The sequence below is a fragment of the Toxotes jaculatrix genome, chromosome 16, assembly GCF_017976425.1.
Source record: "Toxotes jaculatrix isolate fToxJac2 chromosome 16, fToxJac2.pri, whole genome shotgun sequence".
In the NCBI taxonomy this organism is placed as follows: Eukaryota; Metazoa; Chordata; class Actinopteri; family Toxotidae; genus Toxotes; species Toxotes jaculatrix.
The window spans coordinates 15593314-15737492 of record NC_054409.1 but is presented as its reverse complement, the minus strand read 5'-3'; the positions used below and the strand labels follow the sequence as shown (position 1 = coordinate 15737492).

The following is a 144179-nucleotide window of genomic DNA, read 5'->3' as shown; positions in this document are numbered from 1 at the left end:
GACCTCAAAATGTCATAAAAAACGTCATAGTATAGTAAGGCGTCAAAATCGGACAAAAAAAGTCAAAATTTTTTTCGACCTCAAAATGTCATAAAAAACGTCATAGTATAGTAAGGCGTCAAAATCGGACAAAAAAAGTCAAAATTTTTTTCGACCTCAAAATGTCATAAAAAACGTCATAGTATAGTAAGGCGTCAAAATCGGACAAAAAAAGTCAAAATTTTTTTCGACCTCAAAATGTCATAAAAAACGTCATAGTATAGTATGGCGTTTTTTTCGGACAAAAAAAGTCAAAATTTTTTTCGACCTCAAAATGTCATAAAAAACGTCATAGTATAGTAAGGCGTCAAAATCGGACAAAAAAAGTCAAAATTTTTTTCGACCTCAAAATGTCATAAAAAACGTCATAGTATAGTAAGGCGTCAAAATCGGACAAAAAAAGTCAAAATTTTTTTCGACCTCAAAATGTCATAAAAAACGTCATAGTATAGTAAGGTGTTTTTTTCGGCCAAAAAAAGTCAAAAATTTTTTCGACCTCAAAATGTCATAAAAAAGGTCATACTATAGTATGGCGTTTTTTTCGGCCAAAAAAAGTCAAAATTTTTTTCGACCTCAAAATGTCATAAAAAACGTCATAGTATAGTATGCCGTTTTTTTCGGACAAAAAAAGTCAAAATTTTTTTCGACCTCAAAATGTCATAAAAAACGTCATAGTATAGTAAGGCGTCAAAATCGGACAAAAAAAGTCAAAATTTTTTTCGACCTCAAAATGTCATAAAAAACGTCATAGTATAGTAAGGCGTCAAAATCGGACAAAAATAGTCAAAATTTTTTTCGACCTCAAAATGTCATAAAAAACGTCATAGTATAGTAAGGCGTCAAAATCTGACAAAAAAAGTCCAAATTTTTTTCGACCTCAAAATGTCATAAAAAACGTCATAGTATAGTATGGCGTTTTTTTCGGCCAAAAAAAGTCAACATTTTTTTCGACCTCAAAATGTCATAAAAAACATCATAGTATAGTATGGCGTTTTTTTCGGACAAAAAAAGTCAAAATTTTTTTCGACCTCAAAATGTCATAAAAAACGTCATAGTATAGTAAGGCGTCAAAATCGGACAAAAAAAGTCAAAATTTTTTTCGACCTCAAAATGTCATAAAAAACGTCATAGTATAGTAAGGCGTCAAAATCGGACAAAAAAAGTCAAAATTTTTTTCGACCTCAAAATGTCATAAAAAACGTCATAGTATAGTATGGCGTTTTTTTCGGCCAAAAAAAGTCAAAAATTTTTTCGACCTCAAAATGTCATAAAAAAGGTCATACTATAGTATGGCGTTTTTTTCGGCCAAAAAAAGTCCAAATTTTTTTCGACCTCAAAATGTCATAAAAAACGTCATAGTATAGTATGGCGTTTTTTTCGGACAAAAAAAGTCAAAATTTTTTTCGACCTCAAAATGTCATAAAAAACGTCATAGTATAGTAAGGCGTCAAAATCGGCCAAAAAAAGTCAAAAATTTTTTCGACCTCAAAATGTCATAAAAAACGTCATAGTATAGTAAGGCGTCAAAATCGGACAAAAATAGTCAAAATTTTTTTCGACCTCAAAATGTCATAAAAAACGTCATAGTATAGTAAGGCGTCAAAATCTGACAAAAAAAGTCAAAATTTTTTTCGACCTCAAAATGTCATAAAAAACGTCATAGTATAGTATGGCGTTTTTTTTCGGACAAAAAAAGTCAAAATTTTTTTCGACCTCAAAATGTCATAAAAAACGTCATAGTATAGTAAGGCGTCAAAATCGGACAAAAAAAGTCAAAATTTTTTTCGACCTCAAAATGTCATAAAAAACGTCATAGTATAGTATGGCGTTTTTTTTCGGCCAAAAAAAGTCCAAATTTTTTTCGACCTCAAAATGTCATAAAAAACGTCATAGTATAGTATGGCGTTTTTTTCGGCCAAAAAAAGTCAAAATTTTTTTCGACCTCAAAATGTCATAAAAAACGTCATAGTATAGTAAGGCGTCAAAATCGGACAAAAAAAGTCAAAATTTTTTTCGACCTCAAAATGTCATAAAAAACGTCATAGTATAGTATGGCGTTTTTTTTCGGACAAAAAAAGTCAAAATTTTTTTCGACCTCAAAATGTCATAAAAAACGTCATAGTATAGTAAGGCGTCAAAATCGGACAAAAAAAGTCAAAATTTTTTTCGACCTCAAAATGTCATAAAAAACGTCATAGTATAGTAAGGCGTTTTTTTCGGCCAAAAAAAGTCAAAAATTTTTTCGACCTCAAAATGTCATAAAAAAGGTCATACTATAGCATGGCGTTTTTTTCGGCCAAAAAAAGTCAAAATTTTTTTCGACCTCAAAATGTCATAAAAAACGTCATAGTATAGTATGGCGTTTTTTTCGGACAAAAAAAGTCAAAATTTTTTTCGACCTCAAAATGTCATAAAAAACGTCATAGTATAGTAAGGCGTCAAAATCGGACAAAAAAAGTCAAAATTTTTTTCGACCTCAAAATGTCATAAAAAACGTCATAGTATAGTATGGCGTTTTTTTCGGCCAAAAAAAGTCAAAATTTTTTTCGACCTCAAAATGTCATAAAAAACGTCATAGTATAGTAAGGCGTCAAAATCGGACAAAAAAAGTCAAAATTTTTTTCGACCTCAAAATGTCATAAAAAACGTCATAGTATAGTATGGCGTTTTTTTCGGCCAAAAAAAGTCACAACATTTTTTCGACCTCAAAATGTCATAAAAAACGTCATAGTATAGTAAGGCGTTTTTTTCGGCCAAAAAAAGTCACAATTTTTTTCGACCTCAAAATGTCATAAAAAACGTCATAGTATAGTATGGCGTTTTTTTCGGACAAAAAAAGTCAAAATTTTTTTCGACCTCAAAATGTCATAAAAAACGTCATAGTATAGTAAGGCGTCAAAATCGGACAAAAAAAGTCAAAATTTTTTTCGACCTCAAAATGTCATAAAAAAACGTCATAGTATAGTATGGCGTTTTTTTCGGCCAAAAAAAGTCAAAATTTTTTTCGACCTCAAAATGTCATAAAAAACGTCATAGTATAGTAAGGCGTCAAAATCGGACAAAAAAAGTCCAAATTTTTTTCAACCTCAAAATGTCATAAAAAACGTCATAGTATAGTATGGCGTTTTTTTCGGCCAAAAAAAGTCACAACATTTTTTCGACCTCAAAATGTCATAAAAAACGTCATAGTATAGTAAGGCGTTTTTTTCGGCCAAAAAAAGTCACAATTTTTTTCGACCTCAAAATGTCATAAAAAACGTCATAGTATAGTAAGGCGTCAAAATCGGACAAAAAAAGTCAAAATTTTTTTCGACCTCAAAATGTCATAAAAAAGGTCATAGTATAGTATGGCGTTTTTTTCGGCCAAAAAAAGTCAAAATTTTTTTCGACCTCAAAATGTCATAAAAAACGTCATAGTATAGTATGGCGTTTTTTTCGGACAAAAAAAGTCAAAATTTTTTTCGACCTCAAAATGTCATAAAAAACGTCATAGTATAGTAAGGCGTCAAAATCGGCCAAAAAAAGTCAAAAATTTTTTCGACCTCAAAATGTCATAAAAAACGTCATAGTATAGTAAGGCGTCAAAATCGGACAAAAATAGTCAAAATTTTTTTCGACCTCAAAATGTCATAAAAAACGTCATAGTATAGTAAGGCGTCAAAATCTGACAAAAAAAGTCAAAATTTTTTTCGAACTCAAAATGTCATAAAAAACGTCATAGTATAGTATGGCGTTTTTTTCGGACAAAAAAAGTCAAAATTTTTTTCGACCTCAAAATGTCATAAAAAACGTCATAGTATAGTAAGGCGTCAAAATCGGACAAAAAAAGTCAAAATTTTTTTCGACCTCAAAATGTCATAAAAAACGTCATAGTATAGTATGGCGTTTTTTTCGGCCAAAAAAAGTCCAAATTTTTTTCGACCTCAAAATGTCATAAAAAACGTCATAGTATAGTATGGCGTTTTTTTCGGCCAAAAAAAGTCAAAAATTTTTTCGACCTCAAAATGTCATAAAAAACGTCATAGTATAGTAAGGCGTCAAAATCGGACAAAAAAAGTCAAAATTTTTTTCGACCTCAAAATGTCATAAAAAACGTCATAGTATAGTATGGCGTTTTTTTCGGCCAAAAAAAGTCACAACATTTTTTCGACCTCAAAATGTCATAAAAAACGTCATAGTATAGTAAGGCGTTTTTTTCGGCCAAAAAAAGTCACAATTTTTTTCGACCTCAAAATGTCATAAAAAACGTCATAGTATAGTATGGCGTTTTTTTCGGACAAAAAAAGTCAAAATTTTTTTCGACCTCAAAATGTCATAAAAAACGTCATAGTATAGTAAGGCGTCAAAATCGGACAAAAAAAGTCAAAATTTTTTTCGACCTCAAAATGTCATAAAAAACGTCATAGTATAGTATGGCGTTTTTTTCGGCCAAAAAAAGTCAAAATTTTTTTCGACCTCAAAATGTCATAAAAAACGTCATAGTATAGTAAGGCGTCAAAATCGGACAAAAAAAGTCAAAATTTTTTTCGACCTCAAAATGTCATAAAAAACGTCATAGTATAGTATGGCGTTTTTTTCGGACAAAAAAAGTCACAACATTTTTTCGACCTCAAAATGTCATAAAAAACGTCATAGTATAGTAAGGCGTTTTTTTCGGCCAAAAAAAGTCACAATTTTTTTCGACCTCAAAATGTCATAAAAAACGTCATAGTATAGTAAGGCGTCAAAATCGGACAAAAAAAGTCAAAATTTTTTTCGACCTCAAAATGTCATAAAAAAGGTCATAGTATAGTATGGCGTTTTTTTCGGCCAAAAAAAGTCAAAATTTTTTTCGACCTCAAAATGTCATAAAAAACGTCATAGTATAGTATGGCGTTTTTTTCGGACAAAAAAAGTCAAAATTTTTTTCGACCTCAAAATGTCATAAAAAACGTCATAGTATAGTAAGGCGTCAAAATCGGACAAAAAAAGTCAAAATTTTTTTCGACCTCAAAATGTCATAAAAAACGTCATAGTATAGTAAGGCGTCAAAATCGGCCAAAAAAAGTCAAAAATTTTTTCAACCTCAAAATGTCATAAAAAACGTCATAGTATAGTAAGGCGTCAAAATCGGACAAAAATAGTCAAAATTTTTTTCGACCTCAAAATGTCATAAAAAACGTCATAGTATAGTAAGGCGTCAAAATCTGACAAAAAAAGTCAAAATTTTTTTCGACCTCAAAATGTCATAAAAAACGTCATAGTATAGTATGGCGTTTTTTTCGGACAAAAAAAGTCAAAATTTTTTTCGACCTCAAAATGTCATAAAAAACGTCATAGTATAGTAAGGCGTCAAAATCGGACAAAAAAAGTCAAAATTTTTTTCGACCTCAAAATGTCATAAAAAACGTCATAGTATAGTATGGCGTTTTTTTCGGCCAAAAAAAGTCACAATTTTTTTCGACCTCAAAATGTCATAAAAAACGTCATAGTATAGTAAGGCGTCAAAATCGGACAAAAAAAGTCAAAATTTTTTTCGACCTCAAAATGTCATAAAAAACGTCATAGTATAGTATGGCGTTTTTTTCGGCCAAAAAAAGTCAAAAATTTTTTCGACCTCAAAATGTCATAAAAAAGGTAATACTATAGTATGGCGTTTTTTTCGGCCAAAAAAAGTCAAAAATTTTTTCGACCTCAAAATGTCATAAAAAACGTCATAGTATAGTAAGGCGTCAAAATCGGACAAAAAAAGTCAAAATTTTTTTCGACCTCAAAATGTCATAAAAAACGTCATAGTATAGTATGGCGTTTTTTTCGAACAAAAAAAGTCAACATTTTTTTCGACCTCAAAATGTCATAAAAAACGTCATAGTATAGTAAGGCGTCAAAATCGGACAAAAAAAGTCCAAATTTTTTTCGACCTCAAAATGTCATAAAAAACGTCATAGTATAGTAAGGCGTTTTTTTCGGCCAAAAAAAGTCAAAAATTTTTTCGACCTCAAAATGTCATAAAAAAGGTCATACTATAGTATGGCGTTTTTTTCGGCCAAAAAAAGTCAAAATTTTTTTCGACCTCAAAATGTCATAAAAAACGTCATAGTATAGTATGGCGTTTTTTTCGGACAAAAAAAGTCAAAATTTTTTTCGACCTCAAAATGTCATAAAAAACGTCATAGTATAGTAAGGCGTCAAAATCGGACAAAAAAAGTCAAAATTTTTTTCGACCTCAAAATGTCATAAAAAACGTCATAGTATAGTATGGCGTTTTTTTTCGGACAAAAAAAGTCAACATTTTTTTCCACCTCAAAATGTCATAAAAAACGTCATAGTATAGTAAGGCGTCAAAATCGGACAAAAAAAGTCCAAATTTTTTTCGACCTCAAAATGTCATAAAAAACGTCATAGTATAGTAAGGCGTTTTTTTCGGCCAAAAAAAGTCAAAAATTTTTTCGACCTCAAAATGTCATAAAAAAGGTCATACTATAGTATGACGTTTTTTTCGGCCAAAAAAAGTCAAAATTTTTTTCGACCTCAAAATGTCATAAAAAACGTCATAGTATAGTATGGCGTTTTTTTCGGACAAAAAAAGTCAAAATTTTTTTCGACCTCAAAATGTCATAAAAAACGTCATAGTATAGTAAGGCGTCAAAATCGGACAAAAAAAGTCAAAATTTTTTTCGACCTCAAAATGTCATAAAAAACGTCATAGTATAGTATGGCGTTTTTTTCGGACAAAAAAAGTCACAAAATTTTTTCGACCTCAAAATGTCATAAAAAACGTCATAGTATAGTATGGCGTTTTTTTCGGCCAAAAAAAGTCCAAATTTTTTTCGACCTCAAAATGTCATAAAAAACGTCATAGTATAGTATGGCGTTTTTTTCGGCCAAAAAAAGTCAAAAATCTTTTCGACCTCAAAATGTCATAAAAAAGGTCATACTATAGTATGGCGTTTTTTTCGGCCAAAAAAAGTCAACATTTTTTTCGACCTCAAAATGTCATAAAAAACGTCATAGTATAGTATGGCGTTTTTTTCGGACAAAAAAAGTCCAAATTTTTTTCGACCTCAAAATGTCATAAAAAACGTCATAGTATAGTAAGGCGTCAAAATCGGACAAAAAAAGTCAAAATTTTTTTCGACCTCAAAATGTCATAAAAAACGTCATAGTATAGTATGGCGTTTTTTTCGGCCAAAAAAAGTCAACATTTTTTTCGACCTCAAAATGTCATAAAAAACATCATAGTATAGTATGGCGTTTTTTTCGGACAAAAAAAGTCAAAATTTTTTTCGACCTCAAAATGTCATAAAAAACGTCATAGTATAGTAAGGCGTCAAAATCGGACAAAAAAAGTCAAAATTTTCTTCGACCTCAAAATGTCATAAAAAACGTCATAGTATAGTAAGGCGTCAAAATCGGACAAAAAAAGTCAAAATTTTTTTCGACCTCAAAATGTCATAAAAAACGTCATAGTATAGTATGGCGTTTTTTTCGGCCAAAAAAAGTCAAAAATTTTTTCGACCTCAAAATGTCATAAAAAAGGTCATACTATAGTATGGCGTTTTTTTCGGCCAAAAAAAGTCAACATTTTTTTCGACCTCAAAATGTCATAAAAAACGTCATAGTATAGTAAGGCGTCAAAATCTGACAAAAAAAGTCAAAATTTTTTTCGACCTCAAAATGTCATAAAAAACGTCATAGTATAGTATGGCGTTTTTTTTCGGACAAAAAAAGTCAAAATTTTTTTCGACCTCAAAATGTCATAAAAAACGTCATAGTATAGTATGGCGTTTTTTTCGGCCAAAAAAAGTCACAAAATTTTTTCGACCTCAAAATGTCATAAAAAACGTCATAGTATAGTATGGCGTTTTTTTTCGGCCGAAAAAAGTCCAAATTTTTTTCGACCTCAAAATGTCATAAAAAAACGTCATAGTATAGTATGGCGTTTTTTTCGGACAAAAAAAGTCAACATTTTTTTCGACCTCAAAAATGTAATAAAAAACGTCATAGTATAGTATGGCGTTTTTTTCGGCCAAAAAAAGTCAAAATTTTTTTCGACCTCAAAATGTCATAAAAAACGTCATAGTATAGTATGGCGTTTTTTTCGGCCAAAAAAAGTCAAAATTTTTTCGACCTCAAAATGTCATAAAAAACGTCATAGTATAGTAAGGCGTCAAAATCTGACAAAAAAAGTCAAAAATTTTTTCGACCTCAAAATGTCATAAAAAACGTCATAGTATAGTATGGCGTCAAAATCGGACAAAAAAAGTCAAAATTTTTTTCGACCTCAAAATGTCATAAAAAACGTCATAGTATAGTAAGGCGTCAAAATCGGACAAAAAAAGTCAAAATTTTTTTCGACCTCAAAATGTCATAAAAAACGTCATAGTATATAGTATGGCGTTTTTTTCGGACAAAAAAAGTCAAAATTTTTTTCGACCTCAAAATGTCATAAAAAACGTCATAGTATAGTAAGGCGTCAAAATCGGACAAAAAAAGTCAAAATTTTTTTCCACCTCAAAATGTCATAAAAAACGTCATAGTATAGTATGGCATTTTTTTCGGACAAAAAAAGTCAAAATTTTTTTCGACCTCAAAAATGTCATAAAAAACGTCATAGTATAGTAAGGCGTTTTTTTCGGCCAAAAAAAGTCAAAATTTTTTTCGACCTCAAAATGTCATAAAAAACGTCATAGTATAGTATGGCGTTTTTTTCGGACAAAAAAAGTCAAAATTTTTTTCGACCTCAAAAATGTCATAAAAAACGTCATAGTATAGTAAGGCGTTTTTTTCGGCCAAAAAAAGTCAAAAAATTTTGCGACCTCAAAATGTCATAAAAAACGTCATAGTATAGTATGGCGTTTTTTTCGGCCAAAAAAAGTCAAAAATTTTTTCGACCTCAAAATGTCATAAAAAACGTCATAGTATAGTATGGCGTTTTTTTCGGACAAAAAAAGTCAAAAAATTTTTCGACCTCAAAATGTCATAAAAAACGTCATAGTTTAGTATGGCGTCAAAATCGGACAAAAAAAGTCAAAATTTTTTTCGACCTCAAAATGTCATAAAAAACGTCATAGTATAGTAAGGCGTCAAAATCTGACAAAAAAAGTCAAAAATTTTTTCGACCTCAAAATGTCATAAAAAACGTCATAGTATAGTAAGGCGTCAAAATCGGACAAAAAAAGTCAAAATTTTTTTCGACCTCAAAATGTCATAAAAAACGTCATAGTATATAGTATGGCGTTTTTTTCGGCCAAAAAAAGTCAAAATTTTTTTCGACCTCAAAATGTCATAAAAAACGTCATAGTATAGTAAGGCGTCAAAATCGGACAAAAAAAGTCAAAATTTTTTTCCACCTCAAAATGTCATAAAAAACGTCATAGTATAGTATGGCGTTTTTTTCGGACAAAAAAAGTCAAAATTTTTTTCGACCTCAAAAATGTCATAAAAAACGTCATAGTATAGTAAGGCGTTTTTTTCGGCCAAAAAAAGTCAAAATTTTTTTCGACCTCAAAATGTCATAAAAAACGTCATAGTATAGTATGGCGTTTTTTTCGGACAAAAAAAGTCAAAATTTTTTTCGACCTCAAAAATGTCATAAAAAACGTCATAGTATAGTAAGGCGTTTTTTTCGGCCAAAAAAAGTCAAAAAATTTTGCGACCTCAAAATGTCATAAAAAACGTCATAGTATAGTATGGCGTTTTTTTCGGCCAAAAAAAGTCAAAATTTTTTTCGACCTCAAAATGTCATAAAAAACGTCATAATATAGTATGGCGTTTTTTTCGGCCAAAAAAAGTCAAAATTTTTTTCGACCTCAAAATGTCATAAAAAAGGTAATACTATAGTATGGCGTTTTTTTCGGCCAAAAAAAGTCAAAAATTTTTTCGACCTCAAAATGTCATAAAAAACGTCATAGTATAGTAAGGCGTCAAAATCTGACAAAAAAAGTCAAAATTTTTTTCGACCTCAAAATGTCATAAAAAACGTCATAGTATAGTATGGCGTTTTTTTCGGCCAAAAAAAGTCCAAATTTTTTTCGACCTCAAAATGTCATAAAAAACGTCATGGCGTTTTTTTCGGCCAAAAAAAGTCAAAATTTTTTTCGACCTCAAAAATGTCATAAAAAACGTCATAGTATAGTATGGCGTTTTTTTTCGGCCAAAAAAAGTCCAAATTTTTTTCGACCTCAAAATGTCATAAAAAACGTCATAGTATAGTATGGCGTTTTTTTCGGCCAAAAAAAGTCAAAAATTTTTTCGACCTCAAAATGTCATAAAAAACGTCATAGTATAGTAAGGCGTTTTTTTTCGGCCAAAAAAAGTCAAAAATTTTTTCCACCTCAAAATGTCATAAAAAACGTCATAGTATAGTAAGGCGTCAAAATCTGACAAAAAAAGTCCAAATTTTTTTCGACCTCAAAATGTCATAAAAAACGTCATAGTATAGTATGGCGTTTTTTTCGGCCAAAAAAGTCCAAATTTTTTTCGACCTCAAAATGTCATAAAAAACGTCATAGTATAGTATGCCGTTTTTTTCGGCCAAAAAAAGTCCAAATTTTTTTCGACCTCAAAAATGTCATAAAAAACGTCATAGTATAGTATGGCGTTTTTTTTCGGCCAAAAAAAGTCCAAATTTTTTTCGACCTCAAAAATGTCATAAAAAACATCATAGTATAGTATGGCGTTTTTTTCGGCCAAAAAAAGTCAAAAATTTTTTCGACCTCAAAATGTCATAAAAAACGTCATAGTATAGTATGGCGTTGTTTTCGGACAAAAAAAGTCAAAAAATTTTTCGACCTCAAAATGTCATAAAAAACGTCATAGTTTAGTATGGCGTCAAAATCGGACAAAAAAAGTCAAAATTTTTTTCAACCTCAAAATGTCATAAAAACGTCATAGTATAGTAAGGCGTCAAAATCTGACAAAAAAAGTCAAAAATTTTTTCGACCTCAAAATGTCATAAAAAACGTCATAGTATAGTAAGGCGTCAAAATCGGACAAAAAAAGTCAAAATTTTTTTCGACCTCAAAATGTCATAAAAAACGTCATAGTATACTATGGCGTTTTTTTCGGCCAAAAAAAGTCACAAAACTTTTTCGACCTCAAAATGTCATAAAAAACGTCATAGTATAGTATGGCGTTTTTTTGGCCAAAAAAAGTCAAAATTTTTTTCGACCTCAAAATGTCATAAAAAACGTCATAGTATAGTAAGGCGTCAAAATCGGACAAAAAAAGTCAAAATTTTTTTCCACCTCAAAATGTCATAAAAAACGTCATAGTATAGTATGGCGTTTTTTTCGGCCAAAAAAAGTCACAAAATTTTTTCGACCTCAAAATGTCATAAAAAACGTCATAGTATAGTATGGCGTTTTTTTCGGCCAAAAAAAGTCAAAATTTTTTTCGACCTCAAAATGTCATAAAAAACGTCATAGTATAGTAAGGCGTCAAAATCGGACAAAAAAAGTCAAAAATTTTTTCGACCTCAAAATGTCATAAAAAACGTCATAGTATAGTAAGGCGTCAAAATCGGACAAAAAAAGTCAAAATTTTTTTCGACCTCAAAATGTCATAAAAAACGTCATAGTATAGTATGGCGTTTTTTTCGGACAAAAAAAGTCAAAATTTTTTTCGACCTCAAAATGTCATAAAAAACGTCATAGTATAGTAAGGCGTCAAAATCGGACAAAAAAAGTCAAAATTTTTTTCCACCTCAAAATGTCATAAAAAACGTCATAGTATAGTATGGCGTTTTTTTCGGCCAAAAAAAGTCACAAAATTTTTTCGACCTCAAAATGTCATAAAAAACGTCATAGTATAGTATGGCGTTTTTTTCGGCCAAAAAAAGTCAAAATTTTTTTCGACCTCAAAATGTCATAAAAAACGTCATAGTATAGTAAGGCGTCAAAATCGGACAAAAAAAGTCAAAAATTTTTTCGACCTCAAAATGTCATAAAAAACGTCATAGTATAGTAAGGCGTCAAAATCGGACAAAAAAAGTCAAAATTTTTTTCGACCTCAAAATGTCATAAAAAACGTCATAGTATAGTATGGCGTTTTTTTCGGCCAAAAAAAGTCAAAATTTTTTTCGACCTCAAAATGTCATAAAAAACGTCATAGTATAGTAAGGCGTCAAAATCGGACAAAAAAAGTCAAAATTTTTTTCGACCTCAAAATGTCATAAAAAACGTCATAGTATAGTAAGGTGTTTTTTTCGGCCAAAAAAAGTCAAAAATTTTTTCGACCTCAAAATGTCATAAAAAAGGTCATACTATAGTATGGCGTTTTTTTCGGCCAAAAAAAGTCAAAATTTTTTTCGACCTCAAAATGTCATAAAAAACGTCATAGTATAGTATGCCGTTTTTTTCGGACAAAAAAAGTCAAAATTTTTTTCGACCTCAAAATGTCATAAAAAACGTCATAGTATAGTAAGGCGTCAAAATCGGACAAAAAAAGTCAAAATTTTTTTCGACCTCAAAATGTCATAAAAAACGTCATAGTATAGTAAGGCGTAAAAATCGGACAAAAATAGTCAAAATTTTTTTCGACCTCAAAATGTCATAAAAAACGTCATAGTATAGTAAGGCGTCAAAATCTGACAAAAAAAGTCAAAATTTTTTTCGACCTCAAAATGTCATAAAAAACGTCATAGTATAGTATGGCGTTTTTTTCGGACAAAAAAAGTCAAAATTTTTTTCGACCTCAAAATGTCATAAAAAACGTCATAGTATAGTAAGGCGTCAAAATCGGACAAAAAAAGTCAAAATTTTTTTCGACCTCAAAATGTCATAAAAAACGTCATAGTATAGTATGGCGTTTTTTTCGGCCAAAAAAAGTCACAATTTTTTTCGACCTCAAAATGTCATAAAAAACGTCATAGTATAGTAAGGCGTCAAAATCGGACAAAAAAAGTCAAAATTTTTTTCGACCTCAAAATGTCATAAAAAACGTCATAGTATAGTATGGCGTTTTATTCGGCCAAAAAAAGTCAAAAATTTTTTCGACCTCAAAATGTCATAAAAAAGGTAATACTATAGTATGGCGTTTTTTTCGGCCAAAAAAAGTCAAAATTTTTTTCGACCTCAAAATGTCATAAAAAACGTCATAGTATAGTAAGGCGTCAAAATCGGACAAAAAAAGTCAAAATTTTTTTCGACCTCAAAATGTCATAAAAAACGTCATAGTATAGTATGGCGTTTTTTTCGGACAAAAAAAGTCAACATTTTTTTCGACCTCAAAATGTCATAAAAAACGTCATAGTATAGTAAGGCGTCAAAATCGGACAAAAAAAGTCCAAATTTTTTTCGACCTCAAAATGTCATAAAAAACGTCATAGTATAGTAAGGCGTTTTTTTCGGCCAAAAAAAGTCAAAAATTTTTTCGACCTCAAAATGTCATAAAAAAGGTCATACTATAGTATGGCGTTTTTTTCGGCCAAAAAAAGTCAAAATTTTTTTCGACCTCAAAATGTCATAAAAAACGTCATAGTATAGTATGGCGTTTTTTTCGGACAAAAAAAGTCAAAATTTTTTTCGACCTCAAAATGTCATAAAAAACGTCATAGTATAGTAAGGCGTCAAAATCGGACAAAAAAAGTCAAAATTTTTTTCGACCTCAAAATGTCATAAAAAACGTCATAGTATAGTATGGCGTTTTTTTCGGACAAAAAAAGTCAACATTTTTTTCGACCTCAAAATGTCATAAAAAACGTCATAGTATAGTAAGGCGTCAAAATCGGACAAAAAAAGTCCAAATTTTTTTCGACCTCAAAATGTCATAAAAAACGTCATAGTATAGTAAGGCGTTTTTTTCGGCCAAAAAAAGTCAAAAATTTTTTCGACCTCAAAATGTCATAAAAAAGGTCATACTATAGTATGGCGTTTTTTTCGGCCAAAAAAAGTCAAAATTTTTTTCGACCTCAAAATGTCATAAAAAACGTCATAGTATAGTATGGCGTTTTTTTCGGACAAAAAAAGTCAAAATTTTTTTCGACCTCAAAATGTCATAAAAAACGTCATAGTATAGTAAGGCGTCAAAATCGGACAAAAAAAGTCAAAATTTTTTTCGACCTCAAAATGTCATAAAAAACGTCATAGTATAGTATGGCGTTTTTTTCGGCCAAAAAAAGTCACAAAATTTTTTCGACCTCAAAATGTCATAAAAAACGTCATAGTATAGTATGGCGTTTTTTTCGGCCAAAAAAAGTCCAAATTTTTTTCGACCTCAAAATGTCATAAAAAACGTCATAGTATAGTATGGCGTTTTTTTCGGCCAAAAAAAGTCAAAAATCTTTTCGACCTCAAAATGTCATAAAAAAGGTCATACTATAGTATGGCGTTTTTTTCGGCCAAAAAAAGTCAACATTTTTTTCGACCTCAAAATGTCATAAAAAACGTCATAGTATAGTATGGCGTTTTTTTCGGACAAAAAAAGTCCAAATTTTTTTCGACCTCAAAATGTCATAAAAAACGTCATAGTATAGTATGGCGTTTTTTTCGGACAAAAAAAGTCAAAATTTTTTTCGACCTCAAAATGTCATAAAAAACGTCATAGTATAGTAAGGCGTCAAAATCGGACAAAAAAAGTCAAAATTTTTTTCGACCTCAAAATGTCATAAAAAACGTCATAGTATAGTATGGCGTTTTTTTCGGCCAAAAAAAGTCAACATTTTTTTCGACCTCAAAATGTCATAAAAAACATCATAGTATAGTATGGCGTTTTTTTCGGACAAAAAAAGTCAAAATTTTTTTCGACCTCAAAATGTCATAAAAAACGTCATAGTATAGTAAGGCGTCAAAATCGGACAAAAAAAGTCAAAATTTTCTTCGACCTCAAAATGTCATAAAAAACGTCATAGTATAGTAAGGCGTCAAAATCGGACAAAAAAAGTCAAAATTTTTTTCGACCTCAAAATGTCATAAAAAACGTCATAGTATAGTATGGCGTTTTTTTCGGCCAAAAAAAGTCAAAAATTTTTTCGACCTCAAAATGTCATAAAAAAGGTCATACTATAGTATGGCGTTTTTTTCGGCCAAAAAAAGTCAAAAATTTTTTCGACCTCAAAATGTCATAAAAAACGTCATAGTATAGTATGGCGTTTTTTTCGGACAAAAAAAGTCACAATTTTTTTCGACCTCAAAAATGTCATAAAAAACGTCATAGTATATAGTAAGGCGTTTTTTTCGGCCAAAAAAAGTCAAAAAATTTTGCGACCTCAAAATGTCATAAAAAACGTCATAGTATAGTATGGCGTTTTTTTCGGCCAAAAAAAGTCAAAATTTTTTTCGACCTCAAAATGTCATAAAAAACGTCATAATATAGTATGGCGTTTTTTTCGGCCAAAAAAAGTCAAAATTTTTTTCGACCTCAAAATGTCATAAAAAAGGTAATACTATAGTATGGCGTTTTTTTCGGCCAAAAAAAGTCAAAAATTTTTTCGACCTCAAAATGTCATAAAAAACGTCATAGTATAGTAAGGCGTCAAAATCTGACAAAAAAAGTCAAAATTTTTTTCGACCTCAAAATGTCATAAAAAACGTCATAGTATAGTATGGCGTTTTTTTCGGCCAAAAAAAGTCCAAATTTTTTTCGACCTCAAAATGTCATAAAAAACGTCATGGCGTTTTTTTCGGCCAAAAAAAGTCAAAATTTTTTTCGACCTCAAAAATGTCATAAAAAACGTCATAGTATAGTATGGCGTTTTTTTCGGCCAAAAAAAGTCCAAATTTTTTTCGACCTCAAAATGTCATAAAAAACGTCATAGTATAGTATGGCGTTTTTTTCGGCCAAAAAAAGTCAAAAATTTTTTCGACCTCAAAATGTCATAAAAAACGTCATAGTATAGTAAGGCGTTTTTTTTTCGGCCAAAAAAAGTCAAAAATTTTTTCCACCTCAAAATGTCATAAAAAACGTCATAGTATAGTAAGGCGTCAAAATCTGACAAAAAAAGTCCAAATTTTTTTCGACCTCAAAATGTCATAAAAAACGTCATAGTATAGTATGGCGTTTTTTTCGGCCAAAAAAGTCCAAATTTTTTTCGACCTCAAAATGTCATAAAAAACGTCATAGTATAGTATGCCGTTTTTTTCGGCCAAAAAAAGTCCAAATTTTTTTCGACCTCAAAAATGTCATAAAAAACGTCATAGTATAGTATGGCGTTTTTTTCGGCCAAAAAAAGTCCAAATTTTTTTCGACCTCAAAAATGTCATAAAAAACATCATAGTATAGTATGGCGTTTTTTTCGGCCAAAAAAAGTCAAAAATTTTTTCGACCTCAAAATGTCATAAAAAACGTCATAGTATAGTATGGCGTTTTTTTCGGACAAAAAAAGTCAAAAAATTTTTCGACCTCAAAATGTCATAAAAAACGTCATAGTTTAGTATGGCGTCAAAATCGGACAAAAAAAGTCAAAATTTTTTTCGACCTCAAAATGTCATAAAAAACGTCATAGTATAGTAAGGCGTCAAAATCTGACAAAAAAAGTCAAAAATTTTTTCGACCTCAAAATGTCATAAAAAACGTCATAGTATAGTAAGGCGTCAAAATCGGACAAAAAAAGTCAAAATTTTTTTCGACCTCAAAATGTCATAAAAAACGTCATAGTATATAGTATGGCGTTTTTTTCGGCCAAAAAAAGTCAAAATTTTTTTCGACCTCAAAATGTCATAAAAAACGTCATAGTATAGTAAGGCGTCAAAATCGGACAAAAAAAGTCAAAATTTTTTTCGACCTCAAAATGTCATAAAAAACGTCATAGTATAGTATGGCGTTTTTTTCGGCCAAAAAAAGTCACAAAATTTTTTCGACCTCAAAATGTCATAAAAAACGTCATAGTATAGTATGGCGTTTTTTTCGGCCAAAAAAAGTCCAAATTTTTTTCGACCTCAAAATGTCATAAAAAACGTCATAGTATAGTATGGCGTTTTTTTCGGCCAAAAAAAGTCAAAAATCTTTTCGACCTCAAAATGTCATAAAAAAGGTCATACTATAGTATGGCGTTTTTTTCGGCCAAAAAAAGTCAACATTTTTTTCGACCTCAAAATGTCATAAAAAACGTCATAGTATAGTATGGCGTTTTTTTCGGACAAAAAAAGTCCAAATTTTTTTCGACCTCAAAATGTCATAAAAAACGTCATAGTATAGTATGGCGTTTTTTTCGGACAAAAAAAGTCAAAATTTTTTTCGACCTCAAAATGTCATAAAAAACGTCATAGTATAGTAAGGCGTCAAAATCGGACAAAAAAAGTCAAAATTTTTTTCGACCTCAAAATGTCATAAAAAACGTCATAGTATAGTATGGCGTTTTTTTCGGCCAAAAAAAGTCAACATTTTTTTCGACCTCAAAATGTCATAAAAAACATCATAGTATAGTATGGCGTTTTTTTCGGACAAAAAAAGTCAAAATTTTTTTCGACCTCAAAATGTCATAAAAAACGTCATAGTATAGTAAGGCGTCAAAATCGGACAAAAAAAGTCAAAATTTTCTTCGACCTCAAAATGTCATAAAAAACGTCATAGTATAGTAAGGCGTCAAAATCGGACAAAAAAAGTCAAAATTTTTTTCGACCTCAAAATGTCATAAAAAACGTCATAGTATAGTATGGCGTTTTTTTCGGCCAAAAAAAGTCAAAAATTTTTTCGACCTCAAAATGTCATAAAAAAGGTCATACTATAGTATGGCGTTTTTTTCGGCCAAAAAAAGTCAAAAATTTTTTCGACCTCAAAATGTCATAAAAAACGTCATAGTATAGTATGGCGTTTTTTTCGGACAAAAAAAGTCACAATTTTTTTCGACCTCAAAATGTCATAAAAAACGTCATAGTATAGTAAGGCGTCAAAATCGGCCAAAAAAAGTCAAAAATTTTTTCGACCTCAAAATGTCATAAAAAACGTCATAGTATAGTAAGGCGTCAAAATCGGACAAAAATAGTCAAAATTTTTTTCGACCTCAAAATGTCATAAAAAACGTCATAGTATAGTAAGGCGTCAAAATCTGACAAAAAAAGTCAAAATTTTTTTCGACCTCAAAATGTCATAAAAAACGTCATAGTATAGTATGGCGTTTTTTTTCGGACAAAAAAAGTCAAAATTTTTTTCGACCTCAAAATGTCATAAAAAACGTCATAGTATAGTATGGCGTTTTTTTCGGCCAAAAAAAGTCACAAAATTTTTTCGACCTCAAAATGTCATAAAAAACGTCATAGTATAGTATGGCGTTTTTTTCGGCCGAAAAAAGTCCAAATTTTTTTCGACCTCAAAATGTCATAAAAAAACGTCATAGTATAGTATGGCGTTTTTTTCGGACAAAAAAAGTCAAAATTTTTTTCGACCTCAAAAATGTAATAAAAAACGTCATAGTATAGTATGGCGTTTTTTTCGGACAAAAAAAGTCAAAATTTTTTTCGACCTCAAAAATGTCATAAAAAACGTCATAGTATAGTAAGGCGTTTTTTTCGGCCAAAAAAAGTCAAAATTTTTTTCGACCTCAAAATGTCATAAAAAACGTCATAGTATAGTATGGCGTTTTTTTCGGACAAAAAAAGTCAAAATTTTTTTCGACCTCAAAAATGTCATAAAAAACGTCATAGTATATAGTAAGGCGTTTTTTTCGGCCAAAAAAAGTCAAAAAATTTTGCGACCTCAAAATGTCATAAAAAACGTCATAGTATAGTATGGCGTTTTTTTCGGCCAAAAAAAGTCAAAATTTTTTTCGACCTCAAAATGTCATAAAAAACGTCATAATATAGTATGGCGTTTTTTTCGGCCAAAAAAAGTCAAAATTTTTTTCGACCTCAAAATGTCATAAAAAAGGTAATACTATAGTATGGCGTTTTTTTCGGCCAAAAAAAGTCAAAAATTTTTTCGACCTCAAAATGTCATAAAAAACGTCATAGTATAGTAAGGCGTCAAAATCTGACAAAAAAAGTCAAAATTTTTTTCGACCTCAAAATGTCATAAAAAACGTCATAGTATAGTATGGCGTTTTTTTCGGCCAAAAAAAGTCCAAATTTTTTTCGACCTCAAAATGTCATAAAAAACGTCATGGCGTTTTTTTCGGCCAAAAAAAGTCAAAATTTTTTTCGACCTCAAAAATGTCATAAAAAACGTCATAGTATAGTATGGCGTTTTTTTCGGCCAAAAAAAGTCCAAATTTTTTTCGACCTCAAAATGTCATAAAAAACGTCATAGTATAGTATGGCGTTTTTTTCGGCCAAAAAAAGTCAAAAATTTTTTCGACCTCAAAATGTCATAAAAAACGTCATAGTATAGTAAGGCGTTTTTTTTTTCGGCCAAAAAAAGTCAAAAATTTTTTCCACCTCAAAATGTCATAAAAAACGTCATAGTATAGTAAGGCGTCAAAATCTGACAAAAAAAGTCCAAATTTTTTTCGACCTCAAAATGTCATAAAAAACGTCATAGTATAGTATGGCGTTTTTTTCGGCCAAAAAAGTCCAAATTTTTTTCGACCTCAAAATGTCATAAAAAACGTCATAGTATAGTATGCCGTTTTTTTCGGCCAAAAAAAGTCCAAATTTTTTTCGACCTCAAAAATGTCATAAAAAACGTCATAGTATAGTATGGCGTTTTTTTCGGCCAAAAAAAGTCCAAATTTTTTTCGACCTCAAAAATGTCATAAAAAACATCATAGTATAGTATGGCGTTTTTTTCGGCCAAAAAAAGTCAAAAATTTTTTCGACCTCAAAATGTCATAAAAAACGTCATAGTATAGTATGGCGTTTTTTTCGGACAAAAAAAGTCAAAAAATTTTTCGACCTCAAAATGTCATAAAAAACGTCATAGTTTAGTATGGCGTCAAAATCGGACAAAAAAAGTCAAAATTTTTTTCGACCTCAAAATGTCATAAAAAACGTCATAGTATAGTAAGGCGTCAAAATCTGACAAAAAAAGTCAAAAATTTTTTCGACCTCAAAATGTCATAAAAAACGTCATAGTATAGTAAGGCGTCAAAATCGGACAAAAAAAGTCAAAATTTTTTTCGACCTCAAAATGTCATAAAAAACGTCATAGTATATAGTATGGCGTTTTTTTCGGCCAAAAAAAGTCAAAATTTTTTTCGACCTCAAAATGTCATAAAAAACGTCATAGTATAGTAAGGCGTCAAAATCGGACAAAAAAAGTCAAAATTTTTTTCCACCTCAAAATGTCATAAAAAACGTCATAGTATAGTATGGCGTTTTTTTCGGACAAAAAAAGTCAAAATTTTTTTCGACCTCAAAAATGTCATAAAAAACGTCATAGTATAGTAAGGCGTTTTTTTCGGCCAAAAAAAGTCAAAATTTTTTTCGACCTCAAAATGTCATAAAAAACGTCATAGTATAGTATGGCGTTTTTTTCGGACAAAAAAAGTCAAAATTTTTTTCGACCTCAAAAATGTCATAAAAAACGTCATAGTATAGTAAGGCGTTTTTTTCGGCCAAAAAAAGTCAAAAAATTTTGCGACCTCAAAATGTCATAAAAAACGTCATAGTATAGTATGGCGTTTTTTTCGGCCAAAAAAAGTCAAAATTTTTTTCGACCTCAAAATGTCATAAAAAACGTCATAATATAGTATGGCGTTTTTTTCGGCCAAAAAAAGTCAAAATTTTTTTCGACCTCAAAATGTCATAAAAAAGGTAATACTATAGTATGGCGTTTTTTTCGGCCAAAAAAAGTCAAAAATTTTTTCGACCTCAAAATGTCATAAAAAACGTCATAGTATAGTAAGGCGTCAAAATCTGACAAAAAAAGTCAAAATTTTTTTCGACCTCAAAATGTCATAAAAAACGTCATAGTATAGTATGGCGTTTTTTTCGGCCAAAAAAAGTCAACATTTTTTTCGACCTCAAAATGTCATAAAAAACGTCATGGCGTTTTTTTCGGACAAAAAAAGTCAAAATTTTTTTCGACCTCAAAAATGTCATAAAAAACGTCATAGTATAGTATGGCGTTTTTTTCGGCCAAAAAAAGTCCAAATTTTTTTCGACCTCAAAATGTCATAAAAAACGTCATAGTATAGTATGGCGTTTTTTTCGGCCAAAAAAAGTCAAAAATTTTTTCGACCTCAAAATGTCATAAAAAACGTCATAGTATAGTAAGGCGTTTTTTTTCGGCCAAAAAAAGTCAAAAATTTTTTCCACCTCAAAATGTCATAAAAAACGTCATAGTATAGTAAGGCGTCAAAATCTGACAAAAAAAGTCCAAATTTTTTTCGACCTCAAAATGTCATAAAAAACGTCATAGTATAGTATGGCGTTTTTTTCGGCCAAAAAAGTCCAAATTTTTTTCGACCTCAAAATGTCATAAAAAACGTCATAGTATAGTATGCCGTTTTTTTCGGCCAAAAAAAGTCAAAATTTTTTTCGACCTCAAAAATGTCATAAAAAACGTCATAGTATAGTATGGCGTTTTTTTCGGCCAAAAAAAGTCCAAATTTTTTTCGACCTCAAAAATGTCATAAAAAACATCATAGTATAGTATGGCGTTTTTTTCGGACAAAAAAAGTCAAAAATTTTTTCGACCTCAAAATGTCATAAAAAACGTCATAGTATAGTATGGCGTTTTTTTCGGACAAAAAAAGTCAAAAAATTTTTCGACCTCAAAATGTCATAAAAAACGTCATAGTTTAGTATGGCGTCAAAATCGGACAAAAAAAGTCAAAATTTTTTTCAACCTCAAAATGTCATAAAAAATGTCATAGTATAGTAAGGCGTCAAAATCTGACAAAAAAAGTCAAAAATTTTTTCGACCTCAAAATGTCATAAAAAACGTCATAGTATAGTAAGGCGTCAAAATCGGACAAAAAAAGTCAAAATTTTTTTCGACCTCAAAATGTCATAAAAAACGTCATAGTATACTATGGCGTTTTTTTCGGCCAAAAAAAGTCACAAAACTTTTTCGACCTCAAAATGTCATAAAAAACGTCATAGTATAGTATGGCGTTTTTTTGGCCAAAAAAAGTCAAAATTTTTTTCGACCTCAAAATGTCATAAAAAACGTCATAGTATAGTAAGGCGTCAAAATCGGACAAAAAAAGTCAAAATTTTTTTCGACCTCAAAATGTCATAAAAAACGTCATAGTATAGTATGGCGTCAAAATCGGACAAAAAAATTCACAAAATTTTTTCGACCTCAAAATGTCATAAAAAACGTCATAGTATAGTATGGCGTTTTTTTCGGCCAAAAAAAGTCAAAATTTTTTTCGACCTCAAAATGTCATAAAAAACGTCATAGTATAGTAAGGCGTCAAAATCGGACAAAAAAAGTCAAAAATTTTTTCGACCTCAAAATGTCATAAAAAACGTCATAGTATAGTAAGGCGTCAAAATCGGACAAAAAAAGTCAAAATTTTTTTCGACCTCAAAATGTCATAAAAAACGTCATAGTATAGTATGGCGTTTTTTTCGGCCAAAAAAAGTCAAAATTTTTTTCGACCTCAAAATGTCATAAAAAACGTCATAGTATAGTAAGGCGTCAAAATCGGACAAAAAAAGTCAAAATTTTTTTTGACCTCAAAATGTCATAAAAAACGTCATAGTATAGTATGGCGTTTTTTTCGGCCAAAAAAAGTCACAAAATTTTTTCGACCTCAAAATGTCATAAAAAACGTCATAGTATAGTATGGCGTTTTTTTCGGCCAAAAAAAGTCAAAATTTTTTTCGACCTCAAAATGTCATAAAAAACGTTATAAGGCGTCAAAATCGAAAGGGGAAATTCATGTTAGTCAGCACACAAGCAAAAACAGGAGAAAAGAAAGTGCAGAAGTGTGCATGCGATTCAAGTATAAGGAATAATGTGCAAAAAAATAGTATTTACAATCTAAAGGAAAAAGTTACAAAAAACAAGTACACAAAATGCAAAAACAGTAAAAACTAGTAAAAACTGGCTATGTATATATATATACACACACACACACACACACTTCCTACATTGTGGATGTCTAAGTCTGCCGCTGAAGGAGCTGCTCAGCGCTTCCACAGTCTGGTGCAGGGGGTGAGAGGTGTTCATAATGGATGCCAGCTTGGCTAACATCCTCCTCTCATCCACCCCCTCCACAGTGTCCAGCAGGCAGCCTAAGACAGAGCTGGCCCTCCTGACCAGCTTGTTCAGTCTCTTCCTGTCTCTGTCTGTGCTGCCCACTCCCCAGCAGTGGAGGCTACCACAGAGTCATAAAAAGTCTTTAGAAGAGGCCTGCACACTCCAAAGGAGCTCAGTCTCCTCAGAAGGTGGAGGCGACTTTGGCCCTTCTTGTACAGGGCATCAGTGTTGTGCATCCAGTCCGGTTTATTGTTGAGGTGAACACCCAGGTTCTTGAAGCTGTCCACCAACATGGTATCATTTTTAACGCCAGATACTGCTCCTCAGTGTGCTAGCTAGCACACTCAAGCTAACACAATTGATGTTCAAATGTTCAGCTCATGTCACTCCAAGTGGTAGGAGTACAGTTACAAGACAAAACAAAATGATGGAGGCTACACTGTGTGCCAAATTATAATGCAAGTGATCTTTTCTTGAAAATTTGGACGGCTGCTGTTCAGAAAAAAATTATTTTAGTATGATGTATCTAAGGCCTTGAGCTTTAACAAAACCCTTTTTGTTTGAATCTACAAAGCTTTCTCATATCCTTCATCACAGACATGTATATAGTGTGGTGGAAAAATACTTTCTTCCTGATGAGAAGTGAAATAAAACTCTTTAGACAGTAACTGTCTGTCACGTTAAAGTATATACAAATTTATCATGTCATCAGTGACTACATTCCTTTAGGTTTAAGTAGACACATCATTAGCTGATATATGTGAAAATATGCATTTAGCTGTTTTTGTAGGACACAGATGTCCTTAGGTTGATAGCAAGCTGGGGGAAAACACAAAAACTCAAAACCTAAACATCATCATCATAAAGAGGAGGAATCCAATCAGTAAATAAATCAGTTGGTTTTTCAACATCTGACAGAAGACGAGTGTGATTGACCTATCAATAGACCTTACAATGAGACTTCTAATGCAGGGAATAATACAACATCCAATCAGACTGAACACGATTGCACCAATAAGGATACCAGTGTTTCCTTGCAGTAGCAATGAATGGGCATAAAATTACATCTGTAGCACAACGAGATTCATACCTCAGCTATGGCTTTCGCCAACTCCAACTCCAAATGTGTATCGGGCAGTCCCATTAAACTGCAGCACAAAATTTTCTGATATTTCTTGCAAAAAATCCTCTTCTGGCCCCGCTTTATTGTTAAATTCATGCAGAGATTTCTGCAGAAGAAAGGCCTTGTTTAGCCATGGCTAAAATAATCTGGCTGTAAGGTTCCAAGGACATTTTGGTTGGGCGCACCGCTATGGAACTAAGAACTAGGCTATCTTCTTCTTCCTGGCCACTGGATTCTGCCGTTCGCCCAAAGGCAAGATTATTATAAATAAATAAAGAACAGTAGGTGGCGAAAATCCTGCAGGCGGTAGCAGGCAGCAGGTCTCCATTAAATAAAATAAGAAGAAAACAATGATAACATTCGGTCGCTGGACACAAGAAAATGGTCCTTTTTCTTTTCTGCCTCTTCGTGATTTTGTTATGCTAAGTAGAAAAAAAAATCTAAGTAATTTTTAAATTTCGAGGACTCCCTTCAGACCCACAAAAAAGTAAAATGCCTCGTATTTCAATTTTTTGTATTTTAAAACGAAAATCAAATAAGCACTCTTTTTAATTTTTTTAATATCAGCGTTTGAAGGAAAATTCAAATACCAAAAGATACACGGACCGCCACAGCACTTGAAATAATAATTAATCTTTTCTTGAGGTCATACTACATAAGAAATAAAGCCAAAAAAATCCGCCAAAACTCATCTTAAAAGTTAACGTTAACGTTACAACTCGTGGGGGAAAATTTAAAAATTATTTCCAGCCTATTATTTAACTGTGGAACCATCATTATTTCATACTAATAAAATATATTAAAACGTTATTATTATTACTGTCATAATTATTAATGATAATTAATAATTAGTAATGATAATAATATACTAAAATGTTTAATATTTACTGGCTTTCACTGCTGCCTCCATTCACTATCCAGCAGCACACAAACAAGCCTAGTATTCCTGCAATAAACGGACTCTGAGAGCCCGGAACACACTGCTACAGCGTTCCTAACATTAGCTGCTCCAGTCCTCTATTTGTATCAGGAACGACCATAAATCGGCAATTAAGTCATAAGCCAGCGGCAAAATATGCTAATACATGCTAATTAGTGCAAACATCCGGGTAAAATAGTGAGAAATTTACTTACTGAAAATTTCTCCCTCCAGCTCAGAATCAGAAAGCCATCTTTGGCCGAATTTAAGCAGGTATTGTATAGTTGCTTGTGAGCAGTGACATAGGCAGAGGCCTAAACCGGTATATCTACGTTATTTATCAAAATTTGGGGACGCAGTACGTTAAGAGCGCGGCTTTGAACTTTGGACCGGCCTGAGATCGGAGGGCCGTGGGTTCGATCCCTTGACCAAGCACAAAAAAACGGATACGGTGGTGGTGAAGGAGACGCGCCTCCCCTGCCTCTGTGACCATGACTGTGGTGCCCCTGAGCAAAGCACCGACCCACCCCAGCTTCTCAGGCGCCTCACTAGGCTTGTGTGTGTGTTGCGTTCACTTGGTGTGGGTAAAATGCAGTAATTTTCCCAGGAGGGATCAATAAAGTAATTTTTTAAAAAATGGCACAGCCCCGACACTGAGACAACCAATTGCGTGAGTACTTTTACTTTTAAAAAATACTTTAAAGTAAATTAGTACTTAGTACTTTCAAGTAAGATTCTTGATGTAGTATTTCCACTTTCATTTGGTTAAATGTTTTGCGGGATATTTATACTTTTACTTAAGTACTAAGCTTCAGTACTTCCTTCACCACTGTACAGAGTGTGTTTGACATAAATGGACAAGCCTTCGAGACACATAACCACTTTATTAGGGAATGTTATCCAGATCCACTCGTGCACTCTTGTAATCACATATGTACAGATTAAATAAGGCACATGCCATAGTGGTAGAGTGGACAGGGCGTATTCTGTACACAGAAATCATCAAAAACATATTTTACCATCCAGCGAGGCAATAATTATCAATAGATTTCAGCTCAACTATTTAAAAATGAAAAGTGAGTGGAAGGAAGAGACAGTGAGTGAGAGCAAGACCTAAGTCTCAGATCTGGAGGCTTGAAAGACAAAGTCCATCAGTGACATAACGGCTTTACTCAGAGGTCTTTGTTTAATGAAGAAAATGATTAAACATACTTTGTAATATTATATAGTAGGGGTGGTGAAAAAAATCCATTATTGATTAATCGCGAGCCAGCGAGTGAGCTTACTATGCTAGCGAGACGAGAAGCGCGTTAACTGGACGAAGAAAAACCATTAACCGACAACCAACCAATCCATTCAGCTCCATCTGGGCTAAAAGCGAGCGTGTGGATGCATTTTGGTTTTCATGGCAGGAGTTCTAAACATGTCGACAGGACATATGTTGTCTGCAAACTTTGCCGCACTAAGCTCAAGTACTGTGGCAACACCAGCAATATGAGGGCTCCAGGTTCGAACACCAGTCTGAGCTCTTCTGTGCAGAGTTTGCATGTTCTCCCTGTGCTTGCGTGGGATTTCTCCGGGTACTCCGCTTCCTCCCACAATCCCAAAAACATGCAAATTAAGTTAACTGGCTGCTTTGCACTGTTCATAGGTGAGTATGTGCATGTGTAGCCATCTGTCTTTGCGTGTTGGCTGTGATTGACTGGCGACCAGTCCAGGGTGCACACCGCCTCTCGACCGTAGTCAGCTGGGATAGGCTCCAGCTCCCCGTGACCCTGACGTATCAAGCGGTATAGAAAACGGATGGGTGGATGACATATGTCGCACTTCCATCCAGAGGAGGCTGCATGGGCTAAAGACAACCGCCTGAAGCCTGTCATTCCACCGAATCAACGTACTCTTCACGAGGTGACAACAAAATTAGCCCCAGTGAGACTACATCTAAAACCATAGACTGTATAAAACATGGACGTAGCACCCATGACGTCACCCAATGGTTTCGGAGAGTTGGTTTTGTGACCAAACCATGGGCATTTGAGCTGCGCCATCTTGGATTTTAGTGGGAGTGTACTTTCCATATTTGGCGAAGAGGTTACTCTATGGGTCAGCTGGGGTCAGTCGGCCGAGAACCCGCCCACTTAGCTCGGAGCAACCGAGGCAGCCTAAGGCTAATCAGCTAGGCTAACAAGATAAGCGGCAGCCACACAACAGTCCCCGAGTCCGACCCGACACACAGCATACAACAGAGATCATAATGTTGCTGCTGTGTCTTAAACATGACTGTTTCAGATAGAGAGGTTTTAGGTGGAGCTGCAGGGTTTGGTGGGGTTGTGGGGGGAAATTTATTTCTAGCCTATTATTTAACTGTGAAACAATCATTATTATTTCATATTAATAAAATATATTAAAACGTTAAAAATTATTATTATTACTGTCATTATTAATTTTAATACAAATAATGACAATAATAATAATAATATATTAAAATATTTAACATTTAATATTTACCGAATTTCACCGCTGACTCCACCCAATGTCCAGTTGCAGTTACAGCAGCACACAAACAACAGCAGCGGCTTACTGACGGAGCTGGTCTGTCCATGCAATGTCGGACTTTTTAAACAGAAAAATTAGACTAAATAAAATTGTAGCCTAGTATTCCCGCAATAAACGGATTCTAAGAGCACAAAACAAACTGCAACAGCGTTCCTAACATTAGTGACAAATTTACTTACTGAAAAAAATGCAACACAGACTCCACCGCTGTTTTTTTTAGGCTGTAAAGTTGGCCATTTTAACATGGGGGTCAATGGAGAATTGCTCACTTCTGGAGCCAGTCCCCAGCGGCAGCTGAGGAACTGCAGCTTTCTGAACGCGGAAGTGATCCTCACTGCTGAAACCTACAACTCCCCCCTGGTCTAAAACGAGTTAAAAAAAACCAAAACAAAACAATTTGGAAGTTACAGCTATACTACACAATACTGAAGGTGCTTTGAGATGTTTCTCAATAAAAGAGAAGTTGAGTAAGTCAGGTGACTGTTTTTTAAATGGTGCAATATGTTTATGGCGTATTTTGGATTACTATTCAAACGGAAACTCAGTAATTGATTGGTAATCTAATCGAGACCTCAATAATCATAATCAAATCAGGAAACTGGACCGATTAACCACCCCTATTATATAGAAAAATTCAGTTTCTGCTAGAAATGTTTTTCATTAATTTAGTCTTAATTTGCCTTGCTTTGCAATAATAATAATAATAATAATAATAATAATAATAATAATAATAACATCTTTGAGGTCACTGGGCATGAACTAGACATTTCTTTGGATGGATGACAGCCACTATGGATGGAATTGAAAGTGAACTGAAAGACAGTTTACAGCATGCAGTGACTGAGTCAAACAAAACAAAACATGAAGGCAGCTGTGACGGTACAAAAAACTGCACATGGAATACTGCTTTATGGCTTTAGAAGGGCAGAGCAGGAGCTTCCTCTGTGTTGAACTGATCAGAGGGATTTTGGTCCTCTCCTGCAAAGGTCCCTGTCCGCCTGTCCATTTGGACAGTCTGGACCTGACAACTACTCAGCTTTCACAGAAAGCACAACCTGAACACTTGATCTGAGGCAGAGGTGACTCAGACAATGGGAGGTCAGATCTCCCGACATAATAAATCTTTTGCCTCTCATTTTTCTCGCTCCCTGTTGGCCATCATGTCCATCGCTCATCCTCCCTGTCAGTTTCCATTGTCCTATCATTCACCGTCTCTTTCATATTGGCCAGTGTAAGTGGCGCTGTGCCAGTGGCAGTGACAAGTCTCTAGATGATGAGAGCATCTCTCTTGACTCTCTGTCACATTTTGATGTCTTGGGACTCTAACATCTTCGCCAGGGTCTTCTTCACCCTCAGGGCTGTGAGGCGAGAGGCTGGGTTGTGAGCCCAGCACTCTGACATTAGTTTTCCCATCTGTCGTAGACACTGAAGACACATAAAAATATATCAATATTATAACTTCAATGTTTAAAATGTGCTATTAAAAAAGAAATATATGTACCGCCCTTGCAAGTAGTGATAAGTTATTAATAATGAATAGTAATAAGCCATTTTTACCTGCTATATACCTGTCATTCCTGCGGCAGGTATATAGCCTCCAACATAACTTGATTGCCTTTTTTATCTTTAATTCATCAGGAGGGCCCCTCCAATGGATGTTCGACCATTTAAGTGAATTTATTAACATTTGGCTTTTTCTCATGTGAGAAACCCGTGATCCATGACTCACTGACTTTCAACCCCATGTGTTATTCATCTATAAAACTTTATATTAAGTTGTTAATCAACCGTTAAAGCAGTATTTTAGTAACAACATTTTAAGTCTTAAAAATATCCACTGTTAGAGAGTGGCATCAAAAAACATTTTGACCTTGTTTACCTCATCACTGCTCCAACGATTTGCAAATGAAGGTCTTTGTTTCTTAATGCAGACCACTTCTCTCATGTCCTCATAGGAAGGATCGGTGGGCACAAGGTCGTGATAGGGCAGCTGATACTCCTCCACAATGCCTGTAGGAAAAATACATAATGTGTGGGTATCAGTAGGATCATTAAAAATCTTAATTATTAATAAGACTTTTAGGAGTTTTTCCCTGACCTCCAGAAATGCAACGCCGTGACATCTCCCAAACAATGAGGCCAAAACTATACATGTCAGCCATTATAAAAGACTGGAAATAGCTCCTGTTCAGGGTCTCATCCAAGACTTCAGGCGGCATGTAGCGCTTTGTACCAACACGTAGGTTGGGAGGGATATCCACTTCATTAGTGTCACTGAGACAAGAAGAAAGGACAGAAAAGGGTTAAACATCTGCATGGTTCGGTAAATGTCTGAGATACTCTTAAGATTTATTAAAAGGAGCGTTCAAAAGTCCAAAATTCATGCTGCACCTATTAAACTTGACAGCCAGCCCCAGGTCTGCTATACAGCAGGATCCATTCTTTTTAACCAGGATGTTTTTACTCTTCAGGTCTCTGTGTGCGATGGCTGGTTTGCCCTGTGTACCATAGATCTCAGTGTGCAGGTGACAGAGGCCTGATATGGAGGAATAGGCCAGTTTCAGCAGAGACTTGACATCTAAGGTGTTGGATTTGAGGTAGTCATATAAGGATCCATTCTCGTGGTAGTCTGTGATCAGGTAGAGCTGAGTCCACGAACCAGTTCCTTTAATGTCGGCTGCTATGAATCCTGAGGGTTAGAGAGTGTGGATGACAGGACTGAGAAATGCACAAGCATATAAATAATAACACACATGGTTTTGGTCACTTTTGGGATCATTTCATTTCATTTCTCTCAGTCCCTGAAGGTTTTCCCTAAACTAACCCAGAGAGTGAAAACATTTTAGCTTGTGTAAAACGGAACCACTTTTCACTTTGATTATTTTTTCCAGTGCACTCTTTACAGATACACACACATATGAACACACCTGTCAGTACTTATTTTTGTGAATTTTCCCTTACCGAGTATGTTGTCATGCCTCATCAGGAAGGTCTGATAAATTTCAGTCTCTCTGAACCAGCTCTCTTCCTCTGTGGTGAAGAAGACTTTGACGGCCACTCTTTCCCCTCTCCATTTGCCCATCCAGACCTCTCCGTATCGCCCTTTTCCGATCTGCTTAACCATCTGAATCTGCTTGGCGATGGTTCGTTGCACCTGGCAACAAATAATTGAAAAAAAATCTGTGTTTTAAATCTTAATATAATTGAAGATAATTGGAACATTTTGATCAGCTCTCTTTTTGTTATTAGTTGTGCTACCATGGAAGGTAGCTAAAATTAAGATTTTGTGTTATATTTTGTTACTGCTTTGCAAAATTATGTGTGAATAGTTTTAATGTAATATAGTGGTGTAGTTTCTAATCTAATGCAGAGAGGTTTTTGCCTGCTGGCTCCTTCTATTTATATAATTTACATAAAGCAATATATGGTATAATTATAACTGAAAAAATATTAATAGTACTAGTCTGAAACTGATTTCAACAATCTTATCCAGCCCTAGTTGAAAGTATGAGACATCGGACTAATTTATTATTGTTATGTGGACTGGGCTGAAGGCGTTGAGACAGATGTGCACTGCTCTTTTCTTACCAGTAGAGGGAGTCCTGACCCAGAGCCAGACCCGATGCTCCGGGAATGCTCTATCAGGTCCTTCAGAGACTCCCCAGGGGGGATGTAGGTCTCATCCTGCTCCAGATCGATACTGTAGTGTGGCTGTGACTCCTGGCGCTTATATCTGTCACAGAGAAGTGATACAATGTTAAGCCAACATCAGGAATGTGTGAATTTGTTGATAGTTTCATGTTATCTTCAAATTTCTCACCTGAAGTAGCAAAAGACGAGGATGAGGCCAAGGATGATGCTGCAGACTGTGACTGAAATGAAGAGAGCCATGTACTGGATACTGCTGTCCACATAATCTAAAAAAATGGGAAGATATAAAAATATCAATTACTGTCATTTTGATCATTTTATCATTTCTAAACGTGAATAATCCTGATCTGAGCGAGAAGGAAAGTCAGAGGAATCAGAAGTGATGAATAGATGGTGACAGTCATTTGTTCACTGTTATCAGCACCAACATCTTTCTAATTTTCACTGGCAGGGACAAGCTCCTTTTCCCCTTCCTCCTTCCACCCGTGCTTTGCACCCCTCCCACCTCTCCCAGCGTGTGATCGATCACATCCCCTTCCTGAATCCCACGTATCAGGTGTCACACTGACGTTGCTACAGAAACCCCTGAGGCCTAAAGCAGCTCTGGGGCTCTAGCATTTCTGTCGTGCTCCTGTCAGTCAGACACATGAACACTGGGGATACTTCATGGTGTGCACAGAACCACACACAAGGTGGGAAGGACGTATCTTATGAACTCCCGGATGCTCACTGAGTTAAACTATAATTCCAATTTTAGCAAAATTTTTGCAGGAGAACAAAATATTTACTACCAAAACTGTCGGTAAATATCCATCATAGTTCACTGTCTGACTTTCTGGTTCAACATTGACAGTACAACAGTTCTTTCTGCAGCTGTGTACAGGTTTACTGTATAATGAGGAATTATTACCAACATTTTAGGGGCACTCACTTTAAGCTACCCCTAAAAGAAGTTGCTTTTATAATTTGGCTAAACTACTGACTGGTTTAAAACCTGTCTGATCATCTTACCACTTGTTTCTTTCCCTGTCAGACTCCGTTGCAGCAGTGTTGCCATGTTCTCAGATCTCAGTGATTACTTTGGCGAGTACAGTGTTATCATAGCTAACAGAAATGATGGCCAAAACTGTGAAAATAAAACCCAAGTTGAAGAAAATCACCTCTCCAACTGACTTGACGAATCAGTCTGCTTGAAGGTCATAACAAAGTGTGTGAGGCTGTGTAAAAATGGTGTGTGTGACAGATAGAGACTGGGAATGAGAGAGAGAGAGAGAGAGAATGTGTGTGTGCTGGTGTGTTGCAGAGTGACAGATGGACAGATATCTCACATCAGTACTGATGCAAGAAACTCAAGCAGGCCCTGGGGAGAGGCTGTCCTTTTCATTAGAGGGTGAGAGAACAAGCCAAGCCTGCAGGCTCTGTTTCACCTGCCCCTCTCTATCTCTTTCTCTCTCTCTCTCTCCCCCTTTTGCCCCACAGAGCAGCATGTGCCACTTCGCTCCAGCACCACACTGTGGTTTGTAACAGTTTAAACTGTCACTACCCATCATCACCCAGGATTGCCTGAATGAGCCCGTTCTAAAAGCCACTCACGCTTTAAAGTGGGGGCCTGGAGTTCAGTGTGTAAAAACCTGCGTGAACAAATGTGTGTGTGTCTTACCTGACGTCACGAGCGGAGGAAGAGTGGGATGCAAGTCTCTGTTGCAATAGTCCTGATCTGTGCAACACTCGAGAGCTCTCCTGGAACGCGCATTCCCTGTGTCCTGTCACACACACACACACAGACGTAAACCCCATGCATTTCTACACACTAATGAAGACACACGAGTAACGAATATTTACAGCCACACTTATTCCCCATGAGAACATTTTACAATTTACCAAAGGTTTTTCCATTGTGTGTAAAGACAGCAGGCTGGACAAGTCTGATTTAGACAGATCTCATAAAAGAGATGCACTGAGTCAAGGAAAGCTCATAAAGACTTAACAATGGCTCATGAAGGAGGACACACAAATACCGGCATGGGCAAGTTTTCATCCAGAAAGCAACAACACAAACACACACACATAGTAACAAACACACTATGTGACTTACTCTGCACTGGAACTCAGAACCAGCCAGTCCTAAGCAACCTGCAGTGAGTACAGCCACACCGCCCTCCTCCTCCTCCACCATGGTGAAGCAGTAACCATCAGTCCTACCAAAACACACACATTTAATTCATCACTATATGTGTTGGGGTTCAAGAACTGAAACAAAACCATTTTGCCAGACAGATTACAGATTAGAATGATTTTAATGAATCAATGTATAACTTGGAAATGGATCCAGACATTGCTGCAATGATTAATCTATGAATGGATTAGTCAGGTGACAAAAAACTGACAACCATTTTTTGAATGGATTAATCATTTCAGTCATTTATGAAGCAAAATCTTAAACATTCACTGATTTCAAATTTACAAGTGTTAAGATTTTTTTTCTGTTTTTTCAATCGTTCCATATCAGATATTTGGGGACTTTTTTTCAGGTGAAAAGTAATTTAAGGATGTCACCATGGGGTCTATGAAACTGCGGTGAACATTCAGATTTTTTTCTTTTTACATTTTATATTGAAAAAGCTGTTAAATCCTTCTAACAATGACTTTCAAGCATTTTTTTTTAAAACAATAACATACTTCACATATTTAGAATATGCACTAGCATGTCTGTACCATTGAACACATTTTTGTACTGTATGCACTTTGAATATAAATCTCTTCAGTGCAAATGGCTCAGCTAATGCACATACTGATAAACTGTGTCTGAAAGAGGCTTGAGGGCTTTCCTTAAAGGATGTAGCTAAAGTAAACATTCGTGTTTCCCATCAGGTAATTAGAGGTCTCTCTGACAAATGATTTGGATGAATATTTGTATTGTCTTTTAATAGCCTTGATACACAGAGTTATTTTTATTGTGATATTTTTATGTGCATCACCATACATGCAAGTGTTGTTGACAGAGTCTTCAGGGCAGTGGTGGTAGCAATGGCACCAAAGCATGTTCTGAGCTGAAACTGTGACTGTGCTGCTGCTCTCCTCCGCCCTTCGCTCCGATCCCCCCTTCCATCCGTTCTTCAGCAGCATGGTGTCCAACATGTTGGCTGTGTGGAGAGAGAGAGTGAAAGTGTCTGGGTTTAGCACCAGGGCAGACCAAAAACATCTGGACTTAAGTACACACACCTCAGGAAAATTAAAGACGGAATAAATCAAAAGCTCCGAACATTTCTGCTAATTTGAATGGCTCGTTTGAATTACGTATAAAAAAAAATGCATCAGTTGTGCCTGCCTTGGCACTGTTACCATGGCAATGCAGTCTACAGAAAGTGTGAATATGTGGTGCTGAAAGCAACCCTGCTGTCCTGGACTGGACTCAATGTACCTGCATGAAGTCTGGAACCAGAATAACACTACTCACCAGAAAGAAGTCTTTGTGCAATGTGTGCATGTGAGTTTGTGTGGGTGTGTGTGTGTTTGCCTGTCTGCCTGCCTGCAAGTGCCACTGTATTTAGAGCGAGTGTGCAGTGTTTTTCAAGAAGTGTGTATGAGTGTGCAGTACATTTCTACGACATTCAAAATCTATTTACCACGTTTGCCACAGATACAAAACTTTCAGAGGCTGAGTTTTCTAATATTCTTTGTTTATTACTGTTGTACAGTAAACTAAAAACTTGAATTAGTCTGTAATTAGATTGTATACTGTGTATAATGTCTTTAAAAATATTCTAACATATGTATAAAAACATAAAAAGCAGAGGGCTACTGTAACTTGCTAATAATCATTGCTCCTATCCACTATCTGAACAACAGCAATGATTTCCATCCCTCCCATCTCCAAATGACATAAGACAGGTGACAGACATTACTTATTTTGTTGTCAGAACTGCTAATTAAGCAAATTAAGGGTACATAGGTTACTACCAACCAGATATATGTGAGTCTTTTGTATTTATCTTCTGAGAGGAGAACATTTCCAGCAGGCAGAAAATGCTGTTAACTACTGTACCAAAATATACACAACTGGTCCAGGCCAAGTGTAGTGATACAGTACAGGAATATTCACATAAACCAGGAGTAGGATAAATGCTGTAGCTTGTGCTCATCCTTGAAAGTGTGAACTTTTGCAGCTGCCACTGAACACTGAAGAAATACAAGGCTGTGATTTAAACAAAAAAGGAAATCTGTTCGGAGTTATATAGCCAGGAGTAATGTGACGTCAGTGTAACTATTGAATCAAATGTCGATTATGAGGGAGAAACTAGGGAGGCAAGTTAGAGTGAAAATAACCAACACAGTCCAAAAATCTGTGAATAGCCAAAATAAAGATTAGGATTGCTTTCTGGATGAAACGACTAGGATTTTTGATTCAGAAGACACCAAGTGAGCTAATATCCCCAAAGATAGATTTCATAACCACTGATTTGGGCATTTAAATATTTTTAATAATCTGTTACAACATAGGAGTAATTTACTTTCCATTTGTACTGCATTAATAATGTTGTTGACAACAATAAGAATGTTAACTTATTTCCTTTGAATCTGATTTGTATGTAGCTCTACCTTTTATAGTACAGTGCTACCTTTAAGTAACTGAGGGTGTATACTTTTTACCAGTGGAGAATAAAACCAGTTCTGACAGCAGCTCGTCCCTGAAGACCTCTGTGGTCAGAGAGCTGAACAGTGTTGTGCCACATGAGATAGATGTCTTCCTCTCACTTTCTCTGATTCTCTCTTTCGCTCTCTCTTTCTTTCCTCTTCTGCTGTCTTTATTACAACATCAACTGCAGATTTTAAAGAACACAGAGAGCCCAAGCCAGTCGGTTATTCATTTACACTGAAAATTCTCAGTTCATTTGCATGACAGTGAAGATTAAAGACATTAAAGGATACACATTCACGTATTAGGTCCCATCCAAATAAATCCAAGAAAAGCTTCCTTCCACTGTGGATGGGTTTGGGTTTCAATATAACAGCTATAAGTAGATTTAAGCAGTCTGCAAAAACCTGAAAGCCAACCAGCTATTGAAAAGGGACATGAGTAATACTCCAGAGGAGCATGCGATTAAAAAGTGTGAATCAGAGTGTGGTACAGAATAAACACACTGACTGTTCTCTAAATGGTACTATGTGTTCCTCCAACCTAATCTGTTAATGTTTCTGTCAGAGGGGAAGTTTGTGGAGGTGTTCTGATCCTCCCTCACTGTGGCCTTGGTCTGTCTATCACATCTGCTCTGCAAGTGTGCATAAAAAAAAAGAAAGAAAAACACAAGACAGGAATGTTTCATGAATTTGTCAGTCTTTCAGATACACTCTGTTCATATCAGCTCTGTTTTACTTAAATTTTTATAAAGGCGGATAAGTGAGTACAGAAGACAGCTGCTGGTCACCTCAGACAGAAGTGTAACAGACAGGCTGATGTCAGAAACAGAAAAACCTGCTTTGGAGTAGACAGTGGGAGAAGGCAGAGTGTATAATCTACAGCCTTGAGGAGATATCACTAAAAACTTTGATGATCAAGAGCTATCGCTTGTAAAACTAAAATCAGCCAGAGGTACTGCTCAGTTAGAAGTTCACAGCAGGGAGCAGTGTCCCCTTTTCCGATTAATACTACACTCTTCTTATTTTAACAAATTTTGTATGCAACAATAAAAATGCAAAGTGGCAGAGGTAGCAATGACATAAATGATTTTGTCCAAGTGTGTAACTATTAAAAAAGGTTGGTAGATGAATTGTGCTCTGAAGGTGCAGTTTTTGGTAATTTCTCTTGGACTTTGGTAAGAAAGTCAATACTGTGCTGTTATCAAAGAGGGGATTGTGTGTGGAGAGAGTTTGTCATGCTTGGTATAAGCGCAGGTTTACTACAGAGTCACCGTGTGTTCAACAGACTATTAAAGAGGCTATAGGATGTAAAGTCAGCAGGAGTCTTGAGAGAGAGAGGCCATCTTTGTTGAACTTAGTATAAGTTCTACTAACAGAGCATTTTTTTCTTAACTACGACAGCACAGGTAAGAAGAAAAATCCTATAAAAGTATAAAGCTAACTAATTTAATTGGTTTCTAATACTGTGAAGATGCCCCTGGAATAAAAAAGGCTCCACACATAACTTAATAGATTTGGGGATGTAAGATAAAATATCTGTTTATTGTTATTAATACACCACACTAGTTGACTGTTTATCACACACAAATATACTGTTGCACACTTTGCTTTTCCTTTGTCTTACACACACACACACACACACACACACACACACACACACACACACACACACAACAAACAGACTTGCTGTGTCAGCTACGGGGCACACTCAAGGTCACCCCGAAATCTGATCTGCATCCCCCACACATTCCACAGGCTGCTCCTCAACCTAGACACACACACACACTGAGAATCAGTCACACTGAGACAACATTATACACACATACACACACTTTAAGCAACTAAAAGTTACAATCAGAGAATTCCTCGGGCTGAGAACTGTCACACAATCACAGCCTGTCACTATCAGTGGTGCATCTTTGGACACTTCCACGCTGGCTTTAGCTTTTCCACTCGTATCTGCATTAGTGACGACACTTCATCTGCTACTTTTGTGACTGTGTTTCTCATCTCTTCATTTCCGAGGGCTGTGGCTGAACACTATCAGTCTGGTTTCCTCCCTACTTGCTTTCAGTGGAAGTTTTTCCCATGGTGACAGATGCAGCATGACTGTGGACTTTGTCAGTTGTATTATGATATTTATGACAAATGGGAATTTAACTGGCATGAAATTCCCACATCAAATCCATGTTTATTCAACAACTCTATTCTGTTATTTAGTATATTTTCAATGCTGCATTCTCTCATATCTTTTTTCTTTGTTTGCCTATTCTCAAATCAAACCAGTTTTCATGGGAGTTTTCTCCTGCAGATCTAAGGTTGGCGTTGTCTGTCACTTTCTTATTAATTGTAAAATACTGTTTTTTTTACATATATTTAATTAATAATTTACATTTTTTTAAGGTGACATGCACAGCACACACTACTGGATAAAGTAAGCTTCAACATTTCATTGACCTAGAAACTCAAGAGAGAGAGAGAGATAAGTATTAAGTATTAGGCTTAACTGTGTTTTCACAGTGAAAAGTCTGACAGATGATTATTATTACCACAAATAATTGATAGCATTTGACTATTTCTTATCAGTTCAGGAGCACTAATGAGGTAGATAAATGGTTGCTGAGGCCTAAATCAAGGTACACATAGCTGGATGATAAGTATAGCAGTATAGCAGTATAGTAGGTATGACACAAAAGCAACAGCAAAAGTTCAAAAAGTAGAATGCAACAAAGGGGGGGAATGTCTTCTCTTAATCTCCAGATTTTATTCCTGGTAAATATTCATATTTTCCACAGCTCCTCTGGATTTGTTCTGTGCACTAGAGATAGAGGTATGCGATGCCACCCTTACATAGAACTAAAGTTGCAGTTCACTGGAGAGACGTAGGCAATCAATAAAAATATTGTTATAATAATGGGTTTTATTCTTCCATCAGGGGATAACTGGAAATCAATGCTAGATAGAATTACTGATGTTACCAGTAATGAGATTAGAGAAAAATGTTGACAGGGGAATTTAATTTCTATGAAACTGCATTTCTATGAAAAAACAGTGTTCCAATTAACAGCACTGTTTCACAAGACCCGAATTCACAGGTCTACAGGCATTTAATCTGTGAGATGAGACCTTCAGTTGGACTGTTCATCACGAGCAGAGAGGAGGACATGAGAGAAAAGAGAGCTAAGTTTCTCCAGGTGGCCATGATAAATCACCTCCTCAAAGGAGACATCTTCCCCCGTGTCTCCAGAGTGCACTCTGACCTCGAGGGGGTCACAACCAACCTGCAAAGGGGCCATACATCGTCCTCCAACCTACCACCCCACCCTTATCCCTCTTAACCCCCTACAGGCTTCAAAGGCCTCTGCCACACGAGCCACTCACACATGTGCACATATTGTACACGCACACACACAAGAACGTGTCTGAGGAGCACATTCCTTGCCCTCCCCTCTATCTCCACTGCTACACCCACATCAGATCATCTGTTTCTACCGCACAGCTTCCAGCAACCTGTTCTGTGTTTACCGGCCGTGACCAGACTGCCCTTCCGGAGGAATGAGATGGTCACTTTGAGGCTCCTTCCGCCAGCAGCAATCACGCCACAACAAATTTATGGAGGGAAACCTGTCTGCCATAGCCCCACATTGTTCTCCAATTCCACCCTCAGAAAACAAGTTCTACCATCAGACTGGTTGCACAGAGAAAACTTCACACAGGGGTGTGAATTCAGCAGAGAGCTGCTATATCCACAACAAAATACTCAAATACAGACAGACGCATACACAGACAGACAGAGACAACCTGACTTTGGCTACATATCAATAAATGCCAAGGACAGAGAGACACAGGCAAACACTTCAATCATGGAAGCCTGCAAATGTATAAGTGATCATGAATATGAAAGGGTAAGAAAATTTCTCAGAGAAATTAACATGTGAGCTCATGTTAACACGTGAGAACATGAGATTCAGCTCTGTATAAAAGTGTCATTGAAAGAAGCATGTAGAGCTGGACAATTTTCTGCACCTTTAATTTTTGCAGACAGTGCACATAAACTCACACACACACACACACATATAGACTGATAGACACACACGCATAGACTGATAGACACAGAACAGGTGTAGAAGCTGGCATGTTATGAAACCAAGGCTTTGTAGTGACCCCCGTCTGTGTGCCATGTGTTTGCCTCTCATTCCAACAAACTATCTCAATCCATCCTTATTTATTCCTACTCCTTTGCACTTCAAGATATATTTTCTTAACGCTGTCTATCCACAATGCCCTTCAATGCATCTCACTGCTCGCCTATCTATCCATGTGGTCTGGACTTACTGGAAAAAAGCCACAAGCCACTGACTAATGCTGGGCTCCATTACAGACATATTGAGAGACTACAGCCATAGCACCACCACAATATGTCACTTTACCCCACAATATTACTAATGCCAAAAAAAAAATGGGTAGGAGATTCTGTTTTTACTCAAGGTTATTCAGTGTCTCTATGACTTTGTCTTTAAAGAATTCTGCACTTGACCCAAGGCTTAAATTGCAGAAGAAAAATTTTGGCATCTTTCTTTCAAGCAAAGGATTAAATAAGAAGATCAATACCACTCTCAAATCAGTACAGTAAATATCAGCAGCAGCTACCACCACATCTTAAGCTCACTAACTAACAAGTTAGGTACTGGTAGGCAGATTTGTTGTTTGTTGTTGTTTCCACTCTTTATGCTAAGATAAGTTAGCTGGCTGTTGGTTGTAGCTTCATATCCACTATACAGATATGAGGGTGGCATCAATCTTCTCATCTACAGTAACTCTCAACAAGGAAGTTAATAAGTGTGTTTGAACTTTTGCTTTAAATTTCACTATTGATAATCTTGGATTTCCTGCACTACATTTTGAAGCTGCATGTTTTCAGAGCTGAAGGACATTTGAACTCTGGTAGTCCCTTTAGTACTCCCTCTGAACTCACAAAAAGTAGTCTTAAGCTTCCAAATCTCATAAGGCAGATATACTCATGTGGTGCACATGAACAACTATTACACAAACACACATAAACACACACACAGAGCCTATGCTCCCATGCCTGACCGCTGGAGCAGCACATCTGCCCGGGGATCAAATTCTGTGTGGGGGAACCGTATCCACATCCTGACAGGAAGCAGTGCACAGAAGGCTGGAGGAGCCTGGTCCTGTCGAGGACCAACTGCTGCTGTTTTGTACTGCTGGACCGCTACGCCACTCTAGACTCTGACCTTATTCTACAACACTCAGCTCCAAACAGATGTCTTCCAAAGAGCGTTCACTATAGTCAATGTTATCCAACACTTTAAGTATATTCTTGCAAACTGGAAACGTTTTGTAAATATAGTTACATAGATTTCATTCACTAGTAATCATACAGTTAAATCTGATTTATATGCCAGTGTTAGTCACATCAACCAACTATGAGGACCCCAAAAAGGCCCCATGTCCTTTTAAAGCCATGGAGGCTGAACAATTTGAAGCTGGTGATAAAGGCACAACTAATAACCCCCCTGAGTGCTCCTACAGAGACACGCTGACATTTTCAGGTATTTGAAGATTGCTGTGAATGAGAACACCACACACTACTTGGTAAAACATCCCCTCAGAGAGTTTTGTTGATTATACATTTGTGTCTACAAGACCAGAGAATCTCTTTAGGGGTGTAAAGTGAACATGTTGGTCTTCTGAGTTTTTTCAATTTGTGAGTAAGCATGTCTCATGGCTCATGTGACATCTCACATTCTCACATGATCTCAGAGGTTTTGTTCATTTGAAGTGGATATCAGTGTATCAAGTGATGAACCACTGTGTACAATTGTTTCTCCTTGACTGGTAGCAGCTACGGCACAGACACATTGGGTCTGTTCAGCGGTTTTGTGTTACAAATATGGGACATTGTGAAACCAAGATGTTGATGGAGGAAATGAGCCAAAACCAATATATTATTTTGTAAAATGTATCCATCATACCAGTTTTAATTCTCTCACAACAGCACTCAGTTCTTTGTATTTCCACTGGGGTGCCACTGGAAGAACAGGGCTAGGGTTCATCCACTCTCTGTGAACCTCACCAGCCTAAAGAAACAGGTGGCAAATTGACCATGCTACTTAGATTTATGGGCAACCTCCCACATGTTTTACTCATTTGGGCGACCTTTAAAAGATCAGATCACAGAGGAAACAGAAAAAGCAACTGGTCGTTGAAGTATCGGTGTAAGAAAGAGGACTGAAGGAGTGAAACTGAGGAAGTCCAAAAATGCTTAGGTTTAGTATGAAATCTCTCCAAGAGGGTCACAGCCTCTCTTCACCTCCTATTTATCAGTCTGCAGTGACAGCAATGAGCTGACACTTTGCCTCTTGTCGGTTTATAGTCAGACTGTTGGAAGAGTACATCCCTTATACCAGTGTGGCTTCTGACCCTCAGACTCACTGGACTAATATTGGATGAGAAATTAAACACCTAGCTCTGTCTGCACAGATAAGTGCTCTTCTTCTTCTCTGAAGAAACATTCATCAGCGGCTGAGGTATTTCACGACCAACTGTGAAAGTTACAGCTAGCTCTGAATCACTCAGGCAGTAAGGGATTTTACAGCTGGTCTTTATTTTTGACACAATTTCAGTAAAGATTTTTTTTTTTGTGAAAGGATTAAAATCCAAATCAGTTGGTGTTTCAATGTGAAGCTAATCATATTTACTTGGCTTTATTATAATCACATCACCTTTTGGGCTAACGTTTTTACATTTTTACTGTACAAGGGGGAAAAAAAACACACACATACACACACACACACACACAAACACACTGACGAATCTCCATCCAATGAGCACTGCAAACATATTCACGACATACATGTACACACTATTATACACTATGAGAACATTTGAACAAAAGAGTACCAAGCAGAGGACATTGAGAGGATAAATAGAGCATAAACAGGTTGCTAAGTTAAAGAACTGAAACACCATCACTCATTTTAAGGAAAATCCAGTCACCCCTAAGAGTCATATGCTGAAATTTTCCAGACTATCTATTAATGACAATATTTATAAACACACACTCACTGGTTGAGAGTGTTTGTGCAACCAGATGATGGTTTTTACAGCTTGACACCAAACTGTGTTCTTAAGAAGTGCTTGACAACTGAGTATTTCTGCTCAGGTCAGTCCTGTTCATATAAACCTTTAAAAGTAGGGACGTAATGAATGATTATTTTCACTATCGATTAATCTGTAATTCAGTTTTTCATGAGCTGTTTGGTCTGTAAAATGTCAGAATTGTGAAAAATTGTTCAATCAACAGTTCAATACACAAAGACATTCTGTCTGGTATCACGTAAGACAAAGAAATGACTTAAACTATTATGAAAGTAATAATAGAATAGAAACAATAGAAGAATTTATGAAGAAATAGTTAGTATTTTAATGTGTTTACATAAAAAAATGAAATGACCAAATCATAGTTATACCAATACTCCTACTGATAAACTACATCTTTCCCCTCTTCCTGATCAGGAACAGAACAAATGCACAAGTGTCATTTTCTTGAGGCCCCGGAGCCCATCGACCCTCCCCGCCTGTCACAACCTTACAGGGCACCGTGACACTGTTGGCATTCATCGTAAAAGACAACTGGCTGTCCTGTTCAAACAATTCAAAACATGAAGAGAGGGGTTGGGGGGGAGTTGGGAAGGGAGAGGACGGAGCAGATAAATGCACACCCGTTCTCATGGTTGCCCCTGTGGAGATCATAATGGCTTTTGCTCATCATAAATACCACAAGATAAAAAATAGACAGATAACCTCACAGCTTGCATGATCAACCTGTCACCTCGTAATACCAACAATAAAATGTGAAAACACACCTCTGACTTCAAGAAAAATAAAATGCATTTACCAGTTTCCCAACTCAAAGCATAAATATAGGTACTTGAGAAGCAAATATGTACAAATTTTTAAAAATAATTAAATCTTTCAATTTGCTTCATGCAGCTTTATATTATAGAGTTTGGCCAATATGTGACAAACTAAAAACAATCACATGAAGGCCTCAGCCTCATCAGGCTCACAGTGACTTGAAGCGCAAAAACAATGGGGACAGCGGAAGCATCAAAAGACACAGTAGTAAGAGCTGGTGTCCAGCACTGTACTCACCATCAGACCCACGGCTCAGTGATGCCAGTCCAGTCACCAGGAGAACAGCGTGCCAGGTCCACTCCTGAGGCAACACCACCACCATCACGCCAGCACCGGGCCGCCTATTTCAAATCCCTGATGTGCTGCCACAACGAACACGCCCGTGCAAAGCGGCAAAGGTGTGAGACTGAGTTTTTATATCCTTCTGAGAAAGAGCGCCGGTGCTCTTTCTGCACAAGTGTTTCTCTGTGAGTGACTGCCACTCTGCCTCTCGGGAACTTCAGCACAGCACACAGCCGCCCTGAAGCCTCCAGCACTACTCCACACTGCCTGGGAGAGACGGACAGAAAGAGAAGAAGGGGGGAAAAGAGTGGGGAGGAGGGTGTTACTTAGTTGCTCTCTCACTGTGCTATTTGTCCAGCCCTTCCTATGACCGGTTCACTACAGAGGGAACAGCTGAGTATATCTGAATCCACACACGGCCTCACTCTCTTTCACATACACACACACATTACAGATTCTCACATCACTCATACATAGAGAAGAGAGCAGAATCGAAGGGGGCAACAGTGGGTGAACCAGGACCATGGATGTGAGCAGGGGTTGAATGAGGTGTCAAAGGCAGCAGTGAAAGCATTATGAACTATTGCCACAGTAACACAAACAACACAGCATGCCAAGAGGGACACGGAAACTACAGTAAGATCTAAAGAGAATGCATTTAAAGAGGACATGTACATATACTCTGACAAAACCATCTGGTATCAAATCCTGGAAGGCAGAGCAAGTCCTACCGCAGAATTTTTTTGATGCACTGAAACAAGAACCTAGAACAAAACGGCTGTTTGTAGGTGGTATGAGTGGGTCGGTACAGGTTATCTACCCTGGTCCAGCAACACTTGCTACAGCATGTTAAGCCAGACATTCATTATGTTCCTCTCAGTTGCAGGATAATGCCATTTTCCACAACAATATACAACACAAAAACAAAAAATTTGGGAAAGTGGAAAAAACAAAGTGAGAGTTCAATAGTGCAACATATTTAAAGGGATAAAGTCTACATGCTAGAATTCACCGAAAAGATAAAAGTAAGGCTGAAACTAACTGCCCTCCTCAAAACTAGAATAAGTCCTTGACTTCAACCCATCATCTGTCCCACAGTTTAAAAGAAAACAAAAAAGAGACACAATCCACGATAAACACAGAAAAAGTAAAAAAATTATCTGAAAAGTGTCATTGACGTAGTGTGTATGGAACTACAGCTACAGACACAGGTGTTGCGTGAATGGCAAATACTGGCCATTAATCTGAAACCAGGAGTCTGGTATTAAAATTCAGACATAGGCTGAATCTGGTCCAGTTCCTCATGTGAGCCTGTGTGTGAAAGGGGTGAAAACACAAGCACTTGTAGAGCTACAACAGGGATCAGGCCATCACACGTCAGGTGATTAGAGGTGATTAGAGCTCACACCTCCAGGCACCACCACAACTTTGCAACTTCACACTAATCCAACACACACAGACACACATGCAAACATGCAATACCAGAAAAGAAAAAAAATGATAACAATAGGGACACATTCCAATGGTGAAAGATTTATGTGGGTTACAAGTTAAGAGGATTAACTGAGCTATTAGACAGATTACATCAAATCTACTAGAGCACCTACACAAATCATAAACATCTCAGAGATGGCTGAATTTCCACAATCACACATGTAAGATCCTTGTCAGACAGAGAAAGAGTTTCCTTGAAGGAAAAGGCATTTATCCATTCCAAATGGCTGAAGGGAAGCAAAGAGGGGGGAAAAAAGTCCCAGTGGCGTTAAAGCAGTGATGGAGGAGGGCAAAACAACAACAGCCAAATGGGCTTCTCCACCCCACACCTGTCCCCTCTTAAAATCTGACTGGGTGGGAACACCAGCTCCCAGAAGCCACTTCTCTCCTACAGTGCTCCACTAGCCCTATAGCTGTCACTCCTCATTTGTGCAGCACTGTGTATTACATGTGATAAGTCAGCCTATTCTGGAGCACGAGTGCATGGGGAGCAATGTGAATGGGTCAGTGCACCTCACACACCCTTCTGTGCTCCATCAAACGCCCAGCATGGAGCCTCCCTGTATTCTCAGACAGCCTACTCAGCTCACAGGAATGGGGGGTCCAGGGGAGTGAGCAGCTCTGTAGGTGGGGGTCACTCCACCACATAAAGGGGTTGAAAGTGGGGTAGACTGGTTGGAAGACTTGCTTTGAGTGGAATTAACTCTTCACTTCCCTTCCCTTTTTCTTTCCTTCCCCCTCAGCTAGAATTGAAACTGCAGAATCCATCTGTCATCACACACATAGTTACAGGATGATTAATACTGCCGGGGAAATCGTTCTGTCAGCACCTCGATCGTTCTGTAAAACCACAATGTTTGTTGCAACTGGAAACAGTCAAATTAGACATGCAAGCACCACAATACAACCAGAGCACTCCACCAGTTTTATACATTAAGGTATAGTTTACTCATCATGGGGAGTACTAAACTTGTGAAAACAGAGGTTTAATTTCTTATGTGGCTTTGGAGGGGGCTTTCTTAAGTCTATAATAATAACCCTGATTAGGTCATCTGGGTTATTTGGGCTTGGGCTTGAAGACTTGAAGCTCGTCCAATGCTAAGGACAAAAAGTCAGGATTATGTGAGAATTATTTGCCGCTTTGATTTTAACTAGTATTTGAAATTTTGACTTCTTCAAAGCTCCCAGCTCTGTAACAAGTATCAAACTAAATGTCTGTAATTATTAAAGACATCCAGGAAATGATTCTTTGCTATGTGAAAGACTGCTAGCCAACGTTTGGCATAGTGGCCACAGTCAGAATTGCAGGTCACATGATGTCCACTGGTCCAAAATGACTTATGCACAAGGATTACCACATCAGCAGTATCACAAAGAATGATTATTTCCCTGTGTCACAAACATTGACCACTGAAATGACTCTGTGTTCTCAGAATTCAGGCCATTAGGTCCAATAAAAATGAAAAAGTCCCAGAAGGCCGTATTTTGTAAACAGTTTTCATGCTGTTCATTTGAAGTTAGCGGGAAGTCACCCGGCTCAGCTACAGAGGGACATGAATAAAAATGGTTTATGGGCCAAAAAAAACACAGGAAGCCTGAGGAAGTCTGACAATTTTTTTCAGCACATGGGCCCAGTGAGACTCTAAGAATTAGAATGAATGGAGGGCCATCTTGGAACATGGCATCCAGTTTTCTTTCCATGGTTTCACCTCTGTAACTTTCTCCACAGGACTGAAAAGATGCACCTTAGCCAACCTGACTGCATCTCATCCATTTTGTCATTATTTACACTATAAGATGTGATCACAAAGCCTTTCTTGACAATACTCTATAACATTAGCAAAATAAATGGCGGAGGATCAAGATCAAACTGAGGTTTTTCCTGTAAATGGCATATATACTTGCTGCAGATGCCAAATAAGAACAAGGACTCAACATCGCTCCACTTTTTTCATTTTTGAAAAAATTCAGGTACAGTAAATGACTGTAAAATCCTCCTTTAAGTGCAGAGACAGAACTGGTATACAGTTTGATCTGTATTCACAGATCACTGAAACTGTCCTGAATTGACTTTGGCATTTGTAAGCGTGTGTAGACCCTCTTCTGGAGGAGGAGGAGGAGCTGTGCACTGCAGAAACAATGTACATTAGAGAGAGTGTACAGTATACTGCCTCTCCTCTTTGAATAAAATGTGCAAAATACATTTTACTCTGCGTAACAAACAGAAATTTCTGTGCTCTTTATGTTCCTCTGCAAACCAAGTACCTCTCCACTTGTCATGATGGCACATGTAATGGTAGACTTTTTGCTGGTACATCCATGGTGCTCTGCTTCTGGCTTTGACCTGTTGGCACAGTGGGTGTTACGTTAGGGTTAGGGAGAGGGGAGACTGAGAGAGTGGTGCGTGGGGAGTTATTTAGCTGTGAGATTATTTTCGATTTGTTTTGCAGACTCTGTATCCCCCACACTCTGCTCTCCAGCAGTCAGGGATCAATTAATACAGCTTGATTGTTTGTAATAGTCTGTCTCCATTTCATACGGCAAACATTTTCTTATGAAATAGAGACCTTACATTAATACTGGCAACAGTGTTACAGTGCACCATGAAAATGAGCCTCGTTTTTTATTTCAGAAAAGGACTTTAAAGGAGTAAATACACCTTTCATCACACAGTAAGAGGAAAGGGGTGGATGTCTGTGAAAAATCACCGCTAACCTGTGAAACAAAAAGCCATGGCAGAACGCAGATGATGAAATTACTGCGGGCAGAGATGGAATGCGTATCATGAGCGATGTTCCAGCCGGGGCCAAGCTGACCCTCAGCTCTGTGAAATTAGGAGGATTTTCAGCAGATCAGGGTTAAAACTGCTGTCATAGAATACTCGAAAGCAGTTGATTACCGTGGCAACACAGCTGTCCTGCCCAAATGGTCCAACTGGTGTGCAAGAGCTGAGAATGAGCGACACCGCCTTCATCATGAGGCAAAACAAACACATGCTTTCTCTCTTCACAGAGTTGGAACAACCAACTAATAACTAACAAACAATTACACATTAAAGTTTGCACCACGGAGCAGAACTAGCGCTGCAACTTTTATTTGATTACTGTTATCATGAGTTTGTCAGATAAATGGATTAATAATTTAGGCTTATGAGCTGTCAGAAAATTCCCATCTCAATTTCCAAAAGCCTGAGATGTCATCTTCAGGTTGTTTATTTTTTTCCCCAAACAGTCCCCAACAGTCGAACAGAATCTCATTATAATTATTTTAGGAACACAATGGAAAAGGAGTATGAAAGAGCCTCATCAACACTGAAGAATGAAGCTTACTTACTGGCAAGTATGTGTCCATCTAAATCTAGACACCAGTGTTCACACATCAGACAATATCTATATCCACCAATGTTGTATATAATGGCAGTGTATCGTGAGATCCCTGCAGATCCCCAGCAGAGTCTCAGCTCTCAAGGAAAAGAAAGACCCTGATGAATATTCAAGATTCATACAATAGTAGGGCCAAGTCGCTGTGCTGAGATTGATGCTTTGAAGTCCCAAAGAATGCTGAGGGGGAAGAAAAACGTCATTCATAAGGAGTGAAAAGGCTGTCACAGCAAGATTCTCCCTCCTTCCCCTCCCTTTGTCTGTCACGCTGTCTCATTCTCTCACTCGGTCAGTCTCACTGTCTTTCTCTTTCACAATGTGACGACGCAGTGAGATATTGAAAAGCACCGAAACGCAATCATTTTTTTCCTCTCTCTTGGTTTTATCATTTTCTTCTCCAGTTAAATTGGCTAATAACATGAAACAAGTGGAAAAATGTAGGAAAACAAGGCAGGCTATCAATTTTGGAGAATTACGTTAGCCTATGTTTGCACTCAAAAACTCACAAGGGATTTAAATTCCTCGTTTTAAGTTTCAAACAGAAAATGAAGTGCTCCCATAAGAATATATCCTGTTTCACTGTTTAATTCCGGATCTGGCCTGTCTGATGGAAGAAAGTAACGCCTGTAAACTCATAACTGTGTTCCAGTCAACAAGCCGAGAGCATGATGTATCACACTTGAATTTACAGCGTTCAGACATGCATAGAGATGCACAGTGTGCAGGTAATAATTAAATTTGTGGCTCCCTCACAGTTTCTGTTAGACGACTGTCTGTGTCAGGTCGTAAATGTCAAAACTTTTGTGACACTCATAAACATTTCACTTAACACTGCTTCTAGCCAGTTCAGTTTCTTCATAACTAAACTAAACCGAAGATGTAGAGCAGTAATTTGACACACAGTATTTCATAACCCATGGGTGTATAAAGCATACATTTTTAAACCCACAGTAAGTTCATATTACACAAATAAAATCTTCAGTCATAATATACAGGTAATTCTATATCACAATATCATAAAATATGTTTTATAAAAATGCTATTGAGGCCTGTAAAATAACTCAATTATGTCTCTTTTTGCTTAACAATCAACAATCAAGGTACTTCACCACACTGATACAAAAATCAAGTAAATGAAATAATGTGATATTAAAGGGGACATACTGTCTATCGCAGTATAAAATATAGAAAATCTCTCTCACTTCACAAATATCTATCTTCTCATAATCATCCTGCACTAGCTCCCTGCTGCAAAATGGATTCAATTAAAACTCCTTCTCCTGATTTACAAAGTCCATCATCACCCACCAGTTAGGGAGGAGGCCTCCTGTCCTGTCAAACCAGGACCAAGCGCTGGACCTGGTGTGACATTGCCCTCTCCATTGTCAAGCCCTAAATCTGCTCTTGAGGGGTTAAATGAATGAATCCCCCCTCAACAAACATAGTACACTGACATTAAATCTTAGTTAAATCTAAAATGCCAAAAATATAGAACATGAAGTAGAGGTAGGGGTGGCTGAGGGTAATATCAGCAGAGTAATAGAACTGTCAGGTTATTATTGTCATGCCGTACACCCTTGTGAATAGTGAATGATTAGGACGATACTAGTCACCTGTTAGCCACACAGCCTGTGAATGAGCCATTAACTGTAAAGCATGAAGCAGAACAGCTTTGAGTATCTAGAAACACACACACACTCTCGACCACATATATACACACCTCCAGCATCCTACTATCCAACCAGTTAAACCAGTACAATTGGAAGCTTGAACTTACCTTGCTAGGATTTTCTGGGCAAGACAGTACGCCATAGGCTTACTACAGTTCACGGTGTATGTGGTAATACTGTAAGTTGGCAAACTCTGCTGTAGTAAACTGTCAAAAGAAACTGGTGTCTCCAGCCATTACGGTTATAAAACTTTAAAAATTACAGAACATTACACTACAAACATAGATTTTTTTTTTTTTTTTTACATCATCCTGTTCTGCTGTATCAAGTTCAGTGAATCACCCTAAAATGATTTTTTTTCTTTTTATTCTGCAGCTGTGGTACATCCTAACACAAAAGTTTAAGCTAAAATTTCATGTTAGCTGCAAAGAACCTGATCAGATTTCCTCATAAAAAATCTACTTTTTACCCGCTGATGTAGCTTCTTCACGAGAACCTTATCAAATCACTTGGTGGGACAAAAATGTTGTAATCTCTTTATATTTGACTACTAACACTGAAGCTGACTGAAAGGCTGTGATTACAACAATGCACAAGGCCCTTTCTGTGGACCAACTGGTGACTGCACCTAAAACGCACCTGTGGCTCAGATTTCACACATGGGCACAGTGGTTACAAAACAGCCACACAACTTTACAGATGTAAAGAAGTGTCTGTCTGGCTCTGAAGGTGCTGTTAAGAAATTGCCCTGTGATTTTCCACGGTTGGGTCAACAACACGGACTGGCCAAGAACAGTGGAATGAAATCCTTCCCCTCTCTCTCCCTCTGTCTCTCTCTCTGTCTCTTTACCACTGAAGGTCACTGGGCCAGGTCTTGCTGAATCTCTACTGAGTAAGCCTCCTTGTTTTTGTCAGCAGGACTGGCTGCCAGTGAGCCATACTTCAGTTAATTCCCCTCACAGCTCTGTTCCCATTCATTTTCTGGCCACTTGATCACTCTGCTCTGGCATCTTACATAATAGCATGTGCTCACATTGCAGACATGCACCAACCAAAGGCAACATTTTGTTGAAATAACACTGTGCAGCAGTGTGTAAACCTATAATTAATCATTCTGACCTGTTAGGATTGACAAAACGTTTCGAAGGAGAAAAAGCATGTAAGCAACATTTTACAGATTTGGCATAACATTGGTCAATATGCAATGCATTGGCCTACAATGCAACACACTGCTGCATGATGACAGCTTTTTCAGTAGCTCACTGCATTGATTAACATTTAGAGAAAGAATTGCACAGAAAATCAATTTAGATGCAGGCAAAGTGCTCAGTCACAGAGGACAAAGATTGACAATAAAACAGTCAACAATACAATTTAGCCAAGCTGTTGTTTGAATTTCAAACCAGCTACAGCAGCTTGGTGAATCAGAAATTCTGCTAAATAAAGATTACACTTTGTCACTTCTTAGTAAAAGGGGGGAGGGGGAGGCGCTCTCAATTCAAAGTGAAAAATTAGAGGAGATTTTCTTAACACGGCCTTTGTGCAGCAGGAATTGGGAAACCGAGGCTCTTCTTGCCAAGTCAACCAGGAGCATTTAATGAAGGGATTGTTGCTGAGTGTCTGCTGGGCTGCGTCGGGTGCACACTGCAAACCAAAGGGTCTAATTAAGGGGTTCCTCTGACGGTCAGACAAAGCAGACAGCAGGGGTCAAGATGCTGGCCCACAAACTGGCTGTGACCCTCACACCTGCCTGGTTGCATTATACTGCAACTTGTCTGCACAAAGTGGACATGCTCACACTGACACATCATTACTGAACTGGTACCTTACCACACACACACTGACACAGAAACAGGGGAAGATAACAAAAGAGACAAGTGGACCTATAGACGTGATCACATCAGAATGTGCAGTGATACCCATTTAGATAAATCTATATCTTTAATCTGTGTGAATGCAAGCTCACACACTGGAAGATGAATCTGAACCACCACAGTGGTGTGTGTAAAGTGTAAAGTGTAAAGTGTAAATGACAGGTAATTTACCTTTAAAAGTGGCATGAGCTTTTCCCAAAGCATATTCAAGGTGAGAGATGAGTGAGTTTTAAATGATGTTACACAGAAGACCTTGACATTAAACCACAATAACCGAAGCCTGACAAGCTGCAAAGGGGCCACATATGTGAGTGTGTCAAAAGTTCATGCCCTGCTTCCACTGTTCACGCTGCAAAAACAAAAAGTTTGCAGTGTGAACTATGGCCCCGCCACTAACAAGACTGATTGCTGCAGAGCGGCTCCACCTGTCTCTTGCTCCAATTAGTCCTGCTAGCCACTGAAGTACTAAATAACCAGCAGAGAAGAACAAAGAAATGCAAGAAACTGAATGTCTTTGTGCATCCGTTTGTGTGGAGGGGATGGGAGATGAGCAGAGACAATAGTTTGACTTTAGTTTCAGTTTCAGTTTAAAACAGCAGATTTTTAAGCAAAAAGGGCAGAATTAGGGCAAAATAAAGTAGGTTTAGAGCTTTCAGACGGGCATGAATCAAGTCACCCAGACCACTAGCTTCCTCTAAGGTTCACAGGAGGCTGTAATTATGGGAAAATGGTGGTGTATTTACCATATCACATGCTCTTTAACAAGCACTAATTGTGTGTGTGCACTGAGCGCGTGTAGGAATGTCGTACCAAAGCTGCAGGAAATGTTTAATGAAGAGAGCAGCTTGGACGACATGGTTTGTGTCAAATCTGTCAAAAACAATATAAACTGGGAAGTGTGAGTCTGAGGTGACTGGGACACACTAAGAAATGAATGAGGCTGTAGCCACATAACATACAGGGTGGTCACTTAATGGTCAGTCTTTTAATTCTTGTCTTTGTGACAAAAGCTACAAAAAGATTTTAAAAGAAAAGTCAAGTCTAGATGTAGATTCTAACAATGGCTTACCACTTTGAAATAAAAAGTCGATTTTTTTTTAAGAGCAATGAACTAATTTTCCCAAAACAGTGTCATGTTTTTTTTAATGTTCTTCAATGCAAATGAATACTGGTTAACAACAAATTATTGTTCAGTCAGCTTCAGTGTTAGTTATTAAATAATAAAACTAATTTTTAAGCTTATATTGAAAAAGCCTAAAATTCAGAAGTCTTGATGAGAGTGTTTTAGGATTAAATACTGATGCTGTTTCAACAACCTCCACTATCTTCCCTTCCCAGGTCCCGAATGTAAGGTGTGTTTAAATCTCTCCATCATACTCATTAACTTAAATCAATGTACTAACAGCATAGCAGGAGAAACAGAAAGCTTGTATGTTGCTCATTATATCCACACTGGATCCTTTTTACCATGCTCCCTGTCCGTGGCTGTAGTAATGCATGAAGGAATGGATACAACCCAACCCTTGAAACAGTCATTGGACTCAATTTGTGCACCTCTCTATGGACTAGTTGAGACAGACAGATGGGGTTTAAATGGCAAATTAACTGGCCGTAGATGCCCCCAGAAAGAATCTGTTCATTAAAATAGATGCGCCTAGCCATTGTGATTAATGGTGTTTGGATAAATTTTGTTTTACTGCTTTTTAATTCAGTGGGAATCAATAGAAGGGGCCGGTCCACTGCCTCTGGTCAGACTACCTGCTCTGTGTTGCTGGAGTGTGACTGAGAAGGGAGTGCAAGGCAGGAGGGAGGGAGTCCTCTGTGCATATTTTCCGTGTGCACCCACACCCCTCCCTTGGCTGTATTGCTGAAAGCTCTTTTGTGTGTTTGTGAAGTGGTGTGAAGGCTACACTGATACAGCATAAACCTCAGTTCCTGTAACTGTGTGGCCACTAGTAACATTTTAATGGTAGACTTGTCCTTAACTTAGCTCCTTGGTCCTTCTGAAGGAGGACTTCAGAAAGAGAGGGGATTACAAACTATGTATGAAGCTGTACAAGAGTCTGTAATTCCAGAAATTGTAATTGTAATTCCAGACCAGCATTACCTGCAGATGATGATAAAGATCAGCTCCAATTAAAGTGAAGATGCTAAGAGAGGCTAAGCACTCAAGCACCAATTAAACACAATGGAGCAGAGCGAGCGAGATTAAAACAGACAATTATCATAATTGGACCCTTAGCACATGAAAGCCACTTATCAAATTAAATAAAGCCTAAATTAATAAATGAAATGAGGTGTTGGTTTTCTGGACAGATGAGGACACACAGTAGTTGTAATGTGGGAATCTCACAGCTGTTGATACTTAAGGTCCTATTTCCATGCTGGAGCAAATCAAGCACAGTGACCTTTTGCCGAAGTGAATTTTTTTCCATCTGTGACTGGGCGGGAAGCACACTTGAGGTATGAATTGGGTGTTACGCTGTAATTTTAGCATACTGAGATGCGCTTGACCCTATGCTTACCCAAGTAAGAACACAGTTATTTTATTATATGCTACTTTCATGGGTCTGGTTTTTATATGAAATCTATACACTATACACATCGCCAATTATTTTTTTTGGGGGGGGGGGGGGGGGTAAAAAAGAGGCAAGAAGTAAGAAAGTATCTGCACTGAACTACACTGATAGGTGATTCAGGCAACTGCTTGAAAGAGAATCAAATCCAAACATGAGAACAATAACAATATGCACATTTCATTCGCAGCTGCTGAGGGAAGCGCTGCACATTTTCAAAGCAAAATTGCTTCTGATGAATATGTTGATTAAATCCTGCACAACCAGTTAAATGGGAAAATATACTTCTATAATTTTCTACACATCAGCAAGATTACAAATAAAACAGACTTAATGTTTTTGCGGTGTAAATCATGGTAGGGCAAAAACATGGATGGTTACACGACATCTGGAGCGTGCTCTGGATAAGGTTCACACAAACAGCTTGAGCATCATAACTTATATCATAAAATAGCACAGCCTTAAGCGCTGCATGCTGCATCTTCTTCTTAGCAATGGGCCGTTTTCACAGAAGACATTTTGAATGTCATACAGATGCAGGAAAAGCACCGGTGATACTAATAACATTAACAATGGTTTTGTTCTGTTTGTGTCCCCAGTAAGGGAGCCTGCATTGACAACATCATAACTCTGAAACTGAAGCAGATAATGGAACTATTAATTTTATTATTTTTACTTGTGATTTTTCCAGCTGTAGCATCTCCAAATGCCATTGGATTTCCCCAAAAGAAGAACTTCAGTTAATGCTGATTTAATCACCCTGCACAGCCAAACAGGTGTTCACACTTCATGCTGGTTGATTTGACCTCTGCTCAGGTGGATGTTTGGTTAAACAACAGACAAAGTGATGTCCCCAGACTCTACCAACAAAATTCTGAGAGTAAATCAGTTAATTCCAATGAAACTGTAGCTATTAGGGCAAAGTCAATTTGTTTGCAGACTGCTATAAAATGTTTTTTTTTTTTAATAAACTGTGTGAATGTATTGTCTCATTAGCATCAAATCACCTTGCTAATGTCAGTGAGCAAGTTTGTTAGCACATCCATCACAAAGAAATAAGCCTCTGCTTTTAAAGGATTTCCTCCAACGGAAAGCTCAGCAGATTGAATCCTGTCGAGGAGAGATGGAGTTGCAGATGCCAATAAAGATATCCACTGTGCTTCACATCCCACGTTCAGCTGTTACTCTGCTCATCTCTGTTGATGGTAATCACCATAAACATAGACAACATTTTTTTCTGTTGTCCATGTCCACCCAATAGTTGACAAACTTAGAAAAGCAAGAGCAGATGCGGATGTTTGAATGCTCTGCATTGTGACTGATATGAATGAATGGATAATATCTATCTAATTGGATCACTGTAATCGTCATATAGTCGCAATGCTGTTCTGTAAATACAGATCTATTTCCAACAGATTTAATTTTCTAAGCATCAATTACTGTTTCAATTAGTCTTTTTTATTGGCCTCAACAGACTTTAATGCAAAAGAAACTACGGCTGATTTCATATGAATGCTGTTGTTTTTTTGAAGCACTGCTGTGCTCATTTGACATCAAGCGAAGGTCAAGTCTGAAGTGTAACTCAAGTGCAAAATCAAATCCACCAAACCATGCACTTTGTCTGCAAGCTCAGAAATCAGAGAATGACTCCATGGGGCGATCAATCGATGAAACAATCACTAAACAACCAATTCCATTTATTTCTTTTTGTACAGTAACCCCACTTGTTGCTTTGCCCCCTCACACTCCCATGTTAATCCCTCAGCTCTAACAAAAACAGATAAGACTTCCCTGTTTTTGTACAGGAAGGTTTGAGTGAGTGCTAAACCATCTGCTCCCATGGCTGATGGGAAACCCAGAGACCTTGCAGTCTTGGCAGGGAAACCCTGTCTCTGGTTGGCTGGCTGACCCAAAGCTCATTTGTCAATCAAGCACCTTTTCCCTTAATTAGCTGTCCAACAGCTCGCGTTGAGCTTTAACAGAAACATTTAATTCAGTGGGAAAAGCGAGTTGGTTTACAATTCTCTGCTTCTTTGTCTGTATTCTCTTGACCCATTTGTCTCACCCCAAACAATACACACATTGGAAAAACTGACACTCGGTTTTGGCTGTATAATGAGATGGTCTCAGCATCTTTGAAACAAATGTTTGACAAAAATTACACAGAACCTTTTGATATTATAATGCATATTCACACTGCACAAAAAAGACTTCATAGTCCTGTTCTGCAGATGAAAATAAATTTGTCTACAATGGACAATTTATTATTTTAGGCATCACAGTTGTTTTTGAGATAAAAGAATGTAGTCATAAAAAGATCCTTTAATTTAAGTCCGACATAATTTGAAATATTCATGTCCTCAGTATGGGAATAACAAAAGAGATGCCTGATGTTTGTGATGGACTGTCTGTGAGGGAGTAGAGCGCCACATGAGATGCACAATAGTTTGTCTTAATAGTTCACATCTGTGTAAAGTTATGGAGCACTTTGGACATAATTCATGTGCAGTGGTGTAGAAATTACCAAAGGAACCGTGGAGACCATGCACATGTTCCTCCTAAGTCTCAGACAAGTGGGGCGATCATACAGCAGCCTCTCCCTTTGTCATTTTGTCATCATTTAACAATCATTAGGACTAACAAATTATTTCTTTTTTCACTGTGTGCTGGCAAAATACGATTCCATTCATTTGGATGTATACTCATATATATTCAACGCACAATGCTTTGTTTTCATCTGAAAGTCAAATTCTTCAGTTCATACACTATAATCAAAAAACTGAGTCTGGACTGGTATTTAAGTCTGGATTTGGTTTAATACAAATGAAGACCACTATTAGACATTATCACAACTAAACCAATACCATCTCCTGGGCAACGAACTATGTGTGTGTGTGTGTGTGTGCCCAATATAACCGCGTTGTGAGAAAGTTTATTGTAAGTATTACTACTCTCATTCCATCAGTAATAGCTTGTTCAATGGCATCCAGACATACATTATTAGGCATTCTAGTGCATGTAAATCTCTTTCCCTGGAGATTCAAGCACATTATATACAGAGCTATCAGTCTTATAGTCTTTCCCCCTGACGTTGTTGTTTGCTCTCTTCCAATGATAGCACAATGAAAACACAGGAAGCAGCTCGGAGAGCAATGGGGATGCGATCGATGCCTCTGCGTCCGACTGTAAGCTAGGTGATGTCTTAACGTCTGCCCTCCTCACTTCTCAACCCCCTCTTTCCCTCTGACAGGCCGTCAAGACTCCCTCTACCGCTAATGTATCTGAATGCAGTGTCATCCAGGGCCGCCTCGTAGCAGTCGATAAATACTGGAAATGCTATCCATCTCTGAAACATCACTCCTTCACTTACTGTAAGTGCACATCACTGTGGGCACCATCCCCACGCTGCTGACAGGGAGGAAGACAACACCAGGCAGCCCGAGCCATGACCGAGCATCTTCAGATGCAACCACAGACATAGTTTTCACTACTAAAATTGCAGAGTACAGACAGCGTGTCTGAATTAGGCTCTCGTTTGTAAAATACGAGCCGGTGTTTCCTATCATTCCAGAAGTAAGGAATAACCTACAAAAAGCAGCCCTTAAGGATGGAGTATGATAATATGCAGTTTTCGCCTCATATACATTGAAACTGCAGCATGTCTTGGCTTTAGCGTTGGTGTTTATTACTTCTGGGCAACTGACTAATCCGTAAGAGCTATCCACTGGAAAGAAGAACTAGTTTCAGTCTTCCAAATTTAAATAAGAGTGCTGCTAGAGTATGTGGATTCTCCAAATGAAGGAGAATTTGAGTCACGCATGATGTCAGGAGCAACGCTTCCAAAATGTAGTCAAATTTTATTGGAACAAAGTCCTTAATTAGTTTGGTGTTCTGTATGTAGTGACACTAAGTCTTTGACCTCTTAACCATTTCCTTGACAAGAAAATTAAACTATAATCTAACCTTATATAATGTAATGTAATCTAATATGTTATTGATTTTCTCATTCAATTCAAATACTGTGTTCAGTGTCATGGATGAGACTTGATTAACTGATCTGAGATGGAGGGATTGAAAGAAATAAATGCAAAGCCCCAGGCATTTCCAACAGAGCTAGACTGATAAATCATCTTGGCCAATATAAGATACTGGCTTATTACATCTATACTGGTATTAAGTGTATATGTTTGTCAATAAGTAACAGAAAATTGCCAAAGATGCATTTTAAATGTATAGTTTTTCAGAAATTTGTCAGAAAGCACTAACAAATTTGTTTTTCAGCTGTAAAATGTGCCACTCAGAACATATCTCGGACACAACTCTCTAGTGACCATATTTAAGGGGATGTGTATGTTATGTGTTTAGGTAAAACAATAATTATTGGCTGATAGATTACTGGATTTTTAACTCTCAAAACTGATTTTTTTTAACTCTGAAATCAATATCAGCCTCATAAATCCAGTATCCCTCGAGCTATACTTTTCAATCCTAAGGACTTTAACTAGTTAATTAAACAACAATAAATTCATACTGTTAGGCTAAAAAATCCTTAGTTTTTTTTTTTTAAACTGGGACTTTGCATGAAAATATCTCTGTAAAACAAGATGACTCTGCTTTGCTTTGAGAGTGAGTGTCTCCATTTTTCTGTAAGCCTGTGTGACGTGAAATATTGAAAAACATTTGCAATGAGAAACTGGGATGACTCATAATATTGCTTGGTAACACTGAGGAAAAAGTAGCTTGGGTCAATTAATCTATGACTCACACATCATGGTCATGATTCATCAACACTCTATAAGCCTGGTGAGATGTCAGTTTCTCTACGTGATTTACAAAAGACTAACTCCTCATCCAACCCTCGAAACTCAAACATTAAACATGTCTTCCTTTCATCTGTAATCAACATCATAGGTCAAGAAGCACTTATACAAGAAACTGCCTGCAGTCACTAGTAAAATCCACTCAAACAATGTGGATTACCTTTACCTCTATGACTCCATGGAAAAGTGTCAATTTTCAGTAAATAATTGTATTCAGTTGTTTTCTGCTCTCTTGACTCGAGCCTTTGGCTGTGAAGACTGGAAACTTGTTGGCAGAAGCAACTCATTAGACTGTTTCCACCTTCAAATCTTCTGCTCTCATCATACTTTTCACAAGGTTATGAGACATCCGTGCACTTTTGCAATTACAAAATCTCAGGTATTGTGATCATGGCTGTAAAATTTAAGCTATGCTTGAGCTATAGTGCAGGAAACTTTTATGCACATTAAGGTACATTCAACATCAGTGGGGCAGAACTAACAATGTGGAAACAACGTGAAGAAAATATTCAAAAGCAAAGTGCACCATTTTGGAGCTGCACAGAGATGGTATTATCATTGGTGTTAGTTCAGGTTTGGAGCATACATAATAAAATTAAACAATATATGAAACAGGGCTACAATTAAGGATTATTTTCATTTTTGAATTGAATTGAAACATCAGAAAACAATGAAAAATCAAAATATCCTAAAGCACAAGGTGGCATTATTAAATATCTTGTTTGGACCCACCAACAATCTAAAACTAAAAAGACTTTTATTGAGAACTGAAATAATCAAGTGCTTGGGATTTGTGCTTAAAAATGACTTTGCAGCTCTAACAGAAATTAAGTTGAATTTTTTTAATCACCCCTTAAATATTTCAATTCTATGGTTTCAAATACTGTTCACAAAATCTTAGAGCCCAAAATTAAACAAATGATACCTCAAATACATCAACTTGCAAAAACATTTCTTTGGTAGGCACTTGTTCAAATGTCATATTTTTAATTGTGCTTTCTGCTGGGAAATATTGAAAAGATCACAGTATTGGGTGCACTGCCTACACACAAATAAATGAATACCGCAGTTCAGTAAAGTCTTCCTAAAATGTACATAGTGAAACTGCTTCTCTTGCCAACTTCATGGGAATAATTCAGGCAGCTGGGTGTGCAGTGTTTAAATTCTCATTAGAGCTTTCAGATTTTCCTTCTCTTTGCAATAAAACAAGCTCTCATTATACCAAGTGGGTCAGTTTGCAATGAAGTGCAACCTCTCAATGTCTTAATTCTTACAAATTCTACACATTTGTCAATTTAAGTGATTCTCATCTGATCTGACTTCAACAATCAAGAACAATAAATGAGAGCATTTTACAATAATATTTTGAGTTTACTGTAGCCTGCACAGCCAGTGTAATTAACGGCGCCATGGGTCCTGTGAGAACAGGACCAGCTGTGTGTTATATCTTGTCACCAGTTCCATTCTGTTTAACACCTTCGGCCACATCCCTCTCTTCCGATGCCAAGAGTGCTGGTGGAGTACTGCGGGGTCTGAGGACTCTTTGTGCCCACCCTCAGAGAACAAACACTATTAAGACTCGACAACGTGCCCCTCTGCCCATCCCCAGAGTGCAGCCAGTGCCAGTGTCTGTAACTGGAGAACAGAGAGCAAAACAGCTGCTCTCAGTCTATCCTGCATCTGCCACAACTGTGATCTCATGGAACAAAGCGAGAATGCAACCACACATTTTGACTGGCTGTTCAGTCACACTCCAGCCATTGTCCTCTCTCTCTCGCTCTTTCTCTCTCTACCTCTTCTTCTTCTGTCACACTGATACACAACAAGACGCATTGCATGGATATATATTTTCAATCCATCATCAGTTATTGTTCTCCTTTATTTTTTTCTTTTTCCCCCCACACACATTGTTTTTTATATTTAACTTTGTCGTATTGTGAGGCCTGCAGTCCTTCATGCCCCCCTTCATACATTTATCCTGTAAAGCAGTGGTGCACCCCAGTTGGTCGCCAAGGCCACTAGCCGAGTTCTTCCAACTGATTGATGGGGATTGTTGGGTAACTGCTGTCCCATAGACAGGTGCTTCAAACAAGCAGGCTGCATCTACCATTTAAACTATGACCGCCTGTTTACTAATATACTTTTACTGTTACTTCACTTATTAAAGGAATACTCCAGTGGTTTACTCATGCTCTTTCATAAATTTAGGCGACTTCCAATACACAGACTAAAGCTTACACAGCAAAGGCCAAGATATCCCCACTTTATGGGTCAGGCTCCAAAAATCCTACACTTCCCTCAATGCAGCAACAGATAGTATTAAGCTGACTCCACAGCCTAAGTCTGTACTGCAGACTTTCTGTTAAAGATTTTTATTTCCTCACCCCCAACCCACCCTGATATGGCTCCAATTATGTCACTTGACCTTTTCTAAATTACACAAAGCTCATCCAGACACACAGAAGACATTATGCAACTGTTTTCATGGGCTGTGTAAAACTCCGCAGGAGAACAATTCTGGGTCATTTTCAGGACCTAAGTTTTTCTTTACTTTACGACTGGTGTTGTGGTGCTGTTGCAATTTTTATCTCTTTCTCAGAATCTGATTAGTGAACTGAAGTGAAGTTACTAAATGGCAATATACTTATCATGGAAAGAAGTGAACAAAACATCTTGATGGAAATGGTCATGTTTTACCTTCCTGTGCTGAATATTTCACAAGCTCAGCAAATTTATAGCACATATAATATGCTATACATTATAATATATAAAGTGTGACAATGCAAATACACTGTATCAGAGATTGTTGTGGCAAAATAAACAATCAGTAAGACTGGAACAGACAAATATCAAAATTGACACTATTTTTATGTTCAGGAAAAATCAAGGTTCATTACATTAAACCAATGTTTGGCCACGATATTAGAACATAATTTCTTAAAACTGCAGGGTCTGTAAGTCAATTAATTAGCACTGTTTTCCTTTTAACATCCAACGGCTGAAATCAATTCTTCTTGGGCAGAGTCCATTTCCTTCGGAAAGCATGCAGTAAAAAGGCAACATTCACAGCCATATACAGATCATTAGCAGCATTTCTGTGTTTTTACCAAAGTTGATCCACAGCCAAATACAGTTTAATTCCTTTCAGTCCTGCTCGGAACTTATACAATGTGGGTCTCTGGGAAATTATAAGCGAAGACTTCTGCTTCAAACCGACTCCCTCTAATTCTCATTCACGGGTATTTCAATGCTCTCTGACACTTTCTCAATGAGGCGTTGACAGCTGCTTTTGACAGCACACCTGAACACCGCTCCCTACATGGCTGAATCTCTCCACCCCACAAGAGAGTGAAAGGTATTTGGGAAACTATTCGGTATCCTGTCACACATCAGAGAATTAGCACTTATTTGTATCTCAGAAAAAGAAGTAACACTTCAAGCACCCACCTGCAACAAAAACAGTCAGTGCATGTGTAAGTGGAGGGCCTCCCACAATCATCACAAGAGGTTTAGCAGTCCTTACACTGTTACTTGACTGGAAATTGTACTGCGGTACATGCAAATGAGCGTGCCTAAGTGTAACGTTTCCCCATTGCATCACTGGGCAGCTCCACACTACCACGCTATTGCACATATAGCAAACTACAGCACTGGTACTGGCATGCCACTAGTTTGAAAAGCACAGTAAACTTGTTACAATGGACTCTTCAGTTCTGCAGTCCTTTTAGCCAACTGTTTTAGCTCCAATCCTCTCAGCCAATGACAATACACAAAATTTCCAGCATGTTAAAAGCTGCAGAATCAATGACAAAATACTGTAACTTCCTGATGTTCCAACAATTGGCCATAGTGCATGTTTCTTTATTGTTCATCTGTTCATTCTGTTATTAGCCCAATAAAAAAGGTATACATACAAAACCTACTGCCACCACTAGTAATGCTATGGTATTTGCAGTGATTTACAATCAGCAGTGGACTGGACTTCTAGAGATATGGGAGACTTTCCCTGTGGGACTGTAATACCAATACAAATGTGGGCATACTGACACAAAAAACTCCTCTATAGTCGTGTAGTTGTTTGTGCACTGGCTGGTGTCCAACCGTCATAAATGTAACATGGTTTAAAATACTTAAACCACAGTGTCTGATATCTTAGCAACAGACCAATTAAAAGCACTACAGACGACAGCTTTAATTAATATTTACTATCTACCTTGACTAACCTACAAATAGCAAGACAAACCAAACAGGAGTTTCTCAATAATTCACCAACATACAGGATGTTTCAATTTGTGTTTATTTAGTTTCCTCCTAACTCTGAACCTTGGCTGGCAGCTTTTTCAAATGTAACTGACTCCCCCTAGAACAGTTTAGTTTAATCAGGATAGATGGATGCTGTGTGTTAGTCAGCAGCAGAGAAATATCCACAGAGCACGGTCTTTATGTACAAGCTAATAATGCATAGACTTCTGGGACTGATATTTAAACTGGAAAACAAAAGGGGCAATTCTGTCTTTCTCAGTCCAACATAACGACTCCACTATGAGCCATTAAATCAGCCACAAATTGGCCTCGGCTTGTATTTGCTTCTATAGTTAGATGTGGTGAGGCATGCAGCCAGGGTGGCTATGTGCCTGTAGGTATGGCAGAGTGTCAGTCTACCAGACAGCCTGTCTAGGAAGGATCAATACAGGATTACGGACAAATCCCTCCCTTCAGACCTTGTTTTTAAGTGTGTACAATCCTCAAGTGTTAAAAGTTTTCCCTCATGAAGCCAGGTGATTCCAAAACTTTCCAGCCTGGCAGTCGGACAGGCAAATACATAAACCCTCTGCTTCTATCCATCACATTTTCACTTAAAACTACTAACAAGAAACCGAATAAAGTTTTGTAATTCAGTGCTTCCTTGTAGGTGCTTTAGTTTTGGATGCGTGTGTGTGTGTATATGTTCTGAGCCCAGTCTAGAGGCTGCCATCACCAGGTGTGTCCATGCAGGGAGTGGAAAAATAAAACAGATGAACAGAGGAAAGCTGGCGCACACTGCTTGTTTGACGTCACAGTGGAAGAGGTTGACTTTGCAGGCTCAAGTAATTCTAAATAACTAAAACAGATGATTGACAGAATGACTGACACTTACTGAGGTGAACAGGGAGAGCATGCACTGCACTGCCTGGGAGAAATTCATAAGACCAAGACCATTTTATGTAATGTTAGAAGCAACTGATCCTGAGCAAAGAGTTCCTGCCTCACTGCCTTGGTGCTTTTTAAATGGTCACAAAACAAACGTGAGCATTGTCGTTGATTGCTGAGCTTTGCTCTGAATCACTCTGTTCTGCACAGATAAAGTGACTTTTAAAACATACTGGCCAGGGGGCCCTGCATGGCGTTTAATGTGGCTGTGATGGTTGCATTTTTTTCTTTTGCAAAATCACATAGAAAACTTTACATGCAGTAACACATTCAGCATGTCATCTGTCTCCCAGAGGGAATCGTTAGGTCACTCTCATGGAAACCAGAGAAATACGATTGTGAGTAGCTACACAAACTATGCCCCGAACCACAAAAAAAAAAAACATTCACACAAGACAAAACAATAGACAAAACAATGTTTCTTAATTGACAACACATATTTTTAAGCATCCCAAATCATCTAACCACACTGCCATGAAGCCAAATCATGAAGCTTGCTCAGCTAATTCCAGCTAATTCCTCTTCAACTTAGAAATCAACACCGACAAACTATCTACAAGAGAGGAACACACATCTGCCTCATCTGTCAGCACATCATAACGAAGCCAATAACAAACTCTGAGCTCAGAGTGAGGTGGCAGAGAGGTCAGTCGACTGTGTGTGTGTGTCTGAGCATAAGGAGGGGAGAGAGAAGAGAGACAGAAAATGTCTATTCACAGCATGGATCTGTTCTCCAGGTCTACACTCAGGCTCCCCGACCCCCCTGGGAACTGAAGCCACAGCGGGCAACCTGAAACCCATGATGTCATCCTCAGAGAGCACGGGCTACCGGCAGTTAGTGAGAAAGTGTACAAAACCCAAAGTCAACATCACACAGTTACTGGGTTTAATTGTATTTACAGTTGAACAGCTGTGGTGGATTAAGGGGTTCCATGATAAAGTACAGTACATGTGTAAGAAGAGGAGAGTCTTCGCTAGGAAGGTTGGTGAGAGGAAACTTGACTGCTATTCTACATTTGACTAAAAATTCCACCCTGGCTTTTTGAAATGTTTCTGTTTAGAGGGATTATAGCACAAGGATCCAAGTGCCACATAGTGCTGACAGTCTGCAGGTTTAACTTCCCACCTACGATAAGAATCAACCTGTGTTTACAGCAATGAACTCACCTTCAGCCTCAGAGGAGGAACTCATCAGTGAGATCACAATGCTTTGGTGTTTTAATGGCTTTCTATCGCACACCACTGCCTATCTGTGTGTTATTCTTAATGCCTATTGTATCTTTTATATTTTCTGTGATACATTACTGACACAGGTAAATTCTTTTTTCATACTGCTCACTTCAAAGGGAGATCAAAGATTTTGTTAGTCTGCGGGGAAGTGAAGGTGGAGATTATTTATTTTATTTACTTTCTCACACAAATCAGATTAAGATGATCACATTGATTTGTATGATTCTATGTTAAAAAAAGGCAAATAGTTCCTTCTTCGTTATTTACAGGGTTGGCCGGTTTGTATTCTGTAAATCTCTCAAGGTGAAAAAAAAAATCAAATGTAAAATACAGAATGAAACTTTATTCTTTCCTTTCCAAGCTGAGACGAGCGGTAGTGAAAGGGAGAGAGGACACAGGGTCAGAGATGTCATCATGTGCAATCCATGATGGATGGCCATTTCCTCCCACTCTACAGGTTCTTATAGAAGACTTCTGTCCCTGTTCAACTTTATCTTAGTGCTGGTGTGCAGGGCAAACAAGAACCTGCAGTTCTCATCCAACACACTGCATGAACCTTGCATCCTTTGAGCATCTACAGTACATCCCAATCAGCTCCAAGTAATACTCCACAGGTATCATTAATTTACTTAACTGGCTGCTTTGCAGCTTGTTCTCTAATGGAAAAGGGAGCAAGGTGACTATTCTCCTTTTTATTAGACAACTGCTATATTTCTACCACTACTCCTAAGTAAAATTGAAGTCTTTTGTGATTCACTCCTCCATGATTTTATGTATTATATTTAAAAACCATTCATGAACACTCTAGGGCTACAGGAATATTTTATCTACTGTCAGGTCATTATGGCTTTGACCGTTGCTTACCTTGCTATTGATTGCTTTGAAAATGTGTTTTTGTTCTACTGTTGCATCTCTCTAAAATTGTGTTTTAACTAAAAGCATAAAAGTGAAATATCAAACAGTGACCTGCCAAGCAGCCAAAACAGAGCAATCCTGACAAGACAACCTAAAATGAGCTCTGAAATGTAACCCTGTGACCCTGCATTCTCTTTTAACATGTGTTCATCATTAATGTGAGGATGCCACAGGAGGAAAGTTTTGGATTCTGACTGCTTCCTAAAATGTTTTAGGCTGAATGAAAACTGGGTAAAATGTCACCGAAATGTCAGGGTGAACGTCTACAGAATGTTTATCACCGCAGTTTTGGCTGTCTTATGATCTGTGGAGCTTCTATCTGAAGGCTCTGTGTGGAGGAATGTAAACAAACATGGAAAGCAATTATAGTCTCATTATGGTTTGTTTATGAGAGTGATCTGTGTTTCTCAGCCTTGAAGATGAAGTCACAACTGTTAATTTGCTTGTCGTATTTCAAAGCAGGAAATTACAAACTTTTGTTTGATTGACAATTTTACACTAGTCTAAGAAAGCACATTCACAGTCTATTGTCTAGATGATAAGTTTTGTGCATTTGTGTCACACAAAAGCCATTCTTCAGTACAAGATGAATGTGTCATGCTTTCCTCTTTACACAGTACATTAACCCTCACTGGACAGCCCTGTGATCAAAGTCTGCCAAATTCCTTGGTGATGATTCTCCTTTTGGGTCCAATGTCAAGATCAGAGACTGGAGCAGGGAGACAGCATACTCAGTCAAACAAGCCATGTAACATTAATTTGCGATGCAAGATCTATTGCAAAGGCACACACGAATCCTTGTGTATGCACACACTGACCAAGATAAGGCACAGAGGCAGCTGTCCTGTCACCCTGTGTCTAATATAGACAGACAGCGGGTGAAGAAACGATTGGACGCAGTAAGACATCCATTCAACTCAGTGGGGTTGAGAACGATGATGATGAACTCCGTTTGTACTGGGTTCACAGTATAAACTTATGTCGGTGGACAAGAGAAATACAGCCTGCTTGGGTTTCTGCAGTAACATATCAAGTGAAAGGTTAGTTCCAAAGCAGTTCAAGAATTGTATCTCTAAAATCTGCCCATAAATCTAATTTAGGATTTTAAAGACAGACAGTGGTTGCATTTTCATGCATGTACATAAATCAAACTGATTTACATGATTTAAGAAATGCCTCGTCAGTTTGGATAATATGCTCGTAGTGTTCGATTTCTTGCCGAGAGTTAGATAAAATGAGATCAATACAGCTGGACAGGAAACAGCCAGAAACCCACTCATAGGGCATCCTAATTATAATGTTTGCACAGATGACAATCTGACATTCTAACACATTGTGGTGGCATTAACGTTCTCATTATCAAAAGCATTCATTATCAAAAATATTCATAATATCACAAAAATGAGAAAAAAACAAAAATCTGAAAACCCCCTGAGGGATCTCCACCACCAGGTTGAGAACCACTTAAGAAAATGAACAACATTCTTGTATCTCTGCTGTTCCTTCCTCCTTGCTTTCTCAGATACACACTCAGTGGACTTCACATTTAGTGCACTTGACACACACACACACACACACAGAGTGTGTCATTCCAGACATGTTTACACAGACAAAGTTAGATCTCATAGTAGAAACCCTCGGGGCTTTGTCTTTGCCAGAGGATCCCCCAACCCCCTCCTTATATCCCTACATCCCTCGATCCCCCCTTGTCCTTCTGAACCCTGGTGAAGGTTCAATTTTAGGGACTAAACTCCAGCTTGGCCCCTCAGGACCGTCTGTCTCCCTTTGCTGTGTTTTGATTGGCCAATTTACTGCCTGCAGTTATACTGTTACCAGTTGACTGTCAAGCCACCATGAGAATATTCCCACAACACACTCACATAGATGGTTTTCATGATCCGCAGCTTACACCGACACTGAAACCCAATAAAACAACACTGAGGAGGACCTATACAAACGCTGCCAACAGGCTTTATTGACAAATGAAGACCATTAGCTTTACTCTGTTGTTGACATTGGTTTGATGTGACGCCTCATCATCAGTCAGACTTGAACGCCTTGGACGAGTCCAACCCAACCCTAACCCAAGAAACTGTAGTCAAGTCTGGGAACACAGCTGCCAGCGGCCCCGTCCACGCACAGGGAGCGGCGAAAAAAACTCTGCCTCCTCTCTGTCCGAGCCTGTCAGCGTGACTGAGGCCCTCCAGACTGTGATTGATGACCAGAGTTCTGCATATTTCTGATGCTGACACGTGCTGGCTCTGTTGGCTGGGAGTCATCTCTGCTCTATTTAGTTTACATTATTCTTATTATTTCTCTGACCAACCCTGCTGTTGAGTGCGTTTGTGTGTGTGTGTATACATGTGCGCGTACAGGGAGGGGTTTTTCCATGCCCTCAGTTGTCCAGGTATGCGTAATGAAATCTTGAGTTCTGTTTTGAAAACCATGGGAGTTCCAGTCATTTTCACATTTGAGGTTTTTCTCTCAGCTCCCCTCTTCTCCCCTTCCCTCTCACCCACTTGTGCTCCCATGGAACAGTCCACCCAAGGTTACCTACTGCTTAATTTGCAGCACTTTCAAAAAACTATAATAAACACAGGTTTTAAAAGATGGGGAACACCCAGCATTTTGACCATTTTGTGTCCAAGAGCAAGAAAACAGTTCTTAATTGTAGAAAAGCTGTGCGTCTGTCTGTATGTGTGATTAAATCAAGCATTTTCATCTTAAATTTGAATCAGGAAACCAATACAGCCACAAGGTGTTGGCACTTGAGACAAAAGTCACTTATCTTCCAGTTTCTTGCCAGTAAGTGTTTTGAGCTCCAAGTGTGTGTGATCATTAATTAAACTTGATATTGAAGAAAAAGTCAAAGAGAACCAAGAGAACTGCTGCTCAAAGTCACCATACACAGGTGGAGAAAAGAAGGAGCAGCTGTTCACTTACCCGAAATGCAAGCACAATCACGCACAAACACACACACACACACACACACACACACACACACACACACACACACACACACACACACACACACACACACACACACACACACACACCTCGTAAAATGCTAGGGAGTTGGCTCTAAAAAAAACTAAAACAGAGATGTGCTTGTGATAAAGGGCAGTTTAAACCAACAAACTACTGCACTTGACTTGAGCTGTCGACTAAATATTTTTACGAGAACATGATATTCCTCAACTATATACACAAACTTAGCTAAAGTACTACTTTCAGGGTAGCCACTTAGGCTTTTTCCTCAAATTGAAAGCACTGACAGTGAACATTCGTCAATCTCTCTGTACTGTTTCAGCCCATGATGATGTGATTGATGTGTATTGACGAGCAGACAATGGAGCTGCACCAGCCCTCACTCAGACAGACAGGGATGAGATCCACTTCAGTCGTTATCTCATATGTTAAGTCTGATACTCGCCTGATACTGATTAAATGGACAGGCAAAGATCCATTGTACATAATTTTGACGTGTATATAAACTGCAATTATTGTGTTATGCTACTTTAAATCTTCTTGGCAGGAGCTGAGAATCAGCCAGGTTGAAGGAAAATGTACACAGCTGACCACTATATTCAGCTACGAATGATGCACATAGGATACATAAGCAGACATGTAGCAAAAAGGCCAAAGCAAACACTGGGTTCAACCAGTGGATTGTATAAATATCATCATTTCATCCATAGAAACTTTCTTCTGATGCTTAAATCCTAATCTGTGTATTCTGGCATGCCAACGTGCACTTGTGCGTGGCCATTCATGTGTGACCTGCAGTGCCACATGTGTAGCTACGTAGAGGTAATTAACAGCTGCATCTGCTCTTAAGCACCTGCAATAACAATCCAGGCTGTGGCAGGTTAGCTAACTGCTACTCTCTCTCTTTCTTTTTATTGTAATCTGATCCAGCCTGTCCTCTACGTAAAGCTCCCACAGTCCAGACTCGGAGAGACAAAGAGAGGAGCCGATCTCTTCTCAGACTGGACTGAGCCTTATAACTAAAGATGAGGGACAAATTAGTGTCTCATGTGGCAAACTCGTTTTTCTCCTCAAAGTTGATTCGAAAAGCAGAAAAATGTTCCGCAGGTCTGCATCAAGTCTTTGACAGCAGCGGTTTCAACTTACCACAGGGATTGAAACATTGAGTCCTGTTCTGATCTACTCTACTGTAATGTCACACACCTATTTCCAGATTTGCGAATAGGGATGGGTGATACGGCTGAAGTCAGTATGAGGATAGTCACTTATATAATATATACAACACTAACCAAACCTTCAAAAGCAGTCAATCAAGCTGCTGGAAAAGTTTTTTTTTTCGCCCCACAGACTGCACACAACTTTGGTTAATGTATTCAAGGAAGTCTGTAACTTTTCTTTCAGTGACGTCATTGAGCCTTTATACCAACAAACACAGCATATAATTAAAGAAACTTCATCACAATTACAGCCACTGCTGCCAAGGTGCTTTATATTAGGCTGAATGCCAGTTACTAAAGGAGCATTTGCAGCTATAAAAGAGGTTAAACCATCAGTAGGTTGATATTTTTAAAGTAACACGAGACACCTTATAAAGCTCAAATTATCTCTGGCCAAACCGCAGGAGAAAAGGTCAAAAATAAACAGAAAAATCATTCGAAATGTCACAGGGGAAAAGTCTGGAAAATCATGACGACCCGTGCCAAAACACAAAGCGCTTCAACCAAGAACAACAGCTGTCACAAGTTGGAACTACCCACCAGGGATATGACAGGCACATACAGCAAATAGGAGTTGAAAACTACAGCAAACTGACATGCAAGCTACAGTAACATGACTCACCTTCGGTTTGCGATAGTAATTTAGTTAATCCAAAGTTAAAGTCCTTTTCATGAAGTGTTGACATGAATATGTCACCTGTCACCTGTTTTGGCCGGCTCCCTAATCCATGGGATTGCAGTGTGATGTAGTATTGCGAGCGATTGTGTGTGTGCGTGCGTGTGTTCCAGATAAAGCAGCGTACCGCTGTGAGCCAAATGTCACAACAGAAGCTGGAAATACACTCACTTGAACATCTGATTTCTCAAAAACACTGTATAGGCATCTGACAAATTTGTAACACTGACATCTCAGTAAGAGTGTTACTATTATTATTCATTATTATGAGGTTTAAGGTTACATTGTTTTTTTTATACTCACACACAGCTCACTCCATCCTGTCCTGCTTGTTCCAGGATGTGACTGAGTCTTTAATTAACGGATTACCGTGACATTGATAAGAGATGTCGCTCTGAGGGCAAACTCACCTGATATAATCTATGCAAACCCAGCTTCTTCTGTATCCTCACTGCAGCATCCTCCCCGTCCTCCTCTGTCCCGCGGGTTTAAAATGCAAAGCGCTTTTGTCAGCACATTTCCATGGAGACGGCTTCACAGGTATGACTCTGAATGCCCTCTGCCCTCTCCTGAATCTATGGAAAAAAAAAGAAAAAGAAAGACTAGCCACATATGAAACCCATTCCACAATCTGTCATCAGAAACACAGGGCTAGGCAACAGGAAAAACATGAACAAGACAGAAATTGATTTCATCTGTTCCTCCATCTCCTCTCACAGTCTGAATGGCACTTGCTGTCACTTGCTATTTAGCCGACAAGCATGAAGTTCAATTGCAGAATCAGATTCGGTGCAGAGTGAGGTCTACAGCAGGACAGACATACTGAAGAATGCAGAACAAAGCCTTTCAGATTAGTCTGTTGAAAAATCAAACTGTCCAAGGAGATCACATTGATAGGTTCTGAGTGCGGCGAGGCACAGAACCGTTTCTTTATATACAGATATAAGGAATTAGGAACTTTAAAATCCCAGAAAAGAAAACAAGTGTCACGAAATATGTTCCACTAACCTTGAGCCAAAAGTATATCAGCAAAATAACAGTGAGTCACAGCTGGGTACAGTGCTGAACACAGCGAGGAGTGCTGAATCTTGGACTTTCCCTTTCGGATGAAACAGGTGACTTATTCTGTGATTCTGGGTGGTCTGGCTGTCCTGTCTTTTCTTAATAAACCACAAAGTTAGAGCATAATTACGGGTTGACATCCTGCCTGCTACCTACTTGTCAGATGTGTGTGTGTGTGTGAGAGAGAGAGAGAGAGAGAGAGAGAGAGAGAGAGAGAGAGAGAGAGAGAGAGAGAGAGAGAGAGACTGTGTTTGTGACACTGCACACTGTAATATTGGATGGGACCACGATTTTCAATAAGTGTACAAAATCAAACCAAGGATCTTCCCCTGCAGTAATGATATTTACATTACAGTACTCTTTGATTTTCTGCACATCTTCACACTCAAAGATACACATGCACGCACACACACACTGACTCACACACAGCTGTCTTTTATTTGCCAGGATCCAGCCACAGATTCAATGTGAACTTTAACACAAAGATTCTTGACATTCTTTACGGGTGTGAGTTACTCTCCAACTCAAACTGGTGCTTGGCTTCGGCCCGCTTTACTTTCCTGCCAGCAGGTCACTGTCACAGAAGGAGTTCGAGCAAGCCTCTCCCACATATACAGGCTGCTATTGTGCTCTCGACGTACAGTAACTCTGTTTTTCAGAGCCCTGCGTGGCTCTGGCTCCTGCACACGGAGGCCCTGCGTTGGAGCTGTGTCAGCATATTTTGCTGTTTATGATGGGTCCTGTAGTGGCAAGTTCGTTGCTTAATGTAAAAGGAATGCTAATTAAATGATGCAGCAAGCCTGCTCGCTCTTGAAATTAAAGGGCAAAAATGTACAACATACCCACGGCCTCGTCTCAGACCAACAATGATTCGTTGTGCTCCATGCTACTTAATGCATGGACTAATATTTCAAAATGTCCAAATCTGTTACATAAGTCAGTAAAAATTGCAGTTTTAATTGAAATAGATGAAAATGCTTCACCTTCCACACACATGAGCAGATATTCACAAGCACTGCTATGGTAAATCAATCACGTGAAATCAAAGCTTCTGAGAGTTTCTAAAATTTACTCATTCATTTCCGGCGCTCCAGTCATTAGACAGAGCCTGCGTCTAGCCTGATACTTCAGTGGAGAAAACAGGATTCTATTATAGTCAGTGTGGTTTATTTTACATAGCCTTCCACATGCTCAGCAGACAGTCAATTAGCTTGCCACTTTGGAGGCAAACTGCTGCCGAGACGACATTATAATCTCAAAACACACAAACAATCACGCACACATACACAAAATAAGCCCTGCTAAATATTACCTCTACTGCAGGAAAATCAACTCTCAGTCTGTCTTGATCAATACAGCTTTTAGTATTGGATTTCATTTTCTTCAATATTATCAGTAAAATATTATCAAGTAAAATGATTTGAAATTACATTTGAGGGTTTATATTTATCAATAAATGTGTGTATTTCTAAATGTGTATTATGCCAATCCATTTATAAGAATTGGTCTAAACTTAAAAAAGAAAAGACTCAGTCAAACAGATACAGAGTGCTTGAGAGTTCGACTCACCATCCAAACACAGGAGATCAGAAAGCATCCTGTCACTGTACCCAGCCAGAGCTCCGGCACTTGTCTTTCTCTGGAAGACAAAAAGTAGAGTTATTAGAAGGAGCTCATATGTCTGCCATCTATAACTGAAATGACTGAGACTAAATTTCAAGCTCAGGCCATTTCCCCACTTTGACTTTCACACAATCATACAAAGTACCCCTTATCCTCTTCTGTTCTTCGATCTTCAATCATCCCCCCACTCGTCCTGTACCTCTTTCTCCCTCCTTTTTTTTCTGCCCCTCTCTTTCTCTAATAACAGGATGTCGGCTTTCTCTCACATGGTTGCTGACCTTCCAGGCAAAGAGCAGAGCAGTTGGCAGCTTTAAGTAATTCCTGTTGCCTGCATTTGTCTCTTATCAGCGACAATTGATGAAATAGTGAGAGGGGCGTCTGTACTTTGCTCTGGGTGCTGAATTAACTGTCAAAGAGCCACTGGACCCTATAGGTAAGAGGAAGATTACTCCTAAGTGGAACAAGATCAGGAAACTGTACTTCCCAACCGATGGGAGCCAGAGGAGGCACAGCATAAAACTACCAGTGATCATAATGACAGTTTATCTCAAAGTTAGGTTAAATTCAAACTTGGTTAAACTGAAGAATTCTGGGATATGAGCCACAAAAAGATTGTCTCTATCTATCCTCCGGAGAGGGATGAGGCTGCCTGGAACAAATGCAAGCACAGGCCTGCATTGCAGGCAGCATCTGTGTTGACAGTGTTGTTGTTACAAAGAAAATAACGCTGTGTGACTGTCTTTCCTTTGGTATGTATCAGTGCGCATGGGAGACACAGCACAGACTGTTAGTGTGTGGGAAGAACAGCAGTCACTGGCAGAAATCACTGAGAATGACAGATGGAAAAGCCATACCTATGGAAAGGCCTTGATATGAGATGCTCCTCTATCAGTATGTGTATGTATGTGTGTGTGTGTGCGCATAGAAGAAAAGAAACTAAAAGGCATCATGAAAAAAATATAATGTCCTGGCATCTGGAAAATACATCAAGCAAAGTCCATCCGTGAGTGAGTTTCTGACAGTCTGTCTCTCGATATACTGCAGTTCCACCATTTTCTCTGTCTGATATTGTGCTCACATTACATGATAGACTGCTTAAAGCAGAAGTGTGAGGTGATAAACTCAAAACTTAAGTGTCACTTTTCTTCTGCCTTCAAACAGAAATCTTCTGTAGCCACCGTGGAAACCCGAGCGCTACTCAAAACTTTATGACAAAAACCTCCCCTCCCACCTCCCCCAACATTCTTGGTCATTACCTGTCTAGTGCTGAAATACTGCTTCTATTGAGCTTGTTAATATGCACCAAATATCTCTGCTCTCATTGGCTGGACTTACTTCCTGCAATTATAAGGGAGGAAACTGAGGTGAGGGGGTCACAGCTTGCTAAGTTTAGCCCTGTGGACAAACCTAGACTCAGGCCAGTCCCGATCTACGTCATGAGCTTTTGAGCATTAGTTTAGGTGCATCTGAAAGAAGTGCTGGAAGTATCCAACAACAGGTAATCAAACAAAGTCTTAATTTCAAAACCTCTATGATGTTTGTGATTGTCTGTTTTCACAGGCATTTTTAACTAACAGGTCTGCCACCATGCTGCTACCACAACTGGTCCTTACAAGACGAAAGCTGGCACATTTCTCTCTCTCTCACACACACACACACACACACACACACACACACACACACACACTGTGTAAGCCATCAGTGCCAGAAAGTCCAACAAGCTGAAACACTTGAAGCTTGAGTCTGTGGTAGACCACAAAGCACTGCCTTGCCATGCACCCTCACTTGACATGCTATCCTCATCATGTAAGCCTAATGACGGGGCGTTCCTCCTGCCAGGAGCAAAGCCAGGGCAAGGACTGGGTGGTGGGTGGTGGTTTGATAGCTGTTTAATATTACCAAAAAAACGCTCACTCAGCTCTGCCTCAATGAGCTCTTCTGTCCTGTAGAGAGGCAGAGGGTTACTGGTGCATTCAAAGACAACACCACAGACCTGCACGAGGTGCAGCCGGTCTCTGCACGGCCACTGAGATGCTGATGTAAACATCAGGACCTCAGTGATGTCACAGACATCAGCTCTGGTTCACTGATGCTTAGTGATCAACTGCAGAACACAGTGAGGTTTTGTGCCATGCATTCAACAGTCAAATACTGCCACGGACCCTATGCCACTATACACTGACAGGCAATGGTGTCTTTAGCTCACTGCCAGACATTAGCACATTCACAGAGCTTATAAATGGTAGACCTTATTACTCTTTTCCCCCTGCACTGTACATCTTTAACTCCCTCTTCAATAATTAACAAGAGTTGAAAATAATCTCACTACCAGGCCAATTTAGTAGCTCTCAGCCATATCACATGATCTTTATCAACAGCAGGAGTTTACTCAGTTTGCCATGGATGTGACAGCTTAACTCAAATTAACATGGACGAGAAGTTCTTAAAGTTCTCAGAAAAAAATGAAAATTTGAACAAATACAACTTCATGAAAAGTGGGTAAAATATATCTGTGATGAAGATCATGCCATATAATCAAAAGGTAAAGAACAGCAACTATAAATGGTGGTCTTATAAATGTAAGATAACTATAAAATTACCCCCCCCCAAAAAAGTTAAATAAATAAATAAAAATAAGATAAAACATGGCACCAATAATTTAGCAACATATTTTGGATGTACCTGAACAGACCTACATTACTTTAACTTTATCCATCAGAAGCTCAATAATCAAATCACTGGGTTAATTAAAACGCCTATCACCGTCTGTTCTCCCTCACATCAGGTATTAAAATACACTGAGCAGCGATCATAGCACCAATTAACTGATAAGCACCAGCATCATCACAGACTCACACACCAACACAATAACACACCAACACAATAACACCGACGGGGGGTCCCACTGATCGCCCCGCAGCTGCCGAACTCCGCGCAGGCAGCTAAACAAGCACTTCAGCTGAACTGTAATGACCAGCAGCACGCCAAACAAACTACTGATCCCCTCCGTGTTTGAGTGAGGACGGCTTGATAATCACAACCGCAAGACTACGAGCTGCAGCTCAAACTGAGCTCCGACAGACCGAGCTCTCTGTTTGTTAAGGCGAAGTAAACTCACCGTTTTCCTCTCGCTTTGAAACCACTTGATCCAAGTTTTTGTTGTTTGATTTGAACTCAGCTGCGCTCTCTTTTATTTGCATGTGTCCCTCTGTCTTCTGCCAGAGTTTTCCAAGTGTACCACGGGTCTGTTTTCTTTTTTTTTTTCCCTGAAGCTGGTTAAATCTCATGTCGTCCAGCAAACAGCTCCCACCTCCGACGTCTTGGAGAAGTGCACATCAATGCGCTCAGCTCATCTGTTTGTACAGGGACATTTTCTTACAATAACACTCGCATAATAAACTCATGACCGTCAACACTGCATGTCTTTTTTTCCTGTTGTCTGTCATTCCCAAATTATATTGCTGTATATAACCTGAAGAAAACTATTATTAGACAAGGGAGAATGCACCAAGTGTGTGAGCGCCTGGTGGGTATTGTTTCTCCTGTTCCTATGGAGATATGTACTTTTCCCTCTTACTGCAAGTGTATGAGGCAGCTCATGCTGGTGCCTGTCTGCCTGTCTCTTAAAGTTCCCTGAATAATGCACCATTTCTCTCTATGCATTGACAAACATAAAAAAGCACATGTGTACAAACAAGGTGTTTGCAGAAGGAAGAGTTCCTTTTGAATGCTTCAGTCCAGTGTCAACCACAAACGTGATGGGATAGTGTGAAAGAGCTACAATATATGATATACTCAAAAGCTTTGATGTTGTTTCATGTACTCACTGTTGAACCCTTTTATTTGAAATGAAAGTAAGAAGAGAAGTGCTGATTTAAGCACAATGTCCAATCAGAAAATATCCAACACAAATACAAACTGTCTTTTTCTATACATAGAAATTGTGCAAGACAAAATTAATGCTGACAGCAGCTTCTGGAAGTATATATTAAAAATTGTTTTGTGTTAATTGACTGAATTCTACCAAAACATCACAAAAAAAAAAAAAATCAGTGAGACAACATGACAAAGTCCTGACGGGTAAATGAGTATAGCATATACACTGCCACAGTTGAGGGTTCAGGTCCTCAATGTGAAAAAAAGTTTTAAAAAATAATAATAAAATTAATAAACACATTAACTAAGAATTTATCAACATAGAATTCTAACTAATAGTATTTTAATGTCAGAAACTACTTGAATGAAATACATTTTTAGGTGCGTGTTCACTATAAGCATGCACACTAACTTCTTTGCTCCTGAATTACAGGCTTTGAAAAATAAAAACAAACAGCTGAACATCACTTCCTGGTCTGTCTTATTATTACAGAGCCTCTTCAGAGCCCAGTACTCCTGGGCTATACTTTATCCTCATCATTGTCATGCATTAACTATAAAACCGAACTTATGCAGTGTCTAATTTACACACTGCTGTGTACATTACCAATTTGTGCTTTTGTTTAGTGGAAATGATTAAAAAACATATTACTTTAAAATAATAATAAAATAATAATAATAATAAAATTTTCCATTTTCCATAAGTCTTTTGTTTCCACAACACATTAACTGAGTGCTCCTTGCTTCAAATAAATATTTTTCCACTTAAATAATTCTAATTTCTAAACCTTGCACTCACTTTACTAACACAACATAGCTTTCCACATCAACTTTTGCTTTTGACTATGCGACTCCCGAGGGGCTCAGTAGGTCATTGCAGTAAACTACATGTATCCTATTCTGTGTTAGACTAAAATGCCCACCAAGAGCTTAACACACCACCCACACAAATAAAAATCCCAGCACAAACACATATAAATATCCACTTGCACAGATATAGAACTGGCAGAGGGGGCTAACAGTGTATTCAAATGTACTCCAGAAAGCTGAAATGAAATAATCAATGAGCAAATTCAAACAATACTATAGCAAAAATAAAGCTTACAGTGGAACCTCTGACCCAACATTATTCTAACACAATAGACAAACTAATCAGTTTTAAAATCAGTTTTATCTCTGAAAATATTTAATATCTGACTGAAATATAAATTGCTGTAAACTGACACCATTGCCCTATGCCGTTCATATTCACAGAGGCAGGTCAGATGTTGAGAGTGTGGGCATGTTTCTTGCACAAAGGCTTATCTTTTTTGGAGAAGAATGGCTGACTTTCCAGATTAGTAGAGCAAACCTGCAGAGAGAGCCAAAGATATAGAGAGCCGTGTTGTTATTTCAAGCTATATTCTCAGCACTTTCTAATTTTTTTAAATTTAAACATTGTCATCTCTGGGAGGGAAGCCGTCCCCTAGACCTACCGCACACACAAAACAGGTGTCATGCCAGGTGAATCCTAGAACCTCCAGGAACTTGTCCCCTGCCTCGATGGGGAAGTCGCAGCCGTGGCAGTTGGTCCCAAACAGGTTGTAGTAGTCTGAGTAAATAGTGCATTGACATGTTAATCTGTTTGCACACAAGGTTGTCTTTACAAAATATTTTCTGGGCCTCCTGCTGTACCTTTTTCACAGTATGGCCTCCCATCCTCCATGTGAAACATGTTGCTTCTGATTGGCTGTTGGCAGGCGGTACACACAAAACAGAACACATGCCAGGTCTGTTTCAGGGCATTCATGACTTCCTGTAGAGAAATTATAAAAAACAAATGAGGAACAGCTTGTTGAAGTTAATATCACACAGTCCTAATATGATCAAAGTTGTCTTGTTTTTTTTTTTTTTTTTTTAATAATTTGAACATGGTAAACATTGTTTTTGTAAATGAGACAGACAAACCTTTAGACTCTGAGGATTATGTTGTTTTATTAGATGTACTTAGATTTTGTGACACCTTTTAATGTCAAACAATAATTTCTATGTGTTTTGAACTTATTATTATTTCCCAGCAATCCCTTTGACGGAATTTGTTCTACTGCGACCGCATTTCTTTTAATAGTTCAATGAGAGCATTAATCTTCAGTGTATAATCATATTCACCACAATGGATTAAACAGCCAGCCAGCCAGCCAGCCAGCCAGCAACAGTGAATGATGATTAAAGTCTTAGTAAAGAATACATTAGCAGTACAAGCAGACTAAGGCAGAGAACAGTATCCCTTCGGTTTTGCAACTCACCCCCAGAATCTTCTGGGAGCAGCGGGCGCAGGTGGGAGCGAAGAACTGCTCGTAACAGCGTTCGCAGTACACCTGGCCTCTCTCCTCCACAAATCCACGGTCTGCCAGGGAGGAGTGGCAGTGAGCACAGTTGAATTCCTCGGGGTGCCATGACATGCCCATGGCCACAAGGAATGGGCCCCTAGTGAGATCAAGCAAGGGACAGAGGATTCCAGGAAAATCATTCAAATGAAAAGAGAAAAGAGAAAAGATCCATCTACACAGCATAGGCAGAATTTTACATTTTTTAATCAAATTCTGTAATTGTTGAAACATTTTTTTATGGTACCAGATTTCTTATTGTGAATGCAGTTTTTCTGATGCTAGGTACCTGATAACGTTGTTGCACTTGCTACACATCGGGGTGCGTGTACCAGCTGGGATGTGCTCAGCCCGCTGCACCAGAGAGTTGAGGTCCTCTGGATGTGGCTGCGGGGTGGGGCGGTCCGGACCTTTGGGAGCAGGATTGGTTACTTTGCCAAACGAAGGAGCTGCTCCACCCTTAGGAAAACCTAAACCACAAGGAAAAAATAATGGGTCATTATTCAAACGGAAAACTAACCGCCACAGCATGAGTAGATACTAGATAAAGCTTTAAACAAAATAATACACTACACTTCTATAAAAATAAGGCCTTTCCCCACTAATTTCTCAGCATCACTTGACCAGAACATATGTGCACAGTTTAGGTGCGTGTTGTCAGATAATGAATGGGAATGATTTGATGATCTCTAACCTCCATGCCTGAAGCATGAGACAGCTGGGCTGGCCAGAGCCACCCCACCCTCCACAGATGAGGGATTGATTTTTCCCACTGAGGGAAACAACACATTCCCAAAGTCAGAGGAGACACCTGGAAAAATAATCCCCCTCCTCTCATCTCAAAACATGTGCAGAGGATGCACTGTTTTTCCTTCTCTTTCTCAGTGTAAAGACATATTCAGGATGGAGGTCACTGCTGGCCATCCTCAGAGGGAGTGCTGGGGGGTATGGGGATTGAGGGACAGAGACACTACTGAAAGAAAGCACTGTTATAAAAGACCTGGGAGGTCAAAGGACAAGTGCTCCCGAAATTCCCTTGTAACAGTGAACAAACAAACTTAATAAACAGAACAGATTTTGTATTTCTGCACTAGAACTACTAGTTAGTATGGAAAATGCGTTGATACAGCATTTAGGCCATTCTGTTGGTAAACAACATTATACAGAAAATAGTATAACAGTTAACTGTAAATATAAAATATGGAAAAACCCCTGGTTATGGCCCTGTTCCAGCGTTGTTTTAGTATAACCTGATGTCTGTTGCACTTTAGTAGTTAAATACTGAAAGTGACAAAAGAAAGTAACACCGAGTGCCTGTGTCATGTAGCCAACAAAGTCAGTTCAGAAAAGAAAATTGCAAAATGCAGATGATGAAGTTACTCCTCAGATACTAAACAGATCTTTTAATGATATCATGACTTAGAATAAACTCTCACTTTTGTTAGATTTAAAAACTATCGCTTTTTACATTAAGGTGGATGCCAAAAAAGATATTTTAAATTATAAAATTTAAAATGACAATAAAGTGTCATCATATGACATTATCTGTGTGAAAGCCGGCACGGTCGGGTGGATGGTGACAGGCTGTCAGCAGGGCAAAAGTCTGAACAAATCATTGGATGAGAGCAAAGATTGAGCGTTCAACCACATGAAATACGACAAACACAATCCATTTGCAAGTCTGTCATTTCTGTCTTGCTGTGTAAGAAAGATGAGAAAAAAAGTCAGCAAGAGGACACATTCACACTGGATCACAGCAGGACTGCAAATCTCAGTTTTGTCTGCTGTGTCTCTCTATATTTAAAGACAGAAGAATGGCGAGCAGTGCAAACAGGTCACTATGATAAACTATGCATTGTATTGAGAATTTATTGCATCATGCACGGTCTAAACATTCTAATTCTGATTTCCTGCTTTAGAAGGTGCTGGGAGTTAAATTGCTAAAATTATTCATTCATGTAAATATATTTAGAGGTCAGGCAGCACATACCTCATACCCAACCCCGTTCCACATGGTCACTATGAGATACATGCTTATTTACTTGAACTCAAGTATGTGTTAATCTGATGAAAAACACAGCCAACAGAGAACTAACTGTGGCCTCTCCTACTCTCTATCTGTGGCACCTTTCAACAGCCATTTCTTAAAAAGGCCTCTGGAGAAATACGCTAGGGCACATAGTGTATCTGTTCATGTATGAGTGCATACTTGTGTCTTAGTATTGCTAATAATGACCCTTGACTGATGCCTTTCAGCAAATATTTATCCCGACCACCTCAGGGTCTCGTGGAAAGGGCTGCTGTATTTAAAGAGCAGCCTTCACACAAAATAAAATACATAATTCTCAATTTCACAATCTATTTAACTAAGGCAATCTTGGGAAAAGCTAATAATCTTAGCTCATTAACGGAATACCTCTGGTTTTTTATAGAGCTCATAATCTTAAATGGCTTACTGTCAGGTATTAAAACCTGCAATAAATGCTGCACTGTAGCTGAGCAGCAGTGATTTAGAAGAGTGGGGCTGCCCTCTATGGGCTACAAGGAGCAACTACACATAATTTTACATTCCTGGCAGAGGCAGAACCACAACCATTTAAGCAGCAGTAAATAACAGGAGTGGGGGAGAATTTCAGTACAGTATATGTTACTCTACCTGATGGACCTCCGGGCTGGTAGGAGGGCTTGCTCTGGGCTGCAGGGCTCTTGAATGTGGAAGCAGGGACAACGTTGCCATTCCTGGGTGCTGCTGCAGATTTGGAATATGTTTTCGCTGCAGGCGACGTGTGCACAGCAGGAGTGGTTTTGTCAACTGCCTCACTAAGAAACACATATATACATACTTCATATGAATCATACTCACAACTACAGTCACACACACACACACACACATATATTTGTATGTATATATTCTGTATTTGCTTATCTTTCTTACTGCTTAAATAGACGAGACTGAGCAAAGGATTTTCACAAAGACATTAACCAGCTTGAAGCTGTTGATTTTTCAGCCACAGCATACTGCATATTAATAAAATCAGAACCTACTGTGCTGTCAGCAACAGATTTATGATTATGCTGTATCATGTTTAATCCTGTTTTATGTGTTTTCTTCCTCTCATCCAGTGAAAGACATAAGAATCGTGACTAGGGAAAGTGATGTACACAATCTGTTGATCTACGCAATATCATCCACTGGTCTTATACTGTATGACACACGCACATTTACCAGCAATTATGAGCATATTTCTTTGGTGTCTGTGACCTGTTCACAATCAAAATGTGAAATGTGGAGTTCAGTTCATTGTGTATTTTAGTCTGGCACCTTATCTTCATGTTTTTTTGCTTTGAGTGGTAGGTTTGAAAGATGTGTGGCAAAACCAGGAATAACAGTGTGGCAAAAACAGGAATAAAATGTCTGATTTATGTGAAGTGCAGAAACTTGTCTTGACAATAATAAGAGCTGGTTGGCTACATGACAACAGCACAATGGAAAGAATTACACCATTTTATATGGTTGAAATGATTGAAAATCCAGTGCCTCCAGTACTGTTGCCTAAAACAGAACTGATTCATATTTCATTGTGCTTGGAATAATGTTCATTTTTGTATCATTGCTGTAATCAGTTCACTTTATCTTTAAATTGAAAACAGACATTTTTAACTTTATACTCTTCATACACAGCTAATTCCTTCACACCACAGGTCTGTGCCCACCAGAAATTCCTAATTAACAGGTTGACTATGTTCTGCCAGGAAAGAAGAAAAGAAAGAATGAAAGATTTAGAGATAGGCAACAGAAGTAAGGAAAAAAGTTTATTGAGGTAAAGTCATCAAAAGTTGACAGATCAAACTACTTCTGTTAGTATAGAAGATAGACAAAAAAAGATACAGACATGCACACAAAAATAAAGTATAAGATTACAGAAAGTGCGCAGAGGAAAGTGTAGGCTTGGACATAAACAATATGCTACATATAGCTAGAAGATAAAATAATATATACTTTGGAACAATTTTTACAGCAGGGTTTGTTTGCTGGTCATTCACTTTTTTCATGCCTAGTGTGCCAAATGAAGGCTATAACTATGCTGGTATGCAAAAGGAGGCAATGTAAGTTAAAAAATGGTCAAAATAAAACAAATAAAACATTAAACAAAACAAAGCATACTTTTGTCTACTGCACATTGAGCACTCGTGCTGAGACGTCATGATGCCAATCCCTCAGTTTGTTGTACTTGTGTCCTATAACTTCAGGGTCCAACTTGTTTGCTCTGATTTTTCCCATAAGACAAGATTAGAAGAGGAAAGGGGGGAAAAAAAGGGTAAAGTTGGAAGGTTAAGATAGGAGAATAAAAGTAAAAAGATAATACAAGAGGAAGCACTGGAACAAATGAAGGAATAATAGCAGGTCATGGAAATGCACAGCTGGAAATAAATATAAAAGAAGAATTACAAACCAAAGGCAGATGCGTAAGATCTGCTCTCTCTCTCTTTAGGAACAGCACACTAAATAAAATCTCACTAACAGAAGGAGAACAGGAATCTCCTTCTGGCAGGGTTGCTATTACCCACAATACCACTTAATTACCCACGCTTTCCAATGAGTGACACACTGATTGGTTGGGGATTTAGTATGGAGTGCAGACTGTGGTTACTGCAGAGTAAATCGACTTAAGACTGAGAAGAGCAGTAGCCATTACAGCCTATGTTGAGTCTATGGCTGTCTGCACTGAACCATCTTCCTCTGAGAGCTCTCAGTGCGGTCTCCCCAGATTTAGCCTTAAATTAAGTGTGATGCTGTGGGACCATAAGATAAGGAAATCAGGGCTTAACTTTGAATCACAGGGTAATAGATGTGCTTACATGAGTACTTTGAGGGCCAATTTTGAAGTTGAAACCTCTATAATCAAGAAATTATTAGAACTATAACAACACCATTGCTAAAACAGATGCATTGCATACAGCACTAAAAAAAGTACTCGAACAAAAGAGAAAGGCAGATGTAAAGAACCACCAACAACTTACTTCTTTCCACTGTTCTCTGGAACTTGCTCTGCAACAATAAAAGGGAAAAAACATCAATGAAAATAAAGAAAAATATACAAGAAACGGACAGTAAGAATATGGGCAGAAACTCTTGTTAAAAACAATGCTCCTACTAGCTGCAACTCTATCGCTGCTCCAACTTATTTTACATTCATCATGCAATCATAAGAAATGAAAGTAATCCCTGCAGCCTGGACCCTGATAGGACTTCGTGTCCAATTGTTCACAGCTGCCAAAATACCAAGCACACTGAATATACATCAAAATGTTCAAAGCACATCACATATCCCACAAAGGTCTGGTAACATCATTTGGCAAAAGGAGAGGAGGAGACAGACAAATATCTCATGTTACTTTATTCTAATAAGTGAGTTACTGTAAATGTCACTGTGCATCAGCTGAAGAGATCCGCACACGCACAACCCTTAGGAATGGAGGACGGCCCAAAGCCACAGCGCTCTCATGTAACCGTCTATGTCACTTATAGTCAACACAGTAAAATGAAAAATAAATCAAATTAAGTGGTGATGAAAGCTTTCCTCTATTATTTAAAAGCGATGAAATCACCATAATCTACAGGGGCAACTGAGTTTAGATAAAATAAATATGATTATAAAACAGGGGAAGTAATGAAAGTCAGTTATAAAGAAAAAATGATGCAAAATAACACCCTAAGACTGGTCTTCTTTGGATAAATATGTTAAGTGCTCCTGCCTACAGTGATTTAAAAGATCTAAAATCAACTGGAAGCATTCCCGAGCTGAGCCTCACAAAAACTCAGCTAGTTTCAACAATTTAAAAAAAAAAAAACAAAAAAAAAAACATGAGTAATAAGTCTCAGCAGTGTTAAATCTGTATCATCTACCTGTCTAAGGCCATGTGAGCACTCTGAAGTTGGTACCCACCATTTTCAGTGCCAGTGAGCTGGGCCAGGATACGGAAGGAGCGGGACTGGGAGGTGCCCGTTCGGGGGTGCCAGTCCTCCGTGTCCTCAATCAGACGCTTCTTGCTGGCATCGCTCAGTGGGGATGCGTGATTCTCAGGCTCTACAACAGGTTTCCTGCACAATCAGATCAACCAAGAAATGATGATGCTGCAGACATGGAAAGAAATTGTTTTAAAGTATAAAGTATATTAATAAAACAAACTGTTAAAACCATTATTACGCTGTTAAATATTAACAGTTCAAGTTAATAGTACAACAGAATGCAGGATAACAATGCTATACAGACAAGTTCACAAGCAACTAACATTTATAGTATTCATATCAACCCCAACACACAGCATGCAGTATGTATGCATATATACCACTACATGAGTGCTCCACATTCAATCACAGTGCAGCTTGTAGATACATGTTTGACACCATGACCTAACAGCTGTTAGGTTTCACAATTACCTCCTAGGTCTAGTGGGAGGTGGAACTCTGCAGATGAGCAGTGAGCATTCAGCGAGGAAAGATGCACAAAGGTAGAAACAAATTTAAAGTCACATTTGGTGCCAAGCATACTGTATGCATTATTTATATAGGAAAGTTATGAAACTGTTCTGACCTATACTTAAGACTTGTCTGAGGTTCACTATTAGGGAAGAAAACCACAGAGCATAAGACTCCTAGATGATAAAACTATATGAAGCAGTGTCAAAGGGTATTTATTCCCAATAGTAAGCAAGTGAAGAGCTGTTAGATTAACTATACTAAAATGAGGAAATTCACATTCACTGCACATTAACATCAGTGAGTGTGACAGTGACCATATCTCACCACAAGATGGGAGTAATGTGCTTTGAAAACAAGAAGATCACTCTCCACACATAATTTAAGGGTAATCTAGAATGCAATAATATTTATGTTAAGTGTTTACATGCAAAGTTTAGTTCAAGTGCTGTTCCAAACTGTGAGTAAATGTAATGTCAAACGTGCAAATATTTACAATTTTTTTCAGTGTGTGTGTGTCTATGTATCTATATGTGTGTGCCAGGTGAGTGGAGGTGAAAGATGATCAAAGACAGCACAAGTCAGGCTATTCTTAGACAAAACAGAATATACTTGGCTGCGATTTAAATGGCCTTGAGTAAACATACTGACACTGGTAGCAGATAAAGCTAGACAGACACAGAGCTGGGTGACTTCAGCAGAGCGTGCTGACAGGCCTGGCTGCTCTGGGTGTAAATACATTAGCTAAAAACAGAGCTTGATGCCACTGAGAAAATGAATGGACAATTCAAGCTGACCCCTACAGGGTGTCCTGTGGTGTCACAGAGATGGATGATCTTCAAGGTTTTGCAGTTTGTTTGGACCTTGAAATGAGCACGTACTGTAAGTGGATGAGCACGAACGTGAGGTTTGTGAGGGTTAGCTCAAAGAGGTGCAAGCATGCCTTTGGTAATCATAAACCAGAGAGATGTGAAGGCTGTAATCACATTCCACATGGTTAGAGAGCCTCTATATTATCATTCACAGCACTAACTTGATGTCTGTCTCTTCTTCCTCCTGTTGGCAAAGAAAAGGTAAATGGAAAAGAATTGAAGCCAAGAAAAAGCATGAATAGACCAGTTGGAGAAAAAGAGCATAGTTGCAACACATGACCTTTAACTGAAAGGCCCTTCTGAGAGAATGTGTAGATAGAAAACCACAAAAACCACACAAACCAAGCATGCAGGTCAGGAAACAAACACACACATGCACCAGCAAATACACTCCGCCTCAAAAAGCTGACAGTCCAAGGTTCCAGGTGACAGAAAGACTGAAGAGGTGACACTGAAATGCTCTGCCTAACAAGGACACAACACTAACTCTCATGAATTAATACTTAAACGTATTATGAAAGTGCTGATAATTTCCATGACCTTTGTTCTCTGACATTTTTGATCAAATGTACTGTAAATATTGCCAAATGTGCCACTCTCCCCACTGTTAACTTTGTAAATCATATAAAGACATAAGTAGGTTTCACACATATATTTAGGTGTGAAGGAGTCCAAGAAGCTTTGCTCATTTAAAGCCAATAAAAACAGATATGTGACCTATTTTTTCAGGTGACAGAAAAAAGAATAAGTGGCAAAGCTCTTAAACCAAGCTCAGTCTTTTGTAACCCAAACTGTGAGCCAAAACTCTGCTGATGAAGCCCGGTCCAGCCAAACTTAGCTCTGTCCCTTGTCCCTTCTGGCTAATTAGAAACAAGTGTTAGACCAGTAGCGCCTGTTGGGCAGACTGTGTGTTTGGCAGAAAATTGCGAACCCCACTGCCAATTAATGATAGGCAGGCAGTAGCATCATTTAGCATGTTGTCTAGACTCTGTTCCTTTTCCAGTTGCCCTGTGGAATATTCAAACAAGATGTGCGGCATGCCTCGGATTTAACTTGTATGCAGCTGTGTGAAAACTTAGGTGATGGACTGTTTCAGTGTTAGCTTTTTAAATGAGACACATATTTTGGGAAAACTGGGCATGAAGTAATATAGGAAAAGCAGAATGGAGTATTGCATTTTCTGTAATACATGTACATTCCTTTGGATCTGTGGACCACAACTCCTTCTTGACCTGCTGACTAAAGCACACAGTGTAGGCATATTACTGAAACACATAATCTTTCACATTTACACCAACATTGTGAGATTGCTCTATATACACTGTATATCTACACTCAATAATCCCTTTTAACACAGTAAAAACATATATAAATTCCCACAAAAACCAAGCCATGAAGTCCAATGAGCTCTCTGTAGACCTCCACAATAAACTTTTGGGGAGGCATAGATCAAAGCAAGAGTATAAATCCATTTCTAAAGCTTTGAGTGTTCCTGGGAGCATAGTGGCCTCAATAATTTGGTTGTTATAATAAGTTTAGAACAACCAGGACCCTGGAGTTGGCCGTCTACCCAAACTAAGTGACTGGGCAAGAAAAGCTTTGGTCAGAGAGGTGAAAAGGAACCCAGAGGTCCCTCTAACAGAGCTTCAGAAGTCCTCTGCAGAGGTGGGAGACTCTACAGGATGGATCACCATTTCAACAGCACTCCATCAATCAGGCCTTTATGGTAGAGTGGCTAGATGGAAAACACTTAGTGTAAAAGGCATATGAGAGCCAACGGCACAGTTTGCCAAACAGCATTTAAAGGACTGAGAGCATGAGGAAAAAGATTATCTGGTCTGATGAGACAAAAATTGAACAGAACTCCAAGCACAGTGTCTGGCGAACACCAGGCACTGCTTGGACACCTGGCAAATACCATACCTACAGTGAAGCACGGTGGTGGCAGCAATCAAGCTATGGGGTGCTTCTCATGATCAGACTGGCCATAACGGTGGTCTAAATACTTCCTGAAGCCACTGCATATGAGAGACTTGAGCTTTACCCTTCAGATAAAGAAAGGGACAGTGTAGGAGAAAAAACTATTATTACTGCATTAGGAATGGTACCTACCCATTGAAGTGGTCTGACAGCCCCTGGCTCTCCAAAAGACCTCGTCTCTGTCCCATAGCAACCTCAGAAGCATTGGCATTAGAGTAGAGGTTGATAGGTGTGTTATAGACGGAGGGCTGTGGGACAGTGGGATGGGAGGAGGGTGCTGTCACTCTTGCTGGGGAGGAGGAGTTAGATGAAGAGGAAGAGGCGGATGGGGATGTGAAGGTGGAGCGAGCAGGGCTGGGCCTGGAAACTGAGTTGGCTGGAGCTGAGTCTGGGGCAGGGAGGCTGGACTTCAGTGGAAATGGAGGCTGTGGTGGCTGAGAAGGGGCAGCTGGCGTGAAAGCAGATGATTCAGAAGGAATGGAGGCTACTTTGGGAGCAGCTGGGGAAGAAGAAGCTGTAGCCACACTGCTGTCCCCCCCAAACGGCCGAGCTGTCTTGTTGTATGCAGGACTGGGCTGACTTGATGGCTTGGTGTATGTGGTGCTTGGGGCAGGTTTAGTGATTGGGACAGGCTTAATGATTTCTTGAGGTTCGTCCTGGATAAGAGTGGGGACACACAACATGCACAAACAGCAAATCCACAATAAACTCATGCATGTAAACCAGCATTCCCAAAAAGCACTGCACAACAATCACATCAAAATCAACAGTGTTCTCACACGGCGGCATGAATGAAAGTCATGCCTGTGACATACAAGTTTAAGAGGTGCTATAAAATGTGGCCTCTTAGATCAGTTATGCATGCCAACATTCATATAACAAATAGAATTCAGATTCACATTTGTTAATAAACAGTCTTAAGTGAATATTTGACTTCATACCTTAGGCACTCCATCTTTAGGAGCATTGGAGGGTCTGTGAAAACAGAAAGAGAATTATACAATCACTGCTCAGAAAATATATGTATAGTGTATAGCTCACATTCATCATTTTGCAATTATGAGTGGGCATGATGGGATAGAGCAAGAGAAGGTTTATGTCATTTGTAGTTAAGGCATTAAAACTTGCAAAAATACCAGTATGCGTGAACACACTGTACTTCAGGGCGTACATCTGATTTACACTTATTACTGAAGCAGCTGTCAGTTTAATCACCTATGGGAGGGTGGTCTGTTTGTCTCTTCTCTTGAGATGTCCTTAATAGAAGCCAGGAAGTATCCAGCAAACCTGTCATCCCTTGTTTCTGTCTCTTTCTTAATATTTTCTTTCTTTTTTTTGTTTTATTGTGTACCACAATATTAAAATATAAAAACTACACACCTTTTTTTCAAGCATGTATTGTGTATTAATGCATGTTATAAGTGCAGTACAGTACACCGCTTTTCATGTCAAAAAAGACACTTGTAAGGTAGCTTAAATGTCTTAAAATCACTGTTAGTGAAGCACTGAAATTCAAATGCAGACAGATGCCTTTGTTAATAATGTGCCCTATATTTGGTCCTAACATGCAGACAATGTGTCCCTTATTCCACATAAAAACAAAACACACAAAAAAAACAGACAGTGAGTCAGCAAGGCTGGTTCCGGACCATGAGGCACGGTATGTTCGCTGGCGTCCCTTCCTTTCTCTGCCATATTAGGAAAACAGTCAACAAACTCTCACGCGTTTCCTTTCTGACTGAGCTATAGCACAACAACTGGGCCTAGTGCTGGGCTATGACAGAGCCCCACCCTCCAACCAGATGTTGATGTCATCTATGCCCATACTTCCATTTACAGTTTCCACTTAGCAGTTCATATACAGTATGCTTATTTTCCAATTGGATCTGCTGTGCCAGGGAAAACAGTAAAACAGGGAAAACAGCAAAAGGTCTAAAGATCAGACAGCACATTCCATTACAAATAGGACACAGTCTACAATGAAGCAATGTGTATCTGCCATCAGTGGCCTAGAGAGGGGCAGCTGGGCGGATTCACTCTCTATCTGGCTTTTCCCAGAGCAAACTGAAAAAAAAACATTTGCTAAGGTGGTCCTGTGAACATCTGCTCCGCTCAGGCCCCTCGCTGCTGTCCTGCTCCCTGCCTAGCCGGACACACTTTTGTTCGGCTATCACAAAGAGACAAACATTGGGTGAGTGGGTGGGTGCAAGTCCGCATATTTGCACCCACACCATCAGAACTATATTACAGTATCATTTATGTTTCATGCATGAACCATTTTTATTGTCAAGGTTATTCAAAAGGCTTGATTCTCAATGAGAAAATCCACGAGTCCACAGGACGCACTACTGCAAATTCATGTGATTTCAGTACATAAACGCCTCCTAACATTTGTACTGTTTTTAAGAACTGCCATTTAGACAAAACAGAATAAGAAAAGGACTGTATTTTTCTCTAAAAACAAACGTGTAAAGAATGCATTGTCAATGCCTATATCTATGCTCATCTGTGCTTTTGCTTCATAGTTTCCTGAAGGGAAAACATGAAGAAAATAAAATATATAACATTTTACACTTAACGGTCATATCCTCTGTATCACAGTTATCTAATGTTAATTAAACTAAATTTATCCATAAATAAAAATCAGAGGAACGCAGTGCCGTTTGTGCTACTGTATGTGTTCACAGTACAGAGAAATATTGCCCCTATTGAAGACCGAGTCATGGCTTTGCTCAGCCTCAAACATGCTTCAGTTGGCTCCTTCTAATCTAATCAGGATGCCTTGTTTTATTAGATTACAGATGCAGGTATCTACAAGCTCTATTTATGGCCCAAGTTTCAACTATATACCTAAATAAAAGATAATAATTATATGGAAGATATATTTAAACATCAGATTAGCTTGACAGCAAACGACTACTTGGAAGGGGGGGGGGGGGTGTTGAGTGTGGTTTTCATCAGCATAGACTTCTCTGTGCACCCACTCTGTCTCTCTCTCTCTCTCTCTCTCACACACACACACACACACACACACGCTCCAGAATAAGAGAATGAGGAGGTTAACCAGAGAAATACGCCTCAGGGCAAGGCATACTGACGCATTTCCACCCTGCCTGTGTCTCTTTAAGCGCCAAGAGAAACAATCTGGCATATGGCACTTGAATGGATGATGGAGCAGCTAATAGACACAGCTTTCTCACCATACACACACATGCCTTACCAGCTTAACACAGTCACAAAGCCATTTTTTTCAACATGGAGGACAAATTGCTCAAACAAGTGTTGCCTTTCATTTTCCCTGTGCTGTTTTCTCTTCAGTTTCACAAGCAGTTTCTGAAGATTAAGACTTTAATGATGTCCTACAATAACCATCTGACTCCAAGAGACATCTGTCTCTGTCTCTTGCTTTATTCTCTGGCAACAGTTTTGTTTACTCTCATCATGTCAAAGCAGACTGAGAGGCAGAAGTGAGTGTGTGTGTGTGTATATATCACTATCTATTTTCACTATCTGTTTTCTCAGATTTACCACTGCATGAAAAATTGAGAACAAGCAGGAAGAAGTAGGAAAACAAAGAGAAAAAAAACTAAGGAAAGCAAAACAAAAACTCCAATAGAGGGATGTGGATTTAGAGGGTGTGGAAAATAACTTTTTTCAGTTTTTCTGTTTTTCTGTGCAGCCAACCTATCCGCTCAGTGGCAAAACTCACAGCTTGTCTCTGGCACAGGGCCTCTCCCATCTCTCCATGTTCCTCCTCTTCACATAGCTCCCTCATATTTACTAAGACTGAGCATCTTGGAGGAGGGAGTTTTGACATTTCATTGGAAAGTGTCAGAAAAGAAGGTTTAAAAAAAACAACAAAAAAAACGAAGCTACAGAAACGTGACTGCTGTTTCCAGAGTCAACGCTTACTCACATGTAACCGGACAGCCTGTTGCTGCTGTCAGTTGCCTGGATACCACACTAACATGTTTATTGCCCATATCTGTACACGTGTCAAGCAAGAACCATGTGCACTTGCCCATATCAACAGTCACATGCATCGTAGTGATAGAGGGTATTCATACCGTTCATCTCCATGTGCCTTGCCATGCCCTTCTCTGCACAGTACTGCTCCTCAATGTGTGAGTGATAACTCCCCGCACAAGTGTGCTTGTCTTGGCAAGTAAATTGTAGAATAAAATGTGAACCACAGGGCCAGACAGAAGATATTCAAATTTGCATTTAACTGCACAGAGTAATAGATGCTGCATCAAGAAAAGCCTGATGAATAAAGCAAGCAGGGAAATGAGGGAGTTCTTCTGGAGGTCAGAGTAGGAGGAGAAGATTGCATCCATGACAGAATAAACTGCAATTCTGTTTAATGTATTTTTTTAAATGCAGGTCCAACCAATGTAATAATCCCTCATCCTTTCTTACTTTTCTTCCAACCACCACACCACATCTGGCTAAGGCAGCCAGGAGTCAGTGGGGGTTCTGGGCTGCATTGGATTGCCCTCTGCTTCACCCTTTTATAACCATAGCATAAGACTTGTCTGGTGTACATTGGCCATGTATAAGAATATCTGTAGATTTAACCCACAGCTCCCTCGCTGATTTGTGTTTAGCTACAGTAAGTGGCCTGTGGGCTAAAAAAACATGTGTATCATATACAGCACTGTCTGTGTGTGGCACAGTCCAACCGTTATATTTAAAAACAATGTTGTAATTTTGGTAAATAAAATCTCAAGTTTAAAAAAAAAGCTTATGTAAAAGAAGAAGAGTGTGCCTGGAACGCCTATGTGTATTTTATTGATGTACAGGCATGTAACTTCTAACTGTCCTGCTCCCCCTGAAACAGCATGTGTTCTTTGCACACAAACACATACATAAAGCGGAAAACACATCCGAAACACTCATTTGCTGTGGGATATGATATGAATTCTTGTGTAAAACATCGGGATATGGTCAGATCGCCGAGCCTGCTGTGTTGATCTGTATTATCTTTGAGGTTTTGGAACCAGGTGCAGCCAGCCACAACCTCTGGGGAGTGGTGTTTCATTGCGGAGTGCTGCATATTTCAATGACAATAAATAAACATCAATTATCATACTTTCCTAGGACTACTTCCCACAGCTGCCTGGTGACTGTTAGCCGCTCAGCAACAAAATTTCCATGATGGCAGCACAAAAAGTGCCCATAAAATTCACAGATAACTGATGACCATATCAACTACAAGTATATATTTACAGGATGGAAGACATAATTTTGAAAAAGTAATTATCGCAAGCTTATAAGTCAGAAAGGACTGCATGAAACCTCCACTGAGCATGTTATTACTGTGTGAAATGTGGGACTGTGTTCAGTAGTCATTTCTGGAGTGGAACTCACTCTCAAACTGAAACTTTTCTACAACTTCTCTGCTCTGCTCAACAAAACTACTGCATTAGCTGAGGATAGTGAGTACTGTCGAAACTGAAGCTGTACTGCCTTGTCAAAATAAAAGGCTGAATCCAACACACAAACAGCCTGACCACACAAACCTGAACACTAAATACTTCTACTCTGGCAGTGATACTCTCCCAACAAACAATCACTGTTTTGACATCTCTTCCTGAGACCACAGTCTTGGAAGGGAAAACATAATTTCTCATAACAGGTCTTCGCTCATTCAGACTCATCTAGTCAGATCTGTTACGATTTACTGTATAGTGGAACAACAGGATGAGGAGGGAGTCCATTGCCTCTCTAATGAAAACATGTTTCCCCTCACCTAGCAACGGTGAAACAATTTATACATTTTGGCATCAATTATTGCAAGTGTCTTTTTGGCGAGACAAAATACAGAAAGACTGCATGATAATATCTAAATGGTTTTAATTGCATGTTTTTTTCTGTATGTTAACATTTCTAGTTATTGAATAAATGATGTGTGACAGTGTGTGACAATAAATTTATAACCATTTCCATTTTATGTCCTCTAGTTAATGTATAACTATGCTGTAGGTGTTATCTATTTTGGACTTTAATTATATGTATGATTCTAGTTTGAATAAACCATAGACATACTTCATTATCTAACCCCTGTTAGTGAAATCAGTGTAATACAGCATTAAGTATTAAGTCTCAAGTCAAATTTTAAAAGTGATTTTTATCTTTTTTTAATAAAAACTTTTAAACAAAAGAGGCCATGTGTGCAATATATACACTTGAGTGTTTCTGTGTCCCTGAATAAGGACATACAATATCAGCACCAACCAGCTTCAAGGAATAACACCAGAAGTGAAGAAAACTACAATCATGCATCATTTTTAACGAGGAGACCTTTGTTGTTCAGTGAGTGATTTTTGTTGTAGTTTACTTGTACTATGAGACCAGAATGTTTGATGTTTCATTGTGCATCCATTACCCACAGTAGATTACATGCAGCTGTGGGACAGCGCTATTTTAGGACTATTTTCCCACGATTAAAACGTAGGGGCTCCTTTCTCCTTTGATGTGGTGACAGAATGACAGGACATGCAAACCAGGCTTCTGAGTTTCTGTCAACATGTTTTACAGCTTGGAAAGTGTGCGTGCTTCGCCTCCATTTATTTGTGTCTGACACCAAAGTAACTCTTCTTTACACTTGCCGGCAGAAAAAGTACTGTGTTTGGTAAAGTGCTTGGCTTGAATTCAGGAGGAGAGATCACTCTGATTCATCCTTCCTTCTTAGTTTTTGTTCAAAATCCAGCCAAGGTGTTCATATAAGTGAAACTTTGGCCTTCTTATATATGGACTATAAAAGTTGTTTGGGGCATTTGCTAACTGAAACCATTCCTTGGTGGACAAATATAATAGCAACCTCAGCTGGATCCCTGCTTTCTTTTCTTTGAAGCATATATTAAGGACAAGGGGGCTTTAAGAGATTTCATTTAAAGTGCTCCTAATATTGCACTAGGATCATAATACACCCAAGGGTCTCAGAATACCAAGGTCTTCCTTTTTCTAATGACAGGAGCAGAGGAACAGTTGATTAACTCAGCATGATCAGATATAAACCAAAGCTGAAGCCTGATCTGATGACTTCTACAGAGTTTGTGCCATACATTGCACAGCCAAGAAGAACATGTGTAAATCATTAATTAAGAACTTCCCTGAAATAACACAGGATTCAGATGGTTCTTCATTTTTTTCAGTGACAGTGTAGCATTAATATGTAATATAGTCCCTTTCTAATAAGGTATTTAAGTCGAGACTTTTGGACATGTCCTTACTGGAGCTCAAAGGGCAGGATTTCTGATCTTGGGTCCAGAGTTCAACTGGAACTTAACTGTCAAGTCAACTGATCTGCATTAAATGTGTTGAATAAAGTCTAAAATGTGATGCTACAGTGTAAACTGTACCATTGTTCTATCCTAAAATGAACTTTTCAGAGCACAAAGGAATCACTATCAATCCAGTATCATGCTTCTGTAGCCAGTCAACTCTAATCATAACGCAGCTGATATGATATTTAAACCGATGCTATCATGCAAGCAACAACAAGCTTAAGCTCGTCTTTTTAACATTTCCAAACTCCCTGGGGGACCTCAAGGCCAAAGCATCTGTTGTGGCAGAACACAGAACTGTTTCAAATTAGCACAACAGGAGCTCATCTGTTTCAAATGATGAAAAGGCAAATTGAATTCGGCACAAATAAACCAAACCATTCATGGCAATCAACCTTTGCCGAAACAAACATCATTTTGTTTGTCAGGTCACTATCCTGTGAAAATTAGCTTCTAATACACATTACACAAGTTCCCCAAGTAGGCTTGAATGAACGCAGCTACTGTAGGCAAATCAACAAAAAAGACAATGTATGCATTCTATTGCTGAGCTAGAAAATTCATGTATTTCATTGTAGAAGGTGTGCGCTCATGAGTGTATGTGTGCAGCTGTTACCTCTGTAGAGTGAGGCTGAGATTGCCTGTGCAGGCCTTAATCTTGTTCTGGGCCTCGAGGTGATTCATACTGTCCGTGGAAATGCCATTAATGGAAAGAATGATGTCTCCGACACTCATCTTGGCTTGGTCTGCCTTGCCCCCCTCAGTCAGCTGCAATTAAACATGCAAATAGATAAGAAAACACAATCATTATGCACATATTTGCACCAGAGGAGAGCACTCACACAGCATTTAGTTACACCAACTCAAGCAATCGGCAACTTATGACATAGCAACTTTTTTGTCAAGAGCAAAAGGTTCATAAACACCTTTTACCTAATGTTTTTTCTGTCTTTACATTTGGAACTTCAGTTTAAATAAATGAAAAAGAGAAAATTCCTTCTATGAACTTTTGTTTTTATTTAATTCTTGTAATCACAAAGCATACCACTCTCCTTTCCGCTTCCCATCTTATGTAACCTTTACCAGATAAGATAGGCATCTCTTCACAGCATCAACATTACAACGTCCATGGGACAGGATTCTACATCCACCAAAACAATCTGCCCACTAAAAAGAAAAAAAAAAAAGGCCAAAACATTCCCACAACGATGACTCAAGTGACCACTGGCCACAAATCAAAAACACATGAAGTTCAAATTAAAACTGAGTGTGTGCAGTATATTTAAGTTACAAGTATATTATTCATTTAAGAAATACTTTGCAAATTTTCAGAGGGATAACCATTTAATAGTTGGTAGCTTTGAGTCTGGCTTAAAAGCTCAACGCTCTTAAACTGTCTATCTGCTACTGAGCAGAGTAAAGTATGGTTACAGTTCTTCAGGTTTTCCATCTCTTTCCACCATGCTGAGACAAGCATTTAACACACAGGAAGCAACGTAATAAAACCATGACAATGGGATGACTCTCTACCAGGTGTGGTGATCGACCAGTGATTACTCAAGGCCGTGCGCACCTCATCCATCACTCAGCGCACACTTACGCACTAAAACCTGTACAGCCATGCTGGCTGTGATCGTGCAGGGACAAAAGAAGAACTCTGTGTACTCGTTATCTTACGCTGGCTTTGTTATGATCACTTTTATGCCATCTCTAAGAACTCACGGTGCCTGAAGCACCTCAAGCATTTAAACAAAAATAAGGATATGGGAAGTGCTCCCATGTACGTTACAGTGGCAGCTCAGGGCAGGTCTATGTGTGTGCTGAGAGAGAGAAAAGTATAATGAAAAGTGAATGATGGAAGAAAGTGATTTTTGTCTCTTGACTCTACTGTCACAGATAAAACTGGGGATTAAATGTCAGATAATAGCTTCATTCTCCACCATTCACCATCTAAAAATCCATAATGAAATTCTATGAAACAATTAACTTTAAATGCCTGCAAAAGATTTTTCATTTTCCGTCATCTTCTGTCACCCAGACTTGAGAGCTGTTATTTATAGGAACATGCCCTGATTTAGACATAAACACAAAACAAGATATTCCCGCTCCCCACTCCGAAAGAATGTGTTGAGGTTAGGTAAATCTGAAAGACTTAAAAAAAAAAAAAAAAAGCTTTCCAATTAGACATAATGAATGTGCCATTGTGTTAACCCACATACTAACAAAATAGGGGAAAAGAGTGGGAGGGAAGGAGAGAAAGAATGAGGAAGTGACTGGAGGGGTGGCTGTGACTGACAAATTTCTCTGGAGTTGTGCTTGCTTTCCTTGCACCATTATCTAGTAAATCAGAAAGGGAAGTGCAGAACGGGTAATTTGCAAGTGATGCATGCATACCAACTTCTAGGAAACCTAGAAAAGTGCTACTCACAAAGGGCAGGGTACTCACTACACAGGCATGTACAAAGCTTCAACTAATCACTTGCTCACTCAGTGTCTGACACAGACCCACAGGCACACCTGTCATTTACTGAGTCCGTCCTGACTCATTTACTGTCAGTAAAATAACTAATTTCTTTTTATTATTGAGGCCAATAAAGAGAGTGTAAGCACTCTTCAGAGATCACTGGCATCTGCTGGCTCTGTCTTACTCTACTATAGAGCTCTAGAGGTCAACAGCAGAGAAAAGCTGATGAAGGGCTGTTGAATGAACATATCCCTGGGACATGTCTCTCCATTTCTCAGTGTCTCCCTCTCTGGATGTCTATGTATATTAGAGGGAAAGAGAGAGAGTGAAAAGGATATCTGAAGTTCTCTCCTTGTAGGGATGTGAGAAAGAAAAGACAGTGCTACATAGCTCTACATATGGTAATTCCTCAAAAATGTACTATTTCTAGAGGTGAAGAGAGGACCCTTGTAACCTTCTCAGGATAAAAATCTGTGTTTTTATATGTGGTTAGCAATGTTTAATGCTTTAGTCTGCAGCAGACAGAGAGCACTTTATACATCCCAACGTCTTTCAGTCAAACGCTGCCTTTCTCACACAGATACAAAACAAATAGATGTTACAGTAAGAATCCCTGGCATCTGCAGTCCATAAATATAAATCAAGAGAGGTCTGAGGCCCTCGTGATAGAGGGCAAATATGTAATGAACAAATTCTTTGGCGGTGCTTCTCCAGCTCTCTCAAGAGAGCTGGATTTTTAAGCAATGTGCTTTTATCAGACTGTCAACAACATTGTATTGTGTAATTTGTGCATTCAAATTTTGTAAAACACAAGTTACAAGTTAAATATAAAAAAAATCAATTAAAAAAAATAATCAAAGGGAATTTCACACTGCATGAATGAAAACAGCTTTAATTTTAAAGAGTAAAAAGGCTGCTAGAGGGCTTTGTGTTTGCTTAGCAGATGAGAAAGATGTTGAATGAAGTGTCTTTCCAACTGTGTTTACATGAATGGGTTTCCAGCCACATAATGGTGTGGCTGCTGTGCTGCAATGGTCCTCTCCACACTGCTGGTTTTACTGCTGTGCAGTTACTGGTAATGACTGGTTGTTCCACACTCCACATGTAAGTGCCTCTGGTTCTACAACTATTACTTTAATACAGCATATTTCACAATACATGGCAGATCGATCTGAGGGCTTATGGAAAATCCTATAGTACAATGGATATGATGATATGACTAGCTAAAAAAGAAAACGGTTCTTAATTCAGTTCTGGAACAAATGTCTTTGTGGAAGAACTCTATCTCTGTCTGACTGTAAAGAAGTTGAGAGAGTGTAGAGAGATGTTGTACTGGACTATGAAAACACAGGAAGCAGAAAAATTAGCAGTCTATTCTTCCACGTGTCTTCAATCCATCTGCTATACAGCTATAATCAAATACAGTCATCAAAGCAAATAATGAAAGAAGAATAAGGTTCATTCAATATACTGTTCAGATGCATGTTTACTCACCAATTAACTTATCCTTAAAGGGGCAATAATTTAAAGGACTCTATAAGATTCATTATTGGCAAGAACAGGACACAGAGATTCTGTTTAGAGAGAAAGCAGTTGATGTGGCTAGATTTATGACATACAGTGCCTCTCCAGAGAAAATCTCAGTTCAGTTCAGTAACCTGTTGCCAAAACTCCACTGATTTACAGTACAGCGTTACATCAAACATTTTAAATTTCACACAACCTCTCTCTTTATGAAAGAAGAAGAGAGACAGTACTTCTATTTACAGTACATCCTTTAAAACCGGACACGTTTAGGGTAAGGTAATTCCTGTCTTCTGTGAAATTATGGAGTAAGGAAGAGGGTTGTGGTCATTTCACATTTGAGAAGTCATGTTACAGGAAACGTCTTGCGGTGGGGGCTGAAGGCCTGTGAGATGCATGTCATGTCTGTGTAGGGTAGACTAAGATGGAGGACCTTATATGGAAAAGACTTGGGTCTAACATTATGTCATCACAAACACACAAGGGGTTTGTTTTTGGTCCAACAAATTCAATATGTCTGAAAATCGGACTGATGACTTTGAAACGTCTCTTAATTTTGAAGCTCACCACAAAGTATCGTGTTCTCCTTTGGGGAGGCAGGACTGTGTGCCTTTAACCTGTAAAGCTCATCAAAATTGAAACCCTTTACCCTGCAGAATCTCTGGGATGAATCTGTCAAGAGAACACTAGACAGCACAGCGCAAAGCAACCTGCTGGGCTAGCACAAGCAGAAGCCATAAAGTGCAGTATACTGTCAAGAGGCTAGGAGTCTTCTCTTTTACACCTGCACACCTGCAACGCTTTGCACAAAGTGTTTCAACAGTAAAGAGGAACAGAGATGAGAAGCGTACATTTATGGAGGAGACAGCACTTGGGAGGGGACAAAATAGCAAGTATTCTTTTCCTCCAAGACAAACATCCCAATTAAGCGCACTTGAACAGGGGTAGACCGGTGGTTGTCATGGTTTGACCCCTGTCTTTTACTACATCAATCAGGCTGCTGGAACACACGAGATGCCAGGCAGACCTACACAGGAGCGCTTAGTCAAATCACCATGACAACACAAACAAAACAGCACAAAACAGAGCCAAGTCCACACTGAATACTGAATGCGCTTTAGTCGGGTCAGAGACAAACCTGGCTGACTAGCGCTGTTAAGGCCCATGATATGAAAGGGCTTTTAGACATGGTGGGGCCTGAGCCAAGTGCCAGTGCTGGTTTCTAACTCCACCCATGGTTCATTCAACTCTCCTGCAGGCTTTTAGCCTGGGCTTTTTGGCTTTCTACCAAACAAAATGGCAAGATAATTATTACGTTTCAGCTACTGTCTGAATGGCAATCTGTTCTGGTGGTATAGTGCATTAAGGACTACACGGACACAAAAAGATTGCCACAGGTTAAATCTCACATGCTGTTTCTCTGCTTTCTAGCAGCTAAGACAACATTACTCACAAAGGCACTTGAATACTAACAGATACTAGGAATGGGAGATGATGATTTTCACCTTCAGTGACTGTGGTAAACTTTAAATGGGCTGACTTTATTTGCATCTAGAGAGTTGTGCAAAACACTTTACAATGCTTTATATCACGGGATGGCTGTTATCAAGCATGAGTGACTATCACTGTTATTACTGTCACACAGCAATAATTGTGGGTTGCAGTCCAAACTGCAACCATGAAGACAGATCACATGCAGGGCTTTATGTGTCTTTGAATTTATACCATATGGGCACATTTTACTCTATGGAGCAAACAGAGTGGATTGTGCCTTTAAATTTATTCCATTTAAAGGAAATAGTGTGAGTGATCTAAATCAAAATCAAGTGATAGCTTAGTTATTCTTTATAGCTCTGCCATATAGCATTAAGCAGATTAAAAGCAGATGCCCCAGTAAAACTCTAGACGGACACCAGGGAGATCATACCAGGATCAAACACATACTGCAGATAACATTTTTCTACTAAACCCATATGTAACCTGAACACATCTTTAGGACCCTGCACAGAATCACAGGTAATTGAAAAGAGACCTGTGAAGTGTATATTCATAAACCTGATTAAAAAAAAATGGACAGATTTAACTGGTTTCTATTAAAATTCAGTTTCATGCTCAGGAGATTTTAATATAAGAGACAGATAAAGAAATACTGACAAAATGTTTGGCAGCTATGTAGCACAGACTACAAGCTATCTGTCTCACTGGTTTCCCGAAATGCCAGGGGAGGTTTTCACGGCTCGATTTTATTTTTTCTGGATCTGAGCTGAACCAAATGTTAGGGCTCAATGTCAGACCGAGAGAGCCAGATAATTCTTAATCCAAAGAGCTTTACAATATAAATATAAATGTTGATGCATGACAAGGTGTCAGAAGCACTATAATATGTGTTGTGAGGTGTTACATGATATCTAGGAGTTCCTGTACATCATAAACTTTAAGACAATGTCCATCAATAAGCGCATATTCTAAACTGCAGATATTTTAAGTGTGAAATTACAATTCTTTATTCTTTTTTTTTCTTTTTACGCTATTGCTCTACAAATCTAATTTGATTACGCTTCTTAAAATAGTATGCAGTGCGGTGCGGAGAGGAAATTAAACTGCAGATGTGGTTAGCTTTTCAAGTTTGGTATATGATGGATTTAAAGCACTGTAAGAGGTTTATAAAAAAGTGCCACAAAGAGGAATGGTTGGTCAGTAAAGGATATGTTAACTGTCAGATTTAAGAACACACTGAAGGGTGTTACAAATTAAATTAAATTTGCAATGCTTGTCATACAAACTGCAGTTGTCCTATTTTCTTAGTGGAGCCCATGAAGCATAAATCATGCAGGTTTTTGGACCACTCAGCTCTAATAATTAATAATTGATGAATTTCTAAGTCATCAATACAATACATACTATTATTTTATCTTAATTCACACAAAAATGGCATCAGTATTATTATTATTAAATGATCATTATTATTATCATATAAGATAATCCTCTACTGGATCGTCCTAAATGCGCAAGAACAGGATTTACCACTAATGTTGACGTGGGTTGTTCAGATACACATCATCAAATTCCTCTTCTGCAGGAGTGAAAGTAGCCTCGCCACATAAATAAAGGTGGTGCAAAAGATCACATCTGGAGATACAGGGCCTACTGCAAACACAGAGCTAAAATTAGCTTGCATAATGTTCTCTCAAAGTATCACATGCCACAAAAACAACAAACAAAAGGATATGAAAGATAAGAGGGGGAAGTGAGGGGTCAATGGAAAAACAGAGAAAAATTTCACAGTGCTGACCTCCTACTGACCTACAATAACCAGACATGACAGACACAGACGTGCATAGTAGGGCTACTGTTTTTACAGATTTTACAACTTTTTATAAGTAATGCTATAATAGTACTCCCACTCAAATTAATAGAATTTTGAGCGGGAGTCTTTCTATGTGGAAGCCTGTCAAGAAATTCCTAAAAAGGAGCTGGAACAACCACAGACAATGAGGATGGAAAGAGTCTGGAGGAGCAGGAACACAGACACCCACACACATAAATATACATAACAGGGCCCTTCCTCCGTAAGTCATCCATACACTATTGGGTGGTCTCACTTTTAACTGCAGTCTTAAACACAGAATTAACATATTGAATAAACAGAAACATATTGTTCACTCACTCACTGATCCTGCTAGTTTTTACAGAATGTTTCATGCTAACATCTCTAATACATAAGCATTTCTATTATACAGTGCAATACGATCCAAGTCAAAATGCCTGCGACAAATGATTCACTGAGAGAATTTCACGCTGTTAGGTTGGTGTTTATTAAGGCCCTAATTTGTTGTGTCCTTATGAGGACTTTTGTGTGGCTATTTATACACCGAACTCAACATCACAAAATACATATGGTTTATAGTGCAGAATGCACTATTTTGATTTAGTGTTATTACAACAGCCAAAGACAAATATTCCTAAAAAAGGCATGAGGATAACTGGCTGTGGTTGTCTTGTGAGCAACCAGCCTCACATTCTGTACATAATCTTCGGATCAGTTACATATGGGAAGCATATGTAAAGTCATTACATCATTATTCCACGGCAATCGCAATCCATCTCAGCAAAAATAAATAGAAACTTTAATGTAATAGCAACAGATGTTTATTCTTTACTGCAAAGTCAGTCTATTTAACATTGTGGGTGTCTAATGAACCTTAAAATAGACTTGTGGTGTACTCAATTTTCTACTCATTCACCTAATGACGGAAGTAGAGTAAACTGTTGGCAGATGTTTCCATATATGTACCCTCTACTCACTAACTCTTCCCTTTATAAATACAGTTAGTGTAACCTAGATCATAGATACAGTAATCATTACAGATCACTGAGATGGAGTGATAATATATCTGACATTTGTCATATTTAGGAAAATACATCTAATGCATCTAAACAGATATATACATCTTTCAGCTTTAATACAACAACATGCGCTGTGTTGACTGTGCCTTATGTCGCAGTAGAATTCTAAAATAAAGACAAAGGGAAAATTTGTCCCTGGCGCCTGGACAATAACTAGAAATCTGAGCCATTCACTGGTCACACGCAGGGATGAAAATATGTCACAGGAATGACACTAACCAATAATATGAGAGTCATGTTGCCTCACTCTGCAGTACTTGTGGCATGCTCCAGACCACTGATGACTCAATAAAGGACTGCTGGTGGACACAGGAGGTATTCAGCACTTTTATGGCCCAGAGTTACCCACCACCATAACCCACAAAAAAAACAAAACAACAAAAAAAGGTCTCGTCAAAAGTACCATATTACATGCAAAGTGTTTGTCAGTTTTTTTGGACACCTTTCCCAACACCTGTCTCATATTGCTTTAAACAGCCTCACAAATATCACAGTCAAGGGTCATCTGCTTTCACTTTTTCCTTTGAGTTTTCTCCATCAGTGTGAACCATGTATCAACTGAAAATTCACAATTTCTTACGACTTCTGTGTGACATTAGTGTCAGCGCCCTGTTGTTTTAGTATTTGACCTTTTAGAATTTGAAGTGAAACTGCATTTGGCTGCTGAAAATTTTGAGCAGATGTGTTTTTTCAATGGTCGACGCCGAAGTTGAAAGGGAAGCAGAGGCAAATGGCTAAGCTGATGCTGATTTTGCTTTTATCTTCCCCTCTGGAAAGGTTTGGAGTTTTTCTATTTGTATACATTTTTATATCTGAAGGTACTTCAATATCTAATCAGGGGGAAAGTTTGGAGGTCTTTCATTTTTGAATTGTTTTTGAGATATGATGACAAGATGTGTACTGACAGTTACATGCCGCTATGACAAAATAATGTCCCACGCACCATTATTATCATAGTGGCAAGGCCTAAAAATAGTCTGAGCAGCTATGCTGGCCTTTTCAAACTCTTTAGAGCAGGGGTGTCAAACCTGTCCACAAAGGGCCGGTGTGGCTGCAGGTTTTTGTTCCAACCAATGAAGAGCACACAGTTTGACCAATCAACTGTCTGAAGACTGAGATCAGTTGATTAAATGAGTCAAGTCTGGTGTGCTGCTGCTTGGTTGGAACAAAAACCTGCAGCCACACCGGCCCTTTGTGGACAGGTTTGACACCCCTGCTTTAGAGAGACTATGTCCTAACACTGATGGTAAACTTTCCACTTGAGAAAAGTCACTACTCCTCTGTCAACAAATAACTTTCAAAATCTTGTAACTGATCCTGCCAGCAACAAATAAACAGAGTCACTGACCTTGGTCATGACACTGAGATTACAATTACATAACAGGAAGCAGCAGGAACTGAATAACACTGCTCATTCTACAGCAGCAGTTATTTTCAAAGCAGAGACCCCATCGGTAGAAGACCAGCTGCCTATTTCTAATCCTGTTTGACAAGAAGCATGTTTGTATAATTGAAACGCTTCAAACACCCTTGAGTAGTAACAGACTAACTCTTGACAGACCAATAGTACACCACACTGCACTTCCTTAAATTTATGCAGGAATTTCAGTGTTTTACACAGAATACCCTTGCACCATAAACATAAACACTGTAACTATGTATAGGCTGAGGCTGGACCTTTCACATAAACAGCCCTTCTAGCGAACCTTCTCTCAGCTCGGGGCTCAGCAGGACCTGGTCGGCCCACTCGGAATTTATGTGGCCAAACGTCCTAAATAGTTATTACAGAACCAACGCGGCTTTCTAGAGTTTCAGTCTAATGGGCCATTTAAGGACAGGTTCTGATGCTTCCACTGCAGACCCAGTTCACATTGTCTCCTGTGTCTCGCATCGGGAATAACGCCAGGGAGAAAGGCCAGGACACTTAGCACTATCCCTCATCTGAATGACCAAAGTGACAGCAGCCGTTAACAGCCATTGTTTAATCATCCAAATATATCCCGAATGGCCAGCATACAAATTCAAGGGAGTGTTTTAAAAATTGACGGATGTTGTGATTATGGCTCAGGTATGTAACATTATTATGACAATAATCAGAGCCTTGACAGGAGATAGGTGAAGACCATGGGGGACCCAGTAACAGGGGCCATGAACTGTTAGAAAAGGTGTCTAAATCCAGCACTGAGTGTCTCACAGGAGATGAATGGCACACACACTTCATCACTGACTAGGCAAATGGCATAGTGAGCATGAATAGCATTCCTCAGAGGTGACTGTCATGAAGTGAAGGGTACATAAGTAGTGTGTGTGTGTTCCACTCACCCGTGAGATGGTGAGAGGCAAACAGAAGTCCTTCCCTCCTTGCAGTCTGAAGCCCCAGGGGGCAGGACCAGCCAGGGAGACGCTGTAGCTGCTGCTCATGATTCACCTGGAGACGGAACAACAGAGATTTTACACTTGATTATGCATGAATCCATATTAATAGGGATATAATCCCACAAGAGACAGATTCCAAACTGACAGGGCAAATATTTCAGGTACTCGAGAATACAAAGGTAAAGAGGATAGTAACAAGAAAAAAAGAAGCAACAGGTTATTTAAGACTTATGGGCAGCCAATAACTGACATTTAGAAAAGATTACTATTCAAGGTAGAGCACTGTAAATTGTATATTCTGCTGAGCCCAAACAGATGCAATACACTGATGAATCTATAGTATGTCACTGCTTATTTTCCCATCACTGTGGGCTGTAACAATAAGCTTGCTTCTGAAACACTGTGAAGAATGTTCACTCTTTCCTATCTGTCATACAATAATACCTCACCAGATGTGTTGGGGCTATACTGTCAAAGTCTTGCGGCTTGTCTAAATTCTACCATACTGAAGCTATTTAAATTCAAGTGTAACATTCTATTAATAGTCCTCTTCTGAAGCTGCTAGCGCTCTGCTGACAGCTTTAGAGCATGTCTCAGGTCCTAGTCCTAATACCATACGCAATGGGAGTAATAGTGAGCCTGTAATATATTGTATACAGTAAATCCTCTCAGGCGCTGGACAGATACTCTGAACTGGCAAATAAAGAAGTAAGAGATCATTTATAATGAGGTGCAATTGCAGTATTTAATATGCAACAGGAAGTCAAAGAACATTGCAATGAGAGAGTGTTAAAATCTTTTCATGCACACATCAGAATGGATAACCCAACAGTGTCATGACCATTTGTCAAAAATGTTAAATAAAAGCATCCTCCCATTTTCACTGAGCATCTGGACTTTTTAGGAAAAACTCAAAAAACCCTTAGAGAGAAAATAAATATTGAATGGTGCTGATGAATATCCTCTAATGTCCTCTATTGAATCGGAAATTTGACGTGCAATAACCCACACTACTTTAAAAAAAAAGAAAGGAAAAAAGGAAAAGTCAGAAATACGAGACAAGGATTGAAATATGAGGCTTTGTTTGTTTACCTAAAAAGAATCTCAGATCAGTGACTCTGGGGGTAAACTTTAGACCTATCATCTCAGTGCCCTGTGTCTGAACCCACAGCTGAAAAATATGTGCAGAAAAAAACAACATTCAGATATGGATGAGAATAGCTACTGAATCCCAGCCTATCGTTAATAAATACTGGCACAGTTTTACACAAATCAAACCAAATGAAATATAATCATACTGTCCTTACAGCACATGGGGTTAAACAAACAAACCCGAGGCAAGTGAATCATTTTGAAAGGACATCAAAAAGGAGGCACTGGAAGGCAAAGGCATCATTTCTCCTTTTTTCCAAAAGACTGAGATTTCATCTTCGTAGTCAACAGTCCTGTGCCTGTATCATCCTTAACACATTCCTGGGGCTTAGAAATAGTGATTCAGAGATAGAAACCTTTTTAGAAAGTGACCAGTGTGCATTCGCGTTTTGCTAAAATCTGTTAAATTTGAGTAACAGAGTGAGCACTGGCCTTCCCTCAGACAACTGCAGTGCTGCTGGGCCAGCATAGGCACAGAGTAAAGACAAGACACACCCTGGATGGCTAGAGACTTGTTAGAGCTCAGCTTCACTTCACTGCCAGCTCAGTCTGCCTTGCACTGCAACAATTTTTAACAACTCAATGGCTAAATGTACCATCACCTACATTACCTCATGGGTGGATACAAATACCATAACCTTATTATACACGAGTGCATGCAAATTAAATGGACAGTTCCAAAAGTGAGACACAGCAAAGTAAAATTCACCGTAAAATTGTGCCGTAAAATATTGCATGCGCTATTGAGTTTCACTGGTTTAAGCCCTGCCTGTCATGCATTCCACTTCCCTTGAAAAAAGTTGAAGCTGCAGGTTATTTATTATAAGCGAGACTGAAGTTAAGTGCAGTCACATGCTAAAATTTAGGGCGTTACCAAATTTATTAGGTTGGTGACTGGGGAAATTGGTATACCATATTTGCACGATACACTTGACTTTCTAGGGAAAGACAGAGTGTGGTGTGGGCATTCAGCTAACATGCTGCAGTGAATCTGTCTGTGTGCCTGTTGCCTCTGTGCACAGGTTCAGAAAAATCACTGATCATGTGGAATTATATCACATCTGCCCAGCCCAACAGGAAGGGCGGATGTTGACATGAAAACATGACATCAAAGGCTAACCCACAAGTGCTACATGTACTATATTGCAATTAGAAGGAAAAGCTGAGTCTGACTTTGCACCGACGGATGCATTGTTCAGCAACTGAGAATCAGACAAAAAGCTAAGACTTATACTTTATAGTTTAGATTTCTAGAATAGACTTATAGTTTTGATGTTATGAATTTAAGGTCTGGTGTTTCTACTGATCAAATTGGAAGAGATGGTAAGGGAAACTGGGGGTGAACAGAGGAACTTCAGAAGCTATCCACCGGTGCTTAAATTTGATTTTTAATGAGTTGTAATGCTGATGCCAGAAGTGTGATTATCTGCTCTTTTTTCTGGATTAGGTGAACTTTTGCCAAGTACATAAGCCTCTGGCTGGAGGAACATGTGTGAATGTGACTTCTTAAATGAAGAAACTGAATGTTTCAATCTCTGCCATAACAAGAAGCCTATTATTTATATATGTGTGTGTGTGTGTGTGTGTGTGTGTGTGTGTATATTCACAAATACTCAGGTGTGCTGAGCAGTGCAGTGAATACATACTTTTCTGATGAATATTTCATGAATAATAATGCCTTGTCATCCCAGAGGCATGTCATTTTGAGATTGTAAGTCATGTTACCGCCGCAGATTCCCTCAGGGACATTGCACCACCTGCTGTAGCCCGTCACCTGATCAGTTGTACAAGACACAAATCAAATCAGAGGGTCTGCCTACACACTGTCTCATCATCACGGCTGGAGGGGAACAGGCTCTTCAAAGAAGAGAAGCCATAAAAGGGTGTGGGGAGTTAGGGAGAAGATAGGAAATGACATGTGAAAGCGAAAGGGAGGGGCTGAACACCTGGAAAGCACAGGGTAGCATAAATAGCTATACCATTTATACTATGCACTTTCACAAACTAATGCACCCAAACACAAATACACGCACACATGCAAAATAGGCAAGTCTAAAATGAAACAGCAACCAATCGAAGACAGCTGTCTCCTTCTTCAAGGTGACCTAGAGTTGAGGTGAGCCAAGAAGAAATTACAAGGCCTACACCAATATAATTTTTCATATACTGTCACCAAGAATTCAACCCATGCACTTACCAAATTGTAGCTTTGAGAAACATCCTTGTATAACAGAGTTTAGAATGCATGAAGACATATTTATATTAAAGGTTTTTGATATTTGGTGCTACTCAGTGCACCTAAACTCCTCAACAATGCTTCAAAAACATAGTCATAAAAGCTGCTGATGTCCTAACCACAAAATAAGGAACTCAACCACATCTTTCACACTGTTGCAAGCTTTGTTTACCATTTCATTTGAGTCCACACCTCTGAACCATCGATGCTGACAGTTACTCAATCTTCTGAAGTGACACAAGACACAATGGACATAAATACTGTGAGCTTTATGCAACACTCTTTGACCCAAAAGTCATGGCTTGAGGACACACTCCCATTGCTTAAAAACAACCCTCGAGGAATACGCAGCATCAAATTGCTCTGTTACAGCTATGTCCGTTATTCACAACACATTCCTTCAGTATTAGATTTCACAGCCAACTGGGACATCTCTGTAAAGGCACATAATATGTTGGTAAAAAGCAAATTGTTGAATGTGGATCACACTCATTCACACAAGTCATGCTAGACTCGCATATCAGGAGCATTTCATTTCCTAATATGGAGAGAACAAACATTAGGCTCATCTCATGTCACTGCCTGTTTTGCAATCTCTAATGATATCATGCATAGACATGAGCAGACACACCTTTTAGTGTTCCCAGACAAAAGGAAAACAGTTGAGCTCTGCACAAATATTTTATCAGCAGCACCCACATGAACCCTTCTCTAGGCTAGTTAGAGCATAATTCTGTTTGTTTTTTTTTTGTTGTTTTTTTTCCCCTTGGGCCTTAGTTCCTGTCATAATGGTGCTTTATTGTGCTAAATATTTCAGCACACTCACGCCAAAAACAAGATTAAAACACCATCATTTCAGCAACGCACATTTGAGACCTGCTGACCAAGTTCTCTACTGTCTCAGACTTTCATGTGTTCTCGTAGTAGATGTTATTTTAATTTATTTAGTAGGCAGAACATCCAAACAGTCTGATACTCTTTCTGCAAATTAATAGAAGAATATGAAATGCTGAATTTTTTTTAGATATTTGTGCTCAAATCTGGGGTAATTTCGTGGTCATGGTTGAAGAAGAAAAGCCTTCTCAAAAGATTAAAGCTCCCCTCACAGTAGAAAGGTTTATTTTTAAAATTGGAAATCAAACACAAGTCATCAGAGCTAAATGCTTAGAATACTGAGAAGAAAAAAATGTTGGTGAAGTTTGGTGAACACAGCGTGTCTGATTTGTCGCTTCACCGTTTCAGATGTCATGCTCATTTCACAATGCTTCAGGAGACAATGGTGCTGGTGACATCATGGCAGGACATGTTGACTCACAGAGCAGAGTACATTTTAACAATGTACTGTGTGCTCACCCCACCACTGCCACTGCCACCCCACACACACACACCCCTCTACCCCCCACAGTCCTGTACTAACTAGTGTACTGTCTATGAAAACAAAGTTTGCATCACATTTATTATATTTTATTTCTCACTATTAAAATAAGTTAGATTTTTTGATAAATAAATAAATGACTAAAGATTTGCCATTCGTGTTAAACAACACCATATTTAAGCATAAAAAATGCTGTTTGAAATATAACCTTCAATATCCTTGGCCTACACAGCGTCACGTGGGACAACTTGTCCCAGCCTGACTTTTATACAAGTGCTTATTACACATGTTTGGTCTAAAGCAACAGTTAACCCCTGTGTCCCCTGTCGCAAAAAAAAAAAAACTTGGTTGCTCTATGACAAAATCCCAGCATTTCAACTGCTTCCTTTTAAATCACCTCAGCCGTTTTACCTCGCAGAGCATTAATCTGGACCGTTAAATATAATATTAACTTTTCGAGGTAATACCATAATGCTTTAACTCCAGCTGTTGTCATGGGACAAAGCAGTAATTGCCCTAGTAATTGGTCACTCATGCTTATTTTGGAGAACTCACAGCCGTAAGTCGTCGGTACGGTCCGGCACTGCTAAATTTTCTCACGGAAAGGGAACGTTAATTTGTCTTAGGTTGCCAGAGTGGGTGTGACACAAAACACATGTCCGACATAATTACTGCATTTTTGTAACAGACCTTCAGCCAAGCGGTTAAAAGCTTAAAAGCCAAGTCAGTAAAACAAACATGTAACTCCAGCACCAGCCTATAACTTTGTATTTTTAGAGAAGTTACAGCCGAGTAAAGTTTCGTTAATATGTTCTAAACTGCAACTTTGTCACAAGACCGTAACCTAAAGCAGTAAAATAATCCGGTAACACGGGCGGTAACTTTCACTGGGTCAGGTGTGCGGTGCAGTGCTCACCTTGCTTGTATGAAGCCGGGTTCAGAGAGTGGGAAGCGTGACTGTGGTCCGTCGGTTGTCAGTTTCGAAGTGAACTGGACTGAGCGGAATTGCAACTTCCGCATATAAGCCAACCCCCCCGATCTGGCTGCCGGTGGGAGGGTTCACTGCGCCGTGTGCGAGGTTGTTGGTTGGAAGCGACACAGCAGCAGGCACGCACACGTAAAACGTGCGACAGTACAGGTGAGGTGCAGGGTAGCAGTCTGACACCTTCAAAACCACCTTTAACATGTAAGGAAGCTCGTCCTCCAGAGACAAATGATAAAACAAACAATGCAAAATATGCAAAAAGGACCAAAATTCATCACCTATCAGAAATCTAGTGAACCCTCCCAGCTGCCCACCAAAATAATTGTGGTGAAATTAAATAACTTCATTCTACGGAGCCCCAGTTTGTGCCTCCTTTTCTAATGTTCAACTGTTTTCAAACACTGAAAAAAACCACACAGAGTGTTTGGCCACATTATTACTGTTTTGACAACATTTTCTTTGAAAAATGATACTTAGAGCTGGGACAAAATGTATGTCCTGGGCTGAACAGTGAATACTGTTATAAAGCATAGGAAAGTGTGATTACTTCAGATACATTAAGTTGATATTATTACTCCATTTTTGTTGTTGGATGTCTTGCTTTTGTCGGGACTAGTTGACTATCCATACAAGCTCTTAAAGTGGCCATTTTCACAACTGATAAACTCTTGGCTTGTGCTACCTGGTGATGGAAACTCTGCTGATGTTTACCCTGGATTGGATTAATCTTACACTAAAATCAAGGAGTTTAAAATGTTCTCACTGGTATTTTTGAGTCAAGGAAAGTGATGTAATTCAAGTAAGGAAGCAATTTGTCAGTGGTCATGAATATATTAAGAAAATATGTGTGTGATGTGAGGAAAGAAATATTTAAACATGTGACATGGCATCAGCTTGCCTTGTTGCATCAATGGACATCTGCTTTCCACTGTAAACAGGTCAGATAAATAAAATGCCATCCTATTGTGCTGGCTTTTTAAACCACCAACAGATCAAATCAATGTGTTGGTGTGAAAATAAAAAAAAATTGTAGGTGAAATACAAAAGACATCAGTTACTCCTTTGGAGTTATTTGGAGTATTTTGACACTGACGTAGCATATTTTGTATTTATAGGTGTTTAATCACATACAGTATGTCACACGTTCACAACAGAATACCACAAAAATTATTTTCAACCATGTGTTTTAGGATTTGCATTTGTGTTCTTACTCCCTGTAATGCTATTACATCCCTGCTCACTATTAATTTAGTTACTGTGATAACAGTGACTGAGGGGCAGGTTTAGTGTTTTCACTGATTTTAGTGGGACAGTGTTGGCATGCCCTCTAGTGGTCAGCTAAGGAAGTGCATTCTTCACAGTTCGTGCACATACTTTAGGCTTAAAAGTAACCATGCAATTAGTGGTTGGCAGGAAGTTTATTGTTTATCCTGCCTTCTTCCTTTAGTGGGCAGGACCATACCTAAACATTTGTCACTCATCTTGTCTTGTTATGTTGTTTATAAAGGCCTGAAAATGACAGGCAGCAGTTAAGAGCTTTGGAATACTTATGAACTCTGGACATTTTTCATGCACACATTAGTTAAAATAGTACATAGATGAAACACTGCATACATATTTGGTAGACAAACACAATTAATCCATCAGTATCAATGAAGTATGGCTATAGTGTGATCCACAGTCTCAAACAGGACAGGAATGTTTTTTTTTTTTTTCTCCATTTCAATCACAGTGCTGTCTCACGCGATTTTAGTAGACAAGGCTTTCTAAGCTTAATCACTGTGATTCAGTGTGTCCTGCTACAAATGTCTTATTTAACATGAGTGAATATTACTTTGTCTTACTGTCTGTTGAAGCTCTCTGATGTGTATTGCATCCTTTTATTTTTGCACTGTGATATTTTGTTAAATAAACATACATTGATCCATGTTACTTGCTAAAAGGGATGACCTAGTCTACAGATGACCAACTGTTCCCAGCCACTGAAGCTAGATGCTATTAGATGTTTGCATTGTGCTGCACTGTTCAGCTGGGCTTTCTTTCAGCTACATGTGTGCCATGTCAATATATGGTTACAAACTGATGAGAAGCCCAGCAGCAAAATCTCCCTATGCTAAGCTATTGAACCAGTGAAGTGTGCTAGTCCTTTACGTAAGGCTGCAGTGCATACCTTTAGATCATCTTTACATAACTGGATAAGCAAACCACTCAGGAAATCCTGGAATTAATGTGCAAAGACAGTTCAAAAAGGATTTTTCTGGGTGTTTGAATTTGACGGAAGAACACATTTAAGTGTCTCTAGATAAACTGTCTCAACATTTGAGGTGATTATACCATGTGATTTCATGAGCTTATTAGTAAAAAAGGAAAAACGATGCATAATGTAGTACAGGGACTCCCCTGCTCATAGAGTCATACATTCAGCAGACTCTGGTCATCACGGTGGCTCAGATGGTCACAGCACATGCATTGTATCTGAAGTGTCCTGGTTTCGAATCCTATGTAGGTCATCTACTGGATGTCATCCCCTCCTCTTCTTCCCCACTCCTCATTTCCATTTGCTCTAGCTCTTCCAACGTATGAAAAAAATGCTGACAAACAATTAGGAAATAAATGGGATTTGGTGGGTAATAAAAAAAGAATTAGAGGAAAATAAATCCACCTCCATCTGCTTCTTGAAAGCACTTCTAAGTGGATTTTCAAATAGTTACAGCAACATAATAAATTTGCTTTGCGGGCTGTCGCACTTGAAAAATAGTTGCTACTAATTCTACTGGAAAGCCATGTTAATAATGCAGTCTTTTTGATGAATGTTTAAAACATTGTGCATGTACTCTGTTCAAATTATGCACAACACCTTTTATCAAAGTTTATTATGTGTAAGTTGTTGATCATAACACTTCATAACACCACTGGCAAATTGTGTATTAAAGAAACTGTTTTGATTTCACAGCTACAGCAAATTGTAAAGACACACTTCTCTGAATAATTATTAACGTCTGTTTTACTTTAGATTGAAGTAAAAGAGATAACCTTGGCTTTAGGTTTCAGTGATGTGGTTGGATTATAAGATGTCGTATGATACAGTTTACAATTAATTCTAAGAATTTTTTTTGCAAGAAGATTGTTCACAAAAATTTGTTAACGTCATGAAAAGTTTACTTCCCCAAACACACACACACACACAAATATTTAAAGAAGGAAAAGGAGCAAAATGCCAGTGATCGCTGCTGTGCCAGTTCTGTTCCTGAGAATATGCAGCACTGAAAATTTGAATTGATAATTAGGATATCAGAATGCATCACAACAAATGATGAAATATACATCAGTGTCAGGTGTCTTTATGACTTGCTAAGTTTGGTGGCTGAACTGTTCACACACTTTGGATGGCAAAATTCTTTATATCCGAAACGTAAAACACTGTTCCCAAAGTAGCTGCAAAGAATGATTTTGGATTGTATAACGCATGATTACTAAAGTCATGATTCAGCACATAATGTCAGCAACTTGCAAAACATGATAAATGCTGTTATACAATGTCATAAATACATTTTTATGAGTTCTTCAGTCACTCATAAATGCATTAAAGACATAATAAACATGCATTAAAGTCATGGCATTCACAAAAAATGAGTAAACAAACCAAAACATTCCAAAAAGTGATAGTTTGCTCTCTTTAAAGAAGCTCAAAAAAAAAAAGATTGTACTTTATACACAGTTGATTCTGAACTCAGTTTTTTTTAAAGTCCTTTGACATTTAGGTTGTATTTATAAGACTATTGTTTGTTTCACTGTGACAGTGTTGATGGTAGTGAGCACTTGCCTTTAATAAAAAATAAAGCATTACCATATGTTAACAGCTAGCCTGAGCAGGAGGGGTGTGTGGCAGGATTATTAGTTGTGTTTAAAATGGCACCAAAACCTATACAACAAATGTATTTGGTTGCACTTCATGGCTAAACGGTTGAAATAAAAATTTTAAGAACTGCTCAAAAACATTACCTTAACATTCTTGGACAAAAAAACAAACTTGTTTACTCTGCTGTGTTAAAGTAACACATTGCCACATAGATAAAGAAAAATACTCAACATTTAGCTTCCTGGTGTTGGAGAGAGAAATCTTTGCACAGACTCAAATATTTGAACAGGACAGTCCAAAGACTGTAAATCGAGCAACAGTTCTCTCTGCCGGCTCTGTGGGTTCTGTTTTTCTTCACAGCAGCCATGGTGCAGAAGGCCTTTCTTTGAGTTGGGTCTGATGATGGCATGGGAGTGCATACATACAGTATTATTCAGAGAGTCTGGCTGGATAAGGACCTGCGTTGCCTTAACATCTTTCTCTTTTTCTACTTGTGCCTTTCTTTGCTCACATTCACTCTCTTGCTCTTGTTCTTTCTCTTGTTCATCTTTCTGTCTCTTCTCTTTATTCCAGCTTTCAGGGCTCTCCTCCCTTGTTCTCCCCATGACTGAGGGCATTACCATGGTGACAAACTCAGGTGATAGATTCTGGTCACATCTGTTCAGTGAGCCTTGCTCTGGGATGGGAGTCTAGAGCAGAATTTAAATGAAATATAAACGTAACTGGCCTGACATAGCTTTTTTTGTGAATAAATAGTTATACTGACATGGTATACCTGTAAAGCCTTTGACTTTGAGATGATTTACTTATAAAATCAACAGATACAATGATGAGCACCTACCTTACCTGTTCCTGGCTTTGGCTTCCCTTTTCCTTGGTCTGCTTAGCCAATTTTTTGTACTCTTTGTCCCTTAGAGCTCCAAGGGAATAACTCGACCTCAAACAATGGCTCTGGTCAATAGGGTCCAGCTCCACATCACTCCAGACCTGCTACAGCGGATACGCACATGAATATATAGAAATTGAGCTTCTATTTGCCATCTAATTATGGTACTACTAGACAATAACAATATGACAAATGGTTCAAAAGTAACATAGAAAAGACCTCTACTTAAATGGACACTGCACATTGTGTTTGCCTCTTCAGTTTAAAAGCCTGGTGCAGAAGCCAAACTCACTGTGTCTGTCGTAGACATGGATGAAACTCTGTAAAACTTGTTTTTGGAGATTGATGACTGTCTGCTCAGCACCGAGTCCCTGAAGGAGGACTCACTGTGTGACACTGATATGCAGTCCCTCCTGGGGGCCTGGTCTAGGAAGTGTAGACAGGGAACCTTTTCTGCAAGGGTGTCCCTGTTGAGAAATAGTGATCTCTCAATAAAAGCTCTTTTTCAAGCGTAGGTTAGCGATTAGTTGGATCATTGCACTCACCTGTATTTGGAGTGAATGATGGCATAGATAAAAGGGTTGTAGATGGCCGATGCCTTAGCTATAACAGCAGGGACGGCTTTGGAGTAGGGATTGAGGATGTTTCCATATCTGAAAGGTGTAAAGCATTTGTAAAGAGACGGACTGTGCATCAGCTGTGATGATATTGATACTGTAGTGTGACCTTATAGCATAGCATTTTAACATGCCATTTATAATGATATTCTGCAAGAGGTGGAATATGGGTCATGGTTAATGGCAGAAATGAATTGCAGAGTGCAAGCAAGCACATACGTTCAATGCAAGGGTCCACCAAGCTGCCTGTACACAACTAATTCTGTCAGACTATTAACAGTCAGACTACATGGATCCTTATCATTTCCTGTTTTACTTTGTTATTACTTACCTTGTGTGTTTGTTGTTGTTTTACTTCCTGGCCTAGTGTGTTTCCTGTTTCTTACCCCCCCCTCCCGACTTTATTTTACCTGCGCCCAGTTACCCCTGCTTCCCTTGTATATTTAAGTCTCTTGTGTTCCCTTCATTCCTTGTCAGTTTGTCTGTTTTGTTCCTGACTGTGTTCCACAGTTTTCCTCATGTTTATATTCCTGTTTCCAGTGTACTTGGATTTCTATTTGCCATCTTGTCCAACCTCATACAATAAGATTCTTTCATTTATTAAAATATTCTTCACCGCACCGGCCTGCCTCTGTGTGTCTGCGTTTGGGTCCATTTCTTGTATTCCTGGCTTCAGCTGTATTAACAGTATATTTACCCAGCCCAGGCGATGAGGGTGACACATGCATAGGGCGACCAGGAAAGCACAAAAACTATGATGACCACAAAGGCAATCTTGGCAAGCTTCCATTCAGTCTTGATGGACTGCTGCTGGATCAGGGTTGACTTCCTCACCTGAGACCCCAACTTCTCTACATCTCTGTTAGGACAGAGAGAAGGAACAAAGAAATTTTGTAGTCGGTAAATAAGCCTGTTCAGATGCTAAACTGATGAAAATAACCATAATCAAAAAAGTATTTATAGAATTGTTTTTAACACATGTATCATGTTATGGACATTAGGCCATAGATTCAAATGCAGACACAGTGGGACAGACACAATATAGCAAGACAAAGCAGACGAAAGGTAACGAAAGGTATCAGATTTTTCATATGCACATCACAAGGACACAATAAATGTGTAAATAATGAAATAAAAGAAATGTCATGTACCCTAATTGGGCATAGAGGGCAAATAGTAACTAGTAAGAAGCTCTGCAGAACATACGTCATATCATCATCCCGAGATTGTGATGCAAGCTAAAGACCGAAACTAATGTTGTGTTCAGGCAGAAAATGGATAAGTTGACCTTGAGGTAAATACTGAAGGTTAATTCCATAATAACTTGGTTGCAGCCTCCAGAAGGGCTTATTTCTTGGCTTCATTTGAAGGACCCTGACATATGACTATTGAGGGTACTCCTAAAATGGGAAGCAGCTACAGTCTTATATGCCGAGGAGTAAATGTGTATCGGCTACGCCCATAGCTACAGCTACAGACGGTTACTGGAGGACAAGTAAAAATTGCATGATCTGAAAAATAGACTAATGGATACACAAAGAGATGAGAAAAGAGAAGAAACAGAGGGAGATGAGAGTAACACAGAAGCCACCGTCAGAAACACATGAGATTGTTTATGTGAAGATTTGCCCATAGCCGGGAGCGATTGTCTGTTATTTATTAAACTTCCTAAAAAGGGCAGCATTTCAGTTATTTTCAAAGAGTGTAAGTTCTGCATATTCACCTATGTTAATTCATTCACCTGCTTGCATGGCGGATTGCCAGGAACATGCACAGATAACAGTAGGATATAATGCCCAGAGGGATGAAGAACACAAAGCAGCATAACATCAAAGTGTAGCTTTTATTGGCTGGAGTAGATGTCACATAGTCCCACGTGCATGAGGTCATCAGGCCCTCTGGTATATATGAACCTTGAGGAAAAACACAGCAGACAGATAAGTAGGAAGTGTTTATGGTCTAAAAGTATATAAAGAGGATAGTCGCACAAAAAGTTTAACGAGATGTCAGAATAAATTACTTACTCCACCCCAAAAGCGGTGCAAGGCTCCAGGCTAAAGAATACAGCCAGACCAGGGCAATAATGAGGCAAGTGCGTCTCTTGGAGGTCCATTGTATGGCCTGCAGAGGTTTGGTGATGACAATGTAGCGGTCCACAGAGATTGCCAGAAGATTTATCATGGAGGTGATTCCAAATAAAGCTCCACAGAAGGCATACATTTTACATCCTGCAGAAAAAAAATAGACAGCACTTTAGTTTCTCTCAGGATGCCAAATTACTGATGATTTTATTTAAGTTGCTAAATACTACATTGGTATTTCCTGCATTTTTACATTGTTTACATAGTACAATTAAATGTAAAAATAAATAAATAAATAAATAAATACCTGTTTCACCAAAAATCCACCCTTTGTAAAGAGAATTAACAAAGAATATGGGTGATTGTGTAATTGCCATGAGGAAGTCACTGACTGCCAGATTCATGATGAAAAAGTTGGGGGGAGTCCGTAGCTTCTTGTTACTGAAACACATGATGATTGAAAAGTCACATACAATGAACATATGTGTGGAACTATAATACATCCACTGCCTTTTGGAACACCTACATCCAAAAACATCTGGATGCATATATTGTGGCAACTCGTTTTCGATCATTTGTGACACCATGTTCAAAAGGAAGGTTTGTTAACAGTGAGAGACTTATGGCGTCCAGCTTGTTTTTAAAATGATTTTTCAGTTCATGAAAGATTTTGTGCAGCTCGGATTGGTGTACAGACATATAGAGAGGCAGAGGTTCATACCCTGGCCAATGCCAAATCCATCCAATCACTCTCAAATGTACATGCATCTGAACTTCCCACCTCCCTTTGTATAACAGGGAGGGATTGGAAATCAATAACAATGGAACATCCTAACTCTAACTTAAAAAAAAAACTATTACTCTAATATTATCACTGTTAAAGTAAGTTCAGATCATTCATCAAAGATGCATGACTGCAACTCTTAAAAGAATCACAAGATCACAAGTAAACACATAAATGCTGTCCTGTACACATAAAATGGAGAAATACAAGCAAGTATTGAATACCATTGGATTCTCTAGTGGACTCCCTTGTTGACTCATTTTGACAAGCAAAACCTTGTAGTCTATAGACTGCAGTGTTCAGCAGAGGCAGTGAAAGCAATTTTTCTTGCCATGTTAACCGCTGTAATGAAGAGTTGGTCAAAGCAGGCACTTCTTCACCAGAGGACAAAAATCCAATTATAAATGACCTTTAAATTGAGATGCATTGTTAGGAAGACAACAGGAGAACACCGTAAGCCAAATGCCTAGAGGATATCCAAAAATCAAAGCAGCATTGACGGTATATTCGCTTGATTGTACTTTCTGAGCGGGTGAGTTGCACTGCAACATTACATTTGTGTGCAATTTTGAAAAATTTTCAAGCTTTGTCCCTGAAAGCAACACTGCTCTTCTCTTTTCCCCAGTAGATGCATTCCTCCTGTGACACTGGTTTCAACCAGTTCACAAGAAGCAAACTGTGTTAGCTATCGTAGGACAAAATTGAAGACATGTACAAGACCTGTACAAGTTTTTGGAACAATAATGAGCCTGGAACTAGTGGCCCGTGTGGGTTCTCTAAGGCTGTGGGTGGGCACAGATGGTCATGTTGTAATGCATGGTAATGGTGTGTGCTTTACAACAGCATATAGCATGCCACAGCTCAGTGCACACACGTCTAAAACAGTGCCGGACTACGTAGAGGGCTACGGGTGTACGGTGATTTTCTCTGTTTGGTGAACTAGAGGCATGTTAGTGTAATCTGTGTCAGTGAGATTTTTACGTTCACATTCATTAGATTAGTAAAGTAAAGTGAGTAAAGGGACACAGATGTCAGATATGTTCCAGATTAACTGAAAACAATGATGTGTGTCCTTGTGTGTTCCTTAACTGAATATTTACTCTACGAGTCACATCAGTTCCATTTATCACTGACAGCCTTTGGGCATTGTCTCCCTTGTTTTGCCCAGTGACTGTAAAAAGACCAAAAAGAGTAAACACCGCACAGACAGATAAGTTGGAGTGTATTTATGTGTTTACATGCAGGCGAGTGGATGTGTACTGAACAAGTGTGACTGAAGTAGAGATTGAGTGATGCGGAATTTGAGATCCCTGTGTATCACTGGAGGTTGGACCTTAATGCAAAAAGCATGTCATTCTCAGGATTGGATCTAACACTTGGTTCTAAACTGCATTCACTGGCATACTATATACACCCAGGAGTAGCCATAGTGTATATATGTGACATGGACACTGGGGAGTGTGTGTGTGTACATATACATTGGCTTTTGCTTTGCTATTACTTGTCATTTCAATTATATTTTTCAAGTGAGTGAATCTTTGGTCCTAAATATGTGAACATTACATTAGCTGGCAGGACGACAAACTGCAAAAGGAAAAAAAAACATTTTTTTTTTTTTTTAAATTGATGAAATTGGATCATCTTTGACTTCTCTTACGTGGGGATAATAAAGACTCAGTCTTTATATATTTGGTTACATTTGTTCTCTTGTCCCCCCCCCCCCCCCCCCCCCCCCCCATTCATTTAAATAAATAATTACATTTGCCTGAAATGTTTTGTTAGAATACAGAATTATTGCATAATTGTTAGGAATCATTCTGTAAGTTTAATGGTTGGCAAATGTGCCGAGCCACGTGTCTTCGCTCAGACATGAATACCCAACTGTTGCTCCCAGCAATGTCAAAAAATAAATCAGACATAATATCATCACACATGAGTCGGGCAGCTTTCCTCTTCAGGTTTTGATACCAAGTATGAAAACCAGTGAAAACTATCTGCAGATTCTTTTTTGCTGTATGACAATAAGGCAGGGAACATAAGTTACAGACTGCATCATAATACACTTAACATTTATAAATAAGAGATATACCAGACTTTATAACCAGATGAGCAAATTACTGTCTTACCCGCAGACTCAATCTTCTTCTAGTCTAGTTTAGAATCTGGTTGCATTGTCTGACATCAGTATTGTATAGAGACGGGCACAGTCGTTGAATGGATTACTCCGAGATGCATTACTGTTATTTAAGCTTGCCTACCCTCTTTATGTGGTCTAGGTGGTAGCCCAATGTTGACTGTATGTATAGAATGAAGTAGCTGACTGAATTATTGAATTAATTTATTGATTTATCCTGCACAGCTAGAAAATCACTAAGCTGCTTCCTGGTATTGAAAGCCTGCAGGCTGCTGCGAAGACCTTTCTGCATGTGCTTGTGACATCTGTACTTCGTAAAGCAAGAACACACTGTTTTCCCAGTTGGCGCTCTGCATCTGCATGACACCCAAACATTACAGGATGTACTGTGTATAGCTGAACATGTATCGTGTGAACAGCTTAAAGTGCTGACTCTGACATTGTTTTTCTAGTCCGTGCACTGATAACTTTTAGTGAATAGACACGGGCCATGCTATTTAATAAATTGGTCTATTCAGTTAGATGTATTATTGGATTTATTTTATGTCTTAATGCAGTCAGACATCTCAAATGTGCTATTTGATATTGTAATGTGCCACCAAAGAGACTGTAATGTGACTGACTAACAAAACAGTCCTCAGGCAAACAGCTTCTTTGAACTCACTTGTTTTGGAGTTCCAGAAGAACTTGAAACAGAGGACCTCTATGCTCCCACAGTCCAACTGTGCCCGTCTTTGTGACTTCCCAGAATTTGTTCTTGGGACCAGCTCATGTGTAAAAATGTGACAGGCTGAGTGAGGCTTATTACAGTGTTAAATATAGGTGTGAATACTTAATTTATTAGTTAACCGCTATTAGGCTTTTATTTCAACTGGGTGTTAACAACTAACTTTTGCTACAAATTCTGTTGTTTTGACAGTTGATGAGTAAATGTCTATTAAGAACCCATCGATTAAACCCATCAAAGTAAACAGGTACAGTATGTGTGGTGTGTAATGTAAATTTTATTTAAATACTTATGGTAACTATTTATTAGCTACCTAAAATAGCTAAATGCAGGTACATGAAATTTAAATGAAAGAATAATGTATGATATATTTATTAGCACCTCAAAAATGAACTCAAAAGGAATAATATTAAACATTACTACTAGATAAAACAGTATATAGTAGTATAGTAACTAATGTCTAAAACGCCACTTAAATATCTGTTCAATCTTGTCAATGTCTGGTGCAATCATTAGTAACCAACAGCATTAGAATGTGTACTGGTACTTTATAATAAATCACAGTAGAAGTAGAGTGCGATTAATTTTGTGGGAGACACGTTGGCCTTGTGTGAAATTTAAATTACAGAACAATCATAGAATTATCATGGCTGAAGTGAAAATAATGCAAAGGCTAATATAAAACAATACTGCTTGATTTAAAGATTTGGAACCGCATCTTCTTGCAGAATTGTTTCTCAGGTAATAAGTACATTTTTTGCCATCACACCTTCCAAAAGGCAAGTCCCTTACCAGAAAAAGGCGTACATGACCAAGGCGTTCCCAGTAACACCAACTGTTCCGATCACCAAGACAAAGAAGGCAACGATGTAGTGAGCGTGGTCCTGGACATCCACCTGCCGATAGAATCCGTGCTCCACATCCATTTCTGTAACGCCACACACACACAGGTCATCATCACAGCGTCTTTCTTCAACTGCAGTATGTGCAAGTGACTTTCATACAAACCCAATCTTCCCCTCTGTCCCTCTGACCCACTAAACTCTCCAGGGTTATGTAAGAGTACTTATGAAGATGAGCAAGTTAAATGCCTGAGGGCCAAAATATACAAAGATGAATATACAAAGACATTTGTCTAAGCTGCAGTTTCTTTGTGATTGATTCAACATTATGTTAGTTGTTTTTACATTATATTATCTTTTGTATTTTAATTTTTTTTTGTTTTGTTTTGTTTTGTTTTGTTGTTATTTTTTGGTTTGTTTGAATGCTTTAGAAATGTACCAGTTCAGTGCTCACATTTTGAAAATATCCACTATTTCCCTTTAGGAAGTCTGAGGAAATCCTTACATTTCCTCCCAGTTCACTGTTAATCTTTTGAAACTCAGCTGTGAACTTTGCTGGATTTTCAAACAGGAAAGTTTTGGAGTTTGGAGGTTACTGTTGGGCACTGTAACAAAATTGGACAGTGTATGTGTACAGAAAGTTAGTGCTGTTCTTCTGCCTACACTCCTATATGTATGTTTGGTTGGTTGGATGTGACAGACAGTCTGTCTTGCCTTCTTTTAAGCCAGATAACTTTGGTGATGCCTTAACTTTTTTAGTTTAATCCAATGGAAAACCCTGGCTCCTTTCTCACCTCTTCACAGCCGGCCAATCATTGTGCAAAGTGGGTGTCGGGTTGTCGGTTTCAGACAAAGTCACACGAATTTTGACATAAGAAAGGTTTGGTGGGAGGGGGTTTCCAAAGATATTTGACAATCCCAACAGCTAGAGCAGTGATGGGAATAACAGCTCTTTGAAGGGAGCTGGATCTCATGGCTCGCATGCTTTCCGAGAGACACTGACTGACTGACTGACTAAGGAAGTTACAACACTGGTCAACATTGGTTTCCCCGTTGGCCATTACTTTTCAAAAAGAATTGTCACGTTTTTCCTGCAGTTTTCTTGTAAATGAATTACATCTGTTAAATCTTACAGAATCAGGAGGATTATGACAGTCTGTGCCTTTGAATATCAATTACTAACCCTAGCAAACTGTAAAGTCGGTTGGCTAAGTATTAATCACGGTAAGAGTTGAAGAGCAGTCAAGCTGCCATGGCCTTTCTGGTCAGAGACTAGATCCTCATTCAGTATTATTGAACTGATGCACTTTCAGAGTTTTTATGAGGTGATTCTTAGGACAGCCAACAAATGACACAGAGGAATCTTTCATAATCAACTCTACTGAGGCTACATAGCCTTTAAAAATGGATGGCAGTACATGACCGATAAATATTTAATAACAAGGCGATTAATCAAGACATTTTTGATCATGAAAATGACCGTATGGACTTTACTCTTCCACGTGGCCATTGCTCAGCTGCAGCAGTGATTATAAGAGGATTTCTATATTTTGTTAATGTGATGGAATCAGGAGCGCACATTGAGTCATGCAATGTTAACAACATTTATAAACCCTCTTCCTGTCTGCCTCTGATCTGCACTATAGAAGGCAGTTAGGTGCCGGTGCGGCACAATGCTGCCACATCAATATCAGAAGAAGTTGTAAAACATCTGTCATGTATGGCATTAATTATTTGTTTGTTCTAGAACAAAAACATGTTATACATTGTGTTCACTGTTGACCGAGAGTCCCCTGATCTAAAATTAGGCTGTGTGATTATACTTTACTTAATTCCAGCAGAGCAGTGGTGAATCTGACTCATAATACATGTACATGAGAAGAATGTTACTGTGCATAATAAATTGTCTTTTTAGTGTTTTTGCATAAAATATGTATATTATAAACAGACTGTACTACTATTAAAACACCCAATTAAACTGGATGTAAACTGGTAGTGCTGCTGTGGTGTAAATAAACACATAAGTATAGACATCTATATTACAGCAGAATAAGTGAAGTACACATGGGGCACGCAGTGTGTCAGGTCCACACAGGGAGCTCTTGCTGTGCTCAGTGAAGCCTTGTGCGTCAGAGGAACCCTCAATCACCTCTTACTTCCCCTCATTGGGCATCAAAGCATTGTCTCATAGGAACGGCTAAAGTCACATTAATCAAATACATATCTTATAAATTGTGACTGTGCTCACACTAGAGGTGACATGTACTCTTTACCGGCTCCTATGAACATGGGACAGGTTCACTTAATGTGCTCATATTCATTCAAAAATTACTAATATGAAGGTCATGTTCATGGAAGGCAAATAGATTGAAGAAAATGAATAAGCTTTGATAGAAGAGAGCACACCCTGTATTTTCCATGTACTGTTTTGAGATATTAAAATAAATTCAAAACATTTAAAATTCTCTTGACAAATGCTCTGGTAAGCATTACACAGAGCATAGTTTGAGTCAACAAGTGTGTTTGTCACAGATTGTCATGTTTATGAGAATGGTCAGTTTTTAATTGAATCTATTCTTGCATTGCATTTAGGAAGGAATCTCACCCTATCATGACACAAACATAAAAATGACACAACAAAGCTGAAACAAAAAAAAAAGTGGTTTAGCAAGAATATGGAAACCCCTGATGTTTCTGCAAATTAACCCAAGATACAATTATTAAATGAAATATATTCTTGAAAACTCTTCATATTATCCTAGATAGTTTCCTCCATACTGTTGATTTTAAATAGATTTACTCTAAACATGGTGCAATGGTTTACATGTGAATATGCAACAGCTAAAATAGAGAAAGAGGTTCACGTCAAGTCAAACTAGCCTCTACTCTGCAAAACTCAAAAGTCATTCTATTTATAATAAAGTATTACTTTACCTTATCCAGAGAGTGAAGCCCCTTTTCCGCTCCAGGACACCTCTGTGTTTGAAAAGTGGAGTAGTGAAGAGGATCAGACACACTGAGACTGTACAGCATGTAAAAAGAAAAAAAAAAAAAAATCCACCACGCTTACAGTTTAAACAGATACAACTGATGAGTGCTTCTCTAATCCCCAAGTTAGATGGAGATTCTCTCATACGGAGCAGCAGTAGTAAGCCGCTGCTATCAGTGCTAGAGAGAATATGAGAATACATAGAAAGACAGATAGCAAGCGAGCAGCAGCACATTGACCCATCCCCCAGCTGGCTACCCATCACACACAGCTCTCATATGGCACAACGCATCGATCAAGCCAGTGTGTGGTGTGTGTGCACGTGTGTATGAGGCTGTGCATGTGTTACTGCTTGTTTGTTTGTTTGTGTGGTGAGAGCCTGATCTGATTACATTAAAGACATTTTAGTTAACAACTTGTGGAATCCAAACTCCTGTAAATGTACTTAGAAAGAGAAGGTTTCTTCATTAGAAAAATATTTTTAAAATACAAATTGCACGTTGCACCATTGCAGCTTCCCCTAATGAATCCAGGAAAACTGTACATTCTGCAAAGCATTTTTTGTAAGCATTGATTTCTATGTGTCTCAGCCCTTTTGCCAGTGGCACAATTGCATGCGAGCACCAGATGTCGTTGCTGATTACATGTGAGGTGAGAAAGGGACACAGCCCAGTTGCCGCTGCATCCCATTGGGTGCTTTGAGAATTGCGGAGAGAAGTCTTGTGGTTTTGAAAAGCACCAAACCTTTTACAAAGTATCAGACTTGTTCTCACTGCTCATCCTTGTGTAAGGAGAATGTTGAGAAAAGCACTCAGGTAAAAGCTTCCCAATGTTTATCATCTCATGCGCAACTGAGCAGGCAGCTGCAGCACCTCCTCTTGCCCTTATTATTTCCCTTTTCTGCGCTGAAATCTGGCCCCTTTGTTTGACTGTCATTGCACCTGGTCGGGCTGTGTGGGTTCAAAACAGGTCAGAAGATGCAGCGACTTATAAAATGGGCTTTCTCTGTGAAGATTCAGTCTGGATACCATCTAGGAAGATGAGGATAAGCCTTTACACTTATGGGTCACTGCACTTCCAAGGGAATTTCACTATAATGAATTCTGACATAGTATCACAGGGAAGCAGATATTAGTTATTTGTTGATTTTTTTGTTGGTTTGTTTTCTAGGTCATGTGTAGATTTTTTGGTTTCCATTCAGTCTTTTTCTGGGTCAAACGGCAATGTTGTGATGACCAGCTGATTCACTGGGCGGGCATTTAGCATCATGGGTACAAGGCTTGACTGTTTTCTGTATGTAGCTCAGACAAAGAGAGCTTTCAGTGATTCTGTATATTTTATGAGAGAAATAAACCTGAAGAGTTTCAAAGGGAAGCATGTACAGAAGATGACCTCAGTGTTCTAAACACGCGATTAAATGCAGTGCAATCCGACACAACAGTCCAACAAAGCAAACATGGCTTCATTGAAGCTTGTAATATTAGATTTTCATTGACAGGTGTTGTCTTGCCTCTGTGGTAATTTTTAAGGTAAGTGTACGGTGTTGCATTGCATTATACACTGAGGGAGCACCTTATTACAACTACGTAATGGACTGTATTTTAAGTAAATGTTGACATGCCCTGGTCACGGTACAGAATTGTGTGGTAAACTCTGCTGTAACACCACTTTGTCTGGCTTTTCCATAGCCTGGAGAAAAACAGGGTTATTAAGGAGTGGAGGACATGATGGTGTCTCTGTGTGCGGACCAGAAGGAGGTAATTGTATCAAATGGTGCACCACAGTTAAGATAATAGTGATGGCTCCACAAGAGCTGAGATGGCCATACACTAATGCATACTAATGTCAGTTGTTTTAGTCAGGCTAGAAGAGTGGAAGGAAGCACTGTTTGCTTGCTTCTTTTGCCTGAGGTGACCCCACCACAACAATCAAGCATCCAATTACTGTCAAAATGGTCTGTCACCTCTGTCACTCCCTGTCAGGTGTGAAAAGGACAAATGCATCCTGCAAAATACGTTTCAATGAAAAAGCTTGTACTTGAGAATTACTCTGCCCTTAAGGGGTTTCGGGGACAAGCAATGGTATACAGAATAAAATAACAAGAGGACAAACTACAAGATGATCTATGGAGCCACCAAAATACAGTAGTCAACATTTGAAGTGGATCAAAACTTTTCATCAAAGTTGTCCTAAAACCAAAATGTGTTTTTTTTTTTCACAATTCATGCATAACATGTAAGTCTGTTATTAGTCAATGTTTTCATTAATGAAATTTTATCCTTCATGGCTTTTGATGGTCTCCAGACATGATTATTTGTCACAAGGTGTGAAGTGGCTTGTCACACATTCGTGAAGACAAGAGTGCAACCAAAAATTGTTGGTTGTTCAGTACTTTTGTGATTCGTCAAACATGAATTGCATTGTTTAGCAAATGCAACAAACTTCCAAACTTTTTATATAAAATATAAGTTGTAGGTGAATACATTTAATTAAAGAACATTAATGTTTAAAGAAAAACACATTAAATCACACACACATGAAATTGTAGTCAATACCAGCAACCAGACACCAAGATGGTTTGTGCATTTTTTAAAAGCTTTTTGTGTAAGTTTTAAACATAACAGGACTGAGTCTACAAGTATTGGAATACATGTTTAAAATCCCTTTTTATTAATGACCTTAATATTTCGAATCTGAAATATTAAGCACATTAATCCTCTTCTTATTCCTGATGAGCTGTTTTGAGCCATGGACTCTTCTTTGATTTCATTGATGGGCAGAGCACAAGTGCTGAAATTCATAAAGTCACATTTTTATCACTAACATTTGGTGTTACACTCTAAACCTCTGTGCTCTTTGATTTTTGTTCAAAAGCCTCTCCTGTTGCTTTTAGGATCGATAAATATTACTGGATTTACAAAGGCTTGACCCAGTGTCACTGCCAAAGATTCTCCACACCATGACCAGCAAGGTTTATTGAAGGCATTTTTACACCAGTAGTCAGTCCACTTAGGGCAATGTTTCTCTCATCATGTAGAAGAAAGAGGAGATTTTATAAAACAAAACTGGCCTTGTAGCCCTGGTTGCTCCCTACAGGGACTAGATGACATTTTGTTTTATTTTAGGTTAACAGTTTGGCCAAGTTTCCCAGTTAGCAGGTCAATATGTTGTCAAGACGTGGCATTTAAGAATTGCTTCTAACTTTAGGAGGTGTGGGCTAAGATTACCTAGATCTAATGTGGCCATAGATATCCTTAGGCAGGGATTCCATGATGTTTGTAGCAACCCCCACACAAAGGGATGGTAGCATTACCTCACATGTCCCCTGGAGGTGTTTCTGAAGTGGAGTGTCTATGCAAGCTGTTTCAGCTTCTTAGTTTATGAATAAAAAAAGAAATAGTTTTGACTGATATATGAGTCAAAGTTAATAACAAATGAAATGCATCATTGAATAACAAAAGTCATGTCACTGTAAATTAAATATAGGCATTTATATACATTCACAAGTGAATTTCTTTTTTCAGAAATGCTCTGGCAAAATTGAAAGGGAGGCATGAAGAGACGGAAGAAGAGAAAAGGGCCAAAAAGAGCCTTGCATGAGCCACGACAGTGACATCTCCAGTGGGTATTGAAACACTGGCTGAAATGGCAGCGGATTGTTTTTGGTACAAGCACCTGAGCTTTGTCTTTCTTTTTTTGTCTATTTTCCATCCAATACTTGTTTTGAAGTTTCTCCAAATTTGCAATATGCAATCTGCAATTTGCAAAATGAGATGATTTCCTTTCACGTTGATGTCAACGCTTTTCATTATTCCAAACGAACACGACAGTTGTTTGGATTTGTATAAACTGTGCTCACAGATCACTTATGTGAAATGGGCCCTTGATTGGTGTCAGGCCCTCAGTTCTCAAGTTGGTGAAGACCTCTTCACATCAGCTGACCATCTACATAGCCACAGGCATGACAGATATAGATTCATTCCCATACAGTGTCCCTCCAGGTGACAAATGGTAAATGAGTGACTGGTCACCTTCATAGTATGCTCGTGTTCATTTTTAATGTCCTTTATATTGATTATTTTTTCACATTACGTAAGTGTCTCGGCAGCCACAACAGTGAGGCAGAGGATGGTCGGAGGCGCACTCTGAATCCAGGGCCGTCATTAGGCGAAAAGTATTATCTAATGGCACAGAGGATCAACTACTCACTTATATTAAGGGCTCATGCAGACCTGTCTATATGGATTACTACAGATTTAGTTATAGCTAGTGGCGCAGCAACTCACAGGAATGAGAGATTATCAATAAAGCTAACCTCAGTGACACAGTGAACTGTGTCAGAGGCCATAACAGGGCTTTACTGAGACATTAGTGAATTATGGCTATTGGTTCTTTTTCTCCACTGTATTTACATGAAGATCATGTGGCTTATGAGAATACTATAATTCCCTAATAAATATTTGAACAATGCGCCTATACAAGCCACTATATGATGTACAACACTCCAGAAGATGTGTAAAAATAACAATTGTAATGTAGAAAAATGTTTTGTACACTGTTGCTGTATCAGCCGCTGATGTGGCTAAATTTTCAGTCTGATACAATATGTTGAAGACTTGTAGGTGTTATACCCGCAGGATATGAGGATGTGCGTGGTGACAGAGGATATGCGTGGTGAAACTGAGGTGATGACGGCACATCAGAGGCTGCTCCACTAATGAATCACACTTTTGCAGTTCATTCATAATGCCTTCATAGTTTAAAAGTGTTTTGACACACCTTGCTGCTTCCTCTCAGTGATGCATTTGCTCCACGTCCTCTTCCTCTTCCTGCACTATATCGCTGAGGTATTGTTTCATGCAGAATTACTTGTGCCAAGACCTCCACAACCTTGCTGTACTTGCTCTGCTGTGCAGTGTCATTATGTACAAGTGGCAGTGGTCATATACCAAATAATATGCTGTGTGCCTCACTCATCTCTCTTGTTGACCACTACAACCATCAGTATCGGGGCTTCTTGACGTCATCATCACACCTACTCTATCCTGAGGCAGTTTGACTGTTGAACTCAGTATGAATCTCTAAACCAGTGTGTAATTTAGGACAGGCTGCTCCCTGTGCTCATGTCCATTATTACTTTAATACCAGTCCATGGCTGTATATATCTAAACTCATGATACGTTTCATTTAAGGTCAACCACTTTTGACATTTATAACCACCAGAGGGCGACATGTTGAATTTTCATCCTTAGGAGGAGACATTAAAAAGCTCACACAGAGGAAAACTTCAGTTTCTGATACTGTGCTTCACTCTGCTTGCGGGCTCTCTGGCATGTGGACTCTATAGACATTTGACATAGTTTACTTTGTTTGAGCCTTCTAAAATTCATCCATACAGTTGTTTGTATTTTATGATTTTCAAGTCACAGCACCTCCAGCAGGACAAAGGGCTTTTTCAAGCTACGTCTAAACCACTTAAAATAGTTCTCTGATTGATATTTAAGCATCTGGTTTAATCTATGGATAAATGTATGACCTTTTGTAATGAGCCAGTGTTTCACTGGCAGACCTACTACAGCAAAATGCATCAAAAAAAAAAAAAAAATGTATTTACATACATGAATATGCAAGCACACATCCTATACTGGATTTTATTATCAAGTTTATCTCAATTAGACATGGCAGATGAGCTATGCTTTCAGCTCAGTGAACATGTATGAAGCAACTATTGAACATTCCCTGTTAATATCTTGTCTGGCTTATCTATGAAGCCTCTAACTCAGCACAAATGTGACATATGGTACATGGCTGATGATGTGCAGTTTTATTAACTGCTGTGACATACAATTTCTAAATGTTATTAGTTGTTAACTATTATGATAATCATTTACAAATGTATAGTATACAGGATATCATGAATGTTTATCGGTCTGGTTACATCAGTTGAATTGCTGTGTTAAATATCAGCTTAACCTCTGTTTCATATTTTATTCACTATATGGCTTAAATATCAGTTTTATCTGTTACATTATAACAAAATATAGCTGCTAAACATTTTTAGACCAGTCTACAATTGTTAATATTTATATAAGTTCCATGTAAGTCACCCACTCTGCAGGAGCCTGCTTGCATGTCTTTTCACCAAACATGGAACTGGAAGACTAGGAGTGTAATTGTGTATGATTACTGGATACAGGTCCGGGATTGAAAGATATTCATGGCACTGCAATGAGAGATGATGCTCTCGTATTGCATATAGAATTTTGTTCTATTTTAAATATTTGAATAATAAATTTAGTAAGGCTACCTCATTGCTTGAGACAACCAGTATGCATTCCAATACCGTTAGACACGCTCTGACTCTGACCTCAACTCCCCTGCGACCTTGAACGAGAGCCCAGAGGTTATGGACCCGTTTCAAATTGAGGACATAGTTATGCACACACATGCATGGCCACTTATGCATTTGAAGTTGTATCCAACCAACCACACTTATGGTTTAATTTCAACAGCAGAGGAATGTCTGTGTGCCCTCTCATCTCTTCATGGTTTTCTGATTATGCAGCAGAAGATCAGAGTTCAGACAATTTACAGATACACTATCACTTGACTGATGATAACAGTGGTTCATGTCAGAATGTCATGATAAAGAGATGAGAGTGTATATGGAGCTTTACCGCCATCTAGTGGATCCTGAGGCACAGCACCTCCTGCAAATGTACAGCAATGTAGTGCAAGAGCAGTTGTAGGTGGTCTGAGGTTGGCCTCTCCAGTTGTAAATAGTGTTCTGACACGTGTGTGACCACTCCGGTGTCTGTGACCTCTCACCCCTGAAAGCCTAGCTTTACCACCTGGGGGTGGACTGTTCTTGATCTCGCAGCACCTCCAGCAGGCTGCCACACAGCTCTCTCACTCTCCCTCTAAAGAACCTCAAGGTCTACTTTATTGTGCACACACACACACGCGCACACACACACAAATGCATGCGTGTGTACTTGTGTGTGCATGGTCCTTTTTAGAAAAACAGCTCCATTACAAAGGTATTTGACGTGGAGGTCTTTGGGACTGTGTTACTCATTTCTGAGCTCCAAGTGGCTCATGTTTCTAAGTGTTACTTTTATATCCTTCCTTGTTACTGAGTTTGTTTAGATTATAAATACCTCAGTCAAAACACAGTCATATTCAAAGTTGAGGTATATGCAGCTCTCTGTAAATTATGTGTATGATGGTTTCCATTTGTTTCCATTTTTGTGTAGTCTATCTGGTCAGCTGTCTTGTGTTTAAACTCCGCTGTTTGATCTGTTCGATTCTGAGGATGCACATCTGTCTACACAATGCAAGTAAATGCTTGTCTTTACATCAGTGTAAATAGGACTCAGCACAGTAAAACTGCCTTTAGCTATTGCTTACTTTGCACATCTGGCACATGTTATGAGCAAGACACTCTTTCCCACTCAGATCATCACATACTCTCTCTCCCTTTCTCTCTCTTTCTCTTGCATTGTGTGAAAGCATAACAGACGCTGTCATTAAAGCTATGAAAAGTCTTGATGTCCTGCATACAAGTGGGAGATTTAGTGTGTAGCTACTCTGAATGAGACAGATGGTGACAGACATCAGATGATATAAAAACATAGTCCAGGTGTGGCATTCAGTCCTCAGGTGCGTCTTTTCAATATCTACATCTTGAAGTTTGATATCACTGTTGCTGAGCTTCTTCATCTGCTCCATTATTTGTTCCTCCTACATGGCACCTCAGACCCCCCATCCTATTCACTCTCACTGCCTTACCAACTAATGACCCTCAACACCCACCAGAACAATCATATACTCCCTTTGATCAGCTCTATCTCTCACTGTAGTAGTGTTTAAAAAAAAAGATACAGCACTAACAATAGACCAAAAACTGCGGCTCACTCCCACTGCCTAACTTACTCTCTTTTTCATTATCCATCCTCTTTTATTCCCTTGTCCACATGCAGTACAGAACAATACAGTGCAGGCGGACAGGGTGGAGGCTCATGACAGGACTGGTAACATGATGACACACCAAAGGCCAGGTGAGTAAAATCCCCCTGCGCAGTGGGACATGTGTCACAGTCCAGCCGCGTCGCCAACCTTTTTTGTGGTCTCGCGTCTCTCTCCTTTGGCTCTTTCCCCCTCCGGCCATAACGATAAAGCTCCCATCTGCTGTGGGGACCCGGGTCTTTCTCTCTCTGAACTGATCCCTCACAGCAGTTTCCCCTTTGTCAGATATGCCGATCACGTTTCACTTTTGACACCTCTCTGTTTTACACTTGCGACAGGTACCAAAGTTCCTCTGTTCTCAGAAGAAATGTATTGGAAACATGATAGTCATCTCTTTCCAAAGCTTTGCCCTGTGAGCCCTTGTCCCCCTGGTGAAAACAGTATTTTTTTGAAGAGCCAAAAAAAAACACTTCTAAAAGAATGTATGAGTGTGTTGATCCTCACTAAGGGTTGGATAATTGACCCCTCAGCTGACCCATAATTTACCACAAAGGGTGAAACACTGAACTTGCCAAACAGAAACTGAATACTTGCATTATGCAACCTTTAACATTTACAGAATTCTGTTATTTTTTTTAACAGTCTGCTATGTTGTAGCATTCACTTTCATATCTGTAAGTACATTTATTTGTAACTAGCTGACTATCTATCTATCACCTGTCTGGCCATACATACAGCTATATATCTATCTATCTGTCACATCCATTCATGAGGCTGTCGTTCATCCATAGTGTTCTCAGCTGTTTCAGTGCGTCAACGTTGTTACTGGTGATTCAACACACAAACTCACACATGCCAATTGTTAGTAACATGAACCGACTCAGCATCCTAACCTGCAGTCAGATCGCCTGTCACAGGTCAAAAAGACAGCTGTAGTGTTTTCAGACTCGGGCTTAAACTGATAAAGTGTCTTGGAATGGGAGCGATGTGTGTATGAAGGACAGATTATCTTGTTACAGTCATGATAAAGTTCATATGTTGTCATGTGTCTCGTCAACCTCTAAGAGGACCAATATCTCATCTTTTGCCTTAGTTTAGATTTGATGAGTAAAATCCCACGGTTTTGGTGGGATGTGGGGTGTGAGGGGGCGGAGTATGATTTTTAACAAACAGTTCATGCTCCTTTAAAATTCCTCAGTTTACATTCAAATATGTTTTACTGACTCTTTTACTTGAATCTTTCTTATTTTTAAAAAACATTTTCTTTCAGAGGCTCGACAAAAATATGCCCAGAGCAATTCAACATCTGACACCTGAACCTTGATCTATGAACCCAGGTGTAAGTCTCCAGATACTTGAGCTATCAGTTAGACTCAAAACAACTAATGAAAAGAGTCTGAAATTTTCTCTCCTCCCTGAATGACTCATCTTATTGTTTGGTACAAATCCTTCTTGGCCTTGGAGCTAAACACCTTAAGAATTACCACATAAACCTGACCTCCGCGTTCTGATAAAGATGATAACATACGTGATTATCCCAGCATCCTTTTTACTAATTGTCTTTTCTTAATCAGCAGTTCACCCTCTACAATGTTGTCAGTAATCCCTGTAATATCACACACACCTACACAGGTTCACATCTTTAAAATACAGATTCATGTGAAGTTTGCTAAAGGGAGTTAAATACTTAAGTTTTAAAGGGGTTACTTTAATACTTAAAGTATTAAGAATTAGTATTACAGGGGTTTATATGGGAGTCAAACCACATGTTTACTGTCTTTTTAATTTGATACAATATCTGCCAAGGTTAAAATATACTGTTTAATTAGTCCATATCTGATGTTACAGTACATTTGATTTAATCTGGGATCCAAGGATCCACCTATACAACCAGTAGCACTAATTTATTTGACCTTGGAAGTATATTAACACTGCATGTCTCCTTTCCCATAACCTCTACTCCCAGTTGAACTGATTAGATTATCATAGTATTACATCCAATTGTCTCTACGTAAGCTCCATAGTGTTTGTTATTGTAAGCCACTTGTTATGTGCTATTCATGAAACAAAGTTCAAGGTTGCCACCACATTTGCTTCACCTTTCTCTTCATTGTAAGAACAAGTGAGAAATGTTTGCCTGTAAAATGACAGAGTAACAATATGTGCTAATACTCCTTATACTCAAGTCTTTACAGCGTGGAAGCGGTAATGTAATGAAATAGTATGAATGAAATATGAAACACGGGGAAATGCCACATCCTGTTTAGCATAATCATGAGTCATATTTCTCAGGGCTGGAAAAGTTCACCTCCCTTTCGTCCACATCTGTCCCTAATGGATTTAGACCACCTGGCAGCACCAGGAGTTTACACATTTTAACATGGGTGGCCCCAGTTAAAGTGTGACAGCCATGTTCTACACATGGAGGTGTGCATTTGTGTGAAGTCAGCTTGCAGTTTTGGAGCATGAACATGTGTAACTTTATGTACATTTGGAAACATTACAGTACAATGCAGGATTAGAACGTCAGCACCTGGCCAGCTATAACCAGATTGTAATGGGTTTGGAGTATTAGAATCCCAAACTCATTTATGCAGAATCCCTGCTTAGTCCTTGTTGCGTAGCTATTGTTGTGTTTCGTATGATTATACAATTTCTAACCTGGATATGTGCAAGAAGCATCCAGTTATTTCCAGTATATATAATATTTAAAAAATGGCCACTTGTAACAAGGTTTATGGTTGAAGTTTTGAGATGTTACAGTGATATCATCTTCAATCAGTTTTCAAGGTGACTGCACTACGTGATTTACATCAAAGTGACCACGTGGTCATGCTGCTCTGATCAACTGTCCACTCTGCTGAGAGAGATATAATATCCTCTGGGTATTACTGACAGGGAGCATGATATGTGTGTGGTTATGCCTGTATGGCTGTGTGTGTGTGCGTGTCTATTAGTGTGTGTCACATTGCCTGTGAGAGCGTGCACACTTACACACAGGTCCCCATATGAGTGTGAATGTGTATGTATGTCACAGTGTATTTATGCAAGCGACTGACATAAATACATCAAGGGGAACACACAGCTGTCTAGTGCCATGTTTCTCAGGGGTTAAGACCTGAAATGGACTGTGGGACTCTTTCTGTTGGGTCACTTCATTTTAAGTTTCCTTCAGTGAACTCGGCTCCCAGGGCGAGTCTTGTGCCAGACTGTGGTCGAGTGCTTTCTGCAGTGATTGTGCAGCAGTGGAGGAAATACGGACTTAGCGAGTCCCACTGCACAGCCACCGGATGGCTGCAGTGAAAGGGACCTGCTCTGATCTCAACACATGCCAGGCCGGATTAGAACAGGGAACCAGAGCAGAAACAGGATCTGACCCTCTCTGCTATCACTCTCTAACCCTGCCTCTCCTTCCCAAAGACATCCTCAACACTTCCTCCTCCAATTAGTCTGACCTTGTTACTTTGGAGACAAGGAAGCTTTGTGAAAGTCAAGACCTGGCTTCATGCACCACACTTTTAGCAGAGCTGTCCAGCGAGCAGCCTTGAAGGCTAGAGGTTATAATCAAAATAGCTCAGTTCAAATCTGTAAACTGATACAGATGCATAAAACAAATGGACAACAAGCAACGTAATCGTGCCCCTTCCCCAGGGAGCTTTTCATCTTCGCCCAGTGGTTGTGATCAGCACTTAGCCAGCACTGTTTGTTTAGTAACACAGTAGTAGGAGGCCCTGTCGGACACTCTTTGAATGCTAAAAACCGTAAAGCCAGCATAGAGTTTGACACTGTGCCACCTCGGGGAGCAGTGCAAGTTTCCCACATGTCCCCTCTTCGATGAGGGGCGCCGCTGACAGCTGCCAAAAGTCAGGGGTCAAAGTCACGGCAGGTAGATATTCGCGGTCAGGATTACAGGCTGTCGAGAGCAGGCAGTGAGGGATGATGAAGGGCTGAATTAAAAGATTCAAGCAACTCTATCAGTCTAACCGCAGACACCCGTGCTGCATCTGTAGGCATTGTATTGTGTGTATGTGTAGACATGTGGCCCACCACACAATACACAATACACCCATACATTTCCCATGAAATTCCTTTCTTCAATCCATCTTTTGTCATGCAGACAGCTGAACACAGGCGCTCCTGGAGGTTTTCAGGATCTGGGCGGTAGCCAAGCTGTCCCAAGTGCATCTCAGAGAGTTCATCTAAGTTTCCCACCTGCCCATCCATTCATACTCAGAGAAGAATATTCCCTAAGCCCTACATCAGTATTTGTGAATAGTCAAAAAAAAAAAAAAAAAAAAGCAAAGCAAAGCAGGGCGCAGTGCTGTAAATGCTTACACATCAATAACTTTCATAGCGCTCTCCTCCACTCAAAGGACCTTGAATTCATTGCTTCCATCGTCATTCACCTTTGGCCGATAATGAGCTGTTCACACAGCATGCACCCATAGCAGGCTATGTATTAATAAACTAAGTGTTCATGTAGGTTTTACACTAAGAGGAAAACGGGAGTTCTTTTGACTTCATAACTTTCCAAATCAGACTATGTGCTTGACTAAAAAGCTGAGTTACTATGGTTACATCAGTCTACCATCCACACTGTACAGAAGGACACCACAAAATGAACTTAATGCAAATATATATAGTGAAATGGGAAAGTACATGTGGATTTTAAATGGCTCCCCATACACTTTTAGTATCTGTGTCTGAGAGATTTAACCTTCCTTACTTCCTCCCTTCTATTTATAAGAGTGTCATAGTCCTGCTGCACTTTGATAGTACCAAGTGATCTCATTTACACACACTTGCACACGCGCACAGTTACACACACACAGACATACTCATGCTAGCACATATTTTTGCACGCATACAATCCATGTGTGAATGATGCCAACAAATACTCATAAAATGTTTGAGCAATGAGTGAAACAGATGGAAATACTGCACCGAGTGCCACAATGGCTGGGCATTTGGCAGCGGGCCACAGCTGAATTGTAGCATGTCCTAATGGATCAGCTGAAAGCTATGTGAATCCTTCAGTATCTGCCCTGACTACCTGCTCTCTGTCTCTCCATCTCCGTGCCAAGGGTGATCTGGAGCTCGGTGCCTGCTGACAGCTGAGCTCACTGTGGCAGACAACCAGCGCTTCTGATTGAGTAAATGTACTTATTTACATTCCACCCCCTGTCAGATATAAAAATCGTAAACAAAATCAACTGCAATACAACGTGCCGTGAGCACCCACGCACTTTGCTGGATTTGATTGTTTTCTACCACATATACTAAATACCTGTCCAGGAGAATATGTCTGGTTTGTTTTTTTTGTTCTCCTTTGAGCAAGAGTTCAAAAAGATGCTGGAAATGTTTCATGTGGGTCATGGTCTAATTTTACTCAGTAGCTACAATAACCACACAGAATTCCTGCTGCTTTTTCAAAGGAAACTGTGCAGAGCGCTGGTATACAGTAAACCAAAATCACTGTCATTTTCCTAGAGCTATTCTGACATGATGTCTGCTCATGACAGCGTATTCTCTATGTGGAGTTTTCTCAATATAAACATGGTGCACTTTAGCCATGAACAACAACATGTTCATGGAAACAATATCCATGTATTGTATGTATTCTATTTAAAATGATGGTCACTTGGTACCAATTAGCCTAACAAGTTCAAGCAAATGATGTCCCACATCAATACCACCCACCTGAACTGTGCACACTGTATTAATCTGACTCAGTCATCAGCAACAGAAACGGCAAGTTTAGAGGCGATAACCCGGCATGGTGTGCTGCTGCTGGCCATCCATTATTCTATTTCTGTAACTGGGCCTTTAATGTGAAAATAGATTTTTAAATAAAACTGACTAGCCAACAACTGATGAAGTCATATTCATCTTGCCCATGTTCAAGTTGTGCTTGTGGGTCAGGCAAGAATCTCAGAACACTAATCATCCAAACCACAATAATGCTTTAAATGAATGAGTCAGTTGTTGTTTGTCTTTGATTGATTTGTATACTGACTTGTATTTACTGCGTCGTCTTTGTGCATTGTATGACACAATTCATCAAATAAGATGTTGTTAAGTTGGAATGAAACATGTTAAACAAGCCTACAGATGTCCCACTTTTATTGCATGTTCGTTGCAGCAGTGACTCACTCACAGAATCAAATGGCAGAAAACACATTAACACATTAACCTTAAAGACAATGATTTACACAAAACAAGTCATTATCGAGGGATGTAATACAAACAAGGAGACAGGATACCCGAAGACGTCTGGAGAAAGAAAAATGATTAGCCATGTGTGACATTTGTTTCTTATTATTTTTTTACAGCCCTTTATTAAACTAAAACAGCTACAGTGATCTGGATTGTTTGTGTGAGAGTTGTTATATATTCATATAAACTCTGTGGGGGCTCATTGTTATTTCCATCTGAGGGCCTGTCTGCGCTTTATGGAGTCTTGACATCAAAAATTGAGGTTCCTGTCCCATCAGTGGCAGGAATAATGAAAGCTCCTCAGTGTGAGTGACGAGTCTCTTTCTCACACCCCATGTGGTGGTGATTCGTTCAGCTTACTCATGTTTCTCCTCCAAACAAATTAATATTTATTATAGTCACTCAAGTATTCAGCCCAGGGGACTTATGACACCCCCGGAGTGTGCAGCACTCTCACATAAAGGAACTCTCTAAGAATGTTCTATTTTCGGTGACCATTATCTTCACAACTCTGTCTGTATGAGACAGATGATAGTCACAGAGGAATCCTTTGGTGACACTGCTGCAGATATCAATAAACAATACGTGCTCTGTCTGACATGTCTCTGAGCAAGCTGTGTCCCTCACTAGCCTGAGATGTCATGTGCAGTGACATGTAAAAATACCTCAAATGTGAAACCTGCTATAGTTAACCAGTCATTAATTTAAAACATTTTATTGTGCCAAACAAACTGTCATAAGAAAGCATGAGTGATATTTTGCTTTCAATAATACGTAAGATAAATCTGCTGTCACAGGAGATGTGGTTGAATGTAATTG

At 38.5% G+C, this 144179-nt stretch overlaps 3 protein-coding genes across 4 annotated transcripts; all 3 read right to left on the bottom strand.

Moving 5' to 3' along the window:
* Positions 1-28021: 28021 nt before the first annotated feature.
* Positions 28022-78484, bottom strand: bmpr1bb (bone morphogenetic protein receptor, type IBb). 2 transcript variants are annotated; one of them, XM_041059325.1, is made up of 14 exons: positions 77993-78484; positions 74821-74890; positions 72600-72764; positions 44115-44426; positions 34279-34438; positions 33391-33493; positions 32956-33058; positions 31465-31561; positions 31233-31377; positions 30606-30798; positions 30036-30333; positions 29743-29918; positions 29524-29654; positions 28022-29069 (listed from the first exon to the last, which is right to left on the bottom strand). In XM_041059325.1, exons 4-14 carry the CDS (start codon positions 44197-44199, stop codon positions 28944-28946), a joined length of 1617 nt encoding a protein of 538 aa, XP_040915259.1. In that variant the 5' UTR covers positions 44200-44426; positions 72600-72764; positions 74821-74890; positions 77993-78484; the 3' UTR covers positions 28022-28943. The 2 variants fall into 2 exon arrangements, with proteins under 2 accessions (XP_040915259.1, XP_040915260.1); XM_041059326.1 differs by lacking the exons at positions 74821-74890; positions 77993-78484 and adding an exon at positions 73198-73248.
* Positions 78485-78682: 198 nt separating this feature from the next.
* pdlim5b (PDZ and LIM domain 5b) lies at positions 78683-114268 on the bottom strand. Its single transcript, XM_041058442.1, has 13 exons — positions 114189-114268; positions 108456-108561; positions 98355-98506; positions 91391-91424; positions 90582-91105; positions 87065-87219; positions 86139-86166; positions 83773-83936; positions 81406-81586; positions 81036-81216; positions 80425-80545; positions 80226-80341; positions 78683-80101 (listed from the first exon to the last, which is right to left on the bottom strand). The coding sequence occupies exons 2-13, from the start codon at positions 108552-108554 to the stop codon at positions 80012-80014; spliced, it is 1845 nt and encodes a 614-aa protein (XP_040914376.1). The 5' UTR covers positions 108555-108561; positions 114189-114268; the 3' UTR covers positions 78683-80011.
* Positions 114269-118953: 4685 nt separating this feature from the next.
* Positions 118954-126271, bottom strand: opn4xa (opsin 4xa). Its single transcript, XM_041058443.1, has 8 exons — positions 126138-126271; positions 122008-122141; positions 121644-121847; positions 121361-121532; positions 120317-120478; positions 119548-119655; positions 119295-119469; positions 118954-119106 (listed from the first exon to the last, which is right to left on the bottom strand). Exons 1-8 carry the CDS (start codon positions 126269-126271, stop codon positions 118954-118956), a joined length of 1242 nt encoding a protein of 413 aa, XP_040914377.1.
* Positions 126272-144179: the final 17908 nt, after the last annotated feature.

Coding starts and splice junctions, on each gene's coding strand:
- pdlim5b (XM_041058442.1), bottom strand. CDS start 108,554: ATGAGCAGCAGCTACAGCGTCTCCCTGGCTGGTCCTGCCCCCTGGGGC. Junction 80,546..81,035: donor GCTCCCAGAAGATTCTGGGG/GTGAGTTGCAAA, acceptor ATTTCTCTACAG/GAAGTCATGAATGCCCTGAA. Junction 80,102..80,225: donor ACACCTGTTTTGTGTGTGCG/GTAGGTCTAGGG, acceptor CTCTCTCTGCAG/GTTTGCTCTACTAATCTGGA.
- opn4xa (XM_041058443.1), bottom strand. CDS start 126,271: ATGGATGTGGAGCACGGATTCTATCGGCAGGTGGATGTCCAGGACCAC. Junction 122,142..126,137: donor GTCATGTACGCCTTTTTCTG/GTAAGGGACTTG, acceptor CATGTGTTTCAG/TAACAAGAAGCTACGGACTC. Junction 119,107..119,294: donor CCATGTCTACGACAGACACA/GTGAGTTTGGCT, acceptor TATCCGCTGTAG/CAGGTCTGGAGTGATGTGGA.
- bmpr1bb (XM_041059325.1), bottom strand. CDS start 44,199: ATGGTGGTGGTGTTGCCTCAGGAGTGGACCTGGCACGCTGTTCTCCTG. Junction 30,799..31,232: donor GGTCAGGACTCCCTCTACTG/GTAAGAAAAGAG, acceptor ATTTGTTGCCAG/GTGCAACGAACCATCGCCAA. Junction 29,919..30,035: donor CTGGCTGTCAAGTTTAATAG/GTGCAGCATGAA, acceptor TTCTTGTCTCAG/TGACACTAATGAAGTGGATA.